Here is a 141673-nt window from a genome sequence, read left to right on the forward strand (position 1 = left end):
ATAAACTCCGTATTGGTTCAGACAAAGGACTCATCTTGTTAGATTAGATTGCGTGGGAAATAGAAGGCACTCACTTCGGTAATTTCAGTCCGAGACAAGATGTGAAGCAGCAGTATCATTTATTATACTCTTGCAACAGTGGTGTCTACAAGATAGGCACCCCGAGTTAAACAACTATACGATTTTTATACAATTCATTTCTCTTTCCCACCTCCCACTACTCTGGACCCGGGGCCCCTTCCTCTTGTCTATCTCTTGCCTTATCTGACATTGTGCATGACAAAGTCCATTTCACCACATCCCTCTGTGATCTATTGTTAGCATATATCCTCCTTCACTGCCATCTGCTTCCTTGCTTGCGAAAGCAACATTTTCTCTCATTCTTCGTCCACACTGAACCTTAGATTCCTCTTGATTGTGGTTTTTGCAGATGCTTTATAACCGTTTGTACGAGCACATCTAGCTTAACCGACACTCCCTTCCTGATTCAGCCTTGTGATTTTTGCAGAAACAACATTTATAATTGCTCATCACAATTAGACTCCCTACAGTGTGTGAGGAAACAGGCCCTTCGGCCCAACAGATCCACACCGACCCTCCGAAGAGTAATCCACCCAAACCCCTTTTCCCTCTGACTCATGCACCTGATTGACAATTTAGCACGTGCCAATTCACCCTGACCTGCACATCCCTGGGCACTACCGGGACAATTTAGCACGGCCAATCCACCCTAACCTGCACATCTTTGGACTGTGGGAGGAAACCGGAGCACCCGGAGGGAACCCACACAGACACGGGGAGAACGTCCAAACTCCACACAGTCAGTCGCCTGAGGTTGGAATCGAACCCGGGACCCTGGTGCTGTGAGGCAGCAGTGCTAACCACTGAGCCACCGTTAATAGTCACTTGGTGACAGCGAGGTAATCCAAGCCAGAGTTGGAGGATTTGAGCGACAGGGAGAGGCTGAATAGACTGGGGCTGTTTTCCCTGGAGCGTCGGAGGCTGAGGGGTGACCTTATAGAGGTTTATAAAATCATGAGGGGGGGCATGGAGAGGGTAAATAGACAAGGTCTTTTCCCCCTGGGGTGGGGGGAGCCCAGAACTAGAGGGTTATAAAATCATGAGGGGGGGGGACATGGATAGGGTAAATAGACAAGGTCTTTTCCCCCTGGGGTGGGGGGAGTCCAGAACTAGAGGTTTATAAAATCATGGGGGGGGGGCATGGATAGGGTAAATAGACAAGGTCTTTTCCCCCTGGGGTGGGTGAGTCCAGAACTAGAGGGTTATAAAATCATGAGGGGGGGGTATGTATAGGGTAAATAGACAAGGTATTTTCCCCCTGGGGTGGGGGGAGCCCAGACCTAGAGGGCGTAGGTTTAGGGTGAGAGGGGAAAGATATAAAAGAGACCTAAGGGGCAACTTTTTCCCCCAGAAGGTGGTGCGTGTATGGAATGAGCTGCCAGAGGAAGTGGTGGAGGCTGGTACAATTACAACATTTAAGAGGCATTTGGATGGGTATATGAATAGGAAGGGTTTGGAGGGATATGGGCCGGGTGCTGGCAGGTGGCACTAGATTGGGTTGGGATATCTGGTCGGGTAAACCGAAGGGTCTGTTTCCGTGCTGTACATCTCTATGACTCTATAAAAGCAGGAGAAAATAGGCTGGCGGTCACAGTGGGGGTCAGGTAGTGTCACAGGTGGCATGGTGGCTCCGTGGTTAGCACCAGGGAGCTGGGTTCGATTCCCACCTCGAGTGACTGTCTGTGTGGTGTTTGCATGTTCTCCCTGTGTCTGTGTGGGTTCCCTCTAGTTTTCCACCACAGGGAGTGGGGTGTATTATTTCCCCTCCCCCCCCCCAATTCTATTTTGATTTAATCCCTGCCCTCCCCTTCACTGTTTGATCACACAGCATTGCCGTCTGAGGAGGGCCCTGCTTGTCACTGGCTACTTGGGTGTTTGCTTACTTCCTGGTGATGGAATATCAAGAAAGATTTACATGTTGTTCTTCACTGTGTCCAACACCCGCACGCACGCACACACACACACACACACACACACACACGACACATGACTGCTGGGGAAAAATAAGCTGTCGTGTGGAGAAAACTTTTGAAAAGACAAAAAAAAAGAATTAACGGGAGCAGCAGAGGGAACAAAAATATAAACAGGAGCGTTCGAAGTTTAAAAAAAACAGAAAAATTAAAAGCAGGAATAAAAATTATTGCAGATGCTGGAATCGAAATATGCTGGAGTCACAGCAGGTCAGGTGGCACGGTGGCTCAGTGGTTAGCACCGCTGCCTCGTGGCACCAGGGTCCCGGGTTCGATTCCAACCTCGGGTGACTGTGTGGAGTTTGCACATTATACCCAACCCCCCCCCCCCGCCCCCCCCCCCCTCCCTCCCCGATTCCGGTCTGCGTGGGTTTCCTCCGGGTGCTCCGGTTTCCTCCTACATTCCAAACATGTGCAGGTCAGGGTGGATTGGCCCGTGCTAAATTGTCCCGTAGTGCCCAGGGATGTGCAGGTTAGGGTGGATTGGCCGTGCTAAATTGTCCCGTAGTGCCCAGGGATGTACAGGTTAGGGTGGATTGGCCGTGCTAAATTGTCCCCGTAGTGCCCAGGGATGTACAGGTTAGGGTGGATTGGCCCGTGCTAAATTGTCCCCGTAGTGCCCAGGGATGTGCAGGTTAGGGTGGATTGGCCGTGCTAAATTGTCCCCGTAGTGCCCAGGGATGTGCAGGTTAGGGTGGATTGGCCCGTGCTAAATTGTCCCGTAGTGCCCAGGGATGTACAGGTTAGGGTGGATTGGCCGTGCTAAATTGTCCCCGTAGTGCCCAGGGATGTGCAGGTTAGGGTGGATTGGCCGTGCTAAATTGTCCCCGTAGTGCCCAGGGATGTGCAGGTTAGGGTGGATTGGCCCGTGCTAAATTGTCCCGTAGTGCCCAGGGATGTACAGGTTAGGGTGGATTGGCCGTGCTAAATTGTCCCCGTAGTGCCCAGGGATGTGCAGGTTAGGGTGGATTGGCCGTGCTAAATTGTCCCCGTAGTGCTCAGGGATGTGCAGGTTAGGGTGGATTGGCCGTGCTAAATTGTCCCCGTAGTGCCCAGGGATGTACAGGTTAGGGTGGATTGGCCGTGCTAAATTGTCCCCGTAGTACCCAGGGATGTGCAGGTTAGGGTGGATTAGCCGTGCTAAATTGTTCCATAGTGCCCAGGGATGTGCAGGTTAGGGTGGATTGGCCGTGCTAAATTGTCCCCGTAGTGCCCAGGGATGTGCAGGTTAGGATAGATCGGCCGTGCTAAACTGTCCTGTAGTGCCCAGGGATGTGCAGGTTAGGGTGGATTAGGCTGGACTAAATATAGGGTTGAGGAATGGGTCTGGGTGAGTTGCTCTTCAGAGGGTCGGTGTGGACTTGTTGGGCCGAAGGGCCTGTTTCCACACTGGAGGGAATCTAATTTATATCCAGAGTGAGGCGCTGGAAAAGCACAGCAGGTCTGGAAGCATCTGAGGATCAGGAGAGTCGATGTGTTGGCCATAAGCCCTTCATCAGGAATGAGGCTTGCAGGCCTGTGGTGGGGGGGAGGTGATGACAGATACATGGGAGGGGAGTAGGGCTTATTTATAATGTCTCAATTTATATTTCTAATTTATACGTCTCAATTAAGTCACCTCTCAACCTTCTTCTCTCTAACAAGGGGTGTGTTTGAGGGGCTCAGCAGTGAGTTGGGGGAGGTAGTTACTAAGTTATCCAGGTGTTAGAACAAGTATTAATCTCTAACCTATCTGTGGTAACTACTCAGTTAAATGTGTCCGAACGAGGATCTAACGTTTGAATTGAGGCAACATCTTTGTAGGTTTTTATTTCCCACAAAATGGTTTCTCGATTAAAAAAAGAATCCTCTATGAACCTGTACTGCTGATTCGCAGAATTAAGCTGAAATTCAAAGGTGAGAGGATAATAGAGTTTTCATAAAATGAATACTGACACATTAATCGACCATTTGAACCAACCTTGATCTGATTTATGACTTGACAATTTACATAAATAAGATTTCTTTCCCAGGCAATATCACTGGATTAACTTGCTGTAAATGCTGTCACCTTATTATATGTGATTGGTCTTTCTTGTGATTAAGGTTGCACTATTTCTTAAAAAAACATATAAAGAATGTGTAATTTTCAAATGTAAATGTGCAACTTCACCACAGAACACTGAAGCCTTAAACCTCTAAATTGCTGGATAGAATTGTGTCAATGTCCCTTAATTAAAAAAAACTAATTACCCTTCCTTTTTTGAGTAGACCATATTCGTTGATTCTTTTGACCAATCTCGAACCGAGAGGCCTCTCTTGAGAGGCCTTACATCTTCATGAATCCTTCGAAGTCTACAGCTCAAACTCAAGTCTCCTATTTTGGCACAGGGTTCCCGATGCTGAGTAATTGCCCATCAGTTGTTTCTCCTTCCCAGGCAGTGCCTGAACATAGAGTCTTGGTGTTGTCCCAATGCTTTTGGTCAGGGTAGACTACAGTACACTTCACTGATGACCCAAGCTTTGTGCAAGGTCAGAGCTATAGTGAACGGTTTATGTGAGGAAAGATGGGAGGACGTTTAAGAAGAACAGGCATTTGGGTTGAATGGTTAGTTGATGAGCCGATCTAAAGCTAACACATACTATACAGAGCAACTGGCACCTCCGATTTCAGGAGACTCTGATACAGAACCATCACACGGATGGGGTCGGAATAATGGCTGTCTCGGTGAACTGGAATGTAACAGGTGAGGGTACAATTGGGAACAAAAACGACGTGGACGTTGCTGGAAAAGCTCAGCAGGTCCGGCAGCACCTGTGCAGAGAAATCAAAGGTAACGTTTTTGGAGCCAGCGACTCTTCGGACTGGACTGAGAAAGTTAACTTTGATTTCTCTGCACAGGTGCTGCCGGACCCGCTGAGCTTTTCCAGCAACGTCTGGGTTTTGTTTCTGATTTCGGTCCTTTTGGTTTTTTTTTTAGTTTGTATCCGAAGTGGCTCTGACCGATGGACGTTTTACGATTTGCCGTTTGATTTAAGGATATTTGAGAGCCGCGTTGTCGAGGGATCCAGGAACAACAGAATCTCGTGATCGAATGGTTCCGCCGTTTGCGCGACGATGTCGCCAGCGCCGAGCAACGCCGAACGTTTGCTATTATTGATTCGCTAGGTAACCGCAGGGTTTCATTGTCGGAGGCCAATCAGAGCGCGGTTCCGTTGAACGGAACGCTGGGCAGGGCGCAGTATAAATAGGGCGAGCGGCGTCCCACACGCCACATTCTCAGGGACAGTGAGAACAACCAAAGATCATGGTGAGCACGATCAGGGGAGAACACGCAGGGCAAGGGCTTTGGTTCAAGACACAGGGATAGCAGGATCCAAAGGATGGGAATCAATTGGGAGGAGGAATAGATCAGGAGGACGGGGATTCACTCGGACAGGGAGATCCCCTGGGAGACAGAGAGAGAGAGAAACCACAGCCAGGCAAGGAATCCTATGTGAAAGAGAAAGTCGAGCCCATTGGGAAGCCAGGTCATCCCCAAGGACAGGGACCTCAGGGAGATGAAAAACCTCCAAAGGGGGGAGGTGGGGGGGAACGCTAACAGAGAGGTAAGTCAACAGGGATGTTGGGAATGTGCTGGAGAAAGGGCCATGGAACAAATGCTGCAAGGGGATTCACACAGGAGGGATACAGTGAGGCCATGTTAAAACAATGACGGCAGATGCTGGAAACCAGATTCTGGATTAGTTGGTGCTGGAAGAGCACAGCATTTCAGGCAGCATCCGAGGAGCTTCGAAATCGACGTTTCGGGCAAAAGCCCTTCGTCAGGAATAAAGGCAGGGAGCCTGAAGCGTGGAGAGATAAGCTAGAGGAGGGTGGGGGTGGGGAGAAAGTAGCATAGAGTACAATGGGTGAGTGGGGGAGGGGATAAAGGTGATAGGTCAGGGAGGAGAGGGTGGAGTGGATAGGTGGAAAAGAAGATAGGCAGGTAGGACAAGTCCAGACAAGTCATGAGGACAGTGCTGAGCTGGAAGTTTAGAACTAGGATGAGGTGAGGGAAGGGGAAATGAGGAAACGGTTGAAGTCCACATTGATGCCCTGGGGTTGAAGTGTTCCGGGGCGGAAGATGAGGCGTTCTTCCTCCAGGCGTCTGGTGGTGAGGGAGCGGCGGTGAAGGAGGCCCAGGACCTCCATGTCCTCGGCAGAGTGGGAGGGGGAGTTGAAATGTTGGGCCACGGGGGCGGTGTGGTTGATTGGTGTGGGTGTCCCGGAGATGTTCCCTAAAGCGCTCTGCTAGGAGGCGTCCATTTTTACCTGTACAGTGAGGCTCAAACGAGGGAAGCGATGAAGTATCCCATCAGGAACCAAGCAGCCGTCACACAAAACCCACATGGTGCAGGAATTCTTGCTCCTTCTAGCTGACAGGAGGAAGCACTAGCCTCCGAACCGTGCAGATTGTTCCATGTTCTCTCTCCCCTGCAGCGCGAGTGTCTCTCTCTTCACATTGGCCAGGCCGGTGTACAAATCGGGAACGCCTGCTGGGAGCTGTATTGCCTGGAGCATGGCATCCAGCCGGATGGGCAGATGCCCAGTGACAAGACCATCGGAGGTGGGGATGACTCCTTCAACACCTTCTTCAGCGAGACCGGGGCGGGGAAACACATTCCCCGGGCGGTGTTCATAGATCTGGAGCCCACCGTGATTGGTAAGAGGGAGAGGGCTTCGGGTCATGGGCTCAGTGAGTCCGTGCCCTCCGATATGGGTCGGAGACTCCGACGTTTGCCGGGTTGTTCTTCGTTCCTGTTTGTAAATCCCTGCTCCCTGTCCCCAGATGAGGTCCGCACCGGCACCTACCGGCAACTGTTCCACCCTGAGCAGCTGATCACCGGCAAGGAGGACGCGGCTAACAACTACGCCCGGGGCCACTGCTCCATCGGCAAGGAGATTGTGGATCTGGTCTTGGATCGTATCCGGAAGCTGGTAGGTTGACTATCGGAGACATTGGTGAAGCTGAGCTGCTTCCCTCCCCATTTACCACAGCCCCATCTCACCACCGTGAGCTCACCCACCACCTTCAGAAAAACCTTTATCTATGGCCATGTGACCCAGGTACACAACTCTAGTCATTGACTCCTTGATCTCTTCTTCCTGTCAATTCGATACTCCCAGGGACATAAAGATGACACCGACACTGCTCCCAACGTTGAAGTGTACGCTCAGTACCCTGACTGAATTCCACCATTCAATCTACACCCCTTCCAGCCGACAGTCACTGCTCTCTCCCTCCAGGAGATCAACCAACCTCCACTCTCACTGCCCCCTGGGAAACCGTTTTTCACTTCAGTTTGGCGCTGGACACAGTTTCTTGCCGCATGTTTCACCTTTTTACACCTTATTTGCCCACAGGCTGACCAGTGCACGGGACTGCAGGGTTTCCTCATCTTCCATAGTTTCGGGGGTGGCACCGGCTCCGGTTTCACTTCCCTCCTGATGGAGAGGCTCTCCGTCGACTACGGCAAGAAATCCAAGCTGGAGTTCGCCATTTACCCGGCTCCCCAGATCTCCACCGCGGTGGTCGAGCCCTACAATACGGTGCTGGTCACCCACTGCACCCTGGAGCACTCCGACTGCGCCTTCATTCTGGACAACGAGGCCATTTACGACCTCTGTCGGCGGAACCTGGACATCGAGAGACCGACCTACACCAACCTCAACCGCCTCATCGCGCAGGTGGTGTCGTCCATCACCGCGTCCCTCCGGTTCGACGGTGCCCTCAACGTGGACCTGACGGAGTTCCAGACCAACCTGGTCCCCTACCCCCGCATCCACTTCCCCCTGGTGACCTACGCCCCCCTCATCTCTGCCGAGAAGGCTTACCACGAGCAACTCTCGGTGCCGGAGATCACCAACGCCTGCTTCGAACCGGCCAGTCAGATGGTGAAGTGCGACCCGCGCCAGGGCAAGTACATGGCGTGCTGCATGCTGTACCGAGGGGACGTGGTGCCCAAGGACGTCAACGCCTCCATCGCCACCATCAAGACCAAGCGCTCCATCGCGTTTGTGGATTGGTGCCCGACTGGGTTCAAGGTGAGTGCGGGATTTGGGAATGTGCAAGTCATGTCTCTCGTGCACTGCATTTCCAGTCTGGCAGATTAAACAAAAAAAACCCCCCACTGTTTCTCTGTCCACAACCATCAGGAACAAACGCTTCCTATTTCTGGATCAAATTGGAGCTCCCTCTGGGGTAGAATTCCCTCAGCTCAATCCTTAATTGCGGCCCTCAGTTTCCCAGGAACACACTGGTTTCAAACACTATCATGGCCAGCCCCAGAAACAAAATAATCTTCAAAAGGTATAATAAAGGATTGAATTTGTTGCCTCCTTCCACTTTGAACAGAAACTGAAGGATGAAACTTGACAGTAAGAGCTTAGTGAACAACCAGAGTGAGATACATAAATGTAATGTTCATGAACATGATGCTCTCATCACACAGTAACCACTCCACATTGTCCAGTTACACTAACTGACAGGTCTGACGTTTCTGCAGCTTTCATCTCCCAGACCTCGGGATTCTGGAATTGTTCCTGAAGTTTGGAAAGCAGCAAAGGTCACCCCACTATTTACGACAGAAGAAACAAAAACAGGGAAGGACAGACCCGTCAGCTTCCCGTCAGCTTCCCGTCAGCTGCCGGGGAAATGCTAGGCTCAGTGATAAAGGTTCTGATAGACCGACCCTTGGATAAAAATGACGGGATTCTGCAGAGTTTGCATGGATTTGTGAGTGGCGACTTGGACAGGCTGGGTGAGTGGGCAGGAACGTGGCAAATGGAACATAACGTGGTTAAAAAAAAAGGGTGAGGTTAGCTGGAGGAACAGTGTGCACTTCTTTAAACGGTGATCGGTTGTGAAGTGTGGGATGTACAAAAGGACCTGATCTCCTCATCAATGAGTCCCTGTCGGCTAACAGGCAAATCACTCGGCAGGTTAATGGAACGTTAGCTTTTGGTCCAAGAAGGGTTCAGCACAGGAGGACTGAACTCCTCCACCTGGGAGTATAACGGCCTGGTATAGCAACTGCTTGCCCCAAGGGCCTGCAAGAGACTCCACAGAGTTGTGAGTGCAGCCCAGACCATCAGGGAAGCCAACCTCCCATCCACAGACTCCACGTCTCATTGCAGCTCAGAGGCTGGCAACGTCATCGAAGTCCCCTCCCCCACCCCAGTAACGCTCTCTTTCAACTACTTCCACCCAGTAGTAGATACAGAAGCTTACACACACCCCAACAGGTTCAAGGACAGCTCCTTCTCTGCTGCTATTGAACGGCTGAATGAGTCTCTCTCACTTCAAAGAACATTGACTTTGCTCACTCTGGTCTTGCTTTGTGTCCCTCTCCTGTGCAGCCATTATCTTGTCTGCCTCCCTCTGTCTTCGCGCCCTATGTCCTTGCTTGCTGTGATCTGTCTCTACAGCTCGCAAAACAAAGCTTTTCACTGTACTGAGGTACATGGGGCCTCAATAAACCAAATCAGTTCAGTTGCCTTGGTGAGACCATAGCCGACTGCAGTCTTTCTCCATTTCCCTGAGGGAAGGATGGTGTTGCCTGATGGGAGTGCAGCAGAGGGTCAACATGTCATCTCGTTTCCCCCCTCTCCCCGTATCAGTCGAAGCAAAACCCTCAGAGACACAGTATCCTTTATTCCAGGCCCTGGAGGGAGAGAGAACGATGTGCACAGAGACACGAGTGCTCAGTCTTCTCTCGAGCAGCGGATTCTTAATGAATTATATCGTCACTCTCTGGGAACAGCATCCAAACAAGGCAATGTCCATACTGACGGGGTGACAGTTACAATCAGCGAGTGTTAACAGTAAAGATTAAGCCATCTGGTGTTATACAATGGACGTCCATCACTTGGTTGGCTGGCTTCACTTAATGAATGCTTTCCACCTTGTTAACCGACTTTACATAATGAATGCGTTTTCATCTTGTTAAATGTCTTTACGTAAGGAATGCTTTTTCCACCTCGTCAACCCACTCCCCTTGCCTCTCCAGCACCTCATTGTTTACTGCAAGTTCTTATCTGATCCAAGTCATGCTGGCTGAGCCTTTGTCTCACACAACCCCAAACTTAACTCTTTCTCTACCTGCTCATACCTTGTACACTTTCTCAACCAGACTTGGTTCCTGAGATGGTGGACTGTTTGCTAAAGCGATATTGGGCAATACTGAGAGATGATCTCACTTTAAACTAACAAAATAATTAATAGGGATAGAGAGGGTAGATGTGGGTAATATGCTTCCCCTGGCTTAGAGAGACTAGAACTGGGGACACAATTTCAAAATAGGATGGACGTGACTTTGTCTGGAGGTTGGAATTCTCTATCTCAGAGGGCTCCTGAAGCTCAGACATGATGAGCTTGAAGTAGGGACGGACAGGTTTCTAAATATCAAAAAACCAAAATACTGTGGATGCTGGAAGTCAGAGAAGGCTGGAGGAACTCAGCAGATCTGGCAGCAACTGTGGAGAGAGAAACAGTTACCGTTTCGAGTTACACTTTACAGTTTCTCCAGAATTCTCAGTTTGTTCTAAATAACAGTGTTCTCAAAGGATTCTGGGAACAGTGTGGGGAAAAGGCTCTAAAATGGACGATTGACGATTATACTGACCGTCATACGGAGCGGCCTCCTCTATTTTTCTACGTTTCTAATCTAAACGCATCCTCTTGTCCCTCCACAGGTCGGCATCAACTACCAACCCCCGACCGTGGTACCAGGGGGCGACCTGGCGAAGGTGCAGCGGGCCCTCTGTCAACTGAGCAACACCACCGCCATTTCCTTGGCTTGGACCCGCATGAACCTCAAGTTCGACAAGATGTACGCCAAGCGGGCCTTTGTGCACTGGTACGTGGGGGAGGGCCTGGAGGAAGGGGAATTCCAGGACGCCCGGGAGGACATGGCCTCGCTCGAGAAGGATTACGAAGAGGTGGGGGTCGACTCTTCCTCGCTGGACAGGAAGGCCGAAGAGGAAGAGTAGTATTTATTAATTCAGATGGTTGAAGACATTTTATCTTTATTTAATTTTGATATTATAGATTTTATTTCAGAGAATAAACTTATTTTAAGTTATTTTGCATGGGTGCCTGTGGTCAATTTAGAACTGTGAAATTATTGGGAGACGTGGGGTGGAGGGAAAAAGAGAGGAGAGAATGAAGAGAGCCAGAAATCAGGTTCATCAAAAACTCAACAAAGTTGCATTCAAGGAGTCAGCAAACATATCAGTCATAAAGCTCTGGGCCATTGATCACGATGATCTGATCACTCATTGAGTTGAATGAGGAACATCAATCTGAAAGCCGCAGAGCTGAGAGTGACAATTCTGAGGGATCAAGGTCTGGTGGGTGCAAATCTGATTGATGGCTCTTCAAATGAGCAATTCACATACTCTCATTCGTCAGCTTGCTGCGTGAAATTCTGCACATTCTTTCACATAGCCCAACTCTCTTTCATACCATCATTAAACTTGCCTCCAGCCCACTCTCAGACTCACAGGCCAGACCTTCCCCAATCCTTGCAAACAAGTTCCTTTCAATTTCTCCGTTGGCAAATGACCTTAAACGTGTGCTCTACTTTTCTTGATCCCTATATTGTGGCAAGCTTCTGCCTGTCCAGGCCTTCATTACTTTGACTGGCTCGATCCCATCTCTTTTCAGTCGATCTCTTCGCACAAAACAGTCCCAATCCCGTCAGTCCATTGGATGTATCTCATCTCTGGAACCATCATCATGGATCTTTCTGCACGGCATTTTCTTTGGAAATTTTACATTATCCTTCTCACCACATTGCAGGTTGCATTTTCAGTTTCAAACTGTACTCAGTTCACTGATGTTCGGGTCAATCTTGTGGCTATGGCAACCTAACGAAGCCGATACCAATCCCTCGTCAACTCCGTGACCAACAATCTCCCAGGCGGTGAAGCAACCACGATCCAGGGCACTTCTGTTAGTTGCTTACTCTGTCAATTTTGTGACCATGTCACGCCTGCCTTTTTTTTACCACAATTCTGCACCACGTCGCGTCTGGAAGACCGTGTGCAGCCGATTAAACTTCTTAAGCTTCTCTGTGACCGCGTCAAAAAAAAAATTCAAGCGAGTTCGTTCAACGTATTTTGTCCTGAACCAATCCTTTTCTTAATAATTACCTCAAGTCATAACATTTGGCCCCAAGTTATTGTTCCCAGAATCCCCTTCACCAAGGCAAACCGATTGGCTTGAAGTTCACAGGACATCTCGACACCTTCGTTTTCGGCCCAGTCTCTTTCCACACTTCCTCTCAGCTTGTCTCATTTACTCTGTCATTCCCCATCTGTTTCTATACTCAGCCTGGCCCGTGATTGATTAACCAGCTAACAATCATGACAAGAAAACATTTCCCCCCCCCCCCCCGCTTTATCTTCATCTCTATAAACATAAAATACAAAGCAGGACTCATGAACAGAGCTTCGCCCGGAGGCCCACTGAAGATGTTACCTCGTAGGGTGACGAAACGTCTGGAAATGGACCTTCCAGCTCAGCGAGCAAACCTACATCCCGAACCTCAACCTGAGCTACAAAATCTTCTCAAAACTCGCTAAAATATCATCGTGCCAGTTCAGGACAGGTCGTGACAATAAATATTTGGGGCATGACATTTAATATTTAATTAATAGTTAGCAGAGTCAGCCTAGGAGAGGAGGAGACTGTTGTGGTAGAGGTGGTAGGAAAAATATTTGAATCGTGACTTTAGAATAATATTAAGTAGGTTGTTGGACAAAGCACAGTGGCAGAAGTAGAGAGATAATAGGAAGTAACATTATTGGTTTATTGTAATTCTAGAGTGAGGTAATTCTGACTAACATAAGTTGGGCAAGCGAACAAAAACGGGATAACGAAAAGATATAAAGAGCCATGGACCCTGAGGTTTGGGGGCATTTGAGAATTTGCTTTCTGAGGGTCACGGTCTTTTGTTTGCAAATAAAAGGCTTACTTGTTGAAGAACTCTTATTATGAGGGGCATGGATAGGGTAAATAGACAAAGTCATTTCCCTGGGGTCGGGGAGTCCAGAACTAGAGGGCATAGGTTTAGGGTGAGAGGGGAAAGATATAAAAGAGACCTAAGGGGCAACGTTTTCACGCAGAGGGTGGTACGTGTATGGAATGAGCTGCCAGAGGAAGTGGTGGAGGCCGGTACAATTGCAACATTTAAGAGGCATTTGGATGGGTATATGAATAGGAAGGATTTGGAGGGATATGGGCCGGGTGCTGGCAGGTGGGACTAGATTGGGTTGGGATATCTGGGTCAGCACGGACGGGTTGGACCGAAGGGTCTGTTTCCGTGCTGTACGTCTCTCTGACTCGATAACTCTCCTCATCTTGTCATGGAGAAAATGTCGAGAATCGCCAGGAGACGCAGACAGTCCTTCAAGAAGTCAGTCTTTTACTTGCAAACAAAAAAAAACCGTGACGCTGAGAAAGCAGATTGGCAAAAGCCCACGAACTTCGGGGTCTGTGCTTTTTTTAAATATCTTTTTTTATCGTGTTTCTGTGCTTTTTTTAAATATCTTTTTTTATCGTGTTTCTGTTAACTTATCAGCATGTCCAACTATATTAGTCAAAGTACCTCACTCTAGCTACACAATAAACCAGCAATGTTAGTTCCCATTACCTCTTCAGTTGTACACTCTACTTAATGTTATTCTAATGTCACGGTTAGATATTTATTGCAACAATGGTCTTTCATTCCAGACCCTACCTAATATTTTCCTAATGTCATGATTAGATATTTATTATTAACTCTTCCATTCCAGACTAACCTGTCATGATAGGTATTTCGCTATTACAATAGTCTTCTGTCTCAAGCTGACTCTACTAACTATTAATTAGATATTTAATGTCATGTCCCAAATGTTTATGGTCCCAATCTTGTCATAATGACACTTAACAGGGAGACTCCCTCAACCAACTGTTATCTCATCTCAGCGTTAACCTTACTCTGCTCATTGATGTAAGAGTGTTCCACTATTTTGATCCCATCCTGCCTTCCACACACCACAGATTGCCAGTGGTCTTCATGCTTTAACCCTTCCCACGCTTTCATGCTCTTTAAATTTTCTATAGTCACCTAGTGATTCTCTACATTTTCTCCATGACTGTGAGGGGCTGAGAGACGACCAGCTTGGAGGCTCTGCTCGGGGAGATTGCCAGATGAAATGAGGTTGGTGACAGTGGCGGACATTTTGGACACAGTGGGGTCACGGCCCAGGGGGAGACAGAGCTGTCCGAGATCGGGCACATGTAGGCGACATATGTGAGACAACAGCAGTACCACCCTTATCAGCAGGGTCAATCACAAAGTCAGGGTTGGACCTCAGAGCATGGAGTGCAGTCAGTTCCCGGGAGGCTTGGTTGGAATAGATGAGGGAGGGGTGGGCCGAGCAATTAAGGAGACCGACATTACGTTGCTGGTTCTCAACGCACAGGTCAAGCGCGAGTAAAAGGCCACAGGGAGGAGTCGTGGTGGAAGGAGAGTGTTGGAGGTCAGTGGAGGGGGTCTGTGCTCGGGTCCTAAAGGACAGAGCGACGAGACGGGTCTGTGGCAGATAGCGAGGGAACCAATGAGAGGGAAGGACATACTTGACCTCATCCGCATCAATGCTGCAGATGCGTCTGTCTGTGCTGAAAGAGTGACCACTGCAGAGTCCTTGTGGAGACAGAGCACTGCCTTCATATTGAGAACACCCTCCGTCATGCTGTGTGACAATGTCACCCTCCGTCATGCTGTGTGCTAAATGGGACAGCCTTTGAACAGATCTGAAACCCAAAACGATGCACCCATAATGCACCGGGGGGGCCCATGAACAGCAGCAGAATTGCACTCCAGCACAATCTGCAACCTCATAGCCTGGCATACCCCCCCACCTAAGTATGACCATCAACCAAGGGTTGGTCCAATGGAGAGTGGAGGCGGGCATGCCAGGAACTAGGCACTCGGCACAGCTGAAAATGAGGTGTCAGCCTGGGGAAGCCACCAAACAGGGGCTACCGCGTACCAAACAGCATCAGCAACAAGGGATAGGCACGTGGTCCGCAATCAACCAATCAGAGTTAAGCTCCTCCGCCCTGTCACAGCCAGTTGTGAACGGCGATGGTGGACAATTCCGACAACCGAAGGAGGAGGCTCCACAAATATCTCCGTCGTCAACGGTGGGAGGGCCCGCAGCTTGAGGACAAACGTGAGGGATGAAGGACCCGAGACAATCTTCAATCAAAGAGTACCAAGTGGATGATCCATCTCAACCTCCTTCAGTGGTTCTCAGCGTCACAGATGGCAACCTTCAGTCAATTTGTTTCACTCCACAGGACATCGGGAAATGGTTGGAGGCACTGGATGAGGCGGTGCCTATGGGTCCTGATAGCATTCCGACAACGGCACCGAAGACTTGTCTTCCAGAACTTTCCACACAGTTCTAGCCTAAACTCTTCCAGTAAAGCTACAACGCGGATGTGGAAAATTGCCCAGGTATGCTCTGTACACAAGAAACAGGACTAACTCAACCTGGCCAAATGCCACTTCACGAGTCTGCTCGCGACCATCAGTAAAGTGATGGAAGGTCTCATCGACAGCCCTATCCCGAGGCACACGCTCAACAAATACCTGCTCATTGATGCCCAGCTTGGGTTCCACCAGGGTCACTCAGCTCCTGACCTCATTATAGCCATTCAAGCCATGGGCCTAAGAGCTGAATTCCAGAGGGGAGAGACAACCCAAGGGGCGTTGAGTCCTGCCAAACTGGATTCAATGGGAATCAGGGGACAAATACCTGGAGTCACAGCTGGTGGTGGTTGTTGGAGGGGAGTTATCTCAGCCCCAGGATCACTCTGCAGGAGTGAGCTGTTTCATTAATGACCTTCCTCCAACACAGGATCAGAAGTGGGGATTTTCCTCAACGATGGGGCGGAAACAGACCCTTCGGTGCAAATCGCTGACGTCGACCAGATATCCTAACCTATTCTGGTCCCATTTGCCAGCACTTGGCCCATATCCCTCCAAACCCTTCCTATTCATATACACATCCAGATGCCTCTTAAATGTTGCAATTGTACCAGCCTCCACCACTTCCTCTGGCAGCTCATTCCACACACGTACCACCCTCTGGGTGAAAACGTTACCCCTTAGGTCTCTTTTATATCTTTCCCCTCTCACCTTCATCTTAACTTATGTCCTCCAGTTCTGGGCTCCCCCCACCCCAGGGGGAAAAGACCTTGTCTATTTACCCTATCCATGCCCCCCCCCCATGATTTTATAAACCTCTATACGGTCATCCCTCAGCCCCTGACGCTCCAGGGAAAACAGCCGTAGCCTATTCAGCCTCTCCCTCCAGCGCAAACCCTCCAACCCTGGCAACATCCTTGTAAATCTTTTCTGAATCCTTTCAAGTTTCACAACATCTTTCCCGATAGGAAGGAGACCAGAATTGCACGCAATATTCCAACAGTGGCCTAACCAATGTCCTGTACAGCCGCAACGTGACCTCCCAACCCCTGCACTCAATACTCTGACCAATAAAGGAAAGCATACCAAACGCCTCCTTCACTATCCTATCTACCTGTGACTCCACTTTCAAGGAGCTATGAACCTGCACTCCAAGGTCTCTTTGTTCAGCAACACTCCCTAAGACCTTACCATTACGTGTATAAGTCCTGCTAAGATTTGCTTTCCCAAAATGCAGCACCTCGCATTTATCTGAATTAAACTCCATCTGCCACTTCTCAGCCCATTGGCCCATCTGGTCCAGATCCTGTTGTAATCTGAGGTAACCCTCTTCGCTGTCCACTACACCTCCAATTTTGGGGTCATCTGCAAACTTACTAACTGTACCTCTTATGTTCACATCCAAATCGTTTACATAAATGATGAAAAGTAGAGGGCCCAGCACCGATCCTTGTGGCACTCCACTGGTCACTGGTCTGAAAAACAACCCTCCACCCCCACCCTCTGTCTTCTACCTTTGAGCCAGTTCTGTATCCGAATGGCTAGTTGTCCCTGTAATGCCAGGAGATCCAACCTTGCTAATACCTTACTGAAATCCATATAGGTCACCTTCACCACTCTGCCCTCATCAATCCTCTTTGTTACTTCTTCAAAAAACTCAATCAAGTTTGTGAGACCTGATATCCTACCACAAAGCCGTGTTGACTATCCCGAATCAGTCCTTGCCTTTCCAAATACATGTACATCCTGTCCCTCAGGGTTCCCTCCAACAACTTGCCCACCACCAACGTTAAGCTCACCAGTCTTGTCCTTACCACCCTTCTTAAACAGTGGCAACACATTAACCAACCTCCAGTCTTCCGGCACCTTTCCTGTGACTATCGATGATACAAAACCTGCGCCCACACCTCCTCCCTCACCTCCATCCAAGGCACTAAAGGAGCCTTCCACATCCATCAAAGTTTTACCTGCACATCCACCAATATCATTTATTGTATCTGTTGCTCCCGATGTGGTCTCCTCTACATTGGGGAGACTGGACGCCTCCTAGCAGAGCGCTTTAGGGAACATCTCTGGGACACCCGCACCAATCAACCAGACCGCCCCGTGGCCCAACATTTCAACTCCCCCCTCCCACTCTGCCGAGGACATGGAGGTCCTGGGCCTCCTTCACCGCCGCTCCCTCACCACCAGACGCCTGGAGGAAGAACGCCTCATCTTCCGCCTCGGAACACTTCAACCCCAGGGCATCAATGTGGACTCCAACAGTTTCCTCATTTCCCCTTCCCCCACCTCATCCTAGTTTCAAACTTCCAGCTCAGCACCGTCCCCATGACTTGTCCTACCTGCCCATCTCCTTTTCCACCTATCCACACCACCCTCCCCCACCGACCTGTCACCTTCATCCCTTCCCCCACTCACCCATTGTACTCTATGCTACTTTCTCCCCACCCCCACCCTCCTCTTGTTTATCTCTCCACCCTTCAGGCTCTCTGCCTGTATTCCTGATGAAGGGCTTCTGCCCGAAGCGTCAATTTTACTGCTCCTCGGATACTGCCTGAACTGCTGTGCTCTTCCAGCACCACTCTAATCTAGACTCTGGTTTCCAGCATCTGCAGTCATCGTTTTTACCTATCTCAGCAAGAGACCCAGCAATCACTTCCTCTAGCTTCCCACAGAGGTCTAGGGTACACCTGATCAGGTCCTGGGGATTTATTCACTTTTATGCATTTCAAGACACCCAACTCTTCCTCCTCTGTAATTACTTCAATGTCCTTTCAACAGCAAACACTGATGCAAAATACTCGTTTAGTGTCTTCCCCCATTTCCTGTGGCTGCCTTGCTGATCTTTGAGGTTCCCTATTTTCTCCCTAGTTACCCTTTTGACCTTAATGTTTTTATAAAAACCCTTTGGATTCTCCTTAACTCTATTTGCCAAAGCTCTCTCATGTCCCCGTTTTGCCCTCCTTTTTCCCTCTTAAGTATACTCCTACTGCCTTTATACTCTTCTAAGGATTCACTCGATTTATCCTGTCTATACCTGACATATGCTTCCTTCTTTTTCTTCACCAAACCCTCAATTTCTTTAGTCATCCAGCATTCCCTAAACCTACCAGCCTTCCCTTTCACCCTGACAGGAACATACCTTCTCTGGACTCTCATTATCTCAGTTCTGAAGGCTTCCCATTTTCCAGCCGTCCCTTTACCTGCGAACATCTCTCTCCAATCAGCTTTCGAAAGGTCTTGCCTATGACCGTCTCCAACCCAGCTTTGAAGATTTGAATGGCTTTCGGCGGTCATCAGGCAGAATGTCAGCAGTTGAAGAAACAGATGCATTGAAAGATCAACAGAGGAGGAAGGTCCATCATCTCTCTATAATCCAGACTGTCCCCCTCCCTCTACCCTCCCACACCCTGCAGCCCGACCTCCTTCCTGTATCCTGACCCTGCCTCTTGACCGACCCAAGCCCATCACTTGTCCTCTCCCCTAACCTGTACATTGACCCCTCCCCTCTCTCATGACCCACCCAACCCTGCACCCTGAACTCTCCCCCACTCTGTAACCTGACCGCTCCCCTTGCCTATCTCCTGACCCCACGCACTGTACCCTGACCCCTTCCCCACCATGTATCTTGACCCTATCTCCTGACCTCTCCACCCTGTATCCTGAATTCCCTCCACCCTGCACCCTAACCCTGTACCCTGACACCACCCCCTCCCTCATCCTGTCCCCTGAACTTGTCCCCAACCCTGCCTGTACCCTGACCCTATATCTAACCCTGTACCCTGGCCCCTCCCTAACCCTGTACCCTGACCCCTACCTGACCCTGACCTCTGCCTCACCCTGTACCCATACCCGAACACTGCCCCCACCCTGATCCTGTATCCTGGCCCTGTCCTGACCCTGACCTCTGCCTGACCATGTACCCTGAACCTTCCCTGACCCTGACCTCTACCTGACCCTTTCCCTTGGCCGCTCCCTGACCCTGTATCCTACCTGACCCTGTACCCTGGCCCCTCCATGAGCCTGTACCCAAAAACTCCCCACTCTGTACACTGGCACCTCCCTGACCCGATACCCTGACCCCACTGTGACCCTGACCTCTGCCTGACCCCTCCCTGACCCTGTAACCTAACACTGCCCCCACCCTGACCTCTAGCTCGCCCCTTTGTGACCCTGACCCTGACCCCACCTTGACCTTGTCACCTGACCCTGTTCTCTGGACCCCAGGGGCTTGAAAAGTTGGTGACCACGCCCCCTGAAAGACTCCGCCCCTATCCCAGACACCTCGACACTTTATTGACCGAGCCCCCCACATAGACTCCGCCCATCGCAAATATTAGACCACGCCTACCTCCGCGATGGTGACACCGCCCGCGAGTCGAGACCACGCCCACTCCTGAGATCACCCCAACCGCACAAGGGGGCCGGCCCAAAAGGTGACCCCGCCCACCTATTGTGACCACGGGCAACGCAATGGGCCACGCCCCCTCACTGACAGCGGCCCGTGGGAACAAAGGAACCGCAAATAGCCCCCGCCCCGCGACGGTGACCGTCATGGCGTGGCCCCGCCCACCCCCAGCAACGGGCGCGACAGTCGGAGAGACTCGCGCGATGACCACGCCCCTCCATTATCTGACCACGCCTCCTCCCCCAAGTCTGGCCCCGCCCCATGAAGGACCACGAACCGTTAGGCTTGACCCCTGACCGCAGGCCGGTGGGGAGAGCGCGCGTGCGCGGTGCCGCCGGAAGTGGCCGTCGTCAGGGTCCGAGGCTGAGGGGCCTGGGCTCCAGCAGCGGAGCCTGGGGCTGGAGTTTGGGCAGGGGGGGGTGAGGGGGGCACGGCTCGGGAACCACGGTCAGGTGAGACATTCAACTGATAATCACATTTTATAGAGAATCCGTGGGTTAATCAGGGGGTGTAGCTCTCTCTGTGTCTGTCTGTGAGAGAGTATCTGTTTATAGTGGATCCATGGGGATATCAGGGGGGTGTAGCTCTCTCTGTGTCTGTGAGAGAGTATCTGTTTATAGTGGATCCATGGGGATATCAGGGGGGTGTAGCTCTCTCTGTGTCTGTCTGTGAGAGAGTATCTGTTTATAGTGGATCCATGGGGATATCAGGGGGGTGTAGCTCTCTCTCTGTGTCTGTGTGAGAGTATCTGTTTATAGTGGATCCATGGGGATATCAGGGGGTGTAGCTCTCTCTGTGTCTGTGAGAGAGTATCTGTTTATAGTGGATCCATGGGGATATCAGGGGGTGTAGCTCTCTCTGTGTCTGTGAGAGAGTATCTGTTTATAGTGGATCCATGGGGATATCAGGGGGGTGTAGCTCTCTCTCTGTGTCTGTGAGAGTATCTGTTTATAGTGGATCCATGGGGATATCAGGGGGGTGTAGCTCTCTCTCTGTGTCTGTCTGTGAGAGTATCTGTTTATAGTGGATCCATGGGGATATCAGGGGGGTGTAGCTCTCTCTGTGTCTGTCTGTGAGAGAGTATCTGTTTATAGTGGATCCATGGGGATATCAGGGGGGTGTAGCTCTCTCTGTGTCTGTGAGAGAGTATCTGTTTATAGTGGATCCATGGGGATATCAGGGGGGTGTAGCTCTCTCTGTGTCTGTCTGTGAGAGAGTATCTGTTTATAGTGGATCCATGGGGATATCAGGGGGGTGTAGCTCTCTCTCTGTGTCTGTGTGAGAGTATCTGTTTATAGTGGATCCATGGGGATATCAGGGGGTGTAGCTCTCTCTGTGTCTGTGAGAGAGTATCTGTTTATAGTGGATCCATGGGGATATCAGGGGGTGTAGCTCTCTCTGTGTCTGTCTGTGAGAGAGTATCTGTTTATAGTGGATCCATGGGGATATCAGGGGGGTGTAGCTCTCTCTGTGTCTGTGAGAGAGTATCTGTTTATAGTGGATCCATGGGGATATCAGGGGGGTGTAGCTCTCTCTCTGTGTCTGTGAGAGAGTATCTGTTTATAGTGGATCCATGGGGATATCAGGGGGGTGTAGCTCTCTCTGTGTCTGTCTGTGTGAGAGAGTATCTGTTTATAGTGGATCCATGGGGATATCAGGGGGGTGTAGCTCTCTCTCTGTGTCTGTGTGAGAGTATCTGTTTATAGTGGATCCATGGGGATATCAGGGGGTGTAGCTCTCTCTGTGTCTGTGAGAGAGTATCTGTTTATAGTGGATCCATGGGGATATCAGGGGGGTGTAGCTCTCTCTGTGTCTGTGAGAGAGTATCTGTTTATAGTGGATCCATGGGGATATCAGGGGGTGTAGCTCTCTCTCTGTGTCTGTGAGAGAGTATCTGTTTATAGTGGATCCATGGGGATATCAGGGGGGTGTAGCTCTCTCTGTGTCTGTGAGAGAGTATCTGTTTATAGTGGATCCATGGGGATATCAGGGGGGTGTAGCTCTCTCTGTGTCTGTGAGAGAGTATCTGTTTATAGTGGATCCATGGGGATATCAGGGGGGTGTAGCTCTCTCTGTGTCTGTGAGAGAGTATCTGTTTATAGTGGATCCATGGGGATATCAGGGGGGTGTAGCTCTCTCTGTGTCTGTGAGAGAGTATCTGTTTATAGTGGATCCATGGGGATATCAGGGGGTGTAGCTCTCTCTGTGTCTGTGAGAGAGTATCTGTTTATAGTGGATCCATGGGGATATCAGGGGGGTGTAGCTCTCTCTGTGTCTGTGAGAGAGTATCTGTTTATAGTGGATCCATGGGGATATCAGGGGGGTGTAGCTCTCTCTCTGTGTCTGTGAGAGAGTATCTGTTTATAGTGGATCCATGGGGATATCAGGGGGGTGTAGCTCTCTCTGTGTCTGTGAGAGAGTATCTGTTTATAGTGGATCCATGGGGATATCAGGGGGGTGTAGCTCTCTCTGTGTCTGTGTGAGAGAGTATCTGTTTATAGTGGATCCATGGGGATATCATGGGGGTGTAGCTCTCTCTGTGTCTGTGAGAGAGTATCTGTTTATAGTGGATCCATGGGGATATCAGGGGGTGTAGCTCTCTCTGTGTCTGTCTGTGAGAGAGTATCTGTTTATAGTGGATCCATGGGGATATCAGGGGGGTGTAGCTCTCTCTGTGTCTGTGAGAGAGTATCTGTTTATAGTGGATCCATGGGGATATCAGGGGGGTGTAGCTCTCTCTGTGTCTGTGAGAGAGTATCTGTTTATAGTGGATCCATGGGGATATCAGGGGGGTGTAGCTCTCTCTGTGTCTGTGAGAGAGTATCTGTTTATAGTGGATCCATGGGGATATCAGGGGGGTGTAGCTCTCTCTGTGTCTGTGAGAGAGTATCTGTTTATAGTGGATCCATGGGGATATCAGGGGGGTGTAGCTCTCTCTGTGTCTGTCTGTGAGAGAGTATCTGTTTATAGTGGATCCATGGGGATATCAGGGGGGTGTAGCTCTCTCTCTGTGTCTGTGTGAGAGTATCTGTTTATAGTGGATCCATGGGGATATCAGGGGGTGTAGCTCTCTCTGTGTCTGTGAGAGAGTATCTGTTTATAGTGGATCCATGGGGATATCAGGGGGGTGTAGCTCTCTCTCTGTGTCTGTCTGTGAGAGTATCTGTTTATAGTGGATCCATGGGGATATCAGGGGGTGTAGCTCTCTCTGTGTCTGTGAGAGAGTATCTGTTTATAGTGGATCCATGGGGATATCAGGGGGGTGTAGCTCTCTCTCTGTGTCTGTCTGTGAGAGTATCTGTTTATAATGGATCCATGGGGATATCAGGGGGGTGTAGCTCTCTCTCTGTGTCTGTGAGAGAGTATCTGTTTATAGTGGATCCATGGGGATATCAGGGGGGTGTAGCTCTCTCTGTGTCTGTCTGTGAGAGAGTATCTGTTTATAGTGGATCCATGGGGATATCAGGGGGGTGTAGCTCTCTCTGTGTCTGTGAGAGAGTATCTGTTTATAGTGGATCCATGGGGATATCAGGGGGGTGTAGCTCTCTCTCTGTGTCTGTGAGAGAGTATCTGTTTATAGTGGATCCATGGGGATATCAGGGGGGTGTAGCTCTCTCTCTGTGTCTGTCTGTGAGAGAGTATCTGTTTATAGTGGATCCATGGGGATATCAGGGGGTGTAGCTCTCTCTGTGTCTGTGAGAGAGTATCTGTTTATAGTGGATCCATGGGGATATCAGGGGGTGTAGCTCTCTCTGTGTCTGTGAGAGAGTATCTGTTTATAGTGGATCCATGGGGATATCAGGGGGTGTAGCTCTCTCTGTGTCTGTGAGAGAGTATCTGTTTATAGTGGATCCATGGGGATATCAGGGGGGTGTAGCTCTCTCTGTGTCTGTGAGAGAGTATCTGTTTATAGTGGATCCATGGGGATATCAGGGGGGTGTAGCTCTCTCTGTGTCTGTGAGAGAGTATCTGTTTATAGTGGATCCATGGGGATATCAGGGGGGTGTAGCTCTCTCTCTGTGTCTGTGAGAGAGTATCTGTTTATAGTGGATCCATGGGGATATCAGGGGGGTGTAGCTCTCTCTCTGTGTCTGTGAGAGAGTATCTGTTTATAGTGGATCCATGGGGATATCAGGGGGTGTAGCTCTCTCTCTGTGTCTGTGAGAGAGTATCTGTTTATAGTGGATCCATGGGGATATCAGGGGGATGTAGCTCTCTCTCTGTGTCTGTGAGAGAGTATCTGTTTATAGTGGATCCATGGGGATATCAGGGGGGTGTAGCTCTCTCTCTGTGTCTGTCTGTGAGAGAGTATCTGTTTATAGTGGATCCTTGGGGATATCAGGGGGGTGTAGCTCTCTCTGTGTCTGTGAGAGAGTATCTGTTTATAGTGGATCCATGGGGATATCAGGGGGGTGTAGCTCTCTCTGTGTCTGTGAGAGAGTATCTGTGTATAGTGGATCCATGGGGATATCAGGGGGGTGTAGCTCTCTCTGTGTCTGTGAGAGTACCTGTTTATAGTGGATCCATGGGGATATCAGGGGGGTGTAGCTCTCTCTGTGTCTGTCTGTGAGAGAGTATCTGTTTATAGTGGATCCATGGGGATATCAGGGGGGTGTAGCTCTCTCTGTGTCTGTAAGAGAGTATCTGTTTATAGTGGATCCATGGGGATATCAGGGGGGTGTAGCTCTCTCTCTGTGTCTGTGAGAGAGTATCTGTTTATAGTGGATCCATGGGGATATCAGGGGGGTGTAGCTCTCTCTCTGTGTCTGTGAGAGAGTATCTGTTTATAGTGGATCCATGGGGATATCAGGGGGTGTAGCTCTCTCTCTGTGTCTGTGAGAGAGTATCTGTTTATAGTGGATCCATGGGGATATCAGGGGGGTGTAGCTCTCTCTCTGTGTCTGTCTGTGAGAGAGTATCTGTTTATAGTGGATCCATGGGGATATCAGGGGGGTGTAGCTCTCTCTGTGTCTGTCTGTGAGAGAGTATCTGTTTATAGTGGATCCATGGGGATATCAGGGGGTGTAGCTCTCTCTGTGTCTGTCTGTGAGAGAGTATCTGTTTATAGTGGATCCATGGGGATATCAGGGGGTGTAGCTCTCTCTCTGTGTCTGTGAGAGAGTATCTGTTTATAGTGGATCCATGGGGATATCAGGGGGATGTAGCTCTCTCTCTGTGTCTGTGAGAGAGTATCTGTTTATAGTGGATCCATGGGGATATCAGGGGGGTGTAGCTCTCTCTCTGTGTCTGTCTGTGAGAGAGTATCTGTTTATAGTGGATCCATGGGGATATCAGGGGGGTGTAGCTCTCTCTGTGTCTGTGAGAGAGTATCTGTTTATAGTGGATCCATGGGGATATCAGGGGGGTGTAGCTCTCTCTGTGTCTGTGAGAGAGTATCTGTGTATAGTGGATCCATGGGGATATCAGGGGGGTGTAGCTCTCTCTGTGTCTGTGAGAGTACCTGTTTATAGTGGATCCATGGGGATATCAGGGGGGTGTAGCTCTCTCTGTGTCTGTCTGTGAGAGAGTATCTGTTTATAGTGGATCCATGGGGATATCAGGGGGGTGTAGCTCTCTCTGTGTCTGTAAGAGAGTATCTGTTTATAGTGGATCCATGGGGATATCAGGGGGGTGTAGCTCTCTCTCTGTGTCTGTGAGAGAGTATCTGTTTATAGTGGATCCATGGGGATATCAGGGGGGTGTAGCTCTCTCTCTGTGTCTGTGAGAGAGTATCTGTTTATAGTGGATCCATGGGGATATCAGGGGGTGTAGCTCTCTCTCTGTGTCTGTGAGAGAGTATCTGTTTATAGTGGATCCATGGGGATATCAGGGGGGTGTAGCTCTCTCTCTGTGTCTGTCTGTGAGAGAGTATCTGTTTATAGTGGATCCATGGGGATATCAGGGGGGTGTAGCTCTCTCTGTGTCTGTCTGTGAGAGAGTATCTGTTTATAGTGGATCCATGGGGATATCAGGGGGTGTAGCTCTCTCTGTGTCTGTCTGTGAGAGAGTATCTGTTTATAGTGGATCCATGGGGATATCACGGGGGTGTAGCTCTCCCTGTGTCTGAGAGAGTATCTGTTTATAGTGGATCCATGGGGATATCAGGGGGGTGTAGCTCTCTCTGTGTCTGTCTGTGAGAGAGTATCTGTTTATAGTGGATCCATGGGGATATCAGGGGGGTGTAGCTCTCTCTGTGTCTGTGAGAGAGTATCTGTTTATAGTGGATCCATGGGGATATCAGGGGGGTGTAGCTCTCTCTCTGTGTCTGTGAGAGAGTATCTGTTTATAGTGGATCCATGGGGATATCAGGGGGGTGTAGCTCTCTCTGTGTCTGTGAGTGAGTATCTGTTTATAGTGGATCCATGGGGATATCAGGGGGGTGTAGCTCTCTCTCTGTGTCTGTGAGAGAGTATCTGTTTATAGTGGATCCATGGGGATATCAGGGGGGTGTAGCTCTCTCTGTGTCTGTGAGAGAGTATCTGTTTATAGTGGATCCATGGGGATATCAGGGGGGTGTAGCTCTCTCTGTGTCTGTCTGTGTGAGAGAGTATCTGTTTATAGTGGATCCATGGGGATATCAGGGGGGTGTAGCTCTCTCTCTGTGTCTGTGAGAGAGTATCTGTTTATAGTGGATCCATGGTGATATCAGCGGGGTGTAGCTCTCTCTGTGTCTGTGAGAGAGTATCTGTTTATAGTGGATCCATGGGGATATCAGGGGGGTGTAGCTCTCTCTGCGTCTGTCTGTGAGAGAGTATCTGTTTATAGTGGATCCGTGGGGATATCAGGGGGGTGTAGCTCTCTCTGTGTCTGTCTGTGAGAGAGTATCTGTTTATAGTGGATCCAGGGGATATCAGGGGGGTGTAGCTCTCTCTGTGTCTGTGAGAGAGTATCTGTTTATAGTGGATCCATGGGGATATCAGGGGGGTGTAGCTCTCTCTCTGTGTCTGTGAGAGAGTATCTGTTTATAGTGGATCCATGGGGATATCAGGGGGGTGTAGCTCTCTCTCTGTGTCTGTGAGAGAGTATCTGTTTACAGTGGATCCATGGGGATATCAGGGGGGTGTAGCTCTCTCTGTGTCTGTCTGTGAGAGAGTATCTGTTTATAGTGGATCCATGGGGATATCAGGGGGGTGTAGCTCTCTCTCTGTGTCTGTGAGAGAGTATCTGTTTATAGTGGATCCATGGGGATATCAGGGGGGTGTAGCTCTCTCTCTGTGTCTGTCTGTGAGAGTATCTGTTTATAGTGGATCCATGGGGATATCAGGGGGGTGTAGCTCTCTCTGTGTCTGTGAGAGTACCTGTTTATAGTGGATCCATGGGGATATCAGGGGGGTGTAGCTCTCTCTCTGTGTCTGTGAGAGAGTATCTGTTTATAGTGGATCCATGGGGATATCAGGGGGGTGTAGCTCTCTCTCTGTGTCTGTCTGTGAGAGTATCTGTTTATAGTGGATCCATGGGGCTATCAGGGGGGTGTAGCTCTCTCTGTGTCTGTCTGTGAGAGAGTATCTGTTTATAGTGGATCCATGGGGATATCAGGGGGGTGTAGCTCTCTCTCTGTGTCTGTGAGAGAGTATCTGTTTATAGTGGATCCATGGGGATATCAGGGGGGTGTAGCTCTCTCTCTGTGTCTGTCTGTGAGAGTATCTGTTTATAGTGGATCCATGGGGATATCAGGGGGGTGTAGCTCTCTCTGTGTCTGTCTGTGAGAGAGTATCTGTTTATAGTGGATCCATGGGGATATCAGGGGGGTGTAGCTCTCTCTGTGTCTGTGAGAGAGTATCTGTTTATAGTGGATCCATGGGGATATCAGGGGGGTGTAGCTCTCTCTCTGTGTCTGTGAGAGAGTATCTGTTTATAGTGGATCCATGGGGATATCAGGGGGGAATGTAGCTGCGTGTACATATGCGTGATGGAGAGACTGTGTTCTCTGATATTTTGTCACTGTGCTGGAGCCATGAAACATTTTGTCACCATCCACCAGCTCCGTGAGCCCGCTGATCCACACCCTGCGTTCGAAAATCTTCTCCAAAATCTCAAATGTCTCCGGGTGCAACGGTCTCCAATTGGCCCGAAGGTGGGAAAGCCACCCCCTTCTGATCGAGTATCTCCTGCCAACAGCTGTCCACCTTGGCCATTTGCCTCAGGCGCCAGGTATTACCAGGATGGCTCCAATACAAACCACCTCACGTGCCGGGAGAGCAGCCGATCAGGATGGCCACAGAGTGATCAGGACGGCCGCAGAGCGCTGCACGAAATCAGAAAAGATGCCCGCGACCGAATCTCCAAACACGAACGAGGTATTTTGCGCCAAACCTCAATGTACACTGACTCGACTGTCTCTGAGTGGATGAGCCATCAACACTGAACCACAGCAGACCAAGGTAAAGGAAAGACGAGCCCTCCAAGAAAAACAGTCCCAGGTCTCTCACAACAATGTCACGGCTGATCCCGACACTCGGATGAAGAATCTGTTTGACCGGCATTGCCGCACGCACACAGAAATAGCTGCCCGAGGTCAAGGGATGAATTTCGACCCCGGGAATGCGGATCGAAAGGTCTTCCTCGCAGCAGTGGAATCCATCCTGAAAGATAACGGGCTTCTGGAAGAGACCCAACAGGCCATCAGACAGACAGGAGCACCAATACCGGGCGGAAACTAAGAAGAGGACACTTCCAACACCCTGAAAAGGAAAGGATTCAGGAAACCGAGAAATACCGTCATCCTTCTAGCAGATGTGGGCTGCATGACCTTGGTCCTGAACGGAACACAATACAGGGGAACCTCGATTATCCGAACGAGATGGGCAGGCACTATTTCGTTCGGATAACCGATCATTCGGTTAATCAATTCAATGCCTTTGCTCTGGGGCTCGGAGATTTTATAGTCTGCTCCCCGGTCAGGACGCTGCAGCAGCACACAGCGCACGCGAGATCTCACCCCTGTCCAACACCGCCCCTTTTCCCCAAAACATCCAACACCTCCCCCACCCGCCCAACCGTCAACTCCTCCCCCGCCCCCTCCAACCCCGTCCAGCACTGCCCCCACCCCCTCTTTGGGGCAACAATAAGACTGCTGCTGGTGCCTTTATGGGGTAAGTCTCCAAATAGTGTGTGTGCACGCACACACCCTCACATATACACTCTCACTCACATATACACACTGACATATATACACACACACTCACATATATATACACACACACGCATATATATACACACACACTCACGTATACACACACACTCACATATACACACTTACATACACTCACGTATACACACACACACTCGCATTCACTCACGCACTCACATATACACACACTCTCACATGCACACACTCACACACACTCATACTCACACACACACTCACATATACACGCACACACTCATATACACACACACAATCTCTCTCACTCACACACACACAGCCTCATTCACAGTCTCACACACACACACACACACACACACACACACACACACTCTCTCTCTCTGACATACACAGCCTTACACACTCACGTCACACACACACGTTCTATCACAAACGTTCTCACACACGCGCTCTCTCACACACGCGCTCTCTCACACACGCGCTCTCTCACACACGCGCTCTCTCACACACGCGCTCTCTCACACACGCGCTCTCTCACACACGCGCTCTCTCACACACGCGCTCTCTCACACACGCGCTCTCTCACACACGCGCTCTCTCACACACGCGCTCTCTCACACACGCGCTCTCTCACACACGCGCTCTCTCACACACGCGCTCTCTCACACACGCGCTCTCTCACACACGCGCTCTCTCACACACGCGCTCTCTCACACACGCGCTCTCTCACACACGCGCTCTCTCACACACGCGCTCTCTCACACACGCGCTCTCTCACACACGCTCTCTCTCACAATCTCTCTCACAATCTCTCACACAATCTCTCACACAATCTCTCACACAATCTCTCACACAATCTCTCACACAATCTCTCACACAATCTCTCACACACTCTCACTCTCACATTCTGTCACATGCTCTCACTCACGCACACACTCACTAACGCTCTCTTACACACACACACACTTTCACTCACGTACACACACACTCTCGTGCACACACACACTCTTTCACTCACTCGCACACTCTCGCGCGCACACACACTCTTGTGCACACAGTCTCTCTCGCGCAAACTCTAATACACACACACACTCTTTCACGCAAACGCACTCGCACAAGCGCACACTCTGGCACTCACACTCTCTCGCACTCACACATTCACTCACACACACACATATACACTCGGATTGGTACTCGGATAATCGAGGTTGCTCTGTACATTGGAAAAGCCAACGCGCTACTCGCCGATGCCAACAGGTGGCGATGGACCCGACTGCACAGCCAGAAAACCGCATGACAGCGTTGGTGAGGAAACTTCACAAGGCAGGAGAACTTAACAAGACAGACCTCCAACTATGAAACCTGAAGGATCCAACACCCCCCCCCCCCCGTATCTGCGGGTTACCACAGATACATAAACGAGGGGACCCCCCCCCTTCCCACCGTCCTCAGACCCATCGTCTCACCTCCCGCCACCATGACCAGCAAAGGAACTGCAACGCAAACTGAACCACACCTGGCCGAAGACTGGAGTCAGCCCGTCCTCTTCAAGCAGGAATTCGTTCACATCGTCAAAGACACCCAGGTAGAGCACGACAAGGTCATGGTTCCCTGCGACCCTATTCACATCAATAAATGTCGCCCTGGCCAAAGGAACACTGGCCTTGCTGCTGAACGAACCGAGGACACAAACACCAGACAGCACCGACTCCATCAGCCAGCACAGCATCCCCCACGTCACCGAAGACTCCTTTCAGATTCTGTTTCTCACACAGAAAGTGAGTACGCGGGCACGGCAGTTAATAAGGAGGCCAGGTGGAATTTTGGCACTCAGTGCTGAAGGAAGAGGGTAGAACAGTAGGGGAGTGTTGTTGCAATGATACAAGGCATTGGCAAGCCGGCATTTCGAGTAATACGGATCATTTTCGTTCCCCCTTGATCGGGGAGTTGCATTGGAGGCAGTTCACAGCAGGTTGACGAGATTAGTTCCGAAAGTGAGGGACTTCGTCTAACAAAGAGAGATTGAACAGCTCCTGGTGGTTATAAGAATGAGAGGTGATCTAATAGAGGTAGAGAAGGTGCTAAAGGGGACTGACCATGTCGACGTCGAAAAGATCATCCTCCCACCCCCCAACTCCCGATGGAGCAATCGTTGACGAGAGGTTTTAGGATAAGGGGTACCAGACATTAAGCAGGAATTCTTTCTGTCCCAACAGTCATGAATCTGTGAGGATGTGTAGGTTAGAGTGGATTGGCCATGCTAAATTGTCCCCGTATTGCCCAGGGATGTGCAGGTTAGGGTGGATTGGCCGTGCTAAATTGTCCCCGTAGTGCCCAGGGATGTACAGGTTAGGGTGGATTGGTCGTGCTAAATTGTCCCATAGTGCCCAGGGATGTACAGGTTAGGGTGGATTGGCCGTGCTAAAGTGTCCCGTAGTGCCCAGGGATGTACAGGTTAGGGTGGATTGGCCGTGCTAAATTGTCCCTGTATTGCCCAGGGATGTACAGGTTAGGGTGGATTGGCCGTGCTAAAGTGTCCCGTAGTGCCCAGGGATGTGTAGGTTAGAGTGGATTGGCCGTGCTAAACTGTCCCCGTAGTGCCCAGGGATGTGCAGGTTAGGGTGGATTGGCCGTGCTAAATTGTCCCTGTATTGCCCAGGGATGTACAGGTTAGGGTGGATTGGCCGTGCTAAATTGTCCCCGTAGTGCCCAGGGATGTGCAGGTTAGGGTGGATTGGCCCGTGCTAAATTGTCCCTGTAGTGCCCAGGGATGTGCAGGTTCGGGTGGATTGGCCGTGCTAAATTGTCCCGTAGTGCCCAGGGATGTGCAGGTTCGGGTGGATTGGCCGTGCTAAATTGTCCCGTAGTGCCCAGGGATGCCCCCCATCAACCCAACCTCCACTCCCGGCACCTTCCCCTGCAACTGCAAGAAATGCAAAACTTGCGTCCACACCTCCCCCCTTACTTCCCTCCAAGGCCCCAAGGGATCCTTCCATATCTGTCACAAATTCACCTGCACCTCCACACACATCATCTATTGCATCCGCTGCACCCGATGTGGCCTCCTCTATGTTGGGGAGACAGGCCGCCTACTTGCGGAAGGTTTCAGCGAACACCTCTGGGACACCCGGACCAACCAACCCAACCACCCCGTGGCTGAACACTTCAACTCCCCCTCCCACTCCACCAAGGACATGCAGGTCCTTGGCCTCCTCCATCGCCAGACCATGGCAACACGACGGTTGGAGGAAGAGCGCCTCATCTTCCGCCTAGGAACCCTCCAACCACAAGGGATGAACTCAGATTTCTCCAGCTTCCTCATTTCCCCTCCCCCCACCTTGTCTCAGTCCCAACCCTCGAACTCAGCACCACCTTCCTAACCTGCAATCCTCTTCCTGACCTCTCCGCCCCCACCCCCACTCCGGCCTATCACCCTCACCTTAACCTCCTTCCACCTATCGCATTCCCAACGCCCCTTCCCCAAGTCCTTCCTCCCTACCTTTTATCTTAGCCTGCTTGGACACACTTTCCTCATTCCTGAAGAAGGGCTTATGCCCGAAACGTCGATTCTCCTGCTCCTTGGATGCTGTCTGACCTGCTGCGCTTTTCCAGCAACACATTTTTCAGCTCTGGTCTCCAGCATCTGCAGTCCTCACTTTCTCCTCTGTGCTAAATTGTCCCCTAGTGCCCAGGGATGTTTAGGGTAGGGTGGATTGGTTGTACTAAATTGTCCCTGTAGCGACCAGGAATGTGCAGGTTAGGGTGGATTGGCCGTGCTAAATTGTCCCGTGTTGCCCAGGGATGTGCAGGTTAGGGTGGATTGGCCGTGCTAAATTGTCCCCGTAGTGCCCAGGGATGTGCAGGTTAGGGTGGATTGGCCGTGCTAAATTGTCCCGTAGTGCCCAGGGATGTACAGGTTAGGGTGGATTGGCCGTGCTAAATTGTCCCGTAGTGCCCAGGGATGTGCAGGTTAGGGTGGATTGGCCGTGCTAAATGGTCCCGTAGTGCCCAGGGATGTGCAGGTTAGGGTGGATTGGCCGTGCTAAATTGTCCCGTAGTGCCCAGGGATGTGCAGGTTCGGGTGGATCGGCCGTGCTATATTGTCCCCATAGTGCCCAGGGATGCCCCCCCACCAACCCAATCTCCACTCCCAGCACCTTCCCCTGCAACCGCAAGAAATGCTAAACATGCGCCCACACCTTCCCCCTTACTTCCCTCCAAGGCCCCAAGGGATCCTTCTGTATCCGTCACAAATCGATCAGCTCCTTCACACACATCATTTATTGCATCCGCTGCACCCGATGTGGCCTCCTCTATATTGGGGAGACAGGCCGCCGACTTGCGGAACATTTCAGAGAACACCTCTGAGACACCCGGACCAACCAAGAGAACTGCAAATGCTGTAAATTAGAAACCAAGACAGAAATTGCTGGAAAAGCTCAGCAGGTCCAGCAGCTCAGCAGGTCCAGCAGCTCCTGCAGAGAGAAATCAGAGTTCATGTTTCCAGTCGAGTGGTGGGAGGAGGAGTCACCCGCACCAATCAATCACACCGCCCCATGGCCCAACATTTCAACTCCCCCTCCCACTCTGCCGAGGACATGGAGGTCCTGGGCCTCCTTCACCGCCGCTCCCTCACCGCCCGACACCTGGAGGAAGAACGCCTCATCTTCCGCCTCGGAACACTTCAACCCCAGGGCATCAATGTGGACTTCAACAGTTTCCTCATTTCCCCTTCCCCCACCTCACCCTAGTTCCAAACTTCCAGCTCAGTAACTGTCCCCATGACTTGTCCTACCTGCCTATCTCCTTTTCCACCTATCCACTCCACCCTCTCCTCCTTGACCTATCACCTTCATCCCCTCCCCCACTCACCCATTGTACTCTATGCTACTCTCTCCCCACCCCCACCCTCCTCTAGCTTATCTCTCCACGCTTCAGGCTCTCTGCCTTTATTCCTGATGAAGGGCTTTTGCCCGAAACGTTGATTTCCAAGCTCCTCGGATGCTGCCTGAACTGCTGTGTTCTTCCAGCACCACTAATCCAGAACCAGACAGTATCCAGGCTTGGGCTGGCATATGGCAAGTAACATTCGCACAAAGCAAATACCAGGCAATGGCCATCTCCACCAACAGAGACTCTAACCATCGTCCCTTGGCGTTCAATTGCATTACCATCAAATCTTTGATGTTTAATGGGGCTGCCATCACTGAATCCCCCCACTATCCACAACCTGAGGGTACCATTGACCAGAATGTGTACTGGACCTGCCATATAAGGGTAGGGCAGAGGCTAGGAATAGTGCAGCAAGTCATGGATATATACAGCACGGAAACAGACCCTTCGGTCCAACCCGTCCGTGCTGACCCAGATATCCCAACCCAATCTAGTCCCACCTGCCAGCCCCCGGCCCATATCCCTCCAAACCCTTCCTATTCATATACCCATCCAAGTGCCTCTTAAATGTTGTAATTGTACCAGCCTCCACCACTTCCTCTGGCAGCTCATTCCATACATGCACCACCCTCTGCATGAAAAGTTGCCCCTAGGTCTCTTTTATATCTTTCCCCTCTCACCCTAAACCTATGCCCTCTAGTTCTGGACTCCCCCCACCCCAGGGGGAAAAGACCTTGTCTATTTACCCTATCCATGTCCCCTCCATGATTTTATAACCCTCTAGTTCTGGGCTCCCCCCACCCCAGGGGGAAAAGACCTTGTCTATTTACCCTATCCATGTCCCCTCCATGATTTTATAACCCTCTAGTTCTGGACTCCCCCACCCCAGGGGGAAAAGACCTTGTCTATTTACCCTATCCATGCCCCCCCCCCCTCATGATTTTATAAACCTCTAGTTCTGGGCTCCCCCCACCCCAGGGGGAAAAGACCTTGTCTATTTACCCTATCCATGCCCCCCCCTCCCCCCCATGATTTTATAACCCTCTAGTTCTGGACTCCCCCCACCCCAGGGGGAAAAGACCTTGTCTATTTACCCTATCCATGCCCCCCCCTCATGATTTTATAAACCTGTAGTTCTGGACTCCCCCCACCCCAGGGGGAAAAGACCTTGTCTATTTACCCTATCCATGCCCCCCCCCCCTCATGATTTTATAACCCTCTAGTTCTGGACTCCCCCACCCCAGGGGAAAAGACCTTGTCTATTTACCCTATCCATGCCCCCCCCCCCCATGATTTTATAACCCTCTATAAGGTCACCCCTCAGCCTCCGACGCTCCAGGGGGAACCTGACTCCCCCAAAGCCTGTCCACCATCGACGAGGCGTAAGTCAGGAGTGTGATGGAAGACTCCTCGCTTGCCTGGATGGGGGTGGCTCCAACAACGCTTCAGAAGCTCGACACCATCCAGGAGAAAGCAGCCTGCTTGATTGGCACCACATCTACAGCGTCCGCCCCCCCCCCCCCCCCCCCCCCACCTCCACCATTGACGCTCAGTAGCAGCAGTGTATGCTATCTACCAGGTGCACTGCAGAGATTTTCCACAAAGGTAGACCATTCCTTCGAACCATGTCCGTCTAGAAGGGACAAAGGGAGGGCAGAGAGGTGGGAATCTCACTCCCTGCGAAGCTGGGCAATTGATCAAAAGGAAAACCGAAAGAGCCTGGAAATCGAGAACGAAAACAGGCATCGCTGGAAAAACTCAGCAGGTGACTGGGCCTGAAAAGTTGACTCTGCTTTCTTCTGGCCGACCTGCTGCGTTTTTCCCAGCGATTCCTGTTTCTGTTGGGAATCAGATCGCCACTCCTTCAGTGTGAAAATCCTGGAATTTCCCCCCCCCCCCCCCAAAGGGCACTGTGGGGTCAACTACAGCACGTGGCCTGCCGCAGTCCAAGAAAACAGCTCCTGGGGACGGGGCAGTAAGTGCTGTGCCCAGCTAGTGGCTCAGTGGTTAGCACCGCTGCTTCACAGCACCAAGGTCCCGGGTTCAATCCCAGCCTCGGGCGACTGTCTGTGTGGAGTTTGCACGTTCTCCCCGTGTCTGCGTGGGTTTCCTCCGGGTGCTCCGGTTTCCTCCCACAGTCCAAAGATGTGCAGGTTAGGGTGGATCGGCCGTGCTAAATTGTCCCCATAGTGCCCAGGGATGTGCAGGTTAGGGTGGATTGGCCGTGCTAAATTGTCCCCATAGTGCCCAGGGATGTGCACGTTAGGGTGGATTGGCCGTGCTAAATTGTCCCCGTAGTGCCCAGGGATGTGCAGGTTAGGGTGGATTGGCCGTGCTAAATTGTCCCCGTAGTGCCCAGGGATGTGCGGGTTAGGGTGGATTGGCCGTGCTAAATTGTCCTTTAGTGCCCAGGGATGTGCAGATTAGGGTGGATTGGCCCGTGCTAAATTGTCCCAGTAGTGCCCAGGGATGTGCGGGTTAGGGTGGATTGGCCGTGCTAAATTGTCCTGTAGTGCCCAGGGATGTGCAGGTTAGGGTGGATTGGCCGTGCTAAATTGTTCCCATAGAGCCCAGGGATGTACAGGTTAGGGTGGATTGGCCGTGCTAAATTGTCCTGTAGTGCCCAGGGATGTGCAGGTTAGGGTGGATTGGCCGTGCTAAATTGTCCCCGTAGTGCCCAGGGATGTGCAGGTTAGGGTGGGTTGGCCGTGCTAAATTGTCCTGTAGTGCCCAGGGATGTGCAAGTTAGGGTGGATTGGCCGTGCTAAATTGTCCTGTAGTGCCCAGGGATGTACAGGTTAGGGTGGATTGGCCGTGCTAAATTGTCCCCATAGTGCCCAGGGATGTACAGGTTAGGGTGGATTGGCCGTGCTAAATTGTCCTGTAGTGCCCAGGGATGTGCAGGTTAGGGTGGATTGGCCCGTGCTAAATTGTCCCCGTAGTGCCCAGGGATGTGCAGGTTAGGGTGGATTGGCCCGTGCTAAATTGTCCCTGTAGTGCCCAGGGATGTGCAGGTTAGGATGGATTGGCCGGGCTAAATTGTCCCCGTAGTGCCCAGGGATGTGCAGGTTAGGATGGATTGGCCGTGTTAAATTGTCCCCGTAGTGCCCAGGGATGTGCAGGTTAGGGTGGATTGGCCCGTGCTAAATTGTCCCCGTAGTGCCCAGGGATGTGCAGGTTAGGGTGGATTGGCTGTGCTAAATTGTCCTGTAGTGCCCAGGGATGTGCAGGTTAGGGTGGATTGGCCCGTGCTAAATTGTCCTGTAGTGCCCAGGGATGTGCAGGTTAGGGTGGATTGGCCGTGATAAATTGTCCCCGTAGTGTTTAGTGCTTTAGTCAGAGGGAAATGGATCTGGGTGGGTTACTCTTCAGCGGGTCGGTGTGGACTTGTTGGGCCGAGGGGCCTGTTTCCACACTGTCGGGAATATAACCTAATCTAATCCTGCGACCGAATGAAGAGGAGAAATGGGAGTGTCCGGTTTGAAGCCAGGAGGAAGCGAAGACTGCAGATGTTGGAGATCAGAGTCGAGAGTGTGTGGTGCTGGAAAAGCACAGCGAGGTCAGGCAGCATCCGAGGGGTAGGAGAGTCGACGTCATTCGGAATTGCAGGAGAATCAATGTTTTTTCATCCGGGATCGCAGGGACATTGACATTCCTTCATCAGGGATTGCAGGGGGATTGACATTCCTGATGAAGGGCTTAGCGCGAAACATCGATCCCCCTGCGATCCCTGATGAAGGCATGTCGATCCCCCTGCGATCCCTGATGAAGGCATGTCGATCCCCATGTGATCCCTGATGAAGGAATGTCGATCCCTGATTAAGGAATGTTGATCCCTGATGAAGGAATGTCGATCCCACTGTGATCTCTGATGAAGGAATGTCAATCCCTGATTAAGGAATGTTGATCCCTGATTAAGGAATGTCGATCCCTGATGAAGGAATGTTGATCCCACTGTGATCCCTGATGAAGGAATGTTGATCCCTGATGAAGGAATGTCAATCCCCATGTGATCCCTGATGAAGGAATGTTGATCCCTGATGAAGGAATGTCGATCCCCATGTGATCCCTGATGAAGGAATGTCGATCTCGATCCTGATGAAGGAATGTTGATCCCTGATGAAGGAATGTCGATCCCACTGTGTCCCTGATGAGGAATGTGATCCCTGATGAAGGAATGTCGATCCCCCTGAGATCCCTGATGAAGGAATGTCGATCCTGATGAAGGAATGTCGATCCCCCTGTGATTCCTGATGAAGGAATGTTGATCCCTGATGAAGGAATGTCGATCCCCCTGAGATCCTGATGAAGGAATGTCGATCCCCCTGTGATCCCTGATGAAGGAATGTCGATCCCCCTCTGATCCTGATGAAGGGATGTTGATCCCTGATGAAAGAATGTCGATCCTGATGAAGGAATGTCGATCCCCCTGTGATTCCTGATGAAGGGGATGTCGATCCTTGATGAAGGAATGTCGATTCCCCTGTGATCCCCTGATGTAGGAATGTCGATTCCCCTCTGATTCCTGATGAAGGGATGTCGATCCTTGATGAAGGAATGTCGATTCCCCTGTGATCCCTGATGTAGGAATGTTGATTCCCCTCTGATTCCTGATGAAGGAATGTCGATCCCTGATGAAGGGATGTCGATCCCCCTGTGATCCCTGATGAAGGGATGTCGATCCCCCTGTGATCCCTGATGAAGGGACGTCGATCTCCCTGTGATTCCTGATGAAGGGATTATGCCCGAGACGTTGCCTGCTGCCTGACCTCGCTGTGCTCTCCCAACGCCCCACTCTATCCCCCCCCACCCCGTGTGAAGCTGGGCAGAGTAACCATGGCCTTTGCTCACCGCCCGTGTCCTGTGTCTTCCAGGTCTGGGGGAGTCCGGAGTCCCCCCCGACCCCCCTCGGCGGGGGAGCGATGGAACTGGGCGAAGAGACTGGAGGGCTGCTGAGCGAGCAGCGGGCGGGACCATCGGAGGGCCCCGGGCCGGGCCAGCCAGCTCCCCGGGCCCGGGAAGGGGGCTGCTTCCAGTGCTTCGCCTGCGGCAAGGGCTTCCGCTGGGCCTGCCTGCTGAAGAGGCACCTGCGGGTGCACACGGGCGAGAGGCCCTTCGAGTGCGGCGTCTGCCAGAAGAGCTTCAGCAAGTCCAGCAACCTGACCCGGCACCGGCGCTCCCACACGGGCGAGAGGCCCTTCCAGTGCACCGTCTGCCAGAAACGCTTCTCCACCTGCAACGACCTCCGGGTTCACCAGCGGATCCACACCGGGGAGAAGCCCTTCGAGTGCGGCGCCTGCCACAAGCGCTTTTACACCTCCGGTCACTTGGGACGGCACCAGCGGACTCACAGCGGGGGGGGTGGGGGGGGGATCGGAGAAGTAGTTGGGGTCCAGGGTGACTGACTGACTGACTGTCCCGTGTGGACACCTTTCAGACATTCCCCCCCCCCGCCCCACCCCAGGGGGAAAAGACCTTGTCTATTTACCCTATCCATACCCCCCCCCCCCCCATGATTTTATAACCCTCTAGTTCTGGACTCCCCCCACCCCAGGGGGAAAAGACCTTGTCTATTTACCCTATCCATGCCCCCCCCCCCCCCATGATTTTATAAACCTCTAGTTCTGGACTCCCCCCACCCCAGGGGGAAAAGACCTTGTCTATTTACCCTATACATACCCCCCCCTCATGATTTTATAAACCTCTAGTTCTGGACTCCCCCCACCCCAGGGGGAAAAGACCTTGTCTATTTACCCTATCCATGCCCCCCCCCCCCCCCCATGATTTTATAACCCTCTAGTTCTGGACTCCCCCCACCCCAGGGGGAAAAGACCTTGTCTATTTACCCTATCCATGCCCCCGCCTCATGATTTTATAAACCTCTAGTTCTGGACTCCCCCACCCCAGGGGGAAAAGACCTTGTCTATTTACCCTATCCATACCCCCCCCCCCCCATGATTTTATAACCCTCTAGTTCTGGGCTCCCCCCACCCCAGGGGGAAAAGACCTTGTCTATTTACCCTCTCCATGCCCCCCCTCATGATTTTATAACCCTCTAGTTCTGGGCTCCCCCCACCCCAGGGGGAAAAGACCTTGTCTATTTACCCTCTCCATGCCCCCTCGCGATTTTAAAAACCTCCAGTACTTCCAGCCTTCCATGTTCGGTCAGGACATCCCTTCACATTCCTGCAGCTCCCTTCCCCTCCGAATGCAGGATTGTCAAGAGTTTTGCCGTATGGAGGCTAGAGAATGTGCAGCTCAGGTTGAGGTTCTGGATGGAAGCTTGCTCGCCGAGCTGTAATGCGAGACGGATGTACTGCATCCTGAAGCTCTGTGATGCTGCCGACAGTGAATCCAGTCAGAAACCCGTGTCCCGCTGAGAGGTCACTCAATGGGAAGCAGCCACCTCTTTTCCTGAGAGTGCTGCAGGCATGATTGCCACGCTTGGAGTCACGTAGACTCCCGACAGGGCGGTAGCACGCCACTTGGCCCGTCGAGTCCATGCTGACCCCCTGAAGAACATCACATCCTGGACACTTTAGCACGGCCAATCCACCCTCACCTACACATCTGTGGCCTGCAGGAGGAAACCCACGCAGGCACGGGGAGAAGGTGCAAACTCCACACAGATAGACAGCCGCCCGAGGTGGGATCGAATCCAGGTCCCCCGGCACTGTGAGGCAGCTGTACTAACCACTGAGCCCACCGTGACGTCCCTTGGTGCTTTTTGGCCCTGACACTTGGCACACGCCGATTAATAGACCCAATCCGAATTCCACGTCCCGCTGAACACTTCTCTGCATAGTCACGTGAACCTGGACTTAACCCACAAGGAACTGCCTGCTTATGTGGTACCATCCACGTTTCTGCTCCCTCGCAGTGGGACACTGCAAGCCCCTTGCTCCCTTGTGGTGCAGTCCCAGCTCCTTGCCCCCTCGCAATGGTACAGTCCCAGACCCTTGCCCCTTCACGGTGGTACAATCTCAATTGCTTGCCCCCTCGCAGTGGTACAGTCCAAGCCACTTACCCCTTCAAGATGATACAGTCCCAGCCCCTTACCTCCTCGCAGTGGTACACTCCCAGCTCCTTGAGTTGGTACAGTCCCAGTCCCTTGCCCCCTCGTGATGGTACAGTCCAGGCCCCTTGCCCCCTCATGTTGGTACAATCCCAGCCCCTTGCCCCACGGTGGTACAGTCACAGCCCCTTGCGTTGGTACAGTCCCAGTCCCTTGCTCCCTCATGTTGGTACAGTCCCAGCCCCTTGCTCCCTCATGTTGGTACAGTCCCAGCCCCTTGCCCCCTGGCAGTGGTAGTCCCAGCTCCTTGCCTCCTCAGTGGTATAATATAGCCCTTTTCCCCGTCACAGTGGTACAGTCCCAGCCCCTTGCCCCCTCATGGTGGTACAGTCCCAGTCACTTGCCTCCTTGCAGTGGTACAGTCCCAGCTCCTTGAGTTGGTACAGTCCAAGCCCCTTGCCCCCTCACGGTGGTACAGTCCCAGCCTCTTGCCCCCTCATGTTGGTACTGTCCCAGCCCCTTACCTCCTCATGGTGGTACAGTCCCAGCTCTTTGCCCCTTCATGGTGGTATAATCCTAGCCCTTTGCCCCTTCACATTGTTACAGTTCCCAGCCCCTTGCCCCCTCACGGTGGTACAGTCCCAGCCCCTTACCCCCCCCCCCCCCCCCCCCCACCTCATGGTGGTATAGTCCCAGTCCCTTGCCCCCTCACAGTGGCATAATCCTAGCCCTTTGCCCCTTCACTGTGGTATCTGCCTAGCTCCTGTCCCCTCACGGTGGTACAGTCCCACCCCTTGACCCCCTCACGGTTGTACAGTCCCAGTCCCTTGCCACCCCTCATGGTGGTGCAGTCTCAACCCCTTGCCCCCTCATGGCTGTATAACCCTAGCCCTTTGCCCCTCTCACAGTAGTATTTGCCTAACCCCTGCCCCATCGCAGTGGTACCATTGTAGCCTGTGTTTCCTTGCCCACTTGTGTGATCGCCAATGTTGATGTGCTGTCTCAAGCTCAGGAAAATGAGAATCTCTGATTGATCCCTGGACACTCCTCTGCCTATTGTTAGACAATACGCCAGGTACCAAAGGATTTTCAGCACAGGAAGAGTCCACTAAGCGCAAGCAGTCAGTGCTGATCCCTCCTCCCATCAACCTGTCCTCTCTCTGCTGTGATTCTAAGGTCTCCTTAAAGTCATTCAATTGCAATAACTGCTTCAACCACGTCCCGTGTGGTAGTGAGTCCCACATTCTCATTACTGTCTGGGTGTCTCACTTCCAATGTTTTGTCCCCCCCTTCGGATTTACCTTACCCGTCCTGGTCTTGCGGTCTCACCCTCCTGGCAGGTTGTCTCCCTGCCTCTTCGACCCAAGCTTTTGGCTGGCTGGCCTGATGCGTCTGTGGGTGTCAGTGGTTTTCGACTGCAGAGGGCCTTGGAATGCCGCGCTGTTGGCGAAGAGAGGGCTTGCGAACCCCAGCCTGTTGTTTGTGAGGTGACGGTACATTGCTGGCATCTCCCCCCCCCACCGATCGCCTTCAGGCTGCGAGGACCACCATTGGTGAACAAAGCTGACTTTCGTGGGACTGTTCCCAAACCCCCACCCAGGGTTGAGGGACTGTTCAAGTAACGGGCATGCCTCTCACTGTGGCTGATCAGAACTCCTCCGCCATCTGCCTGGCTAGGACAGATCAGCTAGGAAGGCAAGCGAGGTGTGGATCTGAAAAGTATGAATGTCCTTGTGTGGAGGTGCCCGGTGTTGGACTGGGGTGGACAAAGTTAAAAATCACATGACGCCAGCTTCTCGTCCAACAGGTTTATTTGGAAGTACAAGCTTTTGGAGCACTGCTCCTTCATCAGGGAGCCAGCGGGGCAGGATTATAGGACAGAGAATTCAGAGTAAAAGATCAAAGTGTGGTACAACTGGTGTGAGGTGTTGAACAAATCGAGATTGCTTTTCAGTCTTTAATCACTTGTAATGAGGTTGCAGGCTTCGATGAATTACTATTTAAATCCCAACGCTTCTCTCAAGTCACATTCCCGAGATTAAATTAGATTAAATTCGATTCCCTACAGTGTGGAAACAGGCCCTTCGGCCCAGCAAGTCTGTACGGTTTTATTTTAGAAAAGTGACATCACCGCTCGGATGAAGCATTAAAGGTCCGAGGTATGAGTCTGTCTGTCTCCCAGTCTTGATTCAGACTGGCTCTGTTTCCAAAGTAGGAATTGATAAAATGCCACATAGACGATTTGAAGAAACTGGTCGTCGAAAGCGAAGACGTTGTGGCTGTGGATAAAGCAGATGAGTCGTTGTAGGATGGTGCTCGGATATTGGAATTGATGCAGCCATGCCGCCATCGTGGGGGACGCTGGAGTAGAGTGCTGAAACATTCAGTGTGACGAGGAATGTTCCTGGTTCAACTGCTCCGTGGGTGCTGAGATTCTATGAGAAATCCGTAGTGTCGCGACAGAAGCTTGGGGGGGGGGTCCCCCTGTACAATGGGTTTCAGGATGCCCTCGACATAGCCAGAGAGGATTTCACACAGGATCCCATTGCCTGATACACCGGGACGTCACGGTGTGTTAGCTTTGTGTATCTTCAGAAGGCAGTAGAAGTCTCCTACATGAGAAGTATGTGCGATGAGTGTGCGTCGGGTATTCTGATCAAAAGTCTTCAACGATCTGTTGAGTTCACGGGTGTGCTGTTTGGCCGGATCGGCCGGTAGTTGCCTGATGACAATGTTGCGATCGGCTTTGAGAGCATGGACGGCGCTGTGTTGTGATCGGGTAACATTCTGCCCCACCTGGTGGGTGTGGCTGGTGAATCTGGCATCTCCTGACAGCTGGAGCGTACATACCAAGCCCAGGGGGCAGCAGCCCTCCAGAGGCACCCCAATCAACTCCTCCTTTGGTCGCTCCACTACGGATCTCTCTGACAACTGTTCCGGCTCCCGCTTCGTCGGTTGAGCTTGCTGGTGACGTTTTGGAAGACTCCCTGGAGTCTCATCCATTCGATGAATTCCTCTGTGTTTGCCGCAAGGCTAAAGGGATCCATTTTGGTGGTGGGGCAGAAATTGAGCCTGCAGCAGAGAACTTCAATCTCTTCCTGTTGAAGGGTAAGTTGACGATCGCTTTCCCTGTTGTGATACCATTTCTCAACTGGGGGAGGCTTGGCTACTGCTGCTGGTCATGCCAGGTTTCTCCAGTCCCTTGTTCCCGGTGTGCATGTAGGCGGTGTGGTTCCATCTCCTCATCTGCCCAGCCGCGTCTTGTAACTGTACTGCTGCACCTTGAGCGCAAACTGAGAATAAGGACTATGGCGCATGATGTAGATTGGTGCGCAAGATTATCAAGGAGTTTGCGAGGGGTGTGACGGCACAGTCTCTCAGCGTAGTCTGTGCTGTAGGTCGACTTGAGTGGGTTCGGCTTCGGGTGGCCGTCCTCCAAGGTGGACTTTGGGATACGCAACAACGCAGAGTTGGCAAGCAGAGGCTCATAGCCAAGTCCGGTACCCATGAGGGTGGCCTCAATTGGGATCTTCGGTTCATGTCACAATACGGGAGACCCCATTGCACTACACACACAATACACAAACACACATACACACACACACACACACGCTCTCACAATCACACTCGACCCTCCCTCATCCACCCTTGCTCTCAGACACACCCACACTCATGCACTCACCCTCTCACAGGCATATACTTCACACTCAGGTGCACACGTGCATGCACACACACATGCATTCTCTCATGCACACACATGCACGTACACATGCAGTATATGCGGTGAATTTGCACTTGCAAATCTGTATTTGCAGATCCATTCTAGCTAGTTCAAAAAGCACACAACCTCCAGGCAGTCAGTCCATGTGACATTTAAACAATTCCTATTTTGGAAATAGAATCGGTCTGACTGGGACACAGATTCTAACCACACACCTTTAATGCATTGTCGGAGTTGTGATGTCACTTCTTTTTAATAAAACCTTACGTTATCTCGGGGGAATGTGACTTGAAAGAAGCTCAAGGATTTGAATATTAATGCATCAAAACCTGCCTCCCCTTCAAAGTGATTAAAGACTCAACAGCAATCTAGGTTTGTTCAATACATCACATCAGTTGTGTGACTCTTTTTGATTTTTTACTATAAGTTCTGTGTCCTATGATCATGCCCCACTAGCTACGTGATGAAGGAGCAGCGCTCTGAAACCTTTTACTTCTAAATAGACCTGCTGGACTATAACCTGGTGTTGTAGAACATAGAACATTACAGCACAGTACAGGCCCTTCGGTCCTCGATGATGTGCTGATCTATGGAACCAATCTGAAGCCCATCTATCCTACACTAATCCATTCTCACCCATGTGCCTACCCAATGCCCATTTAAATGCCCCTAAAGTTTGGTGAGTCTACTCCTGTTGCAGACAGTGCATTCCACGCCCCCTCCTACTCTCTGAGTAAAGAAACTCCCTCTGCCATCTGTCCTGTATCTATCACCCCCTCAATTTAAAGCTGTGTCCCCTGGTGCTAGCCATCACCATCCGAGGGAAAAGGCTCTCACTGACCACCCTGTCTCACCCTCGGATTATCTTATACGTCTCAGTTAAGTCACCTCTCAACCTTCTTCTCTAACAAAAACAGCCTCAAGTCCTCTCCTAGTAAGACCTTCCCTGCATTACCAGGCAACATCCTGGTAAATCTCCTCTGAATCTTTTCCAAAGTTTCCACATCCTTCCTATCATGCGGTGACCAGAACTGTACACAATACTCCCCAAGTGCGGCCGCACCAGAGTTTTGTACAGCTGCAGCATGACCTCGTGGCTCCGAAACTCAATCCCTCTACCAATAAACGCTAACACACCGTATGCCTTCTTAACAATCCGATCGACCTGGGTGGCAACTTTCAGGGATCTATGTACATGGACACCGAGATCTCTCTGCTTATCTACACTACCGAGAATCTTACCATTAGCGCAGTACTCTGCATTCCTGTTACTCCTTACAAAGTGAATCACCTCACACTTTTCCACATTAAACTCCATCTGCCACCTCTCAGCCCAGCTCTGCAGCTTATCTCTGTCCCTCTGTAATCTGCACTACCAACAACTCCACCAACCTTAGTGTCAAATTTACTAACCCATCCTTCTACGCCCTCATTCAGGTCATTTATAAAAATGACAACAGCAGTGGCCCCAAAACAGATCCTTGTGGTACCCCACTAGTAATTGAACTCTAGGATGAATATTTCCCATCAACCACCACCCTCTGTCTTCTTTCAGCTAGCCAATTTCTGATCCAAACCACTAAATCGCCCACAATTCCATGTCTCCATATTTTGTTCAATAGCCTACCATGGGGAACCTTATCAAATGCCTTACTGAGATCCATATACACCACATCAATCGCTTTACCCTTATCCCCCTGTTTGGTCACCTACTCAAAGAACTCAGTAAGATTTGTGAGGCAAGACCTACCCTTCACAAAACTGTGTTGACTATCCCTAATCAACATATTCCTTTCTAGGTGATTATAAGTCCTATCTCATAACTTTTTCCAACACTTTATCCACAACCGAAGTAAGGCTCACTGGTCTATAATTACCAGGGATGTTTCTACTCCCCTTCTTGAACAAGGGGACAATATTTGCTATCCTCCAGTCTTCTGGCACTATTCCTACAGACAATGAGGACATAAAGATCAAAGCTCGGCAATCTCCTCCCTGGCTTCCCAGAGAATCCTCGGATAAATCCCATCCAGCCCTGGGGACTTGTCTATTTTCACACTTTCCAGAATTGTTAACACCTCCTCCTTGTAAACCTCAATCCCATCTGATCTAGTCACCAGTATCTCAACATTCTCCTCGACAACATTGTCTTTTTCCAGTGTGAATACTGACAAAAAGTAGTCATTTAGCTTTTCCCCATCTCCTCGGACTTCACACGCAACTTCCCACTACCGTTTTTGATTGACCCTAATCTTACTCTAGTCAGTCTTTTATTCCTAATAAACTTACAGAAAGCTTTAGGGTTTTCCTTGATCATACCTGCCACTGATTCCTCATGTCCCCTCCTAGTTCTTCTTAGCTCGCGCTTTAGGTCTTTCCTGGCTAACTTGTACCTCTTAACTGAGCCTTCATATCTCATCCTAACCTAAGCTGTCTTCCTTTTGATAAGAGATTCGACTTCCTTTGTAAAGTACGGCTCTTGCGCTCGACAACTTCCTGACGGGTACATACTTATCAAGGACACGCAGTAGCTGTTCTGAGAATAAACTCCACATTTCAATTGTTCCTATCCCCTGCAGTTTCCTTTCCCATCCAATGCACCCTACATCTTGCCTAATTGCTTCGTAATTGCCTTCCCCCAGCTATAACTCCTGCCCTGCGGAATATACCTATCCCTTTCCATCACTAAAGTAAACGTAACCTAATTATCATCAAAATGCTCATCTAACACTTCATTGCCCAATGTAGCCTCGCCCCTTGTCTACATACTGTGTCAGGAAACCCTCTTGCACATACTGGACAAAAACTGACCAGTCTAAAGTACTCAAACTATAGTAGTCCCAGTCAATAGTTGGAAAGTTAAAGTCTCCCATAACAACTACCCTGTCTCTCTCACTCCTATCCAGAATTATCTTTGCAATCCTTTCCTCTACATCTCTGGAACTATTCGGAGACCTATAGAAAACTCCCAACAGGGTGACCTCTCCTTTCCTGTTTCTAACCTCAGCCCATACTACCTCAGTAGACATGTCCTTTCTGCCACCATAATACTGTCCTTGACTAACAATGCCACACTCCCAATTAACTTGATCCTTGTTATCACACAGTTGGTGTGTGTCCAAAGATAACACTTGTGAGCAATATTTGCACACCTAGCTAGCACACCTAGGCGGCACGTGGCTTAGTGGTTAGCACTACTGCCTCACAACACCAGGGTCCCAGGTTCGATCCCAGCCTCGGGCGACTGACTGTGTGGAGTTTGCACATTCTCCCCGTGTCTGTGTGGGTTTCCTCCGGGTGCTCCAGTTTCCTCCCACACTCCAAAGATGTGTGGGTCAGGTGAATTGGCCATGCTAAATTGCCCATAGTATTAGGTGCATTAGTCAGAGGGAACTGGGAGTGGGTGGATTACTCTTGTTGGGCTGAAGGGCCTGTTTCCACACTGTAGGAAATCTAATCTAATCCAATCATAACCCTATGAATTCAATGTGTGGTGACTCAGTAGTTAGCACTGCTGCCTCACAGCACCAGGGACCCAGGTTTGATTCTAGCCTCAGGCTGTGTGGAGTTTGCATATTAGAATTAGAATCCACACAGTGTGGACACAGGCCCCATGGCTTCAACAAGACCCCACTGAATCTCTGAAGAGTAACCCGTCCAGAACCACTAATCAGAATCGAACCCGGGTCTGTGGTGCTGTGAGGCAGCAGTGCTAACCACTTAGTCGTCATGCCGCCCTGTGTCTGCATGGGTCTCCGCCCACAGTCCAAAGGCGTGCAGGTTAGGGTGGATTGGCCGTGCTAAATTGTCCCCGTAGTGCCCAGGGATGTGCAGGTTAGGGGAGTTTGGCTGTGCTAAATTTTCCCGTAGTGCCCAGGGATGTGCAGGTTTGGGTAGATTGGCTGTGCTAAATTGTCCCCATAGTGCCCAGGGATGTGCAGGTTAGGGTGGATTGGCCGTGCTAAATTGTCCCGTAGTGCCCAGGGATGTGCAGGTTTGGGTAGATTGGCTGTGCTAAATTGTCCCCGTAGTGCCCAGGGATGTGCAGGTTAGGGTGGATTGGCCGTGCTAAATTGTCCCCATAGTGCCCAGGGATGTGCAGGTTTGGGTAGATTGGCTGTGCTAAATTGTCCCCGTATTGCCCAGGGATGTGCAGGTTAGGGTGGATTGGCCATGCTAAATTGTCCCCGTAGTGCCCAGGGATGTGCAGGTTTGGGTAGATTGGCTGTGCTAAATTGTCCCCGTATTGCCCAGGGATGTGCAGGTTAGGGTGGATTGGCCGTGCTAAATTGTCCCCGTAGTGCCCAGGGATGTGCAGGTTTGGGTAGATTGGCTGTGCTAAATTGTCCCCGTATTGCCCAGGGATGTGTAGGTTAGGGTGGATTGGCCATGCTAAATTGTCCCCATAGTGCTCTGGGATGTGTAGGTTAGGGTGGATTGGCCATGCTAATTTGTCCCCGTAGTGCCCAGGGATGTGCAGGTTAGGGTGGATTGGCCGTGCTAAATTGTCCCCGTAGTGCCCAGGATTATGCAAGTTTGGATGGATTGGCCATGCTACATTGTCCCGTAGAGCCCAGGCATGTGCAGGTTAGGGTGGATTGTCCCCGTAGTGCCCAGGGATGTGCAGGTTAGGGTGGATTGGCCATGCAAAATTGCCCTGTAGTGCCCAGGGAGGTGCAGGTTAGTGTGGATTGGCCGTGCTAAATTGTCCCCTTAGTGTCCAGAGATGTGCAGCTTAGGGTGGATTGGTCATGCTAAACTGTCCCCGTAGTTCCCAGGGATGTTCAGGTTAGGGTGGATTGGCTGTGCTAAATTATCCCGTAGTGCCCAGGGATGTGTAGGTTAGGGTGGATTGGCCGTGCTAAATTGTCCCCGTAGAGCCCAGGGATGTGCAGGATAGGGTGGATTGGCCGTGCTAAATTGTCCCCGTAGAGCCCAGGGATGTGCAGGTTAGGGTGGATTAGTCATTGGAAATGCAGGATTACAGGGATAGAGTAGTTGGGCTGATCATTGCAGGTTCGGTGTGGATTTGATGGGCTGAATGACCTGCTTCCACACTGTAAGGATTCTATGAGTTTGGGCGTTGGGAAGGATTATTGGCGTTAATAGAGAGAGAGAGAGGTTTTCTGCTGGTGGTCGTGTCTCATGAGGGGTCAGGACCGCCCTTTCTTCACTCTTAAGTGGCCTCCTAGCTGCCTCAGAAGATTCGATTTGATCAGTTAAGATTTAAGATTGAGGTGTGTTTTTCTTTTTTATGTTACTCAAAGGCTTTCAGAGTCAGGATACAGACCAGTCACCACCTCATCAATATACAGTCGGAGCCAATACCCTTCTCCTGTCCTGGTTGCTGTGTGATACTGAGGAATGACCTTACAGAGGTTTATAAAATCATGAGGGGGACGTGGATAGGGTAAATGGACAAGGTCTTTTCCCCCTGGGGTGGAGGAGTCCAGAACTAGAGGGCATAGGTTTAGGGTGAGAGGGGCAAGATATAAAAGAGACCTAAGGGGCATCCTTTTCCCCCAGAGGGTGGTGCGTGTGTGGAACGAGCTGCCAGAGGAAGTGGTGGAGGCTGGTACAATGACGACATTTTAAAAAGTTAGTAAGTTTGCAGATGACACCAAAATTGGAGGTGTAGTGGACAGCGAAGAGGGTTACCTCAGATTACAACAGGATCTGGACCAGATGGACCAATGGGCTGAGAAGTGGCAGATGGAGTTTAATTCAGATAAATGTGAGGTGCTGCATTTTGGGAAAGCAAATCTTAGCAGGACTTATACACTTAATGGTAAGGTCCTAGGGAGTGTTGCTGAACAAAGAGACCTTGGAGTGCAGGTTCATAGCTCCTTGAAAGTGCAGTCACAGGTAGATAGCAACATTTAAGAGGCTTTTGGATGGGTATGCTGTACATCTCTATGACTCTAAAAGACATCTGGATGGGGGACATGGATATGAAGGGTTTAGAGGGATATGGGCCAGGTGCTGGCAGGTGGGACTAGATTAGGTTGGGATATCTGGTTGGCAAGGATGAGTTGGACCGAAGGGTCTGTTTCCGTGCGGTACATCTCTCTGGTTGGAATTTTGTGCCCTTAGTTTGACCCTCGCTGTGCCTGGATTTAGGGTCTGGTTCCATGGGGCCCCTGTGTTTGAAAGCTGTGTGGTCCATTCTACCTTCTCCTGGGCACGAGTCCTGACAAAACAACGTAGCAAACGGGACTTGGCTTGCTTTGGGAAACTTTGGTCGGCCTGGATGAATTGGAGCCCAGGGTCTGTTTCTGTGCTGTATGATGTACTCTACTCAGCGAACTGTTCGCAGAATCAGTTCCACGTACAGGTGGTCAGACTGTCGCTAGAACAACTGAACAGCATCGCTGAGACACTGTGCAGGTTCCAAAACTGTTGCTGGGCACAATGGAGCTGAATAAATTGTCCAGTGTGTTTGTATTTGAATTGAGTGGCTTGGTTCATTAGCGCCTAGTCACGTCCCAACAATGGCTCTCTTTGTATTTCTTCAAAGGGGCAACGTTACAGAAGGGAAGCAAGCAACAGGGCACCAGTAAGGATGAGCAAGAGGTGAGTAAACATTGAGTTGACCAGCAACAGAAGGAACTTCTGGTCCACTAACCATCAGACACTGCTTTTTTGCAAGAACATCTGTGGGTAACGGTGGAAGGCTGCTTTTCGGAATCGAGGGCTGTGACCCGTGGTGTCCCACAGGGATCGGTGCTGGGCCATCTGCTGCTCGTGACCCACATAGATGATTTGGAGGAAAGCGTGGCTGGTCTAGTTAGTAAGTTTGCGGGCGATACGAAGATTTGAGGGAGTTGCGGATCGTGAGGAGGGTTGTCAGAGGATACAGCAGGACGTAGATCAGTCCGAGGCATGGGGAGAAAAATGGCAGGCGGAGTTTCATCTGAACAAGTATGAGATGATGTATTTTGGAAGGTCAAGTACAGGTGGAAATTATACAGTGAATACCCTTCGGGGTATTGATATGCAGAGGGATCTGGGTGTGTGGGTTTACAGATCACTGAATGTGCCAGCTCAGGTAGGTAAGGCACACAGTATGCTGGCCTTCATTGGAGAGGCATTGAGTACAAGGATAGACAGGTTATGCTGCAGCTTTATACAACTTTAGATAGGCCACGCTTGTAATATTGTGTACAATTCTGGTCACCACACGACCAGAAGGATGTGAATATTTTGGAGAGGGGTGCAGTGAAAGTTTCCCAGGATGTTGCCTGGTATGCGGGATTTTAGTGATGAAGAAAGATTGGATAGGACTGGGGTCACTTTCACTGAAAGGTTGAGGGGTGAGGTTTATAAGATTGTGAACAGCATGGATAGAGTGGAAGATATGAGGCTTTTCTTTTCCCAGGGTGGAGCGGTCAGTTACGAGGGGACACAGGTTCAAGGTGTGGAGGGGGGGGGGGGGGTTGAAGTTTAAAATAGATGTTCGAGGGAAGTTTTTCACACAAGGGGCGGTGAGTGAGTTGCTAGAGGAGTTGGTGGAAGCAGACACAATAGCAGCATTCGAGAAGCTCCTGGACAATTACATGAATAGGAAGGGAATAGAGGGATACGGATCCTGTAAGGGAAGATGGTTTTAGTGTGGATGGGCAGGATGTGCGGGCACAGTAGGGGCCGAAGGGTCTGTTCCAACGCGGTACGGTTCTTTACATCTTAGTGATCCCAGGTGCTATGACAGAATCTGTTTGTAGTAGGACACTCCCAGGGGGCACTCCCAGTTTTCTCACGGTCAGTCATAACATGCTCAAGTCCCACAAACGGCATGCTTCTCGCTGGTACCTGGTGTAGGTTTTCTGTAGCAATCTGCCCCTGAACAGCACAGAGTTTTGACTGTCAGAAAGTGACTGGACCCCTCACCTCCACACAGGCTGTCAAATGGAGCCGTTCATCATGTAGATTGGTTCTGTTTCCACACAGTAGGGATTCTATGATTGGCCGTGCTAAATTATCCCGTAAAATCCAGAGATGTGTAAGTTAGGGTGGATTGGCCGTGCTAATTTATCCCGTAATATCCAGAGATGTGCAGGTTAGGGTGGATTGGCCGTGCTAAATTATCCCATAATATCCAGAGATGTGCAAGTTAGGGTGGATTGGCCGTGCTAAATTATCCCATAGTGCCCAGGGATGTGCAGGTTAGGGTGGATTGGCTGTGCTCAATTGTCCCATAGTGCCCAGGGATGTGCAGGTTAGGGTGGATTGGCCATGCTAAATTGTCCCCGTAGTGCCCAGAGATGTGCAGGTTAGGGTGGATTGGCTGTGCTAAATTGTCCCGTAGTGCCTAGGCATGTGCAGGTTAGGGTGGATTGGCCATGCTAAATTGTCCCATAGTGCTCAGGGATGTGCAGGTTAGGGTGGATTGGCCGTGCTAAATTGTTGCATAGTGCCCACGGATGTGCAGGTTCGGGTGGATTGGCCATGCTAAATTGTCCCCGCAGTGCACAGAGATGTGCAGGTTAGGGTGGATTGGCCATGCTAAACTGTCCCCGTAGTGCCCAGGGATGTGCAGGTTAGGGTGGATTGGCCGTGCTAAATTGTCCCCGTAGTGCCCAGGGATGTGCAGGTTAGGGTGGGTTGGTCGTGCTAAATTGTCCCCGTAGTGCCCAGGGATGTGCAGGTTAGGGTGGGTTGGTCGTGCTAAATTGTCCCCATAGTGCACAGAGATGTGCAGGTTAGGGTGGGTTGGTCGTGCTAAATTGTCCCCGTAGTGCCCAGGGATGTACAGGTTAGGGTGGATTGGCCGTGCTAAATTGTCCCCGTAGTGCCCAGGGATGTGCAGGTTAGGGTGGGATTGGTCGTGCTAAATTGTCCCCGTAGTGCCCAGGGATGTGCAGGTTAGGGTGGATTGGCCCGAGCTAAATTGTCCCCATAGTGCCCAGGGATGTGCAGGTTAGGGTGGATTGGCCGTGCTAAATTGTCCCCGTAGTGCCCAGGGATGTGCAGGTTAGGGTGGGTTGGTCGTGCTAAATTGTCCCCATAGTGCACAGAGATGTGCAGGTTAGGGTGGGTTGGTCGTGCTAAATTGTCCCCGTAGTGCCCAGGGATGTACAGGTTAGGGTGGATTGGCCGTGCTAAATTGTCCCCGTAGTGCCCAGGGATGTGCAGGTTAGGGTGGGATTGGTCGTGCTAAATTGTCCCCGTAGTGCCCAGGGATGTGCAGGTTAGGGTGGATTGGCCGTGCTAAATTGTCCCCGTAGTGCCCAGGGATGTGCAGGTTAGGGTGGGATTGGTCGTGCTAAATTGTCCCCGTAGTGCCCAGGGATGTGCAGGTTAGGGTGGATTGGCCCGAGCTAAATTGTCCCCGTAGTGCCCAGGGATATGCAGGTTAGGGTGGATTGGCCGTGCTAAATTGTCCCCGTAGTGCCCAGGGATGTGCAGGTTAGGGTGGATTGGCCGTGCTAAATTGTCCCCGTAGTGCCCAGGGATGTACAGGTTAGGGTGGATTGGTCGTGCTAAATTGTCCCCGTAGTGCCCAGGGATGTGCAGGTTAGGGTTGGTTCAGGAGTGTGGGTGTCCTTTGGAGGGTTGGTGTGGACTGGATGGGCTGAATGGCCTGCTCCCACACTCTGGAGACTCTATGGTACCAGCGGCGGACACCACAGCCTGTAAATCCAGTGGGTTGGCCATTGCAATTACTTGTGACCCCACAGTGGTCTTCCATTGGGGTATTATCAGAGAAGCTGGAGCCTGTTTCCAGGAGCCATTGCCCTTCGCCCCCATCCCGCATTAGGCGGGAAAACCCTCTGGCTGGGTCTCGATGAGTGCTGCTGCGCATGTGCAACTCGGTCGCTGCGTGGGACGCACTGCGTCTGCGCAGAGTGGCTCTGCGGCCAGTTGGGTGCGGCGGAGACTTGGGGCGCGTGCGCACCTGGCCACCGTCGGGCCGTGACGACCGACTGCCGCCGTACGACGCTTGCGCGGAAGCCGTCGGGGCGGAGCCTGCGCCGATGCGGTCCTGTCGACGGCAGCGTTGGAGGGAGACCCGAGAGAGGGCGCCTGCGCGGTGCGCGCGGGAGAGGCGGGAAGGATAGTTTTGGCGCCAGATTCAAAACTCAACGGCCACTCGCGGAGTGCGCCCCCTTGTTCCAAGACCTTGGGAGCTCACAGAGAAGGCACAGGAAGATCCCAAATTGAAACCATCCTTTTACTCTTTGTGATTGGGTGGGCATGGCAGCTCCTACCCTGGGGTCAGCACAGAAGGCACAGGAAGATCCCAAACCCATTTCTGAAACCACCCATTGCCCATCATTAATCGGGCTGAGGAGAATCAACATAAAAATATATTTCCCTGAACCAACCCTCGCCCCTCCACCACCCTCCCGCCCCCCCCCCCCTTCCTTCAACCCGGTGCCACAAAGTAGTTGTATTTTGAAACAAACCTTCCCTGTCCTGTCCATTCCAACTCCCATGTTGTTGGGTGCCCAGCATTCTCTACGCATTGGGTTTCCCCAGAGTATCCAGCCCTCTCACACCTCTCCTGCGGTTGTTTACAGGCCACTCCAGTCTCCTGCCGTCTGTTTGTCTGGTTCCACGGCAGCGTTTCCCTCAGCACACGGACGCCATCACCCGCCCACTATGGAGTCCATTCCTCCTGGTGAAGACAGTCCTTCCAGGGAGGATCCAAAGTTTTTGAGGTTTCCAATCTGATTTCGCCACTGGGACGATGGCTGATTGGAAAAGGGATGCAGGACTTGTTGACTCAACCCGTCAATTCTCCCCCTTCCCCTTCTCCAAACAGGAACATGGCCAATTCTCCTTGTGTCTCCCAACGGATCCCAGAAACCACTCTGTTCTGGACAAAGCCAACGACTGATCTTCGGCACGACACCCCTGCAGTGGGGAATTCACCACCCTCAAGAAAGAGTCAAGAAATCCCTTCCCATCTCAGTCCTAAATGGCTGCCCCCCCCTCCCCTTTTATTCAGAGGCAAATCCCCCCTTCCCAGGGGTGTATACATTCATAGCTGTGCCGATAGGGGCTACGTCTTCGATCCTTTGGTGGTCCTTTGAGACACCCTGAGGTCACAAAAGATGCTTGAAGACGCCCAAAACTACTTTGAGGCTCATGACACATTGTGAACTATGTTCTCCGAATCTGCACTGGAGTCTGGGAATTGCATACCCTCGTGAGGTCACGCTGCTCGGCGTGGATCTATTGTTGCATAAGCCCCGTGTTGTCAAGGTTTCCCGTCTGCATCTTGTGTGCATCATCCGCTTCCATAGTTACCCTGAACATTTACCAGGGTTCTACCTGCCAACTGCCCATTCAGTCAGCCGTTACCACGGGTAGGTATCGTCTTTCCCTCCCTCCCTGACCCCCGTCTCTGCGCCCCCCCTCACAAACCCTTCATCCCAGTCACCGTCAGCGGCTTGATCCCTTTTCATGTTTTTGTTGATCTTCAAGGCCGGGAGAGGGTCTCAACGTCAGAGGAAGCCTGCAGGAGGTGCTCCTGAACCTTCCCACCATTTTGGGAAACGTGCCCAAGCGAGGAACGCGGGGTTCAGTCTCCTGACGCCAGGTGCCCACCACCTGGTGGGGAAAGGCATGGGGAGGGGTTGTGGGAAAAGAACCGCAGGTGGGGTGAGTATGGGAGGTGGTGCCCAAAATCTCAACTGTTTTGGAGAACAATAATCCCACGATGGAGAGGTCAGGGTCTTCATTCGGTCAACCCCACGGCAGCTGGGGAAGTGGCAAACTAAGACAAAGTAGCCCAGATGATGGCAGTTGGTGAATTCGGGATCTCCACCAACTCTGATACCGTTGAAATGGTGCACTCCCGGTTGACGACACCGCTGGTGCACAGTGACTTCTGTATCATGGCTCACAGGAAGCTCTCTGAAGGGTTGACTATGTTGCGGAAAGCGGAAATGGAATTCAACCATACCACCACTCCCAAACTTGGGACTTTCGATAAATGTGAGGTTTTGCTTTTTTGGGAAAGAAAGTCAGTGCCGGACTTATACACTTAATGGTAGGGCCCTGGGGAGGGTTGCCGAACAAAGAGAGCTTGGAGTGCAGGTTCATAGTTCCTTGGAGGCCAAGTCACAGGTAGATACGATAGTGAAGAAGGCGTTGAGTACACTTGCCTTTATTAGTCAGTGCATCAAGTATGGGAGTTGGGATGTTATGTTGCGGCTGTACAGGCCATTTTTGGAATATTGTGGTCAGTTCTGGTCTCCCTGCTACAGGAAAGATGTGGTTAAAATTGCAGAAAGGATGTTGCCAGGGTTGGAGGGTTTGAGCTATAGGGAGAATCTAAAGAGGCTGGGGCTACTTTCCCTGGAGAGTCAGAGGCTGAGGGGTGACCCTATAGAGGTTTATAAAATCATGAGGGGGCATGGATAGAGTGAGTAGCCAAATCCTTTGCCCCAGTGCAAGGGACTCCAAAATTAGAAGGCATCGTTCAAGGTGAGAGGGGAAAGATATAAAAGCAATCTAAGAGGGAACTTTTTCACGTAGAGGGTGTCTGGAATGAGCTGCCAGAGGAAGTGGTGGAGGCTGGTACAATTGCAACATTTGAGAGGCATTTGGATGGGTATATGAATAGGAAGGGTTTGGAGGGATATGGGCCGGGTGCTGGCAGGTGGGACTAGATTGGGTTGGGATATCTGGTAGGCATGGACGGGCTGGACCGAAGGGCCTGTTTCCGTGCTGTACATCTCTATGACTCTAAATGAGACTGGATTAATTTAGGATATCTTTTTGGCATGGACGGGTTGGACCGAAGGGTTTGTTTCCGTGCTGTACAACTCTAAACTTGTGCAGTTTGTAGAGATTTGATTTGATTCATCATTGTCACATCTACCAAGACAACATGAAAGATATTGTTTTGAATGCTACTCAGACAAATCATACCTTACATAAGTACATCAGAGTAACAGAACGGAATGCAGATTATAGTATCACAGCTACAGGGAAGGTGCAGAAGAAGATAGAGTGGAATGATAATTTATTGTCACTTGTATTTTTTACAAAAAAAAATGTGAAAAGTCTTTTAAGGTCCCATCACACGGTGCCTATATCAAAAACAGAAGTCATAGATAAGGAAAAAAGTATTAAGACAAAGTCCATCTTAGTTCAATTCACAGTTCCTGGACTTAGAAAAAAGATGGTACCCATATTCTTCACAGTTACAGAGAGTGATGACACACCACTGAAGAAGACGACCACAAGAGGACTCTGGAATCCCAGGCTACAAGATACAAGCCGATTTGGCAGCATCTGGGAACAGAAATCTGTCCAGTGGCCCTTCCTCAGAACCAATGGGAGCTGGGAAAATTAGAATCCTGACAGTGTGGAAACAGGCCATTCGGCCCAAAAAGTCCACAGCGTTCCTCCGAAGAGTATCCCACCCAGCCACGGGCCCTGGCATCCTGACCCGGACTATGCCACTGCCTTTATTAAAGTATCACTTGACATGGACACAATGACCGTATTAAAGATCAGCTCGAATATATGAGAGGTGTGCTCAAAAATCTGAGGAGAGCAGGAAGGAAGCTGTTCTTGAACCTGTTGGTGCATGTTTTCTTCTGCCCGATGAAAGAGGGCGTAACTGGGGTGGGAGGGGTCTTTGGTTATGTTTGCTGCTTCCTCATGGCAGCGGGAGTCAGTGGAAGGAAGCCCGGTTTGTGTGATGGGCCGCGTTCACAACTCTGTAACTTCCTGAGGTCTTGGCAGCAGAGCAGTTGCCACACTGCTTTCTGTGGCGCATCTATTAAAATTGGTAAGAGCCATTGTGGGTGTGCTGAATTTCCTTCGCCTCTTGAGGAAGTAGAGGTGTTGGGGTGCTTTCTTGGCTGTAGCTTTGCCATGGATTGTCAGTGGCAATTACTCCTAGGAACTTGAAGCTCTTGATCATCTCAACCTCAGCACCATTGATACAAATGGTTGTGTCCTCCATGCTGCGTCCTGGAGTCGATTACAAGCTCCTTCACTTTGCTGACATCGAGGGAGAGATTATTGTCTTCACACTATGTCATAAGCTCTCTATCTGTTTCCTGTGCTCTGTCATTATTGTTTACTTTTAAACGGTAACTCCTTCTGACAAGTGAGTCTTCCATTAACTGACCACACTCTTGGATGGACCTCAGGATGGTTCACTGGCCAGAATGGGGACCAGGGCACGGAAGGGGCCCCTTGAAGGGTCTGCCATGCAATCCAAACCCGAGGCAGTCCAGACCGAGTGGCCTGTTTCTGCGCTCGTACAATTTCAAGGCCAGGGTGAGAGGTGTAAATTGCAGGGAAAGATTGGACTGGATATCTCAGTTTAAGGTGCAAAACCTCTTGCAGCAAATGCAAAGAGGGATAGGGTTAACCCTGCAAGTGTCAAAGATTATAGTCCTTATTTCAATAGACAATAGACAATAGATGCAGGAGTAGGCCATTCTGCCCTTCGAGCCTGCACCGCCATTCAATATGATCATGGCTGATCATTCCTAATTAGTATCCTGTTCCAGCCTTATCTCCATACCCCTTGACTCCACTATCTTTAAGAGCTCTATCCAATTCTTTCTTAAAAGAATCCAGAGACTGGGCCTCCACTGCCCTCTGGGGCAGAGCATTCCACACAGCCACCACTCTCTGTGTGAAGTAGTTTCTCCTCATCTCTGTCCTAAATGGTCTACCCCGTATTTTTAAGTTGTGTCCTCTGGTTCGGCACTCCCCCATCAACGGAAATATGTTCCCTCCTGCCAGAGTGTCCAATCCTTTCATAAGCCTATACGTTTCAATCAGATCCCCTCTCAGTCTTCTAAACTCAAGGGTATACAAGCCCAGTCGCTTCAGTCTTTCCGTGTAAGGCAATCCTGCCATTCCAGGAATTGACCTCGTGAACCTACGCTGCACTCCCTCAATAGCCAGAATCATTGGCCTAGCCTTGGCCAAAGTTGTTCCTTAAAGCTGTGCTCCCAAGACAAATTAACAGGGTACTCGCACTTCTCCAGTACTGCAGAGCTTTCAAAGTATTTGATAATGGAACATTGATTGCAATAATACAGAAGTAAAACCTAAACTAGTAACAGAGTGGTGGGTCCTTCTGTTTCTGGTCTGGTGTGATACAGGCAGCTCTTGAAATTTTGGCATGATCGGAGGTGAGTTTGGTGTTGACAGCAGAGTGGTGATTAGTATCATCTCAGTGTTGTGTTGCTACACTGTATTAGGGGGTGTGAAGGAGGCCTTCACAATTCCTGTCAGTCCCAGTGAAACAACAGTGCACTGTCAAAGACGGGGCTCCCTCAGGTGAACATAGGTGAAAGCAAAGTCAAAGTTCTCAGCTCAAGCTAACCACCAACAACAGTCTCCCAGCTGGCTTCTCAGCACTGATTTTATTTAATACATCAGGTAATTTTTCTGCGAAGTCTGGTCGTAAGTGCACAGCAAGATCCTTTTGGTGAGATTGACGAACTTCTTGTGGTCTAACTGAATGGGATGTGTTGGGAGTAGGAGTGTCAAAAATGGGGCTGGATGTGAGTCGGGGTGTCAACATGGGGGTTGATTGGAGTAGGGGTGTCAATAATGGGGTTTGATTGGAGTAGGGGTGTCATTAATGGGGTTTGGGTGTGGAAGTGTCAATAATGGGGTTTGATTGGAGTAGGGGTGTCAACATGGGGGTTGATTGGAATTGAGTGTCAATATGGGTTTGATTGGAGTAGGGATGTCAACATGGGGTTTGATTGGAGTAGGGATGTCAATAATGGGGTTTGGGTGCGGAAGTGTCAATAATGGGGTTTGATTGGAGTAGGGGTGTCAATAATGGGGTTTGATTGGAATTGAGTGTCAATATGGGTTTGATTGGAGTAGGGATGTCAACAATGGGTTTTGATTGGAGTAGGGGTGTCAACAATGGGGTTTGATTGGAGTTGGCATGTCAATAATGGGGTTTGATTGGAGTTGGGATGTCAATAATGGGGTTTGATTGGAGTAGGAGTGTCAATAATGGGGTTTGATTGGAGTAGGAGTGTCAACAATGGGGTTTGATTGGAGTAGGGATGTCAATAATGGGGTTTGATTGGAGTAGGGATGTCAATAATGGGGTTTGATTGGAGTTGGGATGTCAACAATGGGGTTTGATTGGAGTAGGAGTGTCAACAATGGGGTTTGATTGGAGTAGGGCTGTCAACAATGGGTTTTGATTGGAGTAGGGGTGTCAATAATGGGGTTTGATTGGAGTAGGGGTGTCAACAATGGGGTTTGATTGGAGTAGGGCTGTCAACAATGGGTTTTGATTGGAGTAGGGGTGTCAATAATGGGGTTTGATTGGAGTAGGGGTGTCAACAATGGGGTTTGATTGGAGTAGGGCTGTCAACAATGGGTTTTGATTGGAGTAGGGGTGTCAATAATGGGGTTTGATTGGAGTTGGGATGTCAACAATGGGGTTTGATTGGAGTAGGGGTGTCAATAATGGGGTTTGATTGGTGTAGGGGTGTCAATAATGGTTGGGTACGGAAGTGTCAATAATGGGGTTTGATGGGTGTAGGAGTTTCAACATTGCAATTTGATGAGTGTGGAAGTGACAATGGAATTTGAAGGGTGTAAACGTATCACTGATGCAAAATATTGTGTGCTGGGATGTCACTGATGGGTTTGGAGGTGTCTCTGATGGGTGTAGGTGTTTTCCTAATGGGAGTAGGGGTATCACTAATGGGGTTTGATGAGGGTAGGACTGTCACTGACTGGATTTGATGGGTGGAGGAGTGTCACTGATGGGATTTGATGTGTGTGTAGGAATGTCACTGATGCGATTTGATAAGTGTAGGGCTGGCACTGATGGGATTTGATGTGTATTGGGGTGTCATTAATGGTATTTGATGTGTATAGGTGTATTATTGATGGGATTTGATGGGTGTAGGGGTGCCATTGATGGGATTTGATGGGTCTAGGGGTGTCATTGATGGGATTTGATGGGTCTAGGGGTGTCATTGATGGGATTTGATGGGTCTAGGGGTGTCATTAATGGTATTTGATGTGTATAGGTGTATTATTGATGGGTGGAGGGGTGTCATTGATGGGATTTGATGGGTCTAGGGGTGTCGTTGATGGGATTTGATGGGTGTAGGGTTGTCAGTGATTGGATTTGATGAGGGTAGGGGTGTCAGTGATGGGGTTTGATGGGTGTAGGAGTGTCATTGATGGGATTTGATGGGTGTAGGGTTGTCAGGGATGGAATTTGATGAGTATATGGGTGTCAGTGATGAGGTTTGATGAGTGTAGGGGTATCAGTGATGGGATTTGATGTGTGTATGGGGTGTCATTGATTGGATTTGATGAGGGTAGGGTTGTCAGGGATGGAATTTGATTAGGGTAGAGTTGACAGGGCTGGAATTTGATGAGTGTAGGGGTGTCATTGATGGGATTTGATGTTAGAGGGGTGTCATTGATGGGATTTGATGTGTGTAGGGGTGTCATTGATGGGATTTGATGAGTGTAGGGGTGTCATTGATGGGTGTAGGGTTGTCAGGGATGGAATTTGATGAGGGTAGAGTTGTTAGGAATGGAATTTGATGCGTGTCGGGGTGTCAGTGATGGGATTTGATGTGTATAGGGGTGTCATTGATGGGATTTGTTGGGTGTAAGGGTGTCACTGATGGGATTTGATGTGTATAGGGGTGTCATTAATGGGATTTGTTGGGTGTAAGGGTGTTAACTGATGGGATTTGTTGGGTGTAAGGGTGTTACTGATTGGATTTGTTGGGTGTAGAGGTGTCACTGATTGGATTTGTTGGGTGTAGAGGTGTCACTGATGGGATTTGATGTGTATAGGGGTGTCACTGATGGGATTTGATGTGTATAGGGGTGTCATTGATGGGATTTGTTGGGTGTAAGGGTGTTACTGATGGGAATTGATATGTATAAGGGTGTCATTGATGAGATTTGATGGTGTAGGATTGTCAGGGTTGGAATTTGATGAGGGGTGTCACTGATGGGGTTTGATGAGTGTAGGGGTGTCAGTGATGGGATTTGATGGGTGTAAGGGTGTTACTGATGGGATTTGATGTGTATAGGGGTGTCACTGATGGGATTTGATGGGTGTAAGGGTGTCAGTGATGGGATTAGATGTATATAGGGGTGTCATTGATGAGATTTGATGTGTATTAGAGTGTCATTGATGGGAGTTGATGTGTGTAGGGGTGTCACTGATGGGATTTGTTGGGTGTAAGTATGTCACTGATGGGATTTGATGGGTGTAGGGGTGTCACTGCTGGAATTTGTTGGGTGTAAGGGTGTCATTGATGGGATTTGATGTATATATGGGTGTCATTGATGGGATTTGTTGGGTGTAAGGGTGTCATTGATGGGTTTTGATGGGTGTAGGGGTGTCACTGATGGGATTTGATGAAGATAAGGTTGGCACTGATGGAAAATGATGGGTATAGGGGCGTCACTGGTAGAAAGCGATGAATATAGGCATCTCACTGATATTTGGGGTCCCATCTCAGGTTGCCAAGAGATACCGGCGAATGAGTTATCACTGATGTTGCTCCTTGTTAACCCTGCAGCCATTATAACAGGCGGGAAGCGGGAGGAGAACCACACATCGACGACCAGGAAGCCAGGCCAGCAGAGGCAGCGTGGTGTGCCGTGGCCGGGAGCAGTGAGGGCGGGTGGCGTCTCGGACAAGCCACAGGAGGAGCACAACGAGATGGTGGGTGTCCACAGCGCATGTGTGCCCAGCCCCCGTGCAGTTCCCCCACTGGATCTCCCCCTGCTTGGGTTGAGAGGAGGGGAGAGGCAGTGAGGCGGTAGGGCATCCAGAGGGGGGTGGGGTGCTGATTAACGGGAGGACGTGGCAGGAGTGAGCAACTAGGGCTAGAACGAGAGCTGTACGTGATGATTAGCCCGCTGGATGACCAATCCAGCAACGTGTCACTCATAACCAGGAGTCAGCGTCACAGACACTGCTAGCACCGAAGCAGGCCATTCGGCCCATTGTGGTTGTGCCAGCGGCTCACCTTTACCAACTCCACTGCTTCCCACTCCTACACACACACACATACACATACACAGACACACACACACAGACACATACACACACACACACATACACACATACACACACACACTCACCCTGTGGTCCAAATGATTTAGCCTTTGGGCGATGATCCAAATCTGTCGTGAAATCTGCCTCCACCAAGCTGTCCCGGTTGTAGAAGCGTCGACAATACGTGCAAGAGTCGGCCCTGTGCCACCGTTCATTACGACCGTGGTTGATCATGCAATCTCAGTAGCCCCCTCCCGCTTTCCCTCCCTATCCCTTCAGCCCCTCGTCCAGCTCCCTCTTGAATATATCTAATGAACTGGCCCCAACAGCTTCCTGTGGGAGAGAATTCCACAGGTTCATAACCCTCTGAGTGAAGAAATTCTTCCTTATCTCAGTCCTGAATGGCTTACCACTTACCCCCCCACCCCACCCAGTTCTGGACTTCCCCAACATCGGGAAATCCTCTCTGCATCTAGTCTGTCCAGTTGCGTCAAGATTTTATATGTTTCTATGAGACTCCCCCACCACGTGCTTCTAAATTCCAGCGAGTACCTGCCCAGTTGATCCAGTCTTTGTTCGTATGTCAGTCCTGCCATCCCGGGGAATCAGTCTGGTGAACCTTTGGATGCCCTCAATAACGAGAAGGTCCTTCCTCAGATGAGGAAACCAAAACTGCGCACAGTACGTGAGGTGTGGCCTCACCAAGGCACTGTATAACTGCAGCAAAACATCCTTCCTCTGATACCCTCTTGGGATCCTACTCTTCCATCTTTTCTGCACTCTGTCTAAAGCCTTCGTGTCCATTGTAAAGAGCAAGGCCCCCAGGGTGAAAGCAATAGTAAAGGCGAGGGTGCCCTATAAGCAGGTTCACAATGACCTTATTCCTTTTGCAATCAATGTCTCTGTTTATAATGATCAGAAATCCATTTGCCGTATCGGCAACATGGGTTCAAATTCCACAACAGCAATTGGACAACAAATGACATCAAAATTGGAGGTGTAGTGGACAGCGAAGAGGGTTACCTCAGATTACAACAGGATCTGGGCCAATGGGCTGAGAAGTGGCAGATGGAGTTTAATTCAGATAAATGCAAGGGGCTGCATTTCGGGAAAACAAATCTTAGCAGGACTTATACACTTAATGGGAAGGACCTAGGGAGTGTTGCTGAACAAAGAGACCTTGGAGTGCAGGTTCATAGCTCCTTGAAAGTGGAGTCACAGGTCGATAGGATAGTGAAGGAGGTGTTTGGTATGCTTTCCTTTATTGGTCAGAGTATTGAGTACAGGAGTTGGGAGGTCAGGTTGCGGCTGTACAGGACATTGGTTAGGCCGCTGTTGGAATATTGCATGTAATTCTGGTCTCCTTCCTATCGGGAAAGATGTTGTGAAACTTGAAAGGGTTCAGAAAAGATTTACAAGGATGTTCAAAGTTTGTGAGAAGATTTGTAGCTCGGGTGCTCGTTGTTGTGGTTCTGTTCGCCGAGCTGGGAATTTGTGTTGCAAACGTTTCATCCCCTGTCTAGGTGACATCCTCAGTGCTTGAGAGCCTCCCGTGAAGCGCTTCTGTGATGTTTCCTCCGGCATTTATAGTGGCCTGTCTCTGCCACTTCCGGTTGTCAGTTCCAGCTGTCCGCTGTAGTGGCCTGTATATTGGGTCCAGGTCGATGTGCTTATTGATTGAATCTGTGGATGAGTGCCATGCCTCTAGGAATTCCCTGGCTGTTCTCTGTTTGGCTTGTCCTATAATAGTAGTGTTGTCCCAGTCGAATTCATGTTGCTTGTCATCTGCGTGTGTGACTACTAAGGATAGCTGGTCGTGTCGTTTCGTGGCTAGTTGGTGTTCATGGATGCGGATCGTTAGCTGTCTTCCTGTTTGTCCTATGTAGTGTTTTGTGTAGTCCTTGTATGGGATTTTGTACACTACGTTGGTTTTGCTCATGTTGGGTATCGAGTCCTTCGTCCTGGTGAGTTGTTGTCTGAGAGTGGTTGTTGGTTTGTGTGCTGTTATGAGTCTTAGTGGTCGCAGTAGTCTGGCTGTCAGTTCAGGTCAAGCACATCGACCTGGACCCAATATACAGGCCACTACAGCAGACAGCTGGAACTGACAACTGGAAGCGGCAGAGACAGGCCACTATAAATGCTGGAGGAAACATCACAGAAGCGCTTTACAGGAGGCTCCCAAGCACTGAGGATGTCACCTAGACAGGGGGCGAAACGTTTGCAAGACAAATTCCCAGCTCGGTGAACAGAACCACAACAACAAGGATGTTGCCAGGGTTGGAGGGTTTGAGCTACAGGGAGAGGCTGAACAGGCTGGGGCTGTTTTCCCTGGAGCGTCGGAGACTGAGGGGTGACCTTATAGAGGTTTAGAGAATTATGAGGGGCATGGATAGGGTAAATAGACAAAGTCTTTTCCCTGGGGTGGGGGAGTCCAGAACTAGAGGGCATAGGTTTAGGGTGAGAGGGGAAAGATATAAAAGAGACCTAAGGGGCTACTGTTTCCCCCAGAGAGTGGTACGTGTATGGAATGAGCTGCCAGAGGATGTGGTGGAGGCCGGTACAATGGCAACATTTAAGAGGCATTTGGATGGGTATATGAATAGGAAGGGTTTGGAGGGATATGGGCCGGGTGCTGGCAGGTGGGACTAGATTGGGTTGGGATATCTGGGTCAGCATGGACGGGTTGGACCGAAGGGTCTGTTTCCGTGCTGTACGTCTTTATAAATCTATGACTCTAAATCAGGAATTAAAAGGCTACAATCAGTTATGGTAACTGTGGGATGATCATGGAATGTCCACAGTGCAGGAAGAGGCCATTTGGCCCATCAGCTCCCTCAGAAGAGCATCCCATCCCGACCCACTTCATCCTAAACTAATTAAGCAGGGGGAATGGGAACATCAATTGTAGCTCCAGTGTCCAGGAGGTTGAGAGTGGTGAGGTCACAAATAAGGTTTTAAGGTCACGAGTGCACCAGTAGGCAGGACGCTGGTTCGAAGTGTGTCTACTTCAACGCCAGGTGCATCCGGAATAAGGTGGGTGAGCTGGCAGCGTGGGTTGGTACCTGGCACCTCAATGTTGTGGCCATTTCAGAGACACAGGTAGAGCAGGGACAGGAATGGATGTTGCAGGTTCCGGGATTTCAATGTTTCAGTAAGGGCGGCACGGTGGCTCAGTGGTTAGCACTGCTCCCTCACGGCACCAGGGTCCCAGGTTCGATTCCAGCCTCGGGCGACTGTCTGTGTGACGTTTGCACGTTCTCCCCGTGTCTGTGTGAGGTTTCCTCCGGGTGCTCTGGTTTCCTCCCACATTCAGGTCAATTGGCCGCGCTAAATTGTCCATAGCGTTAGGTGCATTTGTCAGAAGAGGGTGGGTTACTCTTCGGAGGGTTGGTGTGGACTTGTTGGGCCAAAGGGCCTGTTTCCACACTGTAGGGAGTCTAATCAAACAGAGAAGATGGTAAAAAGAGGGGGGAGGTTTGGCACTGTTAGTCAAGGACAGTATTAGGGTGGCAGAAAGGACATTTGAGGAGGACATGTCTACTGAGGTAGTATGGGCTGAGGTTAGAACCAGGGAAGGAGAGGTCACCCTGTTGGGAGTTTTCTACAGGTCTCCGAATAGTTCCAGAGATGTAGAGGAAAGGATAGCAAAGATGATTCAGGATAGGAGCGAGAGAGACAGGGTAATTGTTATGGGGGACTTTAACTTTCCAAATATTGACTGAGAATGCTATAGTTTGAGTACTTTAGATGGGTCAGTTTTTGTCCAATGGGTACAGAGGGTTTCTCGACACAGTATGTAGACAGGCCAACAAGGGGCGAGGCCACATTGGATTTGGTACTGGGTAATGAACCCGGTCAGGTGTTAGATTTGGAGGGAGGTGAGCACTTTGGTGATAGTGACCACAATTCGGTTATGGTTACTCTAGTGATGGAAAGGGATAGGGATACACCGGAAGGCAACAGTCATAGCTGAGGGAAAGGCAATTATGATGTGATTCGGCAAGATTTAGGATGCATAGGATGGGGAAGGAGACTGCAGGGGCTGGGTACAATTGAAATGTGGAGCTTATTCAAGGAGCAGCTACTGCGTGTTCTTGATAAGTATGTATTGGTCAGGCAGGGAGGAAGTGGTTGAGCGAGGGAACTATGGTTTACTAAAGAAGTTGAATCTCATGTTAAGAGGAAGAAGGAGGCTCATGTTAGAATGAGACATGAAGGATCAGTTAGGGTACTTGAGAGTTACAAGTTAGCCAGGAAAGACCTAAAGAGAGAGCTAAGAAAAGACATGAGAAGTCATTGACAGATAGGATCAAGGAAAACCCTGAAGCTTTCTATAGATATATCAGGAATAAAAGAATGACTAGTTTAAGATTAGGGCCAATCAAGGACTGTAGGGGGAAGTTGTGTGTGGAGTCTGAGGAGATAGGGGAAGCGCTAAATGAATATTTTTTGTCAATATTCACACAGGAAAAAGATAAAGTTGTCGAGGAGAATACTGAGATACAGGCAACTAGGCTAGATGGGATTGAGGTTCACAAGGAGATGTTAGAATTTTGGAAAGTGTGAAAATAGATAAGTCCCCAGAGCCGGATGGGATTTATCCGAGAATTCTCTGGGAAGCCAGGGAGGAGATTGCCGAGCCCTTGGCTTTGATCTTTATGTCCTCATTGACTTCAGGAATAGTGCCAGAAGACTGGAGGATAGCAAATGTCCCTTGTTCAAGAAGGGGAGTAGAGACAACCCTGGTAATTATAGACCAGTGAGCCTTACTTCAGTTGTGGGTAAAGCATTGGAAAAGGTTATAAGAGAGAGGATTTATAATCATCTAGAAAGGAATAAATTGATTAGGGATAGTCAACACGGTTTTGTGAAGGGTAGGTTGTGCCTCACTAACCTTATTGAGTTCTTTGAGAAGGTGACCAAACAGGTAGATGAGGGTAAAGTGGTTGATGTGGTGTATATGGATTTCAGTAAGGTGTTTGATAAGGTTCCCCATGGTAGGCTACTGTACCAAATATGGAGGTATGGGATTGAGGGTGATTTAGCGGTTGGGATCAGAAATTGGCTAGCTGAAAGAAGACAGAGGGTGGTGGTTGATGGGAAATGTTCGTCCTGGAGCTCAGTTCCCAGTGGGGTACCACAGGGTCTGTTCTGGGACCACTGCTGTTTGTCATTTTTATGAATGACCTGGATGAGGGTGTGGAAGGATGGGTTAGTAAATTTGGGGATGACACGAAAGTCGGTGGAGTTATGGATAGTGCGGAAGGATGTTGTGGGTTACAGAGGGACATAGATAAGCTGCAGAGCTGGGCTGGGAGGTGGCAAATGGAGTTTAACGTGGAAAAGTGTGAGGTGATTCACTTTGGAAGGAGTAACAGGAATGCAAAGTACTGGGCTAATGGTAAGATTCTCGGCAGTGTAGATAAGCAGAGAGATCTCAGTGTCCGTGTACATAGATTCCTGAAAGTTGCCACCCAGTTTGATAGGAAGGCGTACGGTGTGTTAGCTTTTATCGGGAGAGGGATTGAGTTTCGGAGCCACGAGGTCATGTACAAAACTCTGGTGCGGCCGCACTTGGGAGTATTGTGTACAGTTCTGGTCACCACATTATAGGAAGGATGTGGAAGCTTTGGAAAGGGTTCAGAGGGGATTTCCCGGGATGTTGCCTGGTTATGGAGGGAAGGTCTTATGAGGAAAGGCTGAGGGACTTGAGGCTGTTTCCGTTCGAGAGAAGGAGACTGAGAGGTGACTTAACTGAGACGTATAAGATAATCCGAGGGTTCGATAGGGTGGACAAGGAGAGGTCTTTTCCCTCGGATGGTGATGGCTAGCACCAGGGGACACAGCTTTAAATTGAGGGGGTGATAGATACAGGACAGATGGCAGAGGGAGTTTCTTTACTCAGAGAGTAGGAGGGGGCGTGGAACGCACTGTCTGTAACAGGAGTAGACTCACCAACTTTAGGGGCATTTAAATGGGCATTAGATAGGCACATGGATGAATGTGGAATAGTGTAGTACAAATGGGCTTCAGATTGGTTTCAGGTCAGCACAACATCGAGGGCCGAAGGGCCTGTACTGCGCTGGAACGTTCTCTGTTCTATCCCCGTAGCCCTTTATGGAGATTTTAACCATGGCTAATCCACCTTGCATGCGTATCCCTAGACTCTACAAGGCAATTTTTAGCACGGCCAATCCACCTCACCTGCACATCTTTGAACTGCAGAGTACCCGGCAGAAACCCACAACAGACTCGGGGAGAATGTGACTCGGGACAGTCACCCAAGGACGGAGTAGAAGCCAGGAATGGTGAGCGCTAGCCACGCCGCCCGCCTTGTGGTTTGAAAACTCATCTGGTTCACTGATGTAGTTCAGCAAAGGAAACCTGCCACCCTTTCCCAGCCTGGGCCTACATGAGACTCCAACCCCTCTCAGTAATACAGCGCACTCTGAAACGCCCTCTTCAACGGCCAAGCCAGCCACCTGGATTCAAGAAGGTAGCCAGGCTGCTGGGGCAGTTGGGAAGAGGCAGAAAACGTCAGTGGTTCTCACATCTCATGAATAATTGAAACTGGTGGACCGATTGATAGAGGGACAGGGCAGAGGGGCGATGTTGAGAGTGTGACTCTGAATGACAAGGACAACTGAGGACTGGTTTGGGGTTGAGGGAGGAAGGGGGAGGCCTCTCTGAACAGCCCCCCCCCCCCCGATTGTGTCACCTGCAAATTTGGCAGCGTCCGAGGAGCAGGAGAGTCGACGTTTCCGGCGTAAGGCCCTTCTTCGGGAGTGAGGGGCTCACGACCGAAACGTCGGCTCCCCTGCTCCTCGGACGCTGCCAGACCTGGGCCTTTCCAGCGCCGCGCTCTCGACTCTGATCTCCAGGCATCAGCGGTCCTCACTTTCTCCTCAACTTCCCAACTGTGACCCCCCCCCCCCACCCCAACTTTCAAAAGCAAACAGCAGGGATCCGAAAACCGAGCCCTGCCGAAGACCACGTGAGGCAGATTGCCATTCAAAGAGGCAAGCTACCAACTGTTACCCTGCGTTTCCTTTTATGAAGCCAACTTTGGATCCATCTCTGCACGTCAATTTTACTTTATTGACCACTCGACCACTTGGGATCTTGTCAAACGCCTTCCGGAAATCCATGGAGGAAATATCCACAGCGTTACCCTTCTCATCACCTCTTTGAAGAGTTCAGTCGAATTTGTAAGGCATGACCTTCCCTTAACAAATCCATGCTGATTATCCCTGACCAGTCCAAGCCATTCTCACTGACAGTGTCCTCACAGATTGCTCACCACTGAAGTAGAGCGAAATGGCCCATAATTGTTTGGCATTTCCTTGGTGGGTCGAGAGTGTGTGGGGGCGCTGGAAAAGCACAGCAGGGTCAGGCAGCATCCGAGGGGCAGGCGACTTCGACGTTTCGGGCATAAGCCCCGTCATCAGGATCCCTCGTGCCCGGAAACGTCGCTTCTCCAGCTCCTCGGATGCTGCCTGACCCTGCTGTGCTTTTCCAGCCCCCCCCACACACTCTCGACTCTGATCCGCAGTCCTCACTTTCTCCTGGCGTTTCCTTTTAAACAACAGAAGTGCACTTGCGTTCCCCCAGCGCCTCACTTGTGCGGGGTTGGGGGGGTGGGTGGGGGGTCAGCCCTGCTCTTATTAAATGGCTGAATGGGCTTGAAGGACCAAATGGCCAAACCCTGCTTCCAGGTTCTCTGCTCACACAGTGAGGGTTCATGCACAGACTGGGAGACGGTGGCACTGAGCAGCAAAGGGGTGGGGACACAGTGAACGGTCCAAGCACAGAGATGGGCATTGAATGAGCAGCGTGGTGGGTAAAAACGTGAGTGAGGGCTGGTGTACGGAGAGAGTTATGAGGGCAGCATACACAGAGGGAGTGAGGGAGTGCGAGAGGTGATCGAGCAGGGATGAATACAGGGCACCATGGTGGCTCAGTGGTCAGCATTGCTCCCTCAGAGCACCAGAGACCCGGGCTTGATTCCAGGAGTTTGTGGATACCCCCGTATCTGCATGGGCTTCCTCTGAGTGCTCTGGTTTCTTCCCACAGTCCAAAGAGGTGCAGGTTAGGGTGGATCGGCCCGTGTTAAATTGTCTCCGTAGTGCCCAGGGATGTGCAGGTTAGGGTGGATTGGTCGTGCTAAATTGTCCCCATAGTGCCCAGGGATGTGCAGGTTAGGGTGGATTGGTCGTGCTAAATTGTCCCCATAGTGCCCAGGGATGTGCAGGTTAGGGTGGATTGGTCGTGCTAAATTGTCCCCATAGTGCCCAGGGATGTACAGGTTAGGGTGGATTGGTCGTGCTAAATTGTCCCCGTAGTGCCAAGGGATGTGCAGGTTAGGGTGGATTGGCTGTGCTAAATTGTCCCTGTAGTGCCCAGGGATGTGCAGGTTAGGGTGGATTGGCCGTGCTAAATTGTCCCCGTAGTGCCCAGGGATGTGCAGGTTAGACAAGTTAACCGTGGGAAATGCAGGGTTAGAGCGGTGGACTGGGTCTGGGTGGGATGCTCTTCGGAGGGTCGGCGTGGACCCGATGGGCCGAATGGACTGATTCCACACCGTAGGAACTCTCTGAGTGTGTGGGGGCGGCACAGAGGGAGGAAGTGGTCAGAGAATAAAGACGCCTTTCACCAGCTTTCCTCCCATCCCACTCAACGAAACATTGTGAGCAGCCACTGATTGAAGTGATGTCCTGTGCTCTCCTCCTCTCTGTCTAGCGCGAGTGTCTGTCCCTCCACATTGGCCAGGCCGGCGTGCAGCTCGGCAATGCCTGCTGGGAGCTATACTGCCTGGAGCATCGCATCAAGCCCGACGGTAAAATGCGCCCTTCGAAGTCCGGCGGCCTGCAGGACGACTCCTTCCACACCTTCTTCAGCGAGACCGGGGCGGGGAAGCACGTTCCCCGGGCCGTGTTCATCGACCTGGAGCCCACCGTGATAGGTAAGGGCGGGGAGGGGCCGAAGAACGCGCTGGCAAGCCTGAGCACGTTGGAGAGAAAATGGGGGCCTGCGCAAAAGAAGCTTTCGCGGTCACCCAGGCGACACTGCATCGAAACCATGCGGCCGCGCATCGGTTCAGCCTCCCTGGGGGTGGGGGGTCCGAGCCCGCTTTTAAGGTGGGAGGAGAGAGGTTTGGAAAAGACAGGAAGGGGCAAACTCTTCACGCAGGGGGTGGTTTGCATGTGGAATTTCGTGAAGAAGTCGTGGATGTGGTCACAATTACGTTGTTTAAAAGGTGAGTACAGTGTAGATAGAGGCCCAGCGACTCTAGGCTGATCCTCCCTACAGCATCCAACACAGCCCCCACCGCTGGTAGATAAGAGTGGAAATAAGGCCATTCGGCCCATCGAGTCTGCCCCGCCATTCAATCGTGGCTGATGGGCCTTTCAACCCCACTTACCCGCACTCCCCCCCCCGTAGCCCTTAATTCCTCGCGAGATCAAGGATTTATCAATCTCTGCCTTGAAGGCGTTTAACGTCCCGGCCTCCACTGCGCTCCGTGGCAACGCATCCCACAGGCCCACCACCCTCCGGCTGAAGAAATGTCTCCTCATTCCCGTTCTAAGTTGACCCCCCCCCTCTAATTCTAAGGCCCTAGTCTCCCCCCCCCCCCCCGCCTGATGGAAACACAGCACCCACCCTTTCTAAGCCACACGTTATCTTGTAAGTTTCTACTAGACCTCCCCATAACCTTCTAAACTCTAACGAATACATTCCCAGGATCGTCATCCGTTCATCGTATGTTAGGCCTACTGTGTGAACGAAGAGGCAAGTGGGATCTCTTCTTAATTAAGGCATTAAATGCGTGAGCAAGGAGGTGATGTTGGAGCTGTGAATGCTGTTAGTTAGGCCACTGTGTGTGCGATTCTGATCACCGTACTACACAGGGAAGATGTCATTGCACAGAGGAGGGAGCAGAGGAGCTGAGGGTTTCAGCAGCAGATGAATTGGGTCAGATGGAGATGGGCAATGCAACAGGAATGTTTTCAATCGAGAACAGGATTTTCGGTTTGAGGGGTTTGAGTCTGGAAGCCGATATTCGCCAGTGAGCAGTTCAGGCGGTGTCACTGAACATCAGAGTAACTCGCCGCACTCGCGGTCCTTCAGGGGGTTCTGTGTCAAGTATCGGACCGTCGCACCCCTCAGGCACGACAGGATCCTTCCTCTCAGAACCCCGCACCGCCTCGTGTATCCCAGCCAGGGGAGCACTCGGTTAATCAGTCACCATTTCTTGCACCGCCCCCAGATGAGGTCCGCACCGGCCCCTACCGGCAACTGTTCCACCCTGAGCAGCTGATCACTGGCAAGGAGGACGCAGCTAATAACTACGCCCGGGGCCACTGCTCCATCGGCAAAGAGATTGTGGATCTGGTCTTGGATCGCATCCGGAAGCTGGTAGGTTGTTTGTTCAGATCACATTCCTGGCTCTCCCCGTGCACCCTTTCCCCAGGGACGGGCGACCCGAGTTCCTCTGGGGACCAGGTTGGCGAGTGGTAACAGCCTGTAACAGCCAAAGCAAGGCGCTGCTCAATCCTTCCCTTCGATAGGGCGGCACAGTGGCTCAGTGAGTTAGCACTGCTGCCTCACAGCACCAGGGTCCCAGGTTCAATTCCAGCCTCGGACGACTGTCTGTGTGGAGTTTGCACATTCTCTCCGTGTCTGCGTGGGTTTCCTCCGGGTGTTCTGAGTTCCTCCCACAGTCCAAAGATGTGCAGGTTCGGGTGGGTTGGCCGTACTAAATTGTCCTCGTAGTGTTAGGCCCATTAGTCAGCGGGAAATGGCTCTGGGTGAGTTACTCTTCGGAGGGTCGGTGTGGACCTGTTGGGCCGAAGGGCCTGTTTCCACACTGTAGGAAAACAAATCTAAATTTGACCTGTCCAGTCAGATGATGCCGAAACAGGTCCCTAGGGGTTTTGGTCAAGATGGTCGCTTGTAAGGGGGACAGAGAAACGTTAATGACTTGGTTGTGAATGTGGAAAGTATAATTACTGCAGTGACGCAAGAATTAAATTACGCTTATTGTCACGTGTACTCACATTAGTACAGTGAAAGGTTTAGAGGTGGCCATTTGCGACACCATCTGAGGTACAGAATCTGAGATGGTGTTATTAATACTGAGGAGAATGGTCTCAAGCTACAGTCTGATATGGATCAACCAGTAAATTGGGCAGAGCAATGGCAATTGAAATGTAATCCTGATAAGTGTGAGGTTGGTGCATTTGGGGTCTAATAAGGGAAGGGTATGCACAATGCGCGCTCGCTCCCTAGGGAGTACTGAGCAAGAAAGGGACCTCGGTGTATGAGTCCCTGAAGGTGTCAGCGCAGATAGGCAGGGTGCTGAAGACAGGGAATGCTTAGCTGGGGCACAGAATACAGGGGCAAGGAAGTCTCGCTACAGCTTCGTAAGGCGTTGGTTCGGCCACAGATGGAATACTGTGTGCAGTTCCGGTCGCCCATCCTATCGGGAAAGACGCGATGGCACTGGAGAGGGCACGGAGCGGATTCACCAGGACGTTGCCCGGAGAGGAAGGTCTCCGTTACGCGGGGAGACGAGGTAGACCCGGAGCCGGGGGGGGAGGGAACCTGACCGAGGGATACGGCATCGTGGGAGGCATATTCACGGCAGATTGCGAGAATCTCTTCCCCAGAGGGGCAGGTGTTTAAGTAAGTGGTTTGGAGGAAATATCTTTCACCCAGAAGATGGGAGGAATATGGAAGGCGCTGTGCCCGAGAGGGTGGTGGAGGCAGGGACTCTGGCAACACTTAAGAGGCATCTGGACAAGCACTCAAAACACCAGAGCTTGGGACGCCACGGACCCCAGTGCAGGTAAATGGGATTAGCCACAGTTTGGTCTCTGTCGGTGGGCATTAACATAGTGGGCCGCACGGCCAGTTTTAATGCCGCATGACTCGAAGGAACTGTCTGTTTGTCCAAATATGGGATCTGGGTTTCACTGGCACCACGTGCATTTGTCCCCAAGTGCCCCTTGAGCTGACTGTTCCGCCAAGAGGAAGGCAAAGAGTCAAGGTATTGATGTGGGTCTGGAGTCACGTGGATTACCTTCCCCTCAGGACGCTGATGGCTTTTTATACCAATCCAGTGGCTCATCAGCCTGGGTCACCGGGTTACGAGTCCAATGGCACTGGCACAGTACAACCAACCTTCCCCAGGTCCTGGGACTCTGGGGGGGGGGGGCTGGAAGCAGGTCGGTGGATCGGAAATAGCAGACTGGGTGCTCTCAAAACCTTTCACTCATCTTCGCGTTTCCTGCCCGGAGTGTCCTGGCAGGATCGGACAAGACCAGAGACACAGGAGGGGAGGCCATTCAGTCTCTATAGTCTGGGGTGGCCCAGTGACTCAGTGGCTAGCACTGCTGCCTCAGGGCGCCAGGGATCGGGGTGCGATTGCAGCCTCGTGCAACCGTCTGTGTGGAGGTTTGCACATTCTCCCTCCGGGTCGGCGTGGGTTTCCTCCGGGTGTTCTGGGTTCCTCCCACAGTCCAAAGATTAGGGCAGATTGGCCGTGCTAAATTGTCCCCGTAGTGCCCAGGGATGTGCAGGTTAGGGTGGATTGGCCGTGCTAAATTGTCCCGTAGTGCCCAGGGATGTGCAGGTTAGGGTGGATTGGCCGTGCTAAATTGTCCCCGTAGTGCCCAGGGATGTGCAGGTTAGGGTGGATTGGCCGTGCTAAATTGTCCCGTAGTGCCCAGGGATGTGCAGGTTAGGGTGGATTGGCCATGCTAAATTGTCCCCGTAGTGCCCAGGGATGTGCAGGTTAGGGTGGATTGGCCGTGCTAAATTGTCCCGTAGTGCCCAGGGATGTGCAGGTTAGGGTGGATTGGCCGTGCTAAATTGTCCCCGTAGTGCCCAGGGATGTGCAGGTTAGGGTGGATTGGCCGTGCTAAATTGTCCCCGTAGTGCCCAGGGATGTGCAGGTTAGGGTGGATTAGCCGTGCTAAATTGTCCCTGTAGTGCCCAGGGATGTGCAGGTTAGGGTGGATTGGCCTGTGCTAAATTGTCCCGTAGTGCCCAGGGATGTGCAGGTTAGGGTGGATTGGCCATGCTAAATTGTCCCCATAGTGCCCAGGGATGTACAGGTTAGGGTGGATTGGCCGTGCTAAATTGTCCCCGTAGTGCCCAGGGATGTGCAGGTTAGGGTGGATTAGCCGTGCTAAATTGTCCCTGTAGTGCCCAGGGATGTGCAGGTTAGGGTGGATTGGCCTGTGCTAAATTGTCCCGTAGTGCCCAGGGATGTGTAGGTTAGGGTGGATTGGCCGTGCTAAATTGTCCCCGTAGTGCCCAGGGATGTGCAGGTTAGGGTGGATTGGCCGTGCTAAATTGTCCCCGTAGTGCCCAGGGATGTGCAGGTTAGGGTGGATTAGCCGTGCTAAATTGTCCCCGTAGTGCCCAGGGATGTGCAGGTTAGGGTGGATTGGCCATGCTAAATTGTCCCTGTAGTGCCCAGGGATGTACAGGTTAGGGTGGATTGGCCGTGCTAAATTGTCCCCGTAGTGCCCAGGGATGTGCAGGTTAGGGTGGATTGGCCATGCTAAATTGTCCCCGTAACGCCCAGGGTTGTGCAAGTTAGGGTGGATTGGCCGTGCTAAATTGTCCCCGTAGTGCCCAGGGATGTGCACATTAGGGTGGATTGGCCGTGCTAAATTGTCCCCGTAGTGCCCAGGGATGTGCAGGTTAGGGTGGATTGGCCGTGCTCAATTGTCCCCATAGTGCCCAGGGATGTGCAGGTTAGGGTGGATTGACCGTGCTAAATTGTCCCCGTAGTGCCCAGGGATGTGCAGGTTAGGGTGGATTGGCCGTGCTAAGTTGTCCCCGTAGTGCCCAGGGATGTGCAGGTTAGGGTGGATTGGCTGTGCTAAATTGTCCCGTAGTGCCCAGGTACGTGCAGGTTCGGGTGGATTGGCCGTGCTAAATTGTCCCGTAGTGCCCAGGGATGTGCAGGTTCGGGTGGATTGGCCGTGCTCAATTGTCCCCATAGTGCCCAGGGATGTGCAGGTTAGGGTGGATTGGCCATGCTAAATTGTCCCCGTAGTGCCCAGGGATGTGCAGGTTAGGGTGGATTAGCCGTGCTAAATTGTCCCATAGTGCCCAGGGATGTGCAGGTGAGGGTGGATTGGCCGTGCTAAACTGTCCCCATAGTGCCCAGGGATGTGCAGGTTAGGGTGGATTGGCCGTGCTAAACTGTCCCCATAGTGCACAGGGATGTGCTGGTTAGGGTGCGTCAGTGAGGGGTTAATGTCCCGTATTGGTGTAGAGGAAAGGGTCTGGGTGGGATGCTGTTCGGAGGGTCGGTGTGGACCTGTTGTGTAATACGGCCTGTTTCCACACAGTAGGGAATCTAACCTGATTGTGTGTCCCATCCTACCGTGGTCCATCTCCATCCTAACCCTATCTACCTGCATTGGCTTCATAATCTTTCATGTTGAACAGAAATATTCAACTTATCTCCCGTCTTGACAGCCTTTGGGTGGAGAGGGCTCCAATTTTCCATTCCCCTTTCTGTAAAGACGTTACTTCCAGACATCAGCCCTGAAGAGCCTGGCTTCAATTTTTAACGTTCCTACCCCTTGCTCCCACACCCCCATCCAACCGGAAGAATTTATTTCTCTCTGTCTATCCTTATCGACCCTTCAGGGCAACGCTTGGATCATCCCTTAATCCAAAAGTGCTGCGACGATGCAGTCACTTTGAGACGTTATTTTTACCCTAGTTTCTTTTTTCGAAGAGAGGTTGTATGGCACAGATACCGAGCTGTCCCTGAGAAGCTAAACAACTTGTGTGGCTTTGGGATATTGTTTTAAAGTTGGAACAGCGAAAGCAGCTTTTTACATGGCCGACGATCTCCGGCCAGGCCTTCTAGGTTTTAGGTTTAATTTTAAGCAGAATCCTTTGGGGTCTCAGAAGAGTTGGCAGCTTCACTGGATATCTCCCAGCTGCTACTTTCCATCAATTTTCTCTTGGTGTCGTATCCTCCTGGATTGGATAACTGCATGTGAGAATCGGTGTCTGAATTTGCGTTTTTTGCCAAGGGGTGTGTTTACTTTCCATAAATTTTCTCTTGGTGTCGTATCCTCCTGGATTGGATAACTGCATGTGAGAATCGGTGTCTGAATTTGCCAAGGGGGGATGTTGATGGGACGTTATTATATTGGAACAGTTAATCAGTAATAGGTACAGTATCTATTATTCCATTAAGCTGATCAGTAGTTGAGTTATTCTAAGTTTCTCTTTGTTTGTATTTTAACTAGAGTGTTTCAATAAAGGGTGTTTTGCTCAACAGTTTGACCATCGCATCTGGGACACTTCACCTCTCCCTTTAATATAAGAAAACGTCAAGGTCTGTGGAGGGCTAGAGGTGGTGACAGACCATAACAAGACTCATTCAGTGCTTGGGACCTTTCTTCATGACTTGACTCTGATTTTCTTTCCTGTCCCACCCTCCCACAGGCTGATCTGTGCACGGGACTCCAGGGTTTCCTCATCTTCCACAGTTTCGGGGGTGGCACCGGCTCCGGTTTCACTTCCCTCCTGATGGAGAGGCTCTCCGTCGACTACGGCAAGAAATCCAAGCTGGAGTTTTCCGTCTACCCGGCTCCCCAGATCTCCACCGCGGTGGTCGAGCCCTACAATGCGTTGCTGGTCACCCACAGCACCCTGGAGCACTCCGACTGCGCCTTCTTGGTGGACAACGAGGCCGTTTACAACATCTGCCAGCGCAACCTGGGCATCGCGTGCCCGAGCTACACCAACCTCAACCGCCTGGTGGCGCAGATTGTGTCGTCCATCACGGTCTCTCTGCGGTTCGAGGGCGCCCTCAACGTGGACCTGACGGAGTTCCAGACCAACCTGGTCCCCTACCCCCGCATCCACTTCCCCCTGGCCACCTACGCCCCCCTCATCTCGAAGGAAGAGAGCGAGGACACCCAGAACACCACGCTGAAGATGACCAAGGCCTGCTTCAAGGCGGGCAACCAGATGGTCAAGTGCGACCTCCACTCTGGCAAGTACATGGCGTGCTGCATGCTGTACCGAGGGGATGTGCCGGCGAAAGAGATCAACACCTCCATCGCCACTATCAAGAGCATGCGCGCGGTCAGCTTTGTGGATTGGTGCCCGACTGGGTTCAAGGTGAGTCCCTCTCGGAGTTACACTGAAAGCTGTCCCCCCTCCGGTGTCCCCGTGGGCGGAGAGATCGTGCAAGCAGAAGGATTCGAGTTAGGGTTATTCCTCTCCCTCCTTTATTCTCTCACCGGACCTCGGCAAAGCCCCCTGTCCCTTGAACTACGCCGGCCACCCATTAAGAGTCTCGTCAGACCACAGTTGGAGTATCGTGTGAGTTTTTGGGCCCCGTATCTCGGGAAGGATGCACTGGCTCTGGAGTGGGCTCAGAGGAGCTGCCTAAGAATGGTCCCCCCAACAACCCACCCTCCCGCCCTGGCACCCTCCCCTGCCACCGCAGGAACTGTAAAACCTGAGCCCACCCCTCCTCTCTCACCTCCATCCAAGACCCTAAAGGAGCCTCCCACATCCATCAAAGTTTTACCTGCACATCCACCAATATCATTTATTGTATCTGCTGCTCCCGATGCGGTCTCCTCTACATTGGGGAGACTGGGCGCCTCCAAACAGAGCACATCTCCGGAACACCCTCACCAATCAACCACACTGCCCCGTGGCCCAACATTTCAACTCCCCCTCCCACTCTGCCTCCTACACCGCTGCTCCCTCACCGCCCGACGCCTGGAGGAAGAACGCCTCATCTTCCGCCTCGGAACACTTCAACCCCAGGGCATCAATGTGGACTTCACCAGTTTCCTCATTTCCCCTTCCCCCACCTTATCCCAGTTCCAACCTTCCAGCTCAGCACCGTCCTCATGACCTGTCCCACCTGCCAATCTCCCTTCCCACCAATCCACTCCACCCTCCCCTCTGACCTATCACCTCCGTCCCCACCCCCATCCACCTATTGTACTCTATGCTACCTTCTCCCCACCCTCCCCTCTGACCTATCACCTCCATCCCCACCCCCCATCCACCTATTGGACTCTATGCTACCTTCCCCCACCCTCCCCTCTGACCTATCACCTCCATCCCCACCCCCCATCCACCTATTGGACTCTATACTACCTTCCCCCACCCTCCCCTCTGACCTATCACCTCCATCCCCACCCCATCCACCTATTGGACTCTTTGCTACCTTCCCCCACCCTCCCCTCTGACCTATCACCTCCATCCCCACCCCCCATCCACCTATTGGACTCTATACTACCTTCCCCCACCCTCCCCTCTGACCTACCACCTCCGTCCCCACCCCCATCCACCTATTGGACTCTATGCTACCTTCCCCCACCCTCCCCTCTGACCTATCACCTCCGTCCCCACCCCCATCCACCTATTGGACTCTATACTACCTTCCCCCACCCTCCCCTCTGACCTATCACCTCCGTCCCCACCCCCATCTACCTATTGTACTCTATGCTACCTTCCCCCACCCTCCCCTCTGACCTATCACCTCCATCCCACCCCCATCCACCTATTGTACCCTATGCTACCTTCTCCCCACCCTCCCCTCTGACCTATCACCTCCATCCCCACCCCCATCCACCTATTGTACCCTATGCTACCTTCTCCCCACCCTCCCCTCTGACCTATGACCTCTATCCCCACCCCCCATCCACCTATTGGACTCTATGCTACCTTCCCCCCACCCTCCCCTCTGACCTATCACCTCCGTCCCCACCCCCATCCACCTATTGTACTCTATACTACCTTCCCCCACCCTCCCCTCTGACCTATCACCTCCATCCCCACCCCCATTCACCTATTGGACTCTATACTACCTTCCCCCACCCTCCCCTCTGACCTATCACCTCTATCCCCACCCCCATTCACCTACTGGACTCTATGCTACCTTCCCCCACCCTCCCCTCTGACCTACCACCTCTGTCCCCACCCCCATCCACCTATTGGACTCTATGCTACCTTCCCCCACCCTCCCCTCTGACCTACCACCTCTGTCCCCACCCCCATTCACCTACTGGACTCTATGCTACCTTCCCCCACCCTCCCCTCTGACCTATCACCTCCGTCCCCACCCCCATCCACCTATTGGACTCTATGCTACCTTCCCCCACCCTCCCCTCTGACCTACCACCTCCATCCCCACCCCCATTCACCTATTGTACTCTATGCTACCTTCTCCCCACCCTCCCCTCTGACCTACCACCTCCATCCCCACCCCCATCCACCTATTGGACTCTATGCTACCTTCCCCCACCCTCCCCTCTGACCTATCACCTCCGTCCCCACCCCCATCCACCTATTGGACTCTATGCTACCTTCTCCCCACCCTCCCCTCTGACCTACCACCTCCATCCCCACCCCCATCCACCTGTTGGACTCTATGCTACCTTCCCCCACCCTCCACTCTGACCTACCACCTCCATCCCCACCCCCATTCACCTATTGGACTCTATGCTACCTTCCCCCACCCTCCCCTCTGACCTACCACCTCCATCCCCACCCCCATCCACCTATTGGACTCTATGCTACCTTCTCCCCACCCTCCCCTCTGACCTATCACCTCCATCCCCACCCCCATCCACCTATTGGACTCTATGCTACCTTCTCCCCACATTCCCCTCTGACCTACCACCTCCATCCCCACCCCCATTCTCCTATTGGACTCTATGCTACCTTCCCCCACCCCCCTCCCATTTATCTCTCCACCCTGGAGGCTCCCTGCCTCTAATTGTGATGAAGGGATTTTGCCGAAACGTCGATTTTCCTGCTCCTGCCTGACCCTGCTGTGCTTTTCCAGCACCACCCTAATCTAGACTCTGATTTCCAGCATCTGCAGTCCTTATTTTTACCAGGAATGAAAAGTTCAACACATGAGGAACACATGGGGTTGACTAGGATCTGGGGTGATCGAACAGAAGCGTACTCAATACTGAATGGGCTGGACAGAGTGCATGTTGGGAAGATGCCTCCATTAGTAGGAGAGACTAGGGCCCGGGGGCACAGCCTTCGAGTAAAGGGAAGACCTTTTCGAACAGAGATAAGGAGAAACATCTTCAGCCAGAGAATCTGCATTGCTGCAGAAGGCTGGGAAGGCCAGGTCGTTGAGTGACTTTAAGATGGAGTTGGGTGAATTGTTGAGTATCAAGGGTTGCAGGGGGGAATGGGTTGAGAAACCTATCAGCCATGATTGAATCGATGGGCTGTATGGCCTCATTTCTGCTCCAGTCTAACACCTGAGCTGTGGGTCGATGGCCAAAACCAATTAAAGATGGTAGCTCTCCCTTAGCTGAAGGACCTCTGTAATGGATGGGGCTTTACGACAGTCAATGGGCAGCAGAATGGCTCAGTGGTTAGCGCTACCTCACAGCACCAGGGGGGGGCCAGGTTCAATTGAAGCCTCGAACGACTGCTTTTGCGGAGTTGGCACCTTCTCTCTCCCCCCCTCCCCGCCCCCCCCGTCTGTGCGGCACTTCCGCCTGGACCTCTTGGTTTCCTCCCACTGCCCGAAGATGTCTAGGTTCTGCGGGCCTGCCGGGCTCAATTGCCCCGTGGCGTCCAAGGAGGCGCGTGGATAAACCGCGTGAGGTTACGGGAATAGGGTGAGGGGCTGGGTCTGGGTGGGATGCTTTTCAAAGGGTTGGTGAAGACCCCAACGCGCTGAGTGACCTTTTTCTGCACTGTAAGGATTCTATGGTTGTCAACAGTGCGCCCCGCGGCAGAACAAACTGAGAACGTGGTTCTGACATCTTGGGCTCCACGGCGGCCGCACCTTGGGTGTCACGGTGGCTCAGTGGTTAGCACTGCTGCCTCACAGCGCCAGAGACCCGGGTTCAATTCCCGCCTCAGGTGACTGACTGTGTGGAGTTTGCACGTTCTCCCCGTGTCTGTGTGGGTTTCCTCCGGTTTCCTCCCACAGTCCAAAGATGTACAGGTTAGGGTGAATTGGCCATGCTAAATTGCCCCGTAGTGTTAGGTAAGGGGTAAATGTAGGGGAATGGGTGGGTTGCGCATCGGCGGGTTGGTGTGGACTTGTTGGGCCGAAGGGCCTGTTTCCACACTGTAAATCTAATCTAATCTAATCTAAAAATTAGAGGCTGTGAGTGTAAATAAAAGCAGGGATGTTGTTTCCGAACCTCTTGGGATTTCCAGTCAGGCCCCAACCAGACAGTATTGCGTGCAGTTGTGGGTCACCAGACATGGAGGAGGATGTGAGGGTCCCCAGGAGGGCATGGAGGGTGACTTCACCAGAACTGTTCTGGGGTGATGGGGGGAATCTTCACTCCAAGGTTCGGTCAGAGGAGCCAGAACCATTCTCCTCGGTCTAAAGAGACCGTGGGGAGATGTGAACGTGAGGACGTTGTGGTTAGGCCACTGTTGGAATATTGCGTGCAACTTCTGGTCTCCCTCCTCTCAGAAGGATGTTGTGAAACATTTAAAGGGTTCCGAAAAAAATTGACAGGGATGTTGCCAGGGTTGGAGGGTTTGAGCTACAGGGAGAGGCTGAACAGGCTGGGGCTGTTTTCCCTGGAGCGTCGGGGGCTGAGGGGTGACCTTATACAGGTTTATAAAATCATGGGGGGGGGCATGGATAGGGTAAAGAGACAAGGTCTTTTCCCCCTGGGGTGGGGGAGCCCAGAACTAGAGGGGGGTAGATTTAAGGTGGGAGGGGAAAGATTTAAAAGGGATGTGAGGGGTAACATTTTTATGCAGAGGGTGGTGCGTGTGTGGAACGAGCTGCCAGAGGAAGTGGTGGGGGCTGGTACAATGAGAACATTTAAAAGGATGGGGGGGGGACATGGATAGGGAGGGTTTAGGGGGAGATGGGCCAAGTGATGGCAAACGGGGACTGGGTTAGGTTAGGGTATCCTGGGTCAGCACAGACGGGATGGGCCGAAGGGTCTGTTCGGTGTAGTGCAGCTCTATGACTCGATGACCTTTATGGTAAAACTGTTCCTTTAGCTGATGGCGCAAGGACTGTGTGTGTGTGGGGGGGGGGGGGGAGTGTGTGTGTGTGTGTGGGGGGGGGGGGAGTGTGTGTGTGTGTGTGTGGGGGGGGGGGGGGGTGGGGGGCGAACAGGGATCTTGGTTGAAGACTGAACAAATATTGGGTGGGGGAATGGTGGTGGCGATGGGTGAGAGGAACGTTTCTGATGCAGCGAGTGGTAGGGAGCTAGAACCCATGACCTACAAAGGGTGGAAGTGGTCGTGGAGTAAAGGAATGATTGTGAAAGGAGTTTTTCAAAAAACAAAGGGCAACACAATGGAAATAAACTTGCAGGGGCTCCAGAGACAGAGCAGAGGGGACTGGCTGCTTCTCTCAGGGGAGCTAGCATGGACTCAATGGACCGAAAGCTCTCCCGAATGTTGTAATGACTGGACGCTGAGGCCGCAAAGCCAATTCAAAAAAAAAAATCTTTTCATGGGAAAGCTTATTGCCCAACTCCACTTACCCTTGTGACAGTCATAGACTCATAGAGCACGGAAACAAATCCTCCGGTCCAATCAATCTGCACCAAACATCATCGCAAACTAAACTAGTCTCACCTGCCCCTGCTCCTGTCCCACAGTCCTTCCAAACCTTTCCTGTTCATGTACTGGTCCAAATGTCGTTTAAACCTTGTCACTGTTCCCGCATCCGCGACTTCCTCAGGACGTTCAAAGAGCAGAGAATGTTTACAGCCCGGGAACAGGCCCTTCGGCCCTCCAAGCCTGAGCCGATCCAAATCCACTGTCCAAACCTGTCGCCCAATTCCCTAACCATCTGTATCCCTCTGCTCCCCCACCTCCTCATGCATCTGCCCAGACCCATCTTAAATGAATCTATCGTGCCTGTCTCTACCACCTCTGCTGGCAACGTGTTCCAGACACCCACCACCCTCTGTGTGTAAAGTACTTACCGCGTGTATCCCCCTTAAACTTTCCACCTCTCACCTTGAAAGTGTGACCTCTCGTTACTGAATCCTTTACCCTGTGAAAAAGCCTATCTCTATCCACCCTGTCTATACCCTTCATGATCTTGTAGACCTCAATCAGGTCCCCCCCTCAATCTCCTTTTTCCTAATGAAAACAATCCTAACCGACTCAACCTCTCTTTATAGCTAGCACCTTCCATCCCAGACAACATCCCCGTAAACCTTCCCTGCACCCTCTCCAAAGTGTCCACATCCTTTTGGGAATGTGGCGCCCAGAACTGTACACAGTATTCTAAACGCGGCCGAACCAATGTCTTGTACAATTTTACCATGACCTGCCAGCTCTTATACTCCATACCCCTGTCCGATGAAGGTGAGTATACCATATGCCTCCTTGGCCACTCTACCCACCTGTGCAGCCACCTTCAGGGTACAGTGGACCTGAACTCCCAGATCCCTCTGCTCATCACCTTTTCCCAAGGCTCTTCCGTTGACAGTATAGTTGGCTCGAGAGTTAGACTTCCCAAAATGCATCACCTCACATTTGTCTGGATTGAACTCCATCTGCCCCTTCTCCGCCCAACTCCCCGGTCTATCCATATCCTCCTGTATTCCCTGACAGTCCCTTATACTTTCTGCTACTCCACCAATCGTCGTGTCACCTGCAGACTTACCGATCAGACCAACGATGCCCTCTCCCAGATCATTTATGTGTATTACAAACAACAGTGGCCCCAGCACTGACCCCTGTGGAACACCACTGGTCACCCTTCTCCATTACAAGAAACTCCCTTCAACTCTGTCTCCTGTTGCTCAACCAGTTCTTTATCCACCTCGCTAGAACACCCTGCACGCCATGTGACTTCATTCCACATGCAAACCATCCTCTGTGTAAAAGAAAAAATTGGCCCCTCATGTCTTTTTAAATCCTTCTCCTCTCACCTCAAAAATGTCTTGAAATCCCTCACCCTGGGGAAAAGCACCTACCATTATCCAGATCCACGCCCTCATGATTTTATAAACTTCTCCCGGGTCGCCTCTCAACCTCCCACGCTCCAGTGTAAAAAGTCCCAGCCTTGGCTTTGACAACTCAAACCTCCCAAACCCGACAGCGTCCCGGTAAATCTCCGCCGAGCCCCCTCCAGCTTTCACAATATCCTTGCTGTAGCAGGGTGACAGGAACTCGGCGCGGTCATCCAGAGGAGGCCTCAAGCAATGTCCTCCACAGCCTCAGCATGACTCCCCTCAACTCCGACCCTCAAAAGTCTGAGCCTTGAAGGCAAGTGTGCTCAGTGCGTCTTTAACCACCCTGTTCGCATGAGGTGCAAACTTCAAAGAGTAATGTAGCTGAACCCCCTTGGTATCCCTGTTCTGCAACACTACCCAAGGCCCTTACCATTCATTGAGCAGCCACTTAGTTATGGGTATGTAGTCACACTTCAGTTTCCCCCAGACTGGGCAAGGACTGGGGCGTTCCTTACCAAGAGGACTTGAACCAACCAAATTTTTGTTTTAAAGAAATTCTTTCACAGGACTCGGGTGTCACTGGCTGGGCCCGGTATTTATTGCCCTGTAGGTAAAAACAAGGACTGAGGATGCTGGAAACCAGAGTCTAGATTAAGAGTGGTGCTGGAAAAGCACAGCAGGCTCAGGCAGCACCCGAGGAGCAGGAGAATCGAGGTTTCGGGCAGATTCCTGACGAAGGGCTTTTTGCCCGAAACGTCGATTTTCCTGCTCCTCGGATGCTGCCTGACCTTTTCTCGCCCTGTACCTATTTGCCCTTGGAGGACGTGGTGTTAAGCTGCATTATTGTTTGAACAGTTGCAGCCTGTGTGCTGTAGATTGACCCACAATGACCTTAGGGAGGGAATCGCAAGACTTTGACCCAGCGTCACTGAAGGATTGGCGATGTGTTTCTGATCGGGATGGCGAGTGGCTTGGAGGGGAATTTGCAGGGGGGGTGTGGGGGGGTGGGGGGGGTGCTCCCATGTATCTGCTGCACCTTGCCTCTCCAGGTGGAAGTGGTCGCAGGTTTGGAAGGTGTCTTGAATGAATTTTCTGGAGTGCGTCTTGTAGCTCGTGCGTTCTGTTGCGACTGAGGTGGAGGAGTGGATGGTTGTCAGTCAAGTGGGCTACATTGTCCCCGTCTGCACTGTGTCCCTGTCTGCCCTGTGTCCCTGTCTGCCCTGTGTCCCCGTCCTGCACTGTGTCCCCCGTCTGCACTGTGTCCCGTCTGCACTGTGTCCCGTCTGCACTACTGTGTCCCGTCTGCACTGTGACCCATCTGCACTGTGACCCGTCTGCACTGTGTCCCCGTCTGCACTGTGTCCCCGTCTGCACTGTGTCCCCGTCTGCACTGTGTCCCCGTCTGCACTGTGTCCCCGTCTGCACTGTGTCCCCGTCTGCACTGTGTCCCCGTCTGCACTGTGTCCCCGTCTGCACTGTGTCCCCGTCTGCACTGTGTCCCGTCTGCACTCTGTCCCGTCTGCACTCTGTTCCCGTCTGCACCGTGTGCCCGTCTGCACCGTGTGCCCGTCTGCACCGTGTCCCCGTCTGCACCGTGTCCCCGTCTGCACCGTGTGCCCGTCTGCACCGTGTGCCCGTCTGCACCGTGTGCCCGTCTGCACCGTGTGCCCGTCTGCACCGTGCCCCCGTCTGCACTGTGCCCCCCGTCTGCACTGTATCCCCCGTTTGCCCCGTGTCCCGTCTGCCCTGTGTATTCCCCAGGGTACAGGGTCCTGGGTACGTTGCCCCCCTGTGTACGGGGACCTGGGTATGTGTTCCCCAGGGTACAGGGTCCTGGGTATGTGTTCCCCAGGGTACAGGGCTCTGGGTATGCGTTCCCCAGGGTACAGGGTCCTGGGTATGTGTTCCCCAGGGTACAGGGCTCTGGGTGTGTGTACCCCAGGTTAGAGGTTCCTGGGTATGTGCTCCCCAGGGTACAGGGCTCTGGGTATGTGCTCCCCAGGGTACAGGGTCCTGGGTATGTGTTCCCCAGGGTACAGGGTCCTGGGTATGCGTTCCCCAGGGTACAGGTTCCTGGGTATGTGTTCCTTATGGTACAGGGTCCTGGGTATGTGTTCCACAGTGCACAGGGTCCTGGGTATGTGTTCCCCAGGGTACAGGGTCCTGGGTATGTGTTCCCCAGGGTACAGGGTCCTGGGTATGTGTTTCCCCAAGGTACAGGGTCCTGGGTATGTGTTCCCCAGGGTACAGCGTCCTGGGTATGTGTTCCCCAGGGTACAGCGTCCTGGGTATGTGTTCCCCAGGGTACAGCGTCCTGGGTATGTGTTCCCCAGGGTACAGCGTCCTGGGTATGTGTTCCCCAGGGTACAGCGTCCTGGGTATGTGTTCCCCAGGGTACAGCGTCCTGGGTATGTGTTCCCCAGGGTACAGCGTCCTGGGTATGTGTTCCCCAGGGTACAGGGCTCTGGGTATGTGTTCCCCCAGGGTACAGGGCTCTGGGTACGTGGTTCCCCAGGGTACAGGGTCCTTGGTACGTGGTCCCCAAGGTACAGGGTCCTGGGTATGTGTTCCCCAGGGTACAGGGTCCTGGGTATGTGTTCCCCAGGGTACCGGGTCCTGGGTATGTGTTCCCCAGGTTACCGGGTCCTGGGTATGTGTTCCCCAGGGTACAGGGTCCTGGGTATGTGTTCCCCAGTGTACAGGGTCCTGGGTATGTGTTCCCCAGGGTACAGGGCTCTGGGTATGTGTTCCCCAGGGTACAGGTTTCTGGTTATGTGTTCCCCAGGGTACAGAGTCCTGGGCATGTGTTCCCCAGGGTACAGGGAGCTGGGCATGTGTTCCCAGGGTACAGGGTCCTGGACATGTGTTCCCCAGGGTACAGGTTCCTGGGTATGTGTTCCCCGGGGTACAGGGTCCTGGGTATGCGTTCCCCTGGGTACAGGGCCCTGCGTATGTGTTCCCCAGGGTACAGGGCCCTGCGTATGTGTTCCCCAGGGTACAGGGCCCTGCGTATGTGTTCCCCAGGGTACAGGGCCCTGTGTATGTGTTCCCCAGGGTACAGGGCCCTGGGTATGTGTTCCCCAGGGTACAGGGCCCTGGGTATGTGTTCCCCAGGGTACAGGGCCCTGGGTATGTGTTCCCCAGGGTACAGGGCCCTGGGTAATGTGTTTCCCCAGGGTACAGGGCCCTGGGTATGTGTTCCCCAATGTACAGGGTCCTGGGTATGTGTTCCCCAGGGTACAGGGACCTGGGTGTGTGTTCCCCAGGGTACAGGGTCCTGGGTATGTGCTCCCCAGGGTACAGGGTCCTAGATATGTGCTCCCCAGGGGACAGGGTCCTGGGTATGTATTCCCCAGGGTACAGGGTCCTGGGTATGTGCTCCCCTGGGTTCAGGTTCCTGGGTATGTGTTCCCCAGGGTACAGGGTCCTGGGTATGTGTTCCCCAGGGTACAGGGTCCTGGGTACTTTGCCCACCAGTGTACAGGGTCCTGGGTATGTGCTCCCCAGGGTACAGGGCTCTGGGTATGTCTTCCCCGGGGTACAGGGTCCTGGGTATGTGTTCCCCAGGGTACAGGGTCCTGGGTATGTGTTCCCCAGGTTACAGGGTCCTGGGTATGTGTTCCCCATGGTCCTGGGTATGTGTTCCCCAGGGTATAGGGCTCTGGGGTCTGTGTTCCCCAGGGTACAGGGCCCTGTGTATGTGTTCCCCAGGGTACAGGGTCCTGTGTATGTGTTCCCCAGGGTACAGGGACCTGGGTATGTGTTCCCCAGGGTACAGGGACCTGGGTGTGTGTTCCCCAGGGTACAGGGTCCTGGGTATGTGCTCCCCAGGGTACAGGGTCCTAGATATGTGCTCCCCAGGGGACAGGGTCCTGGGTATGTGCTCCCCTGGGTTCAGATTCCTGGGTATGTGCTCCCCAGGGTACAGGGTCCTGGGTATGTGTTCCCCAGGGGACAGGGTCCTGGGTATGTGTTCCCCAGGGTACAGGGTCCTGGGTACTTTGCCCACCAGTGTACAGGGTCCTGGGTATGTGCTCCCCAGGGTACAGGGCTCTGGGTATGTGTTCCCCAGGGTACAGGGCTCTGGGTCTGTGTTCCCCAGGGTACAGGGTCCTGGGTACGTGTTCCCCAGGGTACAGGGTCCTGGGTACGTGTTCCCCAGGGTACAGGGTCCTGGGTATGTGTTCCCAGTGTACAGGGTCCTGGGTATGTGCTCCCCAGGGTACAGGGTCCTGGGTATGTGTTCCCCAGGGTACAGGGTCCTGGGTATGTGTTCCCGTGTGTACAGGGTCCTGGGTATGTGCTCCCCAGGGTACAGGGGTCCTGGGTATGTGTTCCCCAATGTACAGGGTCCTGGGTATGTGTTCCCCAGGGTACAGTGTCCTGGGTATGTGCTCCCCCAGGGTACAGGGTCCTCGGTATGTGTTCCCCAGTGTACAGAGTCCTGGGTACGTGCTCCCCAGGGTACAGGGTCCTGAGTATGTGCTCCCCAATGTACAGGGACCTGGGTATGTGTTCCCCAGGGTACAGGGCTCTGGGTATGTGTTCCCCAGGGTACAGAGTCCTGGGTATGTGTTCCCCAGGGTACAGGGTCCTGGGTATGTGTTCCCCAGGGTACAGGGTCCTGGGTATGTGTTCCCCAGGGTACAGGGACCTGGGTGTGTGTGCCCCAGGGTACAGTGTCCTGGATATATGCTCCCCAGGGTACAGGGTCCTAGATATGTGCTCCCCAGGGTACAGGGTCCTGGGTCTGAATTCCCCAGGGTACAGGGTCCTGGGTACGTTGCCCCCCAGTGTACAGGGTCCTGGGTATGTGCTCCCCAGAGTTCACGTTCCTGGGTATGTGCTCCCCAGGGTACAGGGCTCTGGGTATGTGCTCCCCAGGGTACAGGGTCCTGGGTATGTGTTCCCCAGGGTACAGGGTCCTGGGTATGTGTTCCCCATGGTACAGTGTCCTGGGTATGTGCTCCCCAGGGTACAGGGTCCTGGGTATGTGCTCTCCAGGGTACAGGGTCCTGGGTACGTGTTCCCCAGGGGACCGGGTCCTGGGTATGTGTTCCCCAATGTACAGGGACCTGGGTACGTGTCCCCCAGGATACAGGGTCCTGGGTATGTGTTCCCCAGGGTACAGGGTCCTTGGGTATGTGCTGCCCAGGTACAGAGCCCTGGGTATGTGTTCCCCAGGGGACACAGTCCTGCGTATGTGTTACCCAGGGTACAGGGCCTTGGGTATGTGTTCCCCAGGGTACAGGGCCCTGGGTATGTGTTCCCCAGGGTACAGGGTCCTGAGTATGTGCTCCCCAATGTACAGGGACCTGGGTATATGGTCCCCAGGGTACAGTGCCCTGGGTATGTGTTCCCTGGGGTACAGAGTCTTGGGTATGTGTTTCTTAGGGTACAGGGTCGTGGGTATGTGCTCCGCAATGTACAGTGTCCTGGATATGCGCTCCCCAGGGTACAGGGTCCTGGGTACGTTGCCCCCCAGTGTACAGGGTCCTGGGTATGTGCTCCCCAGAGTTCACGTTCCTGGGTATGTGTTCCCCAGGGTACAGGGCTCTGGGTATGTGCTCCCCAGGGTACAGGGTCCTGGGTATGTGTTGCGCAGGGTACAAGTTCCTGGGTATGTGTTCCCCAGGGTACAGGGTCTTGGGTATGTGGTCCCCAGGGTACAGGGTCTTGGGTATGTGGTCCCCAGGGGACAGGGTCCTGGGTATGTATTCCCCAGGGTACAGGGTCCTGGGTATGTGTTCCCCAGGGTACAGGGTCCTGGGTACGTGCTCCCCAGGGTACAGGGTCCTGGGTATGTGTTCCCCAGTGTACAGGGTCCTGGGTACGTGCTCCCCAGTGTACAGGGTCCTGGGTACGTGCTCCCCAGGGTACAGGGTCCTGGGTATGTGTTCCCCAAGGTACAGGGTCCTGGGTATGTGTTCCTCAGGGTACAGGGTCCTGGGTATGTGTTCCTCAGGGTACAGGGTCCTGGGTACGTGCTCCCCAGGGTACAGGACCCAGGGTATGTGTTCCCCGGGGTACAGGGTCCTGGGTATGTGTTCCCCAGGGTACAGGGTCCTCGGTACGTGTTCCCCAGGGTACAGGGCTCTGGGTATGTGTTCCCCAGGGTACAGTGTCCTGGTATGTGCTCCCCTGGGTATGTGTCCCCCTGTTTACAGGGTCCTGGGTATGTGTTCCCCAGGGTACAGGGTCCTGGGTATGTGTTCCCCAGGGTACAGGGCTCTGGGTATGTGTTCCCCAGGGTACAGAGTCTTGGGTATGTGTTCTCCAGGAAACAGGGTCCTGGGTACGTGCTCCCCAGCGTACAGGGTCCTCGGTACTTGTTCCCCAGGGTACAGGGTCCTGGGTATGTGTTCCCCAGGGTACAAGGCTCTGGGTGTGTGTACCCCAGGTTAGAGGTTCTTGGGAATGTGTTCCCCAGGGTACAGGGTCCTGGGTATGGGTTCCCCAGGGTACAGTGTCCTGGGTATGTGCTCCCCAGGGTACAGGGCTCTTGGTATGTGTTCCCCAATGTACAGGGAGCTGGGTATGTGCTCCCCAGTGTACAGGGTCCTGGGTATGTGCTCCCCCGGGTACAGGGTCCTGGGTGTGTGTTCCCCAGGGTACAGGGTCCTGGGTATGTGCTCCCCAGTGTACAGGGTCATGTGCATGTGCTCCCCAATGTACAGGGTCCTGGGTACGTGCTCCCCAGGGTACAGGGTCCTGGGTACGTGCTCCCCAGGGTACAGGGTCCTGGGTACGTGCTCCCCAGGGTACAGGGTCCTGGGTACGTGCTTCCCAGGGTACAGGGTCCTGGGTATGTGTTCCCCAGGGTACAGGGTCCTGGGTACGTGTTCCCCAGGGTACAGGGTCCTGGGTATGTGCTCCCCAGTGTACAGGGTCCTGGGTATGTGCTCCCCAGGGTATAGGGTCCTGGGCATGTGTTCCCCAGGGTACAGGGTCCTGGGCATGTGTTCCCCAGGGTACAGGGTCCTGGGCATGTGTTCCCCAGGGTACAGGGTCCTGGGCATGTGTTCCCCAGGGTAGAGGTTCCTAGGCATGTGTTCCCCAGGGTACAGGGTCCTGGGTATGTGTTCCCCAGGGTACAGGGTCCTGGGTATGTGCTCCCCAAGGTACAGGGTCCTGGGTATGTGCTCCCCAGGGTACAGGGTCCTGGGTATGTGCTCCCCAAGGTACAGGGTCCTGGGTGTGTGTACCCCGGGGTATAGGGTCCTGGGTATGTGTTCCCCAGGGTACAGGGCTCTCGGTATGTGTTCCCCAGGGTACAGGGTCCTGGGTATGTGTTCCCCAGGGTACAGGGTCCTGGGTATGTGTTCCCCAGGGTACAGGGTCCTGGGTATGTGTTCCCCAGGGTACAGGGTCCTGGGTATGTGTTCCCCAGGGTACAGGGTCCTGGGTATGTGTTCCCCAGGGTACAGGGTCCTGGGTATGTGTTCCCCAGGGTACAGGGTCCTGGGTATGTGTTCCCCAGGGTACAGGGTCCTGGGTATGTGTTCCCCAGGGTACAGGGTCCTGGGTATGTGTTCCCCAGGTTACAGGGTCCTGGGTATATGTTCCCCAGGTTACAGGGTCCTGGGTATGTGTTCCCCAGGGTACAGGGTCCTGGGTATGTGTTCCCCAGGGTACAGGGCTCTGGGTATGTGTTCCCCAGGGTACAGGGTCCTGGTATGTGCTCCCCAGGGTACTGGGCCCTAGGTATGTGTTCCCCTGTTTACAGGGTCCTGTGTATGTGTTCCCCAGGGTACAGGGTCCTCGGTATGTGTTCCCCAGGTTACAGGGTCCTGTGTATGTGTTCCCCAATGTACAGGGTCCTGGGTATGTGCTCCCCAGGGTACAGGTTCCTGGGTATATGTTCCCCAGGGTACAGGGTCCTGGGTACGTGCTCCCCAGGGTACAGGGTCCTGGGTATGTGTTCCCCAGGGTACAGGGTCCTGGGTATGTGTTCCCCAGGGTACAGGGCTCTGGGTATGTGTTCCCCAGGTTACAGGGTCCTGGGTACGTGTTCCCCAGGGTACAGGGTCCTGGGTACGTGTTCCCCAGGGTACAGGGCTCTGGGTATGTGTTCCCCAGGGTACAGGGCTCTGGGTATGTGCTTCCCAGGGTACAGGGTCCTGGGTATGTGTTCCCCAGGGTACAGGGTCCTGGGTATGTGTTCCCCAGGGTACAGGGCTCTGGGTATGTGTTCCCCAGGGTACAGGGCCCTGGGAATGTGGTCCCCAGGTACAGCGCCCTGGGTATGTGTTCCCCAGGGTACAGAGTCCTGGGTATGTGTTCCCCGGGGTACAGGGTCCTGGGCATGTGCTCCCCAGGGTACAGGGTCCTGGGTATGTGTTCCCCAGTAGACCCGGCCTGGTATGTGCTCCCCAGGGTACAGGGTCCTGGGTATGTGCTCCCCAGGGTACAGGGTCCTGGGTATGTGTTCCCCAGGGTACAGAGTCCTGGGTATGTGTTCCCCAGGATACAGGGTCCTGGGTATGTGTTCCCCGGGGTACAGGGTCCTGGGTATGTGCTCCCTAGGGTACAGGGTCCTGGGTATGTGTTCCCCAGGGTACAGAGTCCTGGGTATGTGCTCCCTAGGGTACAGGGTCCTGGGTATGTGTTCCCCGGGGTACAGGGTCCTGGGCATGTGCTCCCCAGGGTACAGGGTCCTGGGTATGTGTTCCCCAGTGGACCTGGCCTGGTATGTGCTCCCCAGGGTACAGGGTCCTGGGTATGTGCTCCCCAAGGTACAGGGCTCTGTGTATGTGTTCCCCAGGGTACAGGGTCCTGGGTGTGTGCTCCCCAAGGTACAGGGTCCTGGGTGTGTGCTCCCCAAGGTACAGGGTCCTGGGTGTGTGTTCCCCCGGGTACAGGGCCCTGGGTATGTGTTCCCCCGGGTACAGGGCCCTGGGTATGTGTTCCCCCGGGTACAGGGCCCTGGGTATGTGTTCCCCAGGGTACAGGGTCCTGGGTATGTGTTCCCCAGGGTACAGGGTCCTGGGTATGTGTTCCCCAGGGTACAGGGTCCTGGGTATGTGTTCCCCAGGGTACAGCGTCCTGGGTATATGTTCCCCAGGGTACAGGGCCCTGGGTATTGTTCCCCAGGGTACAGCGTCCTGGGTATGTGTTTACCAGGGTACAGGGCCCTGGGTATGTGTTCCCCAGGGTACAGGCTCCTGGGTACGTGCTCCCCACGGTACAGGGTCCTGGGTATGTGTTCCCCAGGGTACAGGGTCCTGGGTACGTGCTCCCCAGGGTACAGGGTCCTGGGTGTGTGTACCCCAGGTTAGAGGTTACTGGGTATGTGCTCCCCAGGGTCCAGGGTCCTGGGTATGTGCTCCCCAGGGTCCAGGGTCCTGGGTATGTGTTCCCCAGGGTACAGGGTCCTGGGTATGTGTTCCCCAGGGTACAGGGCCCTGGGTATGTGTTCCCCAGGGTACAGGGCCCTGGGTATGTGTTCCCCAGGGTACAGGGTCCTGGGTATGTGCTCCCCAGGGTACAGGGTCCTAGATATGTGCTCCCCAGGGGACAGGGTCCTGGGTATGTATTCCCCAGCGTACAGGGTCCTGGGTACGTTGCCCCCCAGTGTACAGGGTCCTGGGTATGTGCTCCCCTGGGTTCAGGTTCCTGGGTATGTGCTCCCCAGGGTACAGGGTCCTGGGTATGTGTTCCCCAGGGTACAGGGCTCTGGGTATGTGTTCCCCAGGGTACAGGGCTCTGGGTATGTGTTCCCCAGGGTACAGTGTCCTGGGTATGTGTTCCCCAGGGTACAGGTCCTGGGTATGTGCTCCCCAGGGTACAGGGCTCTGGGTATGTGCTCCCCAGGGTACAGGGTCCTGGGTATGTGGTCCCCAGGGTACAGGGTCCTGGGTATGTGGTCCCCAGGGTACAGGGTCCTGGGTATGTGTTCCCCAGGTTACAGGGTCCTGGGTATGTGTTCCCCATGGTACAGGGTCCTGGGTATGTGTTCCCCATGGTATAGGGCTCTGGGTCTGTGTTCCCTAGGGTACAGGGCCCTGTGTATGTGTTCCCCAGGGTACAGGGTCCTGGGTATGTGTTCCCCAGGGTACAGGGTCCTGGGTATGTGCTCCCCGGGGTACAGGGACCTGGGTATGTGTTCCCCAGGGTACAGGGCCCTGTGTATGTGTTCCCCAATGTACAGGGTCCTGGGTATGTGGTCCCCACGGTACAGGGTCCTGGCTATGTGTTCCCCAGGCTACAGGCTCCTGGGTATGTGTTCCCCAGGTTACAGGGTCCTGCGTATGTGCTCCCCAAGGTACAGGGTCCTGGGTGTGTGTTTCTCCATGTACAGTGTCCTGGGTATGTGTTCCCCAGGGTACAGAGTCCTGGGTATGTGTTCCCCAGGGTACAGAGTCCTGGGTATGTGTTCCCCAGGGTACAGGGCCCTGGGTATGTGTTCCCCAGGGTACAGGGCCCTGGGTATGTGTTCCCCAGGGTACAGGGTCCTAGATATGTGCTCCCCAGGGGACAGGGTCCTGGGTATGTATTCCCCCAGTGTACAGGGTCCTGGGTACGTTGCCCCCCAGTGTACAGGGTCCTGGGTATGTGCTCCCCTGGGTTCAGGTTCCTGGGTATGTGCTCCCCAGGGTACAGGGTCCTGGGTATGTGTTCCCCAGCGTACAGGGCTCTGGGCATGTGTTCCCCAGGGTACAGGGCTCTGGGTATGTGTTCCCCAGGGTACAGTGTCCTGGGTATGTGTTCCCCAGGGTACAGGGTCCTGGGTATGTGCTCCCCAGTGTACAGGGGCTCTGGGTATGTGCTCCCCAGGGTACAGGGTCCTGGGTATGTGGTCCCCAGGGTACAGGGTCCTGGGTATGTGGTCCCCCAGGGTACAGGGTCCTGGGTATGTGTTCCCCAGGTTACAGGGTCCTGGGTATGTGTTCCCCATGGTACAGGGTCCTGGGTATGTGTTCCCCATGGTCCTGGGTATGTGTTCCCCAGGGTATAGGGCTCTGGGTCTGTGTTCCCTAGGGTACAGGGCCCTGTGTATGTGTTCCCCAATGTACAGGGTCCTGGGTATGTGTTCCCCAGGGTACAGGGTCCTGGGTATGTGCTCCCCAGGGTACAGGGTCCTGGGTATGTGCTCCCCAAGGTACAGGGCTCTGGGTATGTGTTCCCCAGGGTACAGGGACCTGGGTATGTGGTCCCCACGGTACAGGGTCCTGGGTGTGTGTTCCCCCAGGTACAGTGTCCTGGGTATGTGTTCCCCCAGGTACAGTGTCCTGGGTATGTGTTCCCCAGGGTACAGAGTCCTGGGTATATGTTGCCCAGGATACAGGGCACTGGGTATGTGTTCCCCAAGGTACAGGCTCCTGGGTACGTGCTCCCCAGGGTACAGCGTCCTGGGTATGTGTTTACCAGGGTACAGGGCCCTGGGTATGTGTTCCCCAGGGTAGAGCTGGGCACGTGCTCCCCAGGGTACAGGGTCCTGGGAATGTGTTCCCCAGGGTACAGGGTCCTGGGTACGTGCTCCCCAGGGTACAGGGACCTGGGTGTGTGTTCCCCAGGGTACAGGGTCTTGGGTATGTGCTCCCCAGAGTACAGGGTCCTAGATATGTGCTCCCCAGGGGACAGGGTCCTGCGTATGTATTCCCCAGGGTACAGGGTCCTGGGTACGTTGCCCCCTAGTGTACAGGGTCCTGGGTATGTGCTCCCCTGGGTACAGGGTCCTGGGTACGTGCTCCCCAGGGTACAGGGTCCTGGGTACGTGCTCCCCAGGGTACAGGGACCTGGGTATGTGTTCCCCAGGGTACAGGGTCCTGGGTATGTGCTCCCCAGGGTACAGGGTCCTGGGTATGTGTTCCCCAGGGTACAGGGTCCTGGGTACGTGCTCCCCAGGGTACAGGGACCTGGGTGTGTGTTCCCCAGGGTACAGGGTCTTGGGTATGTGCTTCCCAGAGTACAGGGTCCTAGATATGTGCTCCCCAGTGTACAGGGTCCTGTGTATGTGTTCCCCAGGGTACAGGGCTCTGGGTATGTGTTCCCCAGGGTACAGGGTCCTGGGTACGTGCTCCCCAGGGTACAGGGTCCTGGGTATGTGCTCCCCAGGGTACAGGGTCCTGGGTATGTGGTCCCCAGGGTACAGGGTCCTGGGTATGTGCTCCCCAGGGTACAGGGTCCTGGGTATGTGGTCCCCAGGGTACAGGGTCCTGGGTTTGTGTTCCCCAGGGTACAGGGTCCTGGGTATGTGGTCCCCAGGGTACAGGGTCCTGGGTATGTGTTCCCCCGGTTACAGGGTCCTGGGTATGTGTTCCCCAGGGTACAGGGTCCTGGGTATGTGTTCCCCATGGTCCTGGGTATGTGCTCCCCAGGGTACAGGGACCTGGGTATGTGTTCCCCAGGGTACAGGGACCTGGGTATGTGTTCCCCAGGGTACAGGGACCTGGGTATGTGTTCCCCAGGGTACAGGGACCTGGGTATGTGTTCCCCCGGTTACAGGGTCCTGGGTATGTGTTCCCCAGGGTACAGGGACCTGGGTATGTGTTCCCCAGGGTACAGGGCCCTGGGTATGTGCTCCCCAGGGGACAGGGTCCTGGGTATGTATTCCCCAGCGTACAGGGTCCTGGGTAAGTTGCCCCCCAGTGTACAGGGTCCTGGGTATGTGCTCCCCTGGGTTCAGGTTCCTGGGCATGTGTTCCCCAGCGTACAGGGCTCTGGGCATGTGTTCCCCAGGGTACAGGGTCCTGGGTATGTGTTCCCCAGGGTACAGGGTCCTGGTTATGTGTTCCCCAGGGTACAGAGCTCTGGGCATGTGTTCCCCAGGGTACAGGGTCCTGGGTTTGTGTTCCTCAGGGTATAGGGTCCTGGGTACGTGTGCCGCAGGGTACAGGGTCCTGGGTATGTTCTCCCCAGGGTACAGGGCTCTGGGCATGTGTTCCCCAGGGTACAGGGTCCTGGGTATGTGTTCCCCAGGGTACAGGGTCCTGGGTATGCTCTCCCCAGGGTACAGGGTCCTGGGTATGTGTTCCCCAGGGTACAGGGTCCTGGGTATGTGTTCCCCAGGGTACAGGGTCCTGGGTATGTGTTCCCCAGGGTACAGGGTCCTGGGTATGTGTTCCCCAGGGTACAGGGTCCTGGGTATGTGTTCCCCAGGGTACAGTGTCCTGGGTAGGTGCTCCCCAGGGTACAGGGTCCTGGGTATGTGTTCCCCAGGGTACAGGTTCTTGGGTGTGTGTTCTCCAGGGTACAGGGTCCTGGGTATGTGCTCTCCAGGGTACAGGGTCCTGGGTACGTGTTCCCCAGGGTACAAGGTCCTGGGTATGTGTTCCCAAATGTACAGGGTCCTGGGTATGTGTTCCCCAATGTACAGGGTCATGGGTACGTGTTCCCCAGGATACAGGGTCCTGGGTATGTGTTCCCCAGGGTACAGGGTCCTTGGGTATGTGCTGCCCAGGTACAGAGCCCTGGGTATGTGATCCCCAGGGTACAGTGCCCTGGGTATGTGTTCCCCAGGGTAGTGTCCTGGGTATGTGGTCCCCAGGGTACAGGGTCCTGGGTATGTGTTCCCCAGGGTACAGGATCCTGGGTATGTGTTCCCCAATGTACGGGGTCCTGGGTATGTGTCCCCCAGGGTACAGGGTCCTGGGTATATGTTCCCCAGTATACAGGGTCCTGGGTATGTGTTCCCCAGGGTACCGGGTCCTGGGTATGTGTTCCCCAGGGTAAAGGGTCCTGGGTATGTGTTCCCCAGGGTACAGGGTCCTGGGTATGTGTTCCCCAGTGTACAGGGTCCTGGGTATGTGTTCCCCAGGGTACAGGGCTCTGGGTATGTGTTCCCCAGGGTACAGGTTTCTGGTTATGTGTTCCCCAGGGTACAGAGTCCTGGGTATGTGTTCCCCAGGGTACAGGGAGCTGGGCATGTGTTCCCCAGGGTACAGGGTCCTGGACATGTGTTCCCCAGGGTACAGGTCCCTGCGTATGTGTTCCCCAGGGTACAGGGCCCTGTGTATGTGTTCCCCAGGGTACAGGGTCCTGGGTATGTGTTCCCCAGGGTACAGGGCCCTGTGTATGTGTTCCCCAGGGTACAGGGCTCTGGGTATGTCTTCCCCAGGGTACATGGTCCTGGGTATGTGTTCCCCAGGGTACAGGGGCCTGGGTATGTGTTCCCCAGGGTACAGGGCTCTGGGTATGTGTTTCCCAGGGTACAGGGCTCTGGGTATGTGTTCCCCATGGTCCTGGGTATGTGTTCCCCAGGGTATAGGGCTCTGGGTCTGTGTTCCCCAGGGTATAGGGCCCTGTGTATGTGTTCCCCAGGGTACAGGGCCCTGTGTATGTGTTCCCCAGGGTACAGGGTCCTGTGTATGTGTTCCCCAGGGTACAGGGACCTGGGTGTGTGTTCCCCAGGGTACAGGGTCCTGGGTATGTGCTCCCCAGGGTACAGGGTCCTAGATATGTGCTCCCCAGGGGACAGGGTCCTGGGTATGTATTCCACAGTGTACAGGGTCCTGGGTATGTGCTCTTCTGGGTTCAGGTTCCTGGGTATGTGCTCCCCAGGGTACAGGGTCCTGGGTATGTGTTCCCCAGGGTACAGGGTCCTGGGTATGTGTTCCCCAGGGTACAGGGCCCTGGGTATGTGTTCCCCAGGGTACAGGGCCCTGGGTATGTGTTCCCCAGGGTACAAGGCTCTGGGTCTGTGTTCCCCAGGGTACAGGGTCCTGGGTGTGTGTTCCCCAGGGTACAGGGTCCTGGGTGTGTGTTCCCCAGGGTACAGGGTCCTGGGTGTGTGTTCCCCAGGGTACAGGGTCCTGGGTGTGTGTTCCCCAGGGTACAGGGTCCTGGGTATGTGTTCCCCAGGGTACAGGATTCTGGGTATGTGCTCCCCAGGGTACAGGGTCCTGGGTATGTGTTCCCCAGGGTACAGGGTCCTGGGTATGTGTTCCCCAGGGTACAGGGTCCTGGGTATGTGTTCCCCAGGGTACAGGGCTCTGGGTCTGTGTCCCCCAGGGTACAGGGACCTGGATGTGTGTGCCCCAGGGTACAGGGTCCTGGGTATGTGTTCCCCAGGTTACAGGGTCTTGGGTCTGTGTTCCCCAGGGTACAGGGTCCTGGGTCTGTGTTCCCCAGTGTACAGGGTCCTGGGTATGTGCTCCCCAGGGTACAGGGTCCTGGGTATGTGTTCCCCAGTGTACAGGGTCCTGGGTATGTGTTCCCCTGTGTACAGGGTCCTGGGTATGTGCTCCCCAGGGTACAGGGTCCTGGGTATGTGTTCCCCAATGTACAGGGTCCTGGTTATGTGTTCCCCAGGGTATAGTGTCCTGGGTATGTGCTCCCCAGGGTACAGGGTCCTCGGTATGTGTTCCCCAGGGTACAGGGCTCTGGGTATGTGTTCCCCAGGGTACAGGGTCCTGGGTACGTGCTCCCCAGGGTACAGGGTCCTGAGTATGTGCTCCCCAATGTACAGGGCTCTGGGTATGTGTTCCCCAGGGTACAGGGCTCTGGGTATGTGTTCCCCAGGGTACAGGGTCCTGGGTACGTGCTCCCCAGGGTACAGGGTCCTCAGTATGTGCTCCCCAATGTACAGGGCTCTGGGTATGTGTTCCCCAGGGTACAGGGTCCTGGGTATGTGCTCCCCAGGGTACAGGGTCCTGGGTATGTGTTCCCCAGTGTACAGGGTCCTGGGTATGTGTTCCCCTGTGTACAGGGTCCTGGGTATGTGCTCCCCAGGGTACAGGGTCCTGGGTATGTGTTCCCCTGTGTACAGGGTCCTGGGTAGGTGCTCCCCAGGGTACAGGGTCCTGAGTATGTGCTCCCCAATGTACAGGGTCCTGGGCATGTGTTCCCCAGGGTACAGGTTCCTGGGTATGTGTTGCCCAGGGTACAGGGTCCTGGGTATGTGTTCCCCAGGGTACAGGGACCTGGGTGTGTGTGCCCCAGGGTACAGTGTCCTGGGTATATGCTCCCCAGGGTACAGGGTCCTGGGTCTGAATTCCCCAGTGTACAGGGTCCTGGGTACGTTGCCCCCCAGTGTACAGGGTCCTGGGTATGTGCTCCCCAGAGTTCAGGTTCCTGGGTATGTGCTCCCCAGGGTACAGGGCTCTGGGTATGTGCTCCCCAGGGTACAGGGTCCTGGGTATGTGTTCCCCAGGGTACAGGGTCCTGGGTATGTGCTCCCCAGGGTACAGGGTCCTGGGTCTGTGTTCCCCAGGGTGCAGGGTCCTGTGTATGTGTTCCCCAGGGTACAGGGTCCTGGGTGTGTGTTCCCCAGGGTACAGGGTCCTGGGCATGTGTTCCCCAGGGTACAGGGTACTGGATATGTGCTCCACAGGGTTCAGGGTCCTGGGTATGTGCTCCCCAGGGTACAGGGTCCTGGGTATGTGTTCCCCAGGGTACAGGGTCCTGGGTATGTGCTCCCCAAGGTACAGGGCTCTGGGTATGTGTTCCCCAGGGTACAGGGTCCTGGATGTGTGGTCCCCACGGTACAGGGTCCTGGGTATGTGCTCCCCAAGGTACAGGGCTCTGGGTATGTGTTCCCCAGGGTACAGGGTCCTGGATGTGTGGTCCCCACGGTACAGGGTCCTGTGAATGTGTTCCCCAGGGTACAGGCTCCTGGGTATGTGCTCCCCAGGGTATAGGCTCCTGGGTATGTGTTCCCCAGGGTACAGGGTCCTGGGTATGTGCTCCCCAGGGTACAGGGTCCTGGGTATGTGTTCCCCAGGGTACAGGGTCCTGGGATTGTGCTCCCCACGGTACAGGGTCCTGGGTATGTGTTCCCCAGGGTACAGGTTCCTGGGTATGTGTTCCTTAGGGCACAGGGTCCTGGGTATGTGTTCCCCAGGGCACAGGGTCCTGGGTATGTGTTCCCCAGGGTACAGGGTCCTGGGTATGTGTTCCCCAGTGTACATGGTCCTGGGTATTTGTTCCCCAGGGTATAGCGTCCTGGGTATGTGTTCCCCAGGATACAGTGCTCTGGTTATGTTCTCCCCAGGGTACAGGGCTCTGGGTATGTGGTCCCCAGGGTACAGGGTCCTGGGTATGTGCTCCCCAGGGTACAGGGTCCTGGGTATGTGTTCCCCAGGGTACAGGTTCCTGGATATGTGCTCCCCAGGGTACAGGGTCCTGAGTATGTGCTCCCCAGGGTACAGGGTCCTGGGTATGTGCTCCCCAGGGTACAGGTTCTTGGGTATGTGTTCCCCAGGGTACAGGGTCCTGGGTATGTGTTCCCCATGGTACAGTGTCCTGGGTATGTGTTCCCCAGGGTACAGGGTCCTGGGTATGTGTTCCCCAGGGTACAGGTTCTTGGGCGTGTGTTCCCCAGGGTACAGGGTCCGGTGCATGTGTTCCCCAGGGTACAGGTTCTTGGGTGTGTGTTCTCCAGGGTACACAGTCCTGGGTATGTGCTCTCCAGGGTACAGGGTCCTGGGTACGTGTTCCCCAGGGTACAAGGTCCTGGGTATGTGTTCCCCAATGTACAGGGTCCTGGGTATGTGTTCCCCAGGGTACAGGGTCCTGGGTATGTGTTCCCCAGGGTACAGGGCCCTGGGTATGTGTTCCCCAATGTACAGGGCCCTGGGTATGTGTTCCCCAGGGTACAGGGTCCTGGGTATGTGTTCCCCAGGGTACAGGGTCCTGGGTATGTGTTCCCCAGGGTACAGGGTCCTGGGTATGTGTTCCCCAGGGCACAGGGTTCTGGGTCTGTGTTCCCCAGGGTACAGGGTCCTGGGTATGTGCTCCCCATGGTACAGTGTCCTGGGTATGTGCTCCCCAGGGTACAGGGTCCTGGGTATGTGTTCCCTAGGGTACAGGTTCTTGGGTGTGTGTTCTCCAGGGTACAGGGTCCTGGGTACGTGTTCCCCAGGGTACAAGGTCCTGGGTATGTGTTCCCCAATGTACAGGGTCCTGGGTATGTGTTCCCCAATGTACAGGGTCATGGGTCCGTGTTCCCCAAGATACAGGGTCCTGGGTATGTGTTCCCCAGGGTGCAGGGTCCTTGGGTATGTGCTGCCCAGGTACAGAGCCCTGGGTACGTGTTCCCCAGGGGACAAAGTCCTGCGTATGTGTTCCCCAGGGTACAGGGCCGTGGGTATGTGTTCCCCAGGGTACAGGGCCCTGGATATGTGTTCCCCAGGGTACAGGGCCCTGGGTACGTGCTCCCCAGGGTACAGGGACCTGGGTACGTGCTCCCCAGGGTACAGGGTCCTGGGTACGTGCTCCCCAGGGTACAGGGTCCTGGGTATGTGTTCCCCAGGGTACAGGGTCCTGGGTACGTGCTCCCTAGGGTACTGGGTCCTGGGTATGTGTTCCCCAGGGTATAGCGTTCTGGGTACGTGCTCCCCAGTGTACAGGGTCCTGGGTACGTGCTCCCCAGGGTACAGGGTCCTGGGTACGTGCTCCCCAGGGTACAGGACCCTGGGTATGTTCCCCCCAGGGTACAGGGTCCTGGGTATGAGTTCCCCGGGGTACAGGGTCCTGGGTATGTGTTCCCCAGGGTACAGGGTCCTCGGTATGTGTTCCCCAGGGTACAGGGCTCTGGGTATGTGTTCCCCAGGGTACACTGTCCTGGTATGTGCTCCCCTGGGTATGTGTTCCCCTGTTTACAGGGTCCCGGGTATGTGTTCCCCAGGGTACAGGGTCCTGGGTATGTGTTCCCCAGGGTACAGGGCTCTGGGTATGTGTTACCCAGGGTACAGAGTCTTGGGTATGTGTTCTCCACGAAACAGGGTCCTGGGTACGTGCTCCCCAATGTACAGGGTCCTGGGTACTTGTTCCCCAGGGTACAGGGTCCTGGGTATGTGTTCCCCAGGGTACAGGGTCCTCGGTATGTGTTCCCCAGGGTACAGGGCTCTGGGTATGTGTTCCCCAGGGTACACTGTCCTGGTATGTGCTCCCCTGGGTATGTGTTCCCCTGTTTACAGGGTCCGGGGTATGTGTTCCCCAGGGTACAGGGTCCTGGGTATGTGTTCCCCAGGGTACAGGGCTCTGGGTATGTGTTACCCAGGGTACAGAGTCTTGGGTATGTGTTCTCCACGAAACAGGGTCCTGGGTATGTGTTCCCCAGGGTACAGAGTCTTGGGTATGTGTTCTCCAGGGTACAGGGCCCTGGGTATGTGTTCCCCAATGTACAGGGTCCTGGGTATGTGTTCCCCAGGGTACAGGGACCTGGGTGTGTGTTCCCCAGGGTACAGGGTCCTGGGTATGTGTTCCCCAGGGTACAGGGTCCTGGGTATGTGTTCCCCAGGGTACAGGGTCCTGGGTATGTGCTCCCCAGGGTACAGGGTCCTAGATATGTGCTCCCCAGGGGACAGGGTCCTGGGTATGTATTCCCCAGGGTACAGGGTCCTGGGTATGTGCTCCCCTGGGTTCAGGTTCCTGGGTATGTGTTCCCCAGGGTACAGGGTCCTGGGTATGTGTTCCCCAGGGTACAGGGACCTGGGTATGTGTTCCCCAGGGTACAGGGCTCTGGGTATGTGTTCCCCAGGGTACAGGGCTCTGGGTATGTCTTCCCCAGGGTACAGGGTCCTGGGTATGTGTTCCCCAGGGTACAGGGTCCTGGGTATGTGTTCCCCAGGTTACAGGGTCCTGGGTATGTGTTCCCCAGGGTACAGGGTCCACGGTATGTGTTCCCCAGGGTACAGGGTCCTGGGTATGTGTTCCCCTGGGTACAGGGTCCTGGGTATGTGTTCCCCAGGGTACAGGGCTCTGGGTCTGTGTCCCCCAGGGTACAGGGACCTGGATGTGTGTGCCCCAGGGTACAGGGTCCTGGGTATGTGTTCCCCTGGGTACAGGGTCCTGGGTATGTGTTCCCCAGGGTACAGGGTCCTGGGTCTGTGTTCCCCAGGGTACAGGGTCCTGGGTCTGTGTTCCCCAGTGTACAGGGTCCTGGGTATGTGCTCCCCAGGGTACAGGGTCCTGGGTATGTGTTCCCCAGGGTACAGGGCCCTGGGTATGTGCTCCCCAGGGTACAGGGTCCTGGGTATGTGTTCCCCAGGGTACAGGGTCCTGGGTATGTGTTCCCCAATGTACAGGGTCCTGGTTATGTGTTCCCCAGGGTATAGTGTCCTGGGTATGTGCTCCCCAGGGTACAGGGTCCTCGGTATGTGTTCCCCAGGGTACAGGGTCCTGGGTATGTGCTCCCCAGGGTACAGGGCTCTAGGTATGTGTTCCCCAGGGTACAGGGTCCTGGGTATGTGTTCCCCAGGGTACAGGGTCCTGGGTATGTGTTCCCCAGTGTACAGGGTCCTGGGTATGTGTTCCCCAGGGTACAGGGTCCTGGGTATGTGTTCCCCAGGATACAGGGAGCTGGGCATGTGTTCCCCAGGGTACAGGGTCCTGGGTATGTGTTCCCCAGGGTACAGGGAGCTGGGCATGTGTTCCCTAGGGTACAGGGTCCTGGGCATGTGTTCCCCAGGGTACAGGTTCCTGGGTATGTGTTGCCCAGGGTACAGGGTCCTGGGTATGTGTTCCCCAGGGTACAGGGTCCTGGGTATGTGTTCCCCAGGGTACAGGGACCTGGGTGTGTGTGCCCCAGGGTACAGTGTCCTGGGTATATGCTCCCCAGGGTACAGGGTCCTAGATATGTGCTCCCCAGGGTACAGGGTCCTGGGTCTGAATTCCCCAGTGTACAGGGTCCTGGGTACGTTGCCCCCCCAGTGTACAGGGTCCTGGGTATGTGTTCCCCAGGGTACAAGGCTCTGGGTGTGTGTTCCCCAGGGTACAGGGTCCTGGGTATGTGCTCCCCAGGGTACAGGGTCCTGGGTCTGTGTTCCCCAGGGTACAGGGTCCTGGGTATGTGCTCCCCAGGGTACAGGGTCCTGGGTATGTGTTCCCCAGGGTACAGGGCTCTGGGTATGTGCTCCCCAGGGTACAGGGTCCTGGGTACGTGTTCCCCAGGGTACAGGGTCCTGGGTATGTGGTCCCCAGGGTACAGGGCTCTGGGTATGTGTTCCCCAGGGTACAGTGCCCTGGGAATGTGGTCCCCAGGTACAGCGCCCTGGGTATGTGTTCCCCAGGGTACAGAGTCCTGGGTATGTGTTCCCCGGGGTACAGGGTCCTGGGCATGTGCTCCCCAGGGTACAGGGTCCTGGGTATGTGTTCCCCAGTGGACCCGGCCTGGTATGTGCTCCCCAGGGTACAGGGTCCTGGGTATGTGCTCCCCAGGGTACAGGGTCCTGGGTATGTGTTCCCCAGGGTACAGAGTCCTGGGTATGTGTTCCCCAGGATACAGGGTCCTGGGTATGTGTTCCCCGGGGTACAGGGTCCTGGGTATGTGCTCCCTAGGGTACAGGGTCCTGGGTATTTGTTCCCCAGGGTACAGAGTCCTGGGTATGTGCTCCCTAGGGTACAGGGTCCTGGGTATGTGTTCCCCGGGGTACAGGGTCCTGGGCATGTGCTCCCCAGGGTACAGGGTCCTGGGTATGTGTTCCCCAGTGGACCTGGCCTGGTATGTGCTCCCCAGGGTACAGGGTCCTGGGTATGTGCTCCCCAAGGTACAGGGCTCTGTGTATGTGTTCCCCAGGGTACAGGGTCTTGGGTATGTGCTCCCCAAGGTACAGGGTCCTGGGTGTGTGCTCCCCAAGGTACAGGGTCCTGGGTGTGTGTTCCCCCGGGTACAGGGCCCTGGGTATGTGGTCCCCAGGTACAGCGTCCTGGGTATGTGTTCCCCAGGGTACAGGGTCCTGGGTATGTGTTCCCCAGGGTACAGGGTCCTGGGTATGTGTTCCCCAGGGTACAGGGTCCTGGGTATGTGTTCCCCAGGGTACAGCGTCCTGGGTATATGTTCCCCAGGGTACAGGGCCCTGGGTATGTGTTTACCAGGGTACAGCGTCCTGGGTATGTGTTTACCAGGGTACAGGGCTCTGGGTATGTGTTCCCCAGGGTACAGGGCCCTGGGAATGTGGTCCCCAGGTACAGCGCCCTGGGTATGTGTTCCCCAGGGTACAGAGTCCTGGGTATGTGTTCCCCGGGGTACAGGGTCCTGGGCATGTGCTCCCCAGGGTACAGGGTCCTGGGTATGTGTTCCCCAGTGGACCCGGCCTGGTATGTGCTCCCCAGGGTACAGGGTCCTGGGTATGTGCTCCCCAGGGTACAGGGTCCTGGGTATGTGCTCCCCAGGGTACAGGGTCCTGGGTATGTGTTCCCCAGGGTACAGAGTCCTGGGTATGTGTTCCCCAGGATACAGGGTCCTGGGTATGTGTTCCCCGGGGTACAGGGTCCTGGGTATGTGCTCCCTAGGGTACAGGGTCCTGGGTATTTGTTCCCCAGGGTACAGAGTCCTGGGTATGTGCTCCCTAGGGTACAGGGTCCTGGGTATGTGTTCCCCGGGGTACAGGGTCCTGGGCATGTGCTCCCCAGGGTACAGGGTCCTGGGTATGTGTTCCCCAGTGGACCTGGCCTGGTATGTGCTCCCCAGGGTACAGGGTCCTGGGTATGTGCTCCCCAAGGTACAGGGCTCTGTGTATGTGTTCCCCAGGGTACAGGGTCCTGGGTATGTGCTCCCCAAGGTACAGGGTCCTGGGTGTGTGCTCCCCAAGGTACAGGGTCCTGGGTGTGTGTTCCCCCGGGTACAGGGCCCTGGGTATGTGGTCCCCAGGTACAGCGTCCTGGGTATGTGTTCCCCAGGGTACAGGGTCCTGGGTATGTGTTCCCCAATGTACAGGGTCCTGGGTATGTGTTCCCCAGGGTACAGTGTCCTGGGTATGTGCTCCCCAGGGTACAGGGTCCTCGGTATGTGTTCCCCAGTGTACAGAGTCCTGGGTACGTGCTCCCCAGGGTACAGGGTCCTGAGTATGTGCTCCCCAATGTACAGGGTCCTGGGTATGTGTTCCCCAGGGTACAGGGTCCTGGGTATGTGTTCCCCAGGGTACAGCGTCCTGGGTATATGTTCCCCAGGGTACAGGGCCCTGGGTATGTGTTTACCAGGGTACAGCGTCCTGGGTATGTGTTTACCAGGGTACAGGGCCCTGGGTATGTGTTCCCCAGGGTACAGGCTCCTGGGTACGTGCTCCCCAGGGTACAGGGTCCTGGGTATGTGTTCCCCAGGGTACAGGGTCCTGGGTATGTGTTCCCCAGGGTACAGGGTCCTGGGTACGTGCTCCCCAGGGTACAGGGTCCTGGGTGTGTGTACCCCAGGTTAGAGGTTACTGGGTATGTGCTCCCCAGGGAACAGGGCTCTGGGTATGTGCTCCCCAGGGTACAGGGCCCTGCGTATGTGTTCCCCAGGGTACAGGGCCCTGCGTATGTGTTCCCCAGGGTACAGGGCCCTGCGTATGTGTTCCCCAGGGTACAGGGCCCTGGGTATGTGTTCCCCAGGGTACAGGGCCCTGGGTATGTGTTCCCCAGGGTACAGGGTCCTGGGTATGTGCTCCCCAGGGTACAGGGTCCTAGATATGTGCTCCCCAGGGGACAGCGTCCTGGGTATGTATTCCCCAGTGTACAGGGTCCTGGGTACGTTGCCCCCCAGTGTACAGGGTCCTGGGTATGTGCTCCCCTGGGTTCAGGTTCCTGGGTATGTGCTCCCCAGGGTACAGGGTCCTGGGTATGTGTTCCCCAGGGTACAGGGCTCTGGGTATGTGTTCCCCAGGGTACAGTGTCCTGGGTATGTGTTCCCCATGGTACAGTGTCCTGGGTATGTGTTCCCCAGGGTACAGGGTCCTGGGTATGTGCTCCCCAGTGTACAGGGCTCTGGGTATGTGCTCCCCAGGGTACAGGGTCCTGGGTATGTGTTCCCCAGGGTACAGGGTCCTGGGCATGTGTTCCCCAGGGTAGAGGTTCCTGGGCATGTGTTCCCCAGGGTACAGGGTCCTGGGTATGTGTTCCCCAGGGTACAGGGTCCTGGGTATGTGTTCCCCAGGGTACAGGGTCCTGGGTATGTGCTCCCCAAGGTACAGGGTCCTGGGTATGTGTTCCCCAGGGTACAGGGTCCTGGGTATGTGCTCCCCAAGGTACAGGGTCCTGGGTGTGTGTACCCCGGGGTACAGGGTCCTGGGTATGTGTTCCCCAGGGTACAGGGCTCTCGGTATGTGTTCCCCAGGGTACAGGGTCCTGGGTATGTGTTCCCCAGGGTACAGGGTCCTGGGTATGTGTTCCCCAGGGTACAGGGCTCTGGGTATGTGTTCCCCAGGGTACAGGGCTCTGGGTATGTCTTCCCCAGGGTACAGGGTCCTGGGTATGTGTTCCCCAGGGTACAGGGTCCTGGGTATGTGTTCCCCAGGTTACAGGGTCCTGGGTATGTGTTCCCCATGGTCCTGGGTATGTGTTCCCCAGGGTACAGGGCCCTGTGTATGTGTTCCCCAGGGTACAGGGCCCTGTGTATGTGTTCCCCAGGGTACAGGGCCCTGTGTATGTGTTCCCCAGGGTACAGGGTCCTGTGTATGTGTTCCCCAGGGTACAGGGACCTGGGTATGTGTTCCCCAGGGTACAGGGACCTGGGTGTGTGTTCCCCAGGGTACAGGGTCCTGGGTACGTGCTCCCCAGGGTACAGGGTCCTGGGTGTGTGTACCCCAGGTTAGAGGTTACTGGGTATGTGCTCCCCAGGGAACAGGGCTCTGGGTATGTGCTCCCCAGGGTACAGGGTCCTGCGTATGTGTTCCCCAGGGTACAGGGCCCTGGGTATGTGTTCCCCAGGGTACAGGGCCCTGGGTATGTGTTCCCCAGGGTACAGGGCCCTGGGTATGTGTTCCCCAGGGTACAGGGCCCTGGGTATGTGTTCCCCAGGGTACAGGGCCCTGGGTATGTGTTCCCCAGGGTACAGGGTCCTGGGTATGTGCTCCCCAGGGTACAGGGTCCTAGATATGTGCTCCCCAGGGGACAGGGTCCTGGGTATGTATTCCCCAGTGTACAGGGTCCTGGGTACGTTGCCCCCCAGTGTACAGGGTCCTGGGTATGTGCTCCCCTGGGTTCAGGTTCCTGGGTATGTGCTCCCCAGGGTACAGGGTCCTGGGTATGTGTTCCCCAGGGTACAGGGCTCTGGGTATGTGTTCCCCAGGGTACAGGGCTCTGGGTATGTGTTCCCCATGGTACAGTGTCCTGGGTATGTGTTCCCCAGGGTACAGGGTCCTGGGTATGTGCTCCCCAGTGTACAGGGCTCTGGGTATGTGCTCCCCAGGGTACAGGGTCCTGGGTATGTGTTCCCCAGGGTACAGGGTCCTGGGCATGTGTTCCCCAGGGTAGAGGTTCCTGGGCATGTGTTCCCCAGGGTACAGGGTCCTGGGTATGTGTTCCCCAGGGTACAGGGTCCTGGGTATGTGTTCCCCAGGGTACAGGGTCCTGGGTATGTGCTCCCCAAGGTACAGGGTCCTGGGTATGTGTTCCCCAGGGTACAGGGTCCTGGGTATGTGCTCCCCAAGGTACAGGGTCCTGGGTGTGTGTACCCCGGGGTACAGGGTCCTGGGTATGTGTTCCCCAGGGTACAGGGCTCTCGGTATGTGTTCCCCAGGGTACAGGGTCCTGGGTATGTGTTCCCCAGGGTACAGGGCTCTGGGTATGTGTTCCCCAGGGTACAGGGCTCTGGGTATGTGTTCCCCAGGGTACAGGGCTCTGGGTATGTCTTCCCCAGGGTACAGGGCTCTGGGTATGTCTTCCCCAGGGTACAGGGCTCTGGGTATGTCTTCCCCAGGGTACAGGGTCCTGGGTATGTGTTCCCCAGGGTACAGGGTCCTGGGTATGTGTTCCCCAGGTTACAGGGTCCTGGGTATGTGTTCCCCATGGTCCTGGGTATGTGTTCCCCAGGGTACAGGGCCCTGTGTATGTGTTCCCCAGGGTACAGGGCCCTGTGTATGTGTTCCCCAGGGTACAGGGACCTGGGTGTGTGTTCCCCAGGGTACAGGGACCTGGGTGTGTGTTCCCCAGGGTACAGGGTCCTGGGTACGTGTTCCCCAGGGTACAGGGTCCTGGGTATGTGGTCCCCAGGGTACAGGGCTCTGGGTATGTGTTCCCCAGGGTACAGTGCCCTGGGAATGTGGTCCCCAGGTACAGCGCCCTGGGTATGTGTTCCCCAGGGTACAGAGTCCTGGGTATGTGTTCCCCGGGGTACAGGGTCCTGGGCATGTGCTCCCCAGGGTACAGGGTCCTGGGTATGTGTTCCCCAGTGGACCCGGCCTGGTATGTGCTCCCCAGGGTACAGGGTCCTGGGTATGTGCTCCCCAGGGTACAGGGTCCTGGGTATGTGTTCCCCAGGGTACAGAGTCCTGGGTATGTGTTCCCCAGGATACAGGGTCCTGGGTATGTGTTCCCCGGGGTACAGGGTCCTGGGTATGTGCTCCCTAGGGTACAGGGTCCTGGGTATTTGTTCCCCAGGGTACAGAGTCCTGGGTATGTGCTCCCTAGGGTACAGGGTCCTGGGTATGTGTTCCCCGGGGTACAGGGTCCTGGGCATGTGCTCCCCAGGGTACAGGGTCCTGGGTATGTGTTCCCCAGTGGACCTGGCCTGGTATGTGCTCCCCAGGGTACAGGGTCCTGGGTATGTGCTCCCCAAGGTACAGGGCTCTGTGTATGTGTTCCCCAGGGTACAGGGTCCTGGGTATGTGCTCCCCAAGGTACAGGGTCCTGGGTGTGTGCTCCCCAAGGTACAGGGTCCTGGGTGTGTGTTCCCCCGGGTACAGGGCCCTGGGTATGTGGTCCCCAGGTACAGCGTCCTGGGTATGTGTTCCCCAGGGTACAGGGTCCTGGGTATGTGTTCCCCAGGGTACAGGGTCCTGGGTATGTGTTCCCCAGGGTACAGGGTCCTGGGTATGTGTTCCCCAGGGTACAGCGTCCTGGGTATATGTTCCCCAGGGTACAGGGCCCTGGGTATGTGTTTACCAGGGTACAGCGTCCTGGGTATGTGTTTACCAGGGTACAGGGCCCTGGGTATGTGTTCCCCAGGGTACAGGGCCCTGGGAATGTGGTCCCCAGGTACAGCGCCCTGGGTATGTGTTCCCCAGGGTACAGAGTCCTGGGTATGTGTTCCCCGGGGTACAGGGTCCTGGGCATGTGCTCCCCAGGGTACAGGGTCCTGGGTATGTGTTCCCCAGTGGACCCGGCCTGGTATGTGCTCCCCAGGGTACAGGGTCCTGGGTATGTGCTCCCCAGGGAACAGGGCTCTGGGTATGTGCTCCCCAGGGTACAGGGCCCTGCGTATGTGTTCCCCAGGGTACAGGGCCCTGCGTATGTGTTCCCCAGGGTACAGGGCCCTGCGTATGTGTTCCCCAGGGTACAGGGCCCTGGGTATGTGTTCCCCACGGTACAGGGCCCTGGGTATGTGTTCCCCAGGGTACAGGGTCCTGGGTATGTGCTCCCCAGGGTACAGGGTCCTAGATATGTGCTCCCCAGGGGACAGGGTCCTGGGTATGTATTCCCCAGTGTACAGGGTCCTGGGTACGTTGCCCCCCAGTGTACAGGGTCCTGGGTATGTGCTCCCCTGGGTTCAGGTTCCTGGGTATGTGCTCCCCAGGGTACAGGGTCCTGGGTAAGTGTTCCCCAGGGTACAGGGCTCTGGGTATGTGTTCCCCAGGGTACAGTGTCCTGGGTATGTGTTCCCCATGGTACAGTGTCCTGGGTATGTGTTCCCCAGGGTACAGGGTCCTGGGTATGTGCTCCCCAGTGTACAGGGCTCTGGGTATGTGCTCCCCAGGGTACAGGGTCCTGGGTATGTGTTCCCCAGGGTACAGGGTCCTGGGCATGTGTTCCCCAGGGTAGAGGTTCCTGGGCATGTGTTCCCCAGGGTACAGGGTCCTGGGTATGTGTTCCCCAGGGTACAGGGTCCTGGGTATGTGTTCCCCAGGGTACAGGGTCCTGGGTATGTGCTCCCCAAGGTACAGGGTCCTGGGTATGTGTTCCCCAGGGTACAGGGTCCTGGGTATGTGTTCCCCAGGGTACAGGGCTCTCGGTATGTGTTCCCCAGGGTACAGGGTCCTGGGTATGTGTTCCCCAGGGTACAGGGTCCTGGGTATGTGTTCCCCAGGGTACAGGGCTCTGGGTATGTGTTCCCCAGGGTACAGGGCTCTGGGTATGTCTTCCCCAGGGTACAGGGTCCTGGGTATGTGTTCCCCAGGGTACAGGGTCCTGGGTATGTGTTCCCCAGGTTACAGGGTCCTGGGTATGTGTTCCCCATGGTCCTGGGTATGTGTTCCCCAGGGTACAGGGCCCTGTGTATGTGTTCCCCAGGGTACAGGGCCCTGTGTATGTGTTCCCCAGGGTACAGGGTCCTGTGTATGTGTTCCCCAGGGTACAGGGACCTGGGTATGTGTTCCCCAGGGTACAGGGACCTGGGTGTGTGTTCCCCAGGGTACAGGGTCCTGGGTACGTGCTCCCCAGGGTACAGGGTCCTGGGTGTGTGTACCCCAGGTTAGAGGTTACTGGGTATGTGCTCCCCAGGGAACAGGGCTCTGGGTATGTGCTCCCCAGGGTACAGGGCCCTGCGTATGTGTTCCCCAGGGTACAGGGCCCTGCGTATGTGTTCCCCAGGGTACAGGGCCCTGCGTATGTGTTCCCCAGGGTACAGGGCCCTGGGTATGTGTTCCCCAGGGTACAGGGCCCTGGGTATGTGTTCCCCAGGGTACAGGGTCCTGGGTATGTGCTCCCCAGGGTACAGGGTCCTAGATATGTGCTCCCCAGGGTACAGGGTCCTGGGCATGTGTTCCCCAGGGTAGAGGTTCCTGGGCATGTGTTCCCCAGGGTACAGGGTCCTGGGTATGTGTTCCCCAGGGTACAGGGTCCTGGGTACGTTGCCCCCCAGTGTACAGGGTCCTGGGTATGTGCTCCCCTGGGTTCAGGTTCCTGGGTATGTGCTCCCCAGGGTACAGGGTCCTGGGTATGTGTTCCCCAGGGTACAGGGCTCTGGGTATGTGTTCCCCAGGGTACAGTGTCCTGGGTATGTGTTCCCCATGGTACAGTGTCCTGGGTATGTGTTCCCCAGGGTACAGGGTCCTGGGTATGTGCTCCCCAGTGTACAGGGCTCTGGGTATGTGCTCCCCAGGGTACAGGGTCCTGGGTATGTGTTCCCCAGGGTACAGGGTCCTGGGCATGTGTTCCCCAGGGTAGAGGTTCCTGGGCATGTGTTCCCCAGGGTACAGGGTCCTGGGTATGTGTTCCCCAGGGTACAGGGTCCTGGGTATGTGTTCCCCAGGGTACAGGGTCCTGGGTATGTGCTCCCCAAGGTACAGGGTCCTGGGTATGTGTTCCCCAGGGTACAGGGTCCTGGGTATGTGCTCCCCAAGGTACAGGGTCCTGGGTGTGTGTACCCCGGGGTACAGGGTCCTGGGTATGTGTTCCCCAGGGTACAGGGCTCTCGGTATGTGTTCCCCAGGGTACAGGGTCCTGGGTATGTGTTCCCCAGGGTACAGGGTCCTGGGTATGTGTTCCCCAGGGTACAGGGCTCTGGGTATGTGTTCCCCAGGGTACAGGGCTCTGGGTATGTCTTCCCCAGGGTACAGGGTCCTGGGTATGTGTTCCCCAGGGTACAGGGTCCTGGGTATGTGTTCCCCAGGTTACAGGGTCCTGGGTATGTGTTCCCCATGGTCCTGGGTATGTGTTCCCCAGGGTACAGGGCCCTGTGTATGTGTTTCCCCAGGGTACAGGGCCCTGTGTATGTGTTCCCCAGGGTACAGGGCCCTGTGTATGTGTTCCCCAGGGTACAGGGTCCTGTGTATGTGTTCCCCAGGGTACAGGGACCTGGGTATGTGTTCCCCAGGGTACAGGGACCTGGGTGTGTGTTCCCCAGGGTACAGGGTCCTGGGTACGTGCTCCCCAGGGTACAGGGTCCTGGGTGTGTGTACCCCAGGTTAGAGGTTACTGGGTATGTGCTCCCCAGGGAACAGGGCTCTGGGTATGTGCTCCCCAGGGTACAGGGTCCTGCGTATGTGTTCCCCAGGGTACAGGGCCCTGGGTATGTGTTCCCCAGGGTACAGGGCCCTGGGTATGTGTTCCCCAGGGTACAGGGCCCTGGGTATGTGTTCCCCAGGGTACAGGGCCCTGGGTATGTGTTCCCCAGGGTACAGGGTCCTGGGTATGTGCTCCCCAGGGTACAGGGTCCTAGATATGTGCTCCCCAGGGGACAGGGTCCTGGGTATGTATTCCCCAGTGTACAGGGTCCTGGGTACGTTGCCCCCCAGTGTACAGGGTCCTGGGTATGTGCTCCCCTGGGTTCAGGTTCCTGGGTATGTGCTCCCCAGGGTACAGGGTCCTAGATATGTGCTCCCCAGGGGACAGGGTCCTGGGTATGTATTCCCCAGTGTACAGGGTCCTGGGTACGTTGCCCCCCAGTGTACAGGGTCCTGGGTATGTGCTCCCCTGGGTTCAGGTTCCTGGGTATGTGCTCCCCAGGGTACAGGGTCCTGGGTATGTGTTCCCCAGGGTACAGGGCTCTGGGTATGTGTTCCCCAGGGTACAGGGTCCTGGGTATGTGTTCCCCAGGGTACAGGGTCCTGGGTATGTGCTCCCCAGTGTACAGGGCTCTGGGTATGTGCTCCCCAGGGTACAGGGTCCTGGGTATGTGTTCCCCAGGGTACAGGGTCCTGGGCATGTGTTCCCCAGGGTAGAGGTTCCTGGGCATGTGTTCCCCAGGGTACAGGGTCCTGGGTATGTGTTCCCCAGGGTACAGGGTCCTGGGTATGTGTTCCCCAGGGTACAGGGTCCTGGGTATGTGCTCCCCAAGGTACAGGGTCCTGGGTATGTGTTCCCCAGGGTACAGGGTCCTGGGTATGTGCTCCCCAAGGTACAGGGTCCTGGGTGTGTGTACCCCGGGGTACAGGGTCCTGGGTATGTGTTCCCCAGGGTACAGGGCTCTCGGTATGTGTTCCCCAGGGTACAGGGTCCTGGGTATGTGTTCCCCAGGGTACAGGGCTCTGGGTATGTGTTCCCCAGGGTACAGGGCTCTGGGTATGTGTTCCCCAGGGTACAAGGGCTCTGGGTATGTGTTCCCCAGGGTACAGGGCTCTGGGTATGTCTTCCCCAGGGTACAGGGCTCTGGGTATGTCTTCCCCAGGGTACAGGGCTCTGGTATGTCTTCCCCAGGGTACAGGGTCCTGGGTATGTGTTCCCAGGGTACAGGGTCCTGGGTATGTGTTCCCCAGGTTACAGGGTCCTGGGTATGTGTTCCCCATGGTCCTGGGTATGTGTTCCCCAGGGTACAGGGCCCTGTGTATGTGTTCCCCAGGGTACAGGGACCTGGGTGTGTGTTCCCCAGGGTACAGGGACCTGGGTGTGTGTTCCCCAGGGTACAGGGTCCTGGGTACGTGTTCCCCAGGGTACAGGGTCCTGGGTATGTGGTCCCCCAGGGTACAGGGCTCTGGGTATGTGTTCCCCAGGGTACAGTGCCCTGGGAATGTGGTCCCCAGGTACAGGCGCCCTGGGTATGTGTTCCCCAGGGTACAGAGTCCTGGGTATGTGTTCCCCGGGGTACAGGGTCCTGGGCATGTGCTCCCAGGGTACAGGGTCCTGGGTATGTGTTCCCCAGTGGACCCGGCCTGGTATGTGCTCCCCAGGGTACAGGGTCCTGGGTATGTGCTCCCAGGGTACAGGGTCCTGGGTATGTGTTCCCCAGGGTACAGAGTCCTGGGTATGTGTTCCCCCAGGATACAGGGTCCTGGGTATGTGTTCCCCGGGGTACAGGGTCCTGGGTATGTGCTCCCTAGGGTACAGGGTCCTGGGTATTTGTTCCCCAGGTACAGAGTCCTGGGTATGTGCTCCCTAGGGTACAGGGTCCTGGGTATGTGTTCCCCGGGGTACAGGGTCCTGGGCATGTGCTCCCCAGGGTACAGGGTCCTGGGTATGTGTTCCCCAGTGGACCTGGCCTGGTATGTGCTCCCCAGGGTACAGGGTCCTGGGTATGTGCTCCCCAAGGTACAGGGCTCTGTGTATGTGTTCCCCAGGGTACAGGGTCCTGGGTATGTGCTCCCCAAGGTACAGGGTCCTGGGTGTGTGCTCCCCAAGGTACAGGGTCCTGGGTGTGTGTTCCCCCGGGTACAGGGCCCTGGGTATGTGGTCCCCAGGTACAGCGTCCTGGGTATGTGTTCCCCAGGGTACAGGGTCCTGGGTATGTGTTCCCCAGGGTACAGGGTCCTGGGTATGTGTTCCCCAGGGTACAGGGTCCTGGGTATGTGTTCCCCAGGGTACAGCGTCCTGGGTATATGTTCCCCAGGGTACAGGGCCCTGGGTATGTGTTTACCAGGGTACAGCGTCCTGGGTATGTGTTTACCAGGGTACAGGGCCCTGGGTATGTGTTCCCCAGGGTACAGGGCCCTGGGAATGTGGTCCCCAGGTACAGCGCCCTGGGTATGTGTTCCCCAGGGTACAGAGTCCTGGGTATGTGTTCCCCGGGGTACAGGGTCCTGGGCATGTGCTCCCCAGGGTACAGGGTCCTGGGTATGTGTTCCCCAGTGGACCCGGCCTGGTATGTGCTCCCCAGGGTACAGGGTCCTGGGTATGTGCTCCCCAGGGAACAGGGCTCTGGGTATGTGCTCCCCAGGGTACAGGGCCCTGCGTATGTGTTCCCCAGGGTACAGGGCCCTGCGTATGTGTTCCCCAGGGTACAGGGCCCTGCGTATGTGTTCCCCAGGGTACAGGGCCCTGGGTATGTGTTCCCCACGGTACAGGGCCCTGGGTATGTGTTCCCCAGGGTACAGGGTCCTGGGTATGTGCTCCCCAGGGTACAGGGTCCTAGATATGTGCTCCCCAGGGGACAGCGTCCTGGGTATGTATTCCCCAGTGTACAGGGTCCTGGGTACGTTGCCCCCCAGTGTACAGGGTCCTGGGTATGTGCTCCCCTGGGTTCAGGTTCCTGGGTATGTGCTCCCCAGGGTACAGGGTCCTGGGTAAGTGTTCCCCAGGGTACAGGGCTCTGGGTATGTGTTCCCCAGGGTACAGTGTCCTGGGTATGTGTTCCCCATGGTACAGTGTCCTGGGTATGTGTTCCCCAGGGTACAGGGTCCTGGGTATGTGCTCCCCAGTGTACAGGGCTCTGGGTATGTGCTCCCCAGGGTACAGGGTCCTGGGTATGTGTTCCCCAGGGTACAGGGTCCTGGGCATGTGTTCCCCAGGGTAGAGGTTCCTGGGCATGTGTTCCCCAGGGTACAGGGTCCTGGGTATGTGTTCCCCAGGGTACAGGGTCCTGGGTATGTGTTCCCCAGGGTACAGGGTCCTGGGTATGTGCTCCCCAAGGTACAGGGTCCTGGGTATGTGTTCCCCAGGGTACAGGGTCCTGGGTATGTGTTCCCCAGGGTACAGGGCTCTCGGTATGTGTTCCCCAGGGTACAGGGTCCTGGGTATGTGTTCCCCAGGGTACAGGGTCCTGGGTATGTGTTCCCCAGGGTACAGGGTCCTGGGTATGTGTTCCCCAGGGTACAGGGTCCTGGGTATGTGTTCCCCAGGGTACAGGGCTCTGGGTATGTGTTCCCCAGGGTACAGGGCTCTGGGTATGTCTTCCCCAGGGTACAGGGTCCTGGGTATGTGTTCCCCAGGGTACAGGGTCCTGGGTATGTGTTCCCCAGGTTACAGGGTCCTGGGTATGTGTTCCCCATGGTCCTGGGTATGTGTTCCCCAGGGTACAGGGCCCTGTGTATGTGTTCCCCAGGGTACAGGGCCCTGTGTATGTGTTCCCCAGGGTACAGGGTCCTGTGTATGTGTTCCCCAGGGTACAGGGACCTGGGTATGTGTTCCCCAGGGTACAGGGACCTGGGTGTGTGTTCCCCAGGGTACAGGGTCCTGGGTACGTGCTCCCCAGGGTACAGGGTCCTGGGTGTGTGTACCCCAGGTTAGAGGTTACTGGGTATGTGCTCCCCAGGGAACAGGGCTCTGGGTATGTGCTCCCCAGGGTACAGGGTCCTGCGTATGTGTTCCCCAGGGTACAGGGCCCTGCGTATGTGTTCCCCAGGGTACAGGGCCCTGCGTATGTGTTCCCCAGGGTACAGAGCCCTGGGTATGTGTTCCCCAGTGTACCGGGCCCTGGGTATGTGTTCCCCAGGGTACAGGGTCCTGGGTATGTGCTCCCCAGGGTACAGGGTCCTAGATATGTGCTCCCCAGGGGACAGGGTCCTGGGTATGTATTCCCCAGTGTACAGGGTCCTGGGTACGTTGCCCCCCAGTGTACAGGGTCCTGGGTATGTGCTCCCCTGGGTTCAGGTTCCTGGGTATGTGCTCCCCAGGGTACAGGGTCCTGGGTATGTGTTCCCCAGGGTACAGGGCTCTGGGTATGTGTTCCCCAGGGTACAGGGCTCTGGGTATGTGTTCCCCATGGTACAGTGTCCTGGGTATGTGTTCCCCAGGGTACAGGGTCCTGGGTATGTGCTCCCCAGTGTATAGGGCTCTTGGTATGTGCTCCCCAGGGTACAGGGTCCTGGGTATGTGTTCCCCAGGGTACAGGGTCCTGGGCATGTGTTCCCCAGGGTAGAGGTTCCTGGGCATGTGTTCCCCAGGGTACAGGGTCCTGGGTATGTGTTCCCCAGGGTACAGGGTCCTGGGTATGTGTTCCCCAGGGTACAGGGTCCTGGGTATGTGCTCCCCAAGGTACAGGGTCCTGGGTATGTGTTCCCCAGGGTACAGGGTCCTGGGTATGTGCTCCCCAAGGTACAGGGTCCTGGGTGTGTGTACCCCGGGGTACAGGGTCCTGGGTATGTGTTCCCCAGGGTACAGGGCTCTCGGTATGTGTTCCCCAGGGTACAGGGTCCTGGGTATGTGTTCCCCAGGGTACAGGGCTCTGGGTATGTGTTCCCCAGGGTACAGGGCTCTGGGTATGTGTTCCCCAGGGTACAGGGCTCTGGGTATGTGTTCCCCAGGGTACAGGGCTCTGGGTATGTCTTCCCCAGGGTACAGGGCTCTGGGTATGTCTTCCCCAGGGTACAGGGTCCTGGGTATGTGTTCCCCAGGGTACAGGGTCCTGGGTATGTGTTCCCCAGGTTACAGGGTCCTGGGTATGTGTTCCCCATGGTCCTGGGTATGTGTTCCCCAGGGTACAGGGCCCTGTGTATGTGTTCCCCAGGGTACAGGGCCCTGTGTATGTGTTCCCCAGGGTACAGGGACCTGGGTATGTGTTCCCCAGGGTACAGGGACCTGGGTGTGTGTTCCCCAGGGTACAGGGTCCTGGGTATGTGCTCCCCAGGGTACAGGGTCCTAGATATGTGCTCCCCAGGGGACAGGGTCCTGGGTATGTATTCCCCAGGGTACAGGGTCCTGGGTATGTGCTCCCCTGGGTTCAGGTTCCTGGGTATGTGCTCCCCAGGGGACAGGGTCCTGGGTATGTTTTCCCCAGGGGACAGGGTCCTGGGTATGTGTTCCCCAGGGTACAGGGTCCTGGGTACTTTGCCCACCAGTGTACAGGGTCCTGGGTATGTGCTCCCCAGGGTACAGGGCTCTGGGTACGTGTTCCCCAGGGTACAGGGCTCTGGGTACGTGTTCCCCAGGGTACAGGGTCCTGGGTACGTGTTCCCCAGGGTACAGGGTCCTGGGTACGTGTTCCCCAGGGTACAGGGTCCTGGGTACGTGTTCCCCAGTGTACAGGGTCCTGGGTATGTACTCCCCAGGGTACAGGGTCCTGGGTATGTGTCCCCCAGGGTACAGGGTCCTGGGTATGTGTTCCCGTGTGTACAGGGTCCTGGGTATGTGCTCCCCAGGGTACAGGGTCCTGGGTATGTGTTCCCCAATGTACAGGGTCCTGGGTATGTGTTCCCCAGGGTACAGTGTCCTGGGTATGTGCTCCCCAGGGTACAGGGTCCTCGGTATGTGTTCCCAAGTGTACAGAGTCCTGGGTACGTGCTCCCCAGGGTACAGGGTCCTGAGTATGTGCTCCCCAATGTACAGGGACCTGGGTATGTGTTCCCCAGGGTACAGGGCTCTGGGTATGTGTTCCCCAGGGTACAGGGCTCTGGGTATGTGTTCCCCAGGGTACAGAGTCCTGGGTATGTGTTCCCCAGGGTACAGGGCTCTGGGTATGTGTTCCCCAGTGTAGAGTGTCCTGGGTACGTGCTCCCCAGGGTACAGGGTCCTGAGTATGTGCTCCCCAATGTACAGGGCTCTGGGTATGTGTTCCCCAGGGTACAGAGTCCTGGGTATGTGTTCCCCAGGGTACAGGGTCCTGGGTGTGTGTTCCCCAGGGTACAGGGTCCTGGGTGTGTGTTCCCCAGGGTACAGGGACCTGGGTGTGTGTGCCCCAGGGTACAGTGTCCTGGGTATATGCTCCCCAGGGTACAGGGTCCTAGATATGTGCTCCCCAGGGTACAGGGTCCTGGGTCTGAATTCCCCAGGGTACAGGGTCCTGGGTACGTTGCCCCCCAGTGTACAGGGTCCTGGGTATGTGCTCCCCAGAGTTCACGTTCCTGGGTATGTGTTCCCCAGGGTACAGGGCTCTGGGTATGTGCTCCCCAGGGTACAGGGTCCTGGGTATGTGTTACCCCGGGTACAGGGTCCTGGGTATGTGTTCCCCATGGTACAGTGTCCTGGGTATGTGCTCCCCAGGGTACAGGGTCCTGGGTATGTGCTCTCCAGGGTACAGGGTCCTGGGTACGTGTTCCCCAGGGGACCGGGTCCTGGGTATGTGTTCCCCAATGTACAGGGACCTGGGTACGTGTCCCCCAGGATACAGGGTCCTGGGTATGTGTTCCCCAGGGTACAGGGTCCTTGGGTATGTGCTGCCCAGGTACAGAGCCCTGGGTATGTGTTCCCCAGGGGACACAGTCCTGCGTATGTGTTACCCAGGGTACAGGGCCCTGGGTATGTGTTCCCCAGGGTACAGGGCCCTGGGTATGTGTTCCCCAGGGTACAGGGCCCTGGGTATGTGTTCCCCAGGGTACAGGGCCCTGGGTATGTGTTCCCCAGGGTACAGGGCCCTGGGTATGTGTTCCCCAGGGTACAGGGTCCTGAGTATGTGCTCCCCAATGTACAGGGACCTGGGTATATGGTCCCCAGGGTACAGTGCCCTGGGTATGTGTTCCCTGGGGTACAGAGTCTTGGGTATGTGTTTCTTAGGGTACAGGGTCGTGGGTATGTGCTCCCCAATGTACAGTGTCCTGGATATGCGCTCCCCAGGGTACAGGGTCCTTGGGTATGTGCACCCCAGGTACAGAGCCCTGGGTATGTGTTGCGCAGGTTACAGGTTCCTGGGTATGTGTTCCCCAGGGTACAGGGTCTTGGGTATGTGGTCCCCAGGGTACAGGGTCTTGGGTATGTGGTCCCCAGGGTACAGGGTCCTGGGTATGGGTTCCCCAGGGTACAGTGTCCTGGGTACGTGTTCCCCAATGTACAGGGAGCTGGGTATGTGCTCCCCAGTGTACAGGGTCCTGGGTATGTGCTCCCCCGGGTACAGGGTCCTGGGTGTGTGTTCCCCAGGGTACAGGGTCCTGGGTGTGTGTTCCCCAGGGTACAGGGTCCTGTGTATGTGCTCCCCAATGTCCAGGGCCCTGGGTATGTGCTCCCCAGTGTACAGGGTCATGTGCATGTGCTCCCCAATGTACAGGGTCCTGGGTACGTGCTCCCCAGGGTACAGGGTCCTGGGTATGTGCTCCCCAGGGTACAGGGTCCTGGGTACGTGCTCCCCAGGGTACAGGGTCCTGGGTACGTGCTTCCCAGGGTACAGGGTCCTGGGTATGTGTTCCCCAGGGTACAGGGTCCTGGGTACGTGCTCCCTAGGGTACAGGGTCCTGGGTATGTGTTCCCCAGGGTATAGGGTTCTGGGTACGTGCTCCCCAAGCTACAGGGTCCTGGGTACGTGCTCCCAAGGTGACAGGGTCCTGGGTTCGTGCTCCCCAGAGTTCAGAGTCCTGGGTATGTGTTCCCCAGGGTATAGGGTCCTGGGTATGTGCTCCCCAGTGTACAGGGTCCTGGGTATGTGCTCCCCAGGGTATAGGTTCCTGGGCATGTGTTCCCCAGGGTACAGGGTCCTGGGCATGTGTTCCCCAGGGTACAGGGTCCTGGGCATGTGTTCCCCAGGGTAGAGGTTCCTGGGCATGTGTTCCCCAGGGTACAGGGTCCTGGGTATGTGTTCCCCAGGGTACAGGGTCCTGGGTATGTGTTCCCCAGGGTACAGGGTCCTGGGTATGTGCTCCCCAAGGTACAGGGTCCTGGGTGTGTGTACCCCGGGGTACAGGGTCCTGGGTATGTGTTCCCCAGGGTACAGGGCTCTCGGTATGTGTTCCCCAGGGTACAGGGTCCTGGGTATGTGTTCCCCAGGGTACAGGGTCCTGGGTATGTGTTCCCCAGGGTACAGGGTCCTGGGTATGTGTTCCCCAGGGTACAGGGTCCTGGGTATGTGTTCCCCAGGGTACAGGGCTCTGGGTATGTGTTCCCCAGGGTACAGGGTCCTGGTATATGCTCCCCAGGATACAGGGTCCTGGGTATATGTTCCCCAGGTTACAGGGTCCTGGGTATGTGTTCCCCAGGGTACAGGGTCCTGGGTATGTGTTCCCCAGGGTACAGGGCTCTGGGTATGTGTTCCCCAGGGTACAGGGTCCTGGTATGTGCTCCCCAGGGTACTGGGCCCTAGGTATGTGTTCCCCTGTTTACAGGGTCCTGTGTATGTGTTCCCCAGGTTACAGGGTCCTGGGTATGTGCTCCCCAATGTGCAGGGAGCTGGGTATGTGCTCCCCAGTGTACAGGGTCCTGGCAATGTGCTCCCCAGGGTACAGGTTCCTGGGTATATGTTCCCCAGGGTACAGGGTCCTGGGTATGTGCTCCCCAGGGTACAGGTTCCTGGGTATGTCTTCGCCAGGGCACAGGGTCCTGGGTACGTGCTCCCCAGGGTACAGGGTCCTGGGTACGTGTTCCCCAGGGTACAGGGTCCTGGGTATGTGTTCCCCAGGGTACAGGGCTCTGGGTATGTGTTCCCCAGGTTACAGGGTCCTGGGTATGTGTTCCCCAGGGTACAGGGTCCTGGGTACGTGTTCCCCAGGGTACAGGGTCCTGGGTATGTGTTCCCCAGGGTACAGGGCTCTGGGTATGTGCTCCCCAGGGTACAGGGTCCTGGGTACGTGTTCCCCAGGGTACAGGGTCCTGGGTATGTGGTCCCCAGGGTACAGGGCTCTGGGTATGTGTTCCCCAGGGTACAGGGCCCTGGGAATGTGGTCCCCAGGTACAGCGCCCTGGGTATGTGTTCCCCAGGGTACAGGGCCCTGGGTATGTGTTCCCCAGGGTACAGGGCCCTGGGTATGTGTTCCCCAGGGTACAGGGTCCTGGGTATGTGCTCCCCAGGGTACAGGGTCCTAGATATGTGCTCCCCAGGGGACAGGGTCCTGGGTATGTATTCCCCAGTGTACAGGGTCCTGGGTACGTTGCCCCCCAGTGTACAGGGTCCTGGGTATGTGCTCCCCTGGGTTCAGGTTCCTGGGTATGTGCTCCCCAGGGTACAGGGTCCTGGGTATGTGTTCCCCAGGGTACAGGGCTCTGGGTATGTGTTCCCCAGGGTACAGGGCTCTGGGTATGTGTTCCCCATGGTACAGTGTCCTGGGTATGTGTTCCCCAGGGTACAGGGTCCTGGGTATGTGCTCCCCTGTGTACAGGGCTCTGGGTATGTGCTCCCCAGGGTACAGGGTCCTGGGTATGTGTTCCCCAGGGTACAGGGTCCTGGGCATGTGTTCCCCAGGGTAGAGGTTCCTGGGTATGTGTTCCCCAGGGTACAGGGTCCTGGGTATGTGTTCCCCAGGGTACAGGGTCCTGGGTATGTGTTCCCCAGGGTACAGGGTCCTGGGTATGTGCTCCCCAAGGTACAGGGTCCTGGGTATGTGTTCCCCAGGGTACAGGGTCCTGGGTATGTGCTCCCCAAGGTACAGGGTCCTGGGTGTGTGTACCCCGGGGTACAGGGTCCTGGGTATGTGTTCCCCAGGGTACAGGGCTCTCGGTATGTGTTCCCCAGGGTACAGGGTCCTGGGTATGTGTTCCCCAGGGTACAGGGCTCTGGGTATGTGTTCCCCAGGGTACAGGGCTCTGGGTATGTGTTCCCCAGGGTACAGGGCTCTGGGTATGTCTTCCCCAGGGTACAGGGCTCTGGGTATGTCTTCCCCAGGGTACAGGGTCCTGGGTATGTGTTCCCCAGGGTACAGGGTCCTGGGTATGTGTTCCCCAGGTTACAGGGTCCTGGGTATGTGTTCCCCATGGTCCTGGGTATGTGTTCCCCAGGGTACAGGGCCCTGTGTATGTGTTCCCCAGGGTACAGGGCCCTGTGTATGTGTTCCCCAGGGTACAGGGACCTGGGTGTGTGTTCCCCAGGGTACAGGGACCTGGGTGTGTGTTCCCCAGGGTACAGGGTCCTGGGTACGTGTTCCCCAGGGTACAGGGTCCTGGGTATGTGGTCCCCAGGGTACAGGGCTCTGGGTATGTGTTCCCCAGGGTACAGTGCCCTGGGAATGTGGTCCCCAGGTACAGCGCCCTGGGTATGTGTTCCCCAGGGTACAGAGTCCTGGGTATGTGTTCCCCGGGGTACAGGGTCCTGGGCATGTGCTCCCCAGGGTACAGGGTCCTGGGTATGTGTTCCCCAGTGGACCCGGCCTGGTATGTGCTCCCCAGGGTACAGGGTCCTGGGTATGTGCTCCCCAGGGTACAGGGTCCTGGGTATGTGTTCCCCAGGGTACAGAGTCCTGGGTATGTGTTCCCCAGGATACAGGGTCCTGGGTATGTGTTCCCCGGGGTACAGGGTCCTGGGTATGTGCTCCCTAGGGTACAGGGTCCTGGGTATTTGTTCCCCAGGGTACAGAGTCCTGGGTATGTGCTCCCTAGGGTACAGGGTCCTGGGTATGTGTTCCCCGGGGTACAGGGTCCTGGGCATGTGCTCCCCAGGGTACAGGGTCCTGGGTATGTGTTCCCCAGTGGACCTGGCCTGGTATGTGCTCCCCAGGGTACAGGGTCCTGGGTATGTGCTCCCCAAGGTACAGGGCTCTGTGTATGTGTTCCCCAGGGTACAGGGTCCTGGGTATGTGCTCCCCAAGGTACAGGGTCCTGGGTGTGTGCTCCCCAAGGTACAGGGTCCTGGGTGTGTGTTCCCCCGGGTACAGGGCCCTGGGTATGTGGTCCCCAGGTACAGCGTCCTGGGTATGTGTTCCCCAGGGTACAGGGTCCTGGGTATGTGTTCCCCAGGGTACAGGGTCCTGGGTATGTGTTCCCCAGGGTACAGGGTCCTGGGTATGTGTTCCCCAGGGTACAGCGTCCTGGGTATATGTTCCCCAGGGTACAGGGCCCTGGGTATGTGTTTACCAGGGTACAGCGTCCTGGGTATGTGTTTACCAGGGTACAGGGCCCTGGGTATGTGTTCCCCAGGGTACAGGGCCCTGGGAATGTGGTCCCCAGGTACAGCGCCCTGGGTATGTGTTCCCCAGGGTACAGAGTCCTGGGTATGTGTTCCCCGGGGTACAGGGTCCTGGGCATGTGCTCCCCAGGGTACAGGGTCCTGGGTATGTGTTCCCCAGTGGACCCGGCCTGGTATGTGCTCCCCAGGGTACAGGGTCCTGGGTATGTGCTCCCCAGGGAACAGGGCTCTGGGTATGTGCTCCCCAGGGTACAGGGCCCTGCGTATGTGTTCCCCAGGGTACAGGGCCCTGCGTATGTGTTCCCCAGGGTACAGGGCCCTGCGTATGTGTTCCCCAGGGTACAGGGCCCTGGGTATGTGTTCCCCAGGGTACAGGGCCCTGGGTATGTGTTCCCCAGGGTACAGGGCCCTGGGTATGTGTTCCCCAGGGTACAGGGTCCTGGGTATGTGCTCCCCAGGGTACAGGGTCCTAGATATGTGCTCCCCAGGGGACAGGGTCCTGGGTATGTATTCCCCAGTGTACAGGGTCCTGGGTACGTTGCCCCCCAGTGTACAGGGTCCTGGGTATGTGCTCCCCTGGGTTCAGGTTCCTGGGTATGTGCTCCCCAGGGTACAGGGTCCTGGGTATGTGTTCCCCAGGGTACAGGGCTCTGGGTATGTGTTCCCCAGGGTACAGTGTCCTGGGTATGTGTTCCCCATGGTACAGTGTCCTGGGTATGTGTTCCCCATGGTACAGTGTCCTGGGTATGTGTTCCCCAGGGTACAGGGTCCTGGGTATGTGCTCCCCAGTGTACAGGGCTCTGGGTATGTGCTCCCCAGGGTACAGGGTCCTGGGTATGTGTTCCCCAGGGTACAGGGTCCTGGGCATGTGTTCCCCAGGGTAGAGGTTCCTGGGCATGTGTTCCCCAGGGTACAGGGTCCTGGGTATGTGTTCCCCAGGGTACAGGGTCCTGGGTATGTGTTCCCCAGGGTACAGGGTCCTGGGTATGTGCTCCCCAAGGTACAGGGTCCTGGGTATGTGTTCCCCAGGGTACAGGGTCCTGGGTATGTGTTCCCCAGGGTACAGGGCTCTCGGTATGTGTTCCCCAGGGTACAGGGTCCTGGGTATGTGTTCCCCAGGGTACAGGGTCCTGGGTATGTGTTCCCCAGGGTACAGGGCTCTGGGTATGTGTTCCCCAGGGTACAGGGCTCTGGGTATGTCTTCCCCAGGGTACAGGGTCCTGGGTATGTGTTCCCCAGGGTACAGGGTCCTGGGTATGTGTTCCCCAGGTTACAGGGTCCTGGGTATGTGTTCCCCATGGTCCTGGGTATGTGTTCCCCAGGGTACAGGGCCCTGTGTATGTGTTCCCCAGGGTACAGGGCCCTGTGTATGTGTTCCCCAGGGTACAGGGTCCTGTGTATGTGTTCCCCAGGGTACAGGGACCTGGGTATGTGTTCCCCAGGGTACAGGGACCTGGGTGTGTGTTCCCCAGGGTACAGGGTCCTGGGTACGTGCTCCCCAGGGTACAGGGTCCTGGGTGTGTGTACCCCAGGTTAGAGGTTACTGGGTATGTGCTCCCCAGGGAACAGGGCTCTGGGTATGTGCTCCCCAGGGTACAGGGTCCTGCGTATGTGTTCCCCAGGGTACAGGGCCCTGCGTATGTGTTCCCCAGGGTACAGGGCCCTGCGTATGTGTTCCCCAGGGTACAGGGCCCTGGGTATGTGTTCCCCAGTGTACAGGGCCCTGGGTATGTTTTCCCCAGGGTACAGGGTCCTGGGTATGTGCTCCCCAGGGTACAGGGTCCTAGATATGTGCTCCCCAGGGGACAGGGTCCTGGGTATGTATTCCCCAGTGTACAGGGTCCTGGGTACGTTGCCCCCCAGTGTACAGGGTCCTGGGTATGTGCTCCCCTGGGTTCAGGTTCCTGGGTATGTGCTCCCCAGGGTACAGGGTCCTGGGTATGTGTTCCCCAGGGTACAGGGCTCTGGGTATGTGTTCCCCAGGGTACAGGGCTCTGGGTATGTGTTCCCCATGGTACAGTGTCCTGGGTATGTGTTCCCCAGGGTACAGGGTCCTGGGTATGTGCTCCCCAGTGTATAGGGCTCTGGGTATGTGCTCCCCAGGGTACAGGGTCCTGGGTATGTGTTCCCCAGGGTACAGGGTCCTGGGCATGTGTTCCCCAGGGTAGAGGTTCCTGGGCATGTGTTCCCCAGGGTACAGGGTCCTGGGTATGTGTTCCCCAGGGTACAGGGTCCTGGGTATGTGTTCCCCAGGGTACAGGGTCCTGGGTATGTGTTCCCCAGGGTACAGGGTCCTGGGTATGTGCTCCCCAAGGTACAGGGTCCTGGGTATGTGTTCCCCAGGGTACAGGGTCCTGGGTATGTGCTCCCCAAGGTACAGGGTCCTGGGTGTGTGTACCCCGGGGTACAGGGTCCTGGGTATGTGTTCCCCAGGGTACAGGGCTCTCGGTATGTGTTCCCCAGGGTACAGGGTCCTGGGTATGTGTTCCCCAGGGTACAGGGCTCTGGGTATGTGTTCCCCAGGGTACAGGGCTCTGGGTATGTGTTCCCCAGGGTACAGGGCTCTGGGTATGTCTTCCCCAGGGTACAGGGCTCTGGGTATGTCTTCCCCAGGGTACAGGGTCCTGGGTATGTGTTCCCCAGGGTACAGGGTCCTGGGTATGTGTTCCCCAGGTTACAGGGTCCTGGGTATGTGTTCCCCATGGTCCTGGGTATGTGTTCCCCAGGGTACAGGGCCCTGTGTATGTGTTCCCCAGGGTACAGGGCCCTGTGTATGTGTTCCCCAGGGTACAGGGACCTGGGTATGTGTTCCCCAGGGTACAGGGACCTGGGTGTGTGTTCCCCAGGGTACAGGGTCCTGGGTATGTGCTCCCCAGGGTACAGGGTCCTAGATATGTGCTCCCCAGGGGACAGGGTCCTGGGTATGTATTCCCCAGGGTACAGGGTCCTGGGTATGTGCTCCCCTGGGTTCAGGTTCCTGGGTATGTGCTCCCCAGGGGACAGGGTCCTGGGTATGTTTTCCCCAGGGGACAGGGTCCTGGGTATGTGTTCCCCAGGGTACAGGGTCCTGGGTACTTTGCCCACCAGTGTACAGGGTCCTGGGTATGTGCTCCCCAGGGTACAGGGCTCTGGGTATGTGTTCCCCAGGGTACAGGGTCCTGGGTACGTGCTCCCCACGGTACAGGGTCCTGGGTATGTGTTCCCCAGGGTACAGGGTCCTGGGTACGTGCTCCCCAGGGTACAGGGTCCTGGGTGTGTGTACCCCAGGTTAGAGGTTACTGGGTATGTGCTCCCCAGGGAACAGGGCTCTGGGTATGTGCTCCCCAGGGTACAGGGTCCTGGGTATGTGTTCCCCAGGGTACAGGGTCCTGGGTATGTGTTCCCCAGGGTACAGGGCCCTGCGTATGTGTTCCCCAGGGTACAGGGCCCTGGGTATGTGTTCCCCAGGGTACAGGGTCCTGGGTATGTGCTCCCCAGGGTACAGGGTCCTAGATATGTGCTCCCCAGGGGACAGGGTCCTGGGTATGTATTCCCCAGTGTACAGGGTCCTGGGTACGTTGCCCCCCAGTGTACAGGGTCCTGGGTATGTGCTCCCCTGGGTTCAGGTTCCTGGGTATGTGCTCCCCAGGGTACAGGGTCCTGGGTATGTGTTCCCCAGGGTACAGTGTCCTGGGTATGTGTTCCCCAGGGTACAGTGTCCTGGGTATGTGTTCCCCAGGGTACAGTGTCCTGGGTATGTGTTCCCCAGGGTACAGTGTCCTGGGTATGTGCTCCCCAGGGTACAGGGTCCTGGGTATGTGCTCCCCAGGGTACAGGGCTCTGGGTATGTGCTCCCCAGGGTACAGGGTCCTGGGTATGTGGTCCACAGGGTACAGGGTCCTGGGTATGTGGTCCACAGGGTACAGGGTCCTGGGTACGTGCTTCCCAGGGTACAGGGTCCTGGGTATGTGTTCCCCAGGGTACAGGGTCCTGGGTACGTGCTCCCTAGGGTACAGGGTCCTGGGTATGTGTTCCCCAGGGTATAGGGTTCTGGGTACGTGCTCCCCAAGCTACAGGGTCCTGGGTACGTGCTCCCAAGGTGACAGGGTCCTGGGTTCGTGCTCCCCAGAGTTCAGAGTCCTGGGTATGTGTTCCCCAGGGTATAGGGTCCTGGGTATGTGCTCCCCAGTGTACAGGGTCCTGGGTATGTGCTCCCCAGGGTATAGGTTCCTGGGCATGTGTTCCCCAGGGTACAGGGTCCTGGGCATGTGTTCCCCAGGGTACAGGGTCCTGGGCATGTGTTCCCCAGGGTAGAGGTTCCTGGGCATGTGTTCCCCAGGGTACAGGGTCCTGGGTATGTGTTCCCCAGGGTACAGGGTCCTGGGTATGTGCTCCCCAAGGTACAGGGTCCTGGGTATGTGTTCCCCAGGGTACAGGGTCCTGGGTATGTGCTCCCCAAGGTACAGGGTCCTGGGTGTGTGTACCCCGGGGTACAGGGTCCTGGGTATGTGTTCCCCAGGGTACAGGGCTCTCGGTATGTGTTCCCCAGGGTACAGGGTCCTGGGTATGTGTTCCCCAGGGTACAGGGTCCTGGGTATGTGTTCCCCAGGGTACAGGGTCCTGGGTATGTGTTCCCCAGGGTACAGGGTCCTGGGTATGTGTTCCCCAGGGTACAGGGCTCTGGGTATGTGTTCCCCAGGGTACAGGGTCCTGGTATATGCTCCCCAGGATACAGGGTCCTGGGTATATGTTCCCCAGGTTACAGGGTCCTGGGTATGTGTTCCCCAGGGTACAGGGTCCTGGGTATGTGTTCCCCAGGGTACAGGGCTCTGGGTATGTGTTCCCCAGGGTACAGGGTCCTGGTATGTGCTCCCCAGGGTACTGGGCCCTAGGTATGTGTTCCCCTGTTTACAGGGTCCTGTGTATGTGTTCCCCAGGGAACAGGGTCCTCTGTATGTGTTCCCCAGGTTACAGGGTCCTGGGTATGTGCTCCCCAATGTGCAGGGAGCTGGGTATGTGCTCCCCAGTGTACAGGGTCCTGGCAATGTGCTCCCCAGGGTACAGGTTCCTGGGTATATGTTCCCCAGGGTACAGGGTCCTGGGTATGTGCTCCCCAGGGTACAGGTTCCTGGGTATGTCTTCGCCAGGGCACAGGGTCCTGGGTACGTGCTCCCCAGGGTACAGGGTCCTGGGTACATGTTCCCCAGGGTACAGGGTCCTGGGTACGTGTTCCCCAGGGTACAGGGCTCTGGGTATGTGTTCCCCAGGGTACAGGGCTCTGGGTATGTGTTCCCCAGGTTACAGGGTCCTGGGTATGTGTTCCCCAGGGTACAGGGTCCTGGGTACGTGTTCCCCAGGGTACAGGGTCCTGGGTATGTGTTCCCCAGGGTACAGGGCTCTGGGTATGTGCTCCCCAGGGTACAGGGTCCTGGGTACGTGTTCCCCAGGGTACAGGGTCCTGGGTATGTGGTCCCCAGGGTACAGGGCTCTGGGTATGTGTTCCCCAGGGTACAGGGCCCTGGGAATGTGGTCCCCAGGTACAGCGCCCTGGGTATGTGTTCCCCAGGGTACAGAGTCCTGGGTATGTGTTCCCCAGGGTACAGAGTCCTGGGTATGTGTTCCCCGGGGTACAGGGTCCTGGGCATGTGCTCCCCAGGGTACAGGGTCCTGGTTATGTGTTCCCCAGTGGACCCGGCCTGGTATGTGCTCCCCAGGGTACAGGGTCCTGGGTATGTGCTCCCCAGGGTACAGGGTCCTGGGTATGTGTTCCCCAGGGTACAGAGTCCTGGGTATGTGTTCCCCAGGATACAGGGTCCTGGGTATGTGTTCCCCGGGGTACAGCGTCCTGGGTATGTGCTCCCTAGGGTACAGGGTCCTGGGTATGTGTTCCCCAGGGTACAGAGTCCTGGGTATGTGCTCCCTAGGGTACAGGGTCCTGGGTATGTGTTCCCCGGGGTACAGGGTCCTGGGCATGTGCTCCCCAGGGTACAGGGTCCTGGGTATGTGTTCCCCAGTGGACCTGGCCTGGTATGTGCTCCCCAGGGTACAGGGTCCTGGGTATGTGCTCCCCAAGGTACAGGGCTCTGTGTATGTGTTCCCCAGGGTACAGGGTCCTGGGTATGTGCTCCCCAAGGTACAGGGTCCTGGGTGTGTGCTCCCCAAGGTACAGGGTCCTGGGTGTGTGTTCCCCCGGGTACAGGGCCCTGGGTATGTGGTCCCCAGGTACAGCGTCCTGGGTATGTGTTCCCCAGGGTACAGGGTCCTGGGTATGTGTTCCCCAGGGTACAGGGTCCTGGGTATGTGTTCCCCAGGGTACAGCGTCCTGGGTATATGTTCCCCAGGGTACAGGGCCCTGGGTATGTGTTCCCCAGGGTACAGCGTCCTGGGTATGTGTTTACCAGGGTACAGGGCCCTGGGTATGTGTTCCCCAGGGTACAGGCTCCTGGGTACGTGCTCCCCACGGTACAGGGTCCTGGGTATGTGTTCCCCAGGGTACAGGGTCCTGGGTACGTGCTCCCCAGGGTACAGGGTCCTGGGTGTGTGTACCCCAGATTAGAGGTTACTGGGTATGTGCTCCCCAGGGAACAGGGCTCTGGGTATGTGCTCCCCAGGGTACAGGGTCCTGGGTATGTGTTCCCCAGGGTACAGGGTCCTGGGTATGTGTTCCCCAGGGTACAGGGCCCTGCGTATGTGTTCCCCAGGGTACAGGGCCCTGGGTATGTGTTCCCCAGGGTACAGGGTCCTGGGTATGTGCTCCCCAGGGTACAGGGTCCTAGATATGTGCTCCCCAGGGGACAGGGTCCTGGGTATGTATTCCCCAGTGTACAGGGTCCTGGGTACGTTGCCCCCCAGTGTACAGGGTCCTGGGTATGTGCTCCCCTGGGTTCAGGTTCCTGGGTATGTGCTCCCCAGGGTACAGGGTCCTGGGTATGTGTTCCCCAGGGTACAGGGTCCTGGGTATGTGTTCCCCAGGGTACAGTGTCCTGGGTATGTGTTCCCCAGGGTACAGTGTCCTGGGTATGTGTTCCCCAGGGTACAGGGTCCTGGGTATGTGCTCCCCAGGGTACAGGGTCCTGGGTATGTGGTCCACAGGGTACAGGGTCCTGGGTATGTGTTCCCCAGGGTACAGGGTCCTGGGTATGTGTTCCCCAGGTTACAGGGTCCTGGGTATGTGTTCCCCATGGTACAGGGTCCTGGGTATGTGTTCCCCAGGGTATAGGGCTCTGGGTCTGTGTTCCCTAGGGTACAGGGCCCTGTGTATGTGTTCCCCAATGTACAGGGTCCTGGGTATGTGTTCCCCAGGGTACAGGGTCCTGGGTATGTGCTCCCCAAGGTACAGGGCTCTGGGTATGTGTTCCCCAGGGTACAGGGACCTGGGTATGTGGTCCCCACGGTACAGGGTCCTGGGTGTGTGTTCCCCCAGGGTACAGGGTCCTGGGTATGTGTTCCCCAGGGTACAGGGTCCTGGGTATGTGCTCCCCAAGGTACAGGGCTCTGGGTATGTGTTCCCCAGGGTACAGGGTCCTGGGTATGTGCTCCCCAGGGTACAGGGTCCTAGATATGTGCTCCCCAGGGGACTGGGTCCTGGGTATGTATTCCCCAGCGTACAGGGTCCTGGGTACGTTGCCCCCCAGTGTACAGGGTCCTGGGTATGTGCTCCCCTGGGTTCAGGTTCCTGGGTATGTGCTCCCCAGGGTACAGGGTCCTGGGTATGTGTTCCCCAGGGTACAGGGCTCTGGGCATGTGTTCCCCAGGGTACAGGGCTCTGGGTATGTGTTCCCCAGGGTACAGTGTCCTGGGTATGTGTTCCCCAGGGTACAGGGTCCTGGGTATGTGCTCCCCAGTGTACAGGGCTCTGGGTATGTGCTCCCCAGGGTACAGGGTCCTGGGTATGTGTTCCCCAGGGTACAGGGTCCTGGGTATGTGTTCCCGTGTGTACAGGGTCCTGGGTATGTGTTCCCCATGGTACAGGGTCCTGGGTATGTGTTCCCCATGGTCCTGGGTCTGTGTTCCCCAGGGTATAGGGCTCTGGGTCTGTGTTCCCTAGGGTAAAGGGCCCTGTGTATGTGTTCCCCAATGTACAGGGTCCTGGGTATGTGTTCCCCAGGGTACAGGGTCCTGGGTATGTGTTCCCCAGGGTACAGGGCCCTGTGTATGTGTTCCCCAATGTACAGGGCTCTGGGTATGTGTTCCCCAGGGTACAGGGCTCTGGGTATGTGTTCCCCAGGGTACAGGGACCTGGGTATGTGTTCCCCAGGGTACAGGGACCTGGGTATGTGTTCCCCAGGGTACAGGGTCCTGGGTATGTGTTCCCCAGGGTACAGGGCCCTGTGTATGTGTTCCCCAATGTACAGGGTCCTGGGTATGTGTTCCCCAGGGTACAGGGCTCTGGGTATGTGGTCCCCACGGTACAGGGTCCTGGCTATGTGTTCCCCAGGCTACAGGCTCCTGGGTATGTGTTCCCCAGGTTACAGGGTCCTGCGTATGTGCTCCCCAAGGTACACGGTCCTGGGTGTGTGTTCCCCCAGGTACAGTGTCCTGGGTATGTGTTCCCCAGGGTACAGAGTCCTGGGTATGTGTTGCCCAGGATACAGGGCACTGGGTATGTGTTCCCCAAGGTACAGGCTCCTGGGTACGTGCTCCCCAGGGTACAGCGTCCTGGGTATGTGTTTACCAGGGTACAGGGCCCTGGGTATGTGTTCCCCAGGGTACAGGCTCCTGGGCACGTGCTCCCCAGGGTACAGGGTCCTGGGTATGTGTTCCCCAGGGTACAGGGTCCTGGGTACGTGCTCCCCAGGGTACAGGGACCTGGGTGTGTGTTCCCCAGGGTACAGGGTCTTGGGTATGTGCTCCCCAGAGTACAGGGTCCTAGATATGTGCTCCCCAGGGGACAGGGTCCTGGGTATGTATTCCCCAGGGTACAGGGTCCTGGGTACGTTGCCCCCTAGTGTACAGGGTCCTGGGTATGTGCTCCCCTGGGTTCAGGTTCCTGGGTATGTGCTCCCCAGGGTACAGGGTCCTGGGTATGTGTTCCCCAGGGTACAGGGTCCTGGGTATGTGTTCCCCAGGGTACAGGGTCCTGGGTATGTGTTCCCCAGGGTACAGGGCCCTGGGTATGTGTTCCCCAGGGTACAGGGCTCTGGGTATGTGCTCCCCAGGGTACAGGGCTCTGGGTATGTGGTCCCCAGGGTACTGGGCTCTGGGTATGTGCTCTCCAGGGTACAGGCTCCTGGGTATGTGGTCCCCAGGGTACAGGGTCCTGGGTATGTGTTCCCCAGGGTACAGGGTCCTGGGTATGTGGTCCCCAGGGTACAGGGTCCTGGGTATGTGTTCCCCCGGTTACAGGGTCCTGGGTATGTGTTCCCCAGGGTACAGGGTCCTGGGTATGTGTTCCCCATGGTCCTGGGTATGTGCTCCCCAGGGTACAGGGCTCTGGGTATGTGTTCCCCAGGGTACAGGGTCCTGGGTATGTGTTCCCCAGGGTACAGGGCTCTGGGTATGTGCTCCCCAGGGTACAGGGTCCTGGGTACGTGTTCCCCAGGGTACAGGGTCCTGGGTATGTGGTCCCCAGGGTACAGGGCTCTGGGTATGTGTTCCCCAGGGTACAGGGCCCTGGGAATGTGGTCCCCAGGTACAGCGCCCTGGGTATGTGTTCCCCAGGGTACAGAGTCCTGGGTATGTGTTCCCCGGGGTACAGGGTCCTGGGCATGTGCTCCCCAGGGTACAGGGTCCTGGGTATGTGTTCCCCAGTGGACCCGGCCTGGTATGTGCTCCCCAGGGTACAGGGTCCTGGGTATGTGCTCCCCAGGGTACAGGGTCCTGGGTATGTGTTCCCCAGGGTACAGAGTCCTGGGTATGTGTTCCCCAGGATACAGGGTCCTGGGTATGTGTTCCCCGGGGTACAGGGTCCTGGGTATGTGCTCCCTACGGTACAGGGTCCTGGGTCTGTGTTCCCCAGGGTACAGAGTCCTGGGTATGTGCTCCCTAGGGTACAGGGTCCTGGGTATGTGTTCCCCGGGGTACAGGGTCCTGGGCATGTGCTCCCCAGGGTACAGGGTCCTGGGTATGTGTTCCCCAGTGGACCTGGCCTGGTATGTGCTCCCCAGGGTACAGGGTCCTGGGTATGTGCTCCCCAAGGTACAGGGCTCTGTGTATGTGTTCCCCAGGGTACAGGGTCCTGGGTATGTGCTCCCCAAGGTACAGGGTCCTGGGTGTGTGCTCCCCAAGGTACAGGGTCCTGGGTGTGTGTTCCCCCGGGTACAGGGCCCTGGGTATGTGGTCCCCAGGTACAGGGTCCTGGGTATGTGTTCCCCAGGGTACAGGGTCCTGGGTATGTGTTCCCCAGGGTACAGGGTCCTGGGTATGTGTTCCCCAGGGTACAGGGTCCTGGGTATGTGTTCCCCAGGGTACAGGGTCCTGGGTATGTGTTCCCCAGGGTACAGGGTCCTGGGTATGTGTTCCCCAGGGTACAGGGTCCTGGGTATGTGTTCCCCAGGGTACAGGGCCCTGGGTATGTGTTCCCTAGGGTACAGCGTCCTGGGTATGTGTTTACCAGGGTACAGGGCCCTGGGTATGTGTTCCCCAGGGTACAGGCTCCTGGGTACGTGCTCCCCAGGGTACAGGGTCCTGGGTACGTGCTCCCCAGGGTACAGGGTCCTGGGTGTGTGTACCCCAGGTTAGAGGTTACTGGGTATGTGCTCCCCAGGGAACAGTGCTCTGGGTATGTGCTCCCCAGGGTAGAGGGTCCTGGGTATGTGTTCCCCAGGGTACAGGGCCCTGCGTATGTGTTCCCCAGGGTACAGGGCCCTGCGTATGTGTTCCCCAGGGTACAGGGCCCTGGGTATGTGTTCCCCAGGGTACAGGGTCCTGGGTATGTGCTCCCCAGGGTACAGGGTCCTAGATATGTGCTCCCCAGGGGACAGGGTCCTGGGTATGTATTCCCCAGTGTACAGGGTCCTGGGTATGTTGCCCCCCAGTGTACAGGGTCCTGGGTATGTGCTCCCCAGGGTACAGGGTCCTGGGTATGTGTTCCCCAGGGTACAGGGTCCTGGGTATGTGCTCCCCAGGGTACAGGGTCCTGGGTATGTGTTCCCCAGGGTACAGGGTCCTGGGTATGTGTTCCCCAGGGTACAGGGCCCTGGGTATGTGCTCCCCAGGGTACAGGGCTCTGGGTATGTGCTCCCCAGGGTACAGGGTCCTGGGTATGTGTTCCCCAGGGTACAGGGTCCTGGGTATGTGTTCCCCAGGGTACAGGGTCCTGGGTATGTGGTCCCCAGGGTACAGGGTCCTGGGTATGTGTTCCCCCGGTTACAGGGTCCTGGGTATGTGTTCCCCAGGGTACAGGGTCCTGGGTATGTGTTCCCCAGGGTACAGGGTCCTGGGTATGTGTTCCCCATGGTCCTGGGTATGTGCTCCCCAGGGTATAGGGCTCTGGGTCTGTGTTCCCTAGGGTACAGGGACCTGGGTATGTGTTCCCCAGGGTACAGGGTCCTGGGTATGTGTTCCCCAGGGTACAGGGCTCTGGGTATGTGTTCCCCAGGGTACAGGGACCTGGGTATGTGTTCCCCAGGGTACAGGGCCCTGGGTATGTGCTCCCCAGGGGACAGGGTCCTGGGTATGTATTCCCCAGCGTACAGGGTCCTGGGTACGTTGCCCCCCAGTGTACAGGGTCCTGGGTATGTGCTCCCCTGGGTTCAGGTTCCTGGGTATGTGCTCCCCAGGGTACAGGGTCCTGGGTATGTGTTCCCCAGCGTACAGGGCTCTGGGCATGTGTTCCCCAGGGTACAGGGCTCTGGGTATGTGTTCCCCAGGGTACAGTGTCCTGGGTATGTGTTCCCCAGGGTACAGGGTCCTGGGTATGTGCTCCCCAGTGTACAGGGCTCTGGGTATGTGCTCCCCAGGGTACAGGGTCCTGGGTATGTGGTCCCCAGGGTACAGGGTCCTGGGTATGTGTTCCCGTGTGTACAGGGTCCTGGGTATGTGTTCCCCATGGTACAGGGTCCTGGGTATGTGTTCCCCATGGTCCTGGGTATGTGTTCCCCAGGGTATAGGGCTCTGGGTCTGTGTTCCCTAGGGTACAGGGCCCTGTGTATGTGTTCCCCAGGGTACAGGGTCCTGGGTATGTGTTCCCCATGGTCCTGGGTATGTGTTCCCCAGGGTACAGGGCTCTGGGTCTGTGTTCCCCAGGGTACAGGGCCCTGTGTATGTGTTCCCCAATGTACAGGTTCCTGGGTATGTGTTCCCCAGGGTACAGGGTCCTGGGTATGTGCTCCCCAAGGTACAGGGCTCTGGGTATGTGTTCCCCAGGGTACAGGGACCTGGGTATGTGGTCCCCACCGTACAGGGTCCTGGCTATGTGTTCCCCAGGTTACAGGGTCCTGGCTATGTGTTCCCCAGGTTACAGGGTCCTGGCTATGTGCTCCCCAAGGTACAGGGTCCTGGGTGTGTGTTCCCCCAGGTACAGTGTCCTGGGTATGTGTTCCCCAGGGTACAGAGTCCTGGGTATGTGTTGCCCAGGATACAGGGCACTGGGTATGTGTTCCCCAAGGTACAGGCTCCTGGGTACGTGCTCCCCAGGGTACAGCGTCCTGGGTATGTGTTTACCAGGGTACAGGGCCCTGGGTATGTGTTCCCCAGGGTACAGGCTCCTGGGCACGTGCTCCCCAGGGTACAGGGTCCTGGGTATGTGTTCCCCAGGGTACAGGGTCCTGGGTACGTGCTCCCCAGGGTACAGGGACCTGGGTGTGTGTTCCCCAGGGTACAGGGTCTTGGGTATGTGCTCCCCAGAGTACAGGGTCCTAGATATGTGCTCCCCAGGGGACAGGGTCCTGGGTATGTATTCCCCAGGGTACAGGGTCCTGGGTACGTTGCCCCCTAGTGTACAGGGTCCTGGGTATGTGCTCCCCTGGGTTCAGGTTCCTGGGTATGTGCTCCCCAGGGTACAGGGTCCTGGGTATGTGTTCCCCAGGGTACAGGGCTCTGGGTATGTGTTCCCCAGGGTACAGGGTCCTGGGTATGTGTTCCCCAGGGTACAGGGTCCTGGGTATGTGCTCCCCAGGGTACAGGGTCCTGGCTATGTGTTCCCCAGGGTACAGGGTCCTGGGTATGTGTTCCCCAGGGTACAGGGCCCTGGGTATGTGCTCCCCAGGGTACAGGGCTCTGGGTATGTGCTCCCCAGGGTACAGGGCTCTGGGTATGTGGTCCCCAGGGTACTGGGCTCTGGGTATGTGCTCCCCAGGGTACAGGGTCCTGGGTATGTGTTCCCCAGGGTACAGGGTCCTGGGTATGTGGTCCCCAGGGTACAGGGTCCTGGGTATGTGGTCCCCAGGGTACAGGGTCCTGGGTATGTGTTCCCCCGGTTACAGGGTCCTGGGTATGTGTTCCCCAGGGTACAGGGTCCTGGGTATGTGTTCCCCATGGTCCTGGGTATGTGCTCCCCAGGGTACAGGGCTCTGGGTATGTGTTCCCCAGGGTACAGGGTCCTGGGTATGTGTTCCCCAGGGTACAGGGCTCTGGGTATGTGCTCCCCAGGGTACAGGGTCCTGGGTACGTGTTCCCCAGGGTACGGGGTCCTGGGTATGTGGTCCCCAGGGTACAGGGCTCTGGGTATGTGTTCCCCAGGGTACAGGGCCCTGGGAATGTGGTCCCCAGGTACAGCGCCCTGGGTATGTGTTCCCCAGGGTACAGAGTCCTGGGTATGTGTTCCCCGGGGTACAGGGTCCTGGGCATGTGCTCCCCAGGGTACAGGGTCCTGGGTATGTGTTCCCCAGTGGACCCGGCCTGGTATGTGCTCCCCAGGGTACAGGGTCCTGGGTATGTGCTCCCCAGGGTACAGGGTCCTGGGTATGTGTTCCCCAGGGTACAGAGTCCTGGGTATGTGTTCCCCAGGATACAGGGTCCTGGGTATGT

At 54.8% G+C, this 141673-nt stretch overlaps 1 protein-coding gene and 1 pseudogene across 1 annotated transcript; both read left to right on the forward strand.

Annotated features, from left to right (window-relative positions):
• The first annotated feature begins 5146 nt into the window (after nt 1–5146).
• On the forward strand, nt 5147–11064 carry LOC140472451 (tubulin alpha chain-like). The gene is made up of 5 exons (XM_072567493.1): nt 5147–5199; nt 6514–6736; nt 6863–7011; nt 7438–8118; nt 10768–11064. The coding sequence occupies exons 2-5, from the start codon at nt 6616–6618 to the stop codon at nt 11062–11064; spliced, it is 1248 nt and encodes a 415-aa protein (XP_072423594.1). The 5' UTR covers nt 5147–5199; nt 6514–6615.
• A 9065-nt stretch (nt 11065–20129) lies between these two features.
• Nucleotides 20130–79844, forward strand: LOC140472452 (tubulin alpha-1C chain-like; annotated as a pseudogene).
• Nucleotides 79845–141673: the final 61829 nt, after the last annotated feature.

The sequence above is a fragment of the Chiloscyllium punctatum genome, unplaced genomic scaffold, assembly GCF_047496795.1.
Source record: "Chiloscyllium punctatum isolate Juve2018m unplaced genomic scaffold, sChiPun1.3 scaffold_338, whole genome shotgun sequence".
NCBI classification, from domain to species: Eukaryota; Metazoa; Chordata; class Chondrichthyes; order Orectolobiformes; family Hemiscylliidae; genus Chiloscyllium; species Chiloscyllium punctatum.

What these genes read in the sequence shown, in the direction of transcription:
- LOC140472451 (XM_072567493.1), top strand. Translation starts at nt 6,616, where the DNA reads ATGCCCAGTGACAAGACCATCGGAGGTGGGGATGACTCCTTCAACACC. An exon ending in TCTGGAGCCCACCGTGATTG is followed by an intron (nt 6,737 to 6,862) that starts GTAAGAGGGAGA and finishes CCCTGTCCCCAG; the next exon opens with ATGAGGTCCGCACCGGCACC. An exon ending in TGGATCGTATCCGGAAGCTG is followed by an intron (nt 7,012 to 7,437) that starts GTAGGTTGACTA and finishes ATTTGCCCACAG; the next exon opens with GCTGACCAGTGCACGGGACT.